This window comes from Coregonus lavaretus, assembly GCF_964263955.1.
Source record: "Coregonus lavaretus genome assembly, chromosome: 25".
Lineage (NCBI taxonomy): Eukaryota > Metazoa > Chordata > Actinopteri > Salmoniformes > Salmonidae > Coregonus > Coregonus lavaretus.
This window is the reverse complement of record NC_140012.1, coordinates 37,789,707-37,911,500: the sequence shown is the minus strand read 5'-3', so window position 1 is coordinate 37,911,500 and position 121,794 is coordinate 37,789,707. Positions and strand designations below refer to the sequence as shown.

The 121,794-nt window shown below is 41.6% G+C and overlaps 5 protein-coding genes across 5 annotated transcripts; 2 read left to right on the top strand and 3 right to left on the bottom strand.

The window, feature by feature from the left end:
- Nucleotides 1-3,941: 3,941 nt before the first annotated feature.
- elovl5 (ELOVL fatty acid elongase 5) lies at nt 3,942-24,670 on the bottom strand. The gene is made up of 8 exons (XM_084142009.1): nt 24,616-24,670; nt 21,347-21,411; nt 20,451-20,638; nt 11,673-11,750; nt 10,763-10,934; nt 6,135-6,259; nt 5,505-5,639; nt 3,942-5,313 (listed from the first exon to the last, which is right to left on the bottom strand). Exons 2-8 carry the CDS (start codon nt 21,402-21,404, stop codon nt 5,182-5,184), a joined length of 888 nt encoding a protein of 295 aa, XP_083998135.1. The 5' UTR covers nt 21,405-21,411; nt 24,616-24,670; the 3' UTR covers nt 3,942-5,181.
- Nucleotides 24,671-35,037: 10,367 nt separating this feature from the next.
- gclc (glutamate-cysteine ligase, catalytic subunit) lies at nt 35,038-46,339 on the bottom strand. The gene is made up of 16 exons (XM_084142121.1): nt 45,705-46,339; nt 43,843-43,955; nt 42,879-43,061; nt 42,662-42,775; nt 41,374-41,432; nt 40,882-41,018; nt 39,075-39,149; nt 38,766-38,882; nt 38,348-38,486; nt 37,978-38,090; nt 37,738-37,830; nt 37,447-37,551; nt 37,228-37,309; nt 37,010-37,119; nt 36,628-36,748; nt 35,038-35,838 (listed from the first exon to the last, which is right to left on the bottom strand). The coding sequence occupies exons 1-16, from the start codon at nt 45,852-45,854 to the stop codon at nt 35,657-35,659; spliced, it is 1,893 nt and encodes a 630-aa protein (XP_083998247.1). The 5' UTR covers nt 45,855-46,339; the 3' UTR covers nt 35,038-35,656.
- A 9,430-nt stretch (nt 46,340-55,769) lies between these two features.
- Nucleotides 55,770-57,827, bottom strand: klhl31 (kelch-like family member 31; the record flags this gene model as incomplete). Its single annotated transcript, XM_084141268.1, has 2 exons — nt 55,770-56,502; nt 56,653-57,827. 2 exons carry the CDS (start codon nt 57,825-57,827, stop codon nt 55,770-55,772), a joined length of 1,908 nt encoding a protein of 635 aa, XP_083997394.1.
- A 1,972-nt stretch (nt 57,828-59,799) lies between these two features.
- On the top strand, nt 59,800-71,288 carry eloal (elongin A, like; the record flags this gene model as incomplete). Its single annotated transcript, XM_084141267.1, has 11 exons — nt 59,800-59,874; nt 61,124-61,180; nt 61,299-61,411; nt 61,503-62,547; nt 62,656-62,755; nt 62,996-63,157; nt 63,247-63,344; nt 63,787-63,967; nt 64,695-64,860; nt 70,290-70,396; nt 71,230-71,288. 11 exons carry the CDS (start codon nt 59,800-59,802, stop codon nt 71,286-71,288), a joined length of 2,163 nt encoding a protein of 720 aa, XP_083997393.1.
- A 2,762-nt stretch (nt 71,289-74,050) lies between these two features.
- lrrc1 (leucine rich repeat containing 1) lies at nt 74,051-121,237 on the top strand. The gene is made up of 14 exons (XM_084142302.1): nt 74,051-74,635; nt 88,473-88,590; nt 91,471-91,549; nt 93,018-93,107; nt 99,260-99,316; nt 101,715-101,778; nt 102,666-102,740; nt 103,013-103,157; nt 103,792-103,910; nt 105,976-106,059; nt 108,901-109,016; nt 109,268-109,440; nt 118,044-118,183; nt 119,528-121,237. The coding sequence occupies exons 1-14, from the start codon at nt 74,477-74,479 to the stop codon at nt 119,678-119,680; spliced, it is 1,572 nt and encodes a 523-aa protein (XP_083998428.1). The 5' UTR covers nt 74,051-74,476; the 3' UTR covers nt 119,681-121,237.
- The last annotated feature ends 557 nt before the right edge of the window (nt 121,238-121,794 follow it).

The following is a 121,794-nucleotide window of genomic DNA, read 5'->3' as shown; positions in this document are numbered from 1 at the left end:
GTCGCATCACTACCTTTATCGTATTAAAGGTTCTCTTTAGTGATATTTATCTAAATTAAATTGATGGTTGAATGCAAAAGCTCGATTTAAAATTAGCTTTCCTCTCAGATGATAAAGGTGAAATCATATATTTTCACAAGACCGTCAATAGTTGTGCAGGTGTCGTGTAGGGGTGTGTCTTCAGAACACTGTCATAACACTCATGTTGTCTTCATCTTCTTCAAGGTCATCATGATTATAACCCATGGATCAAAGTCTGTGGACTGAAAACAGAGTATTCCCCCACATGATACTTTGGTTCACCTACCAGGGAAGATTAACATACAAGAACAGAGGAAGAAATCATCTGAGATTTGTGACATGACAAATTATGATTACTTATGGGGTGCATAACTGAGTACACACTTTAAAATGATTTAAATATCTATAATATAAACAATAGGCTTACTGTAAAATAGCTGGCTTAATAATAACAAGGAGCGAGAGACTGTAGCTAGGTAATATCATTGTAAGTGATAATGCTAATGAGGAAGCAGTACATGCTGTGGCTTGATCAGAGTGCTCCATCTAGAATGATGCCTGAAATACACCATGGGAGATCCAGATGAAACATGAATGCTTTTATTCATTCAAATCGCAGTGACATTACAAATGCAACAGCTTCGAGGCTGGCTTTACTTGAATTGTTAAAAAGCTGAGAACATCTCTACAGATTACTGTGGATACAAATCTAATTTTGCAGTCTATTCATAGATTATGAGGACATGATAATGTTGTGTCCTGCTGTTTCTCTCAAAACAAGTCATTCATCTGACCACATTTCAATAGTTGATTACGTCATTCATCTGACCACATTTCAACAGTTGATTACATCATTCATCTGACCACATTTCACCAGTTGATTACATCTTTCATCTGACCACATTTACAACAGTTGATTACATCATTCATCTGACAATATTTCAACAGTTGATTACATCCTTCATCCGACAATATTTCAACAGTTGATTACATCATTCATCCACCCACATTTCAACAGTTGATTACATCTTTCATCTGACCACATTTACAACAGTTGATTACATCATTCATCTGACAATATTTCAACAGTAGATTACATTATTCAGCTGACTTAGGCTGCGTTTAAACAGGCAGCCCAATTCTAATATTTGTTCCACTAATTGGTCTTTTGACCAATCACATCAGATCTTTTCACATCAGATCTATTTCTGATCTGATCTGATTGGTCAAAAGACCAATTAGTGAAATATCTAAATTGGGCTGCATGTGTAAACGCTGCCACGGAGAAGCGTTTCCACTTTTCAGTGCTAAGTGGCTTTAAATGGCTTTCAAAGCGATACACATCTCTACAACAGAAGTTGGCGATTTGGCCCTTGTATTTCATAATTAAGGCATACGTGGACTTAATATACAATGCCATAATTAAGGGAACAAGTATAAACAAGTGTGAACATGTATAAACATATAGGTAACAACATCTATTAAGGCAACGCTTTGGAAAAAACAAAATAGTCACATCATGGCTTGATGTAACTTGTATCCTGATTCAATCTAATGAGGCAAACACTAGTGTAAGAGGGAGGAGTGGGTTTAAAACACAGCATATATATATATATATATACACAGTGGGGAGAACAAGTATTTGTATTTGATACACTGCCGATTTTGCAGGTTTTCCTACATACAAAGCATGTAGAGGTCTGTAATTTTTATCATAGGTACACTTCAACTGTGAGAGACGGAATCTAAAACAAAAATCCAGAAAATCACATTGTATGATTTTTAAGTAATTAATTTGCATTTTATTGCATGACATAAATATTTGATACATCAGAAAAGCAGAACTTAATAATTGGTACAGAAACCTTTGTTTGCAATTACAGAGATCATACGTTTCCTGTAGGTCTTGACCAGGTTTGCACACACTGCAGCAGGGATTTTGGCCCACTCCTCCATACAGACCTTCTCCAGATCCTTCAGGTTTCGGGGCTGTCGCTGGGCAATACGGACTTTCAGCTCCCTCCAAAGATTTTCTATTGGGTTCAGGTCTGGAGACTGGCTAGGCCACTCCAGGACCTTGAGATGCTTCTTATGGAGCCACTCCTTAGTTGCCCTGGCTGTGTGTTTCGGGTCGTTGTCATGCTGGAAGATCCAGCCACGACCCATCTTCAATGCTCTTACTGAGGGAAGGAGGTTGTTGGCCAAGATCTAGCGATACATGGCCCCATCCATCCTCCCCTCAATACGGTGCAGTCGTCCTGTGCCCTTTGCAGAAACGCATCCCCAAAGAATGATGTTTCCACCTCCATGCTTCACGGTTGGGATGGTGTTCTTGGGGTTGTACTCATCCTCCTTCTTCCTCCAAACATGGCGAGTGGAGTTTAGACCAAAAAGCTCTATTTTTGTCTCATCAGACCACATGACCTTCTCCCATTCCTCCTCTGGATCATCCAGATGGTCATTGGCAAACTTCAGACAGGCCTGGACATGCGCTGGCTTGAGCAGGGGGACCTTGCGTGCGCTGCAGGATTTTAATCCATGGCGGCATAGTGTGTTACTAATGGTTTTCTTTGAGACTGTGGTCCCAGCTCTCTTCAGGTCATTGACCAGGTCCTGCCGTGTAGTTCTGGGCTGATCCCTCACCTTCCTCATGATCATTGATGCCCCACGAGGTGAGATCTTGCATGGAGCCCCAGACCGAGGGTGATTGACCGTCATCTTGAACTTCTTCCATTTTCTAATAATTGCGCCAACGTTGTTGCCTTCTCACCAAGCTGCTTGCCTATTGTCCTGTAGCCCATCCCAGCCTTGTGCAGGTCTACAATTGTATCCCTGATGTCCTTACATAGCTCTCTGGTCTTGGCCATTGTGGAGAGGTTGGAGTCTGTTTGATTGAGTGTGTGGACAGGTGTCTTTTATACAGGTAACGAGTTCAAACAGGTGCAGTTAATACAGGTAATGAGTGGAGAACAGGAGTGCTTCTTAAAGAAAAACGAACAGGTCTGTCAGAGCCGGAATTCTTACTGGTTGGTAGGTGATCAAATACTTATGTCATACAATAAAATGCAAATTAATTACTTAAAAATCATACAATGTGATTTTCTGGATTTTTGTTTTAGATTCCGTCTCTCACAGTTGTACCTATGATAAAAATTACAGACCTCTACCTGCTTTGTAAGTAGGAAAACCTGCAAAATCAACAGTGTATCAAATACTTGTTCTCCCCACTGTATATATATATAGATAGATAGATAGATAGATAGATATACAGTGCCTTCAGAAAGTATTCAGACCCCTTGAATTTTTCCACATTTTGTTTACGTTACAGCCTTATTCTAAAATGGATTTTTTTAAAATGATTCCTCAGCAATCTACACACAATACCCCATAATGACAAAGCAAAAACCGCAGCCTGCACCCAAGACAATGCAGGAGTCGCTTCGGTACAAGTCTCTGAATGTCCTTGAGTGGCCCAGCCAGAGCCCGGACTTGAACCCGATCAAACATCTCTGGAGAGACCTGAAAAACCACTTTTCGCTTTGTCATTATGGGGTATTATGTGTAGATTGATGAGGGAAAAAAACAATTTAATCAATTTTAGAATAAGGCTGTAACGTAACAAAATGTGGAAAAAGTGAAGGGGTCTGAATACTTTCCGAATGCACTGTATGTATGTATATGTATGTATGTATGTGTGTGTATATATATATATATATATATATATATATATATATATATATATATATATATATATATATATATATAAAACTATATTAAATATAAACTATATTAAACATGATACAAACAGTTGTAAGTTTAGTTTATAATTGTATTCATTGTTTTCTGCATTCCATGGAGATGAGGTTGAAAATCTAAGCATACAGATGATGACAGTAAAACGGTGACTTTGGGTTCAGAAAGATAATGAGAATATGAGAATGTATGTCATATAATAATAATAATAATAATAATAATAATAATAATAATAAGCCATTTACAAGACGCTGTAATTCAAAGTGACTTACAGTCAAGCGTGCATACATTAATACGGTAATATCATATCGGGCTGAATTCTGAGGGTTGAGTAGACACATTTAACTATTTCAACATGCTTCATCTATTTTTAACACAATCCATGACACGATCAGTGTGATTTTGGCTTTTTGTTGTATAATATGGTGCAATAAAGTAGGTAATAAATATTCCAACTGGGAAAACATTAGATAGAAACTAAATTGCTACTGTAGAGGAATAGTATTGTGCAGTAAGTAGCTAGGGTTCTCATACTCTCAGACACCCAGAACTAAAATCGCATAATTGCGTCAGATGCTCGATTTATGTTACCTGCATCTGTCCACAAGAGATTAGGGCTCTCATAAAATGTCCTTGTATGTAAACTATTGCTACAGCAATAGCAATATCTAAAGCAAGACCTAAAGTAAAAATGTGAATTTATAGTATTTCTCATTCACATAACGTATTGTTCTGATCAGTGCCATTTGATGGCCAAATACTTTTCAAACCTGTTCAACTGATACAGACAATAGACACATCTATTATTGCAACTGGTTTTAAACTATAGCTCTCCTGAGTCATGCATTTACAATGCATACAATGAAGGTGAACCTCTCTAAGGAGAGTTGCCATACTCAATGGATAGAGTTACTCAGTGGACACATTTGACACTGTGACAGCCTTGTCTCTAAGCAAGGGAATCCTAAAAATTGATTTTCCAATCGGGACAAAATCTAGCATGTAGACAAGTGCATACGTTGGGAATTAAAACATAGGAAAACATTGTTATTTCTGTATGGGTCAAGGTTGCTTAAAGCTATGTCCCCACCAGACTGAAGACAGACATAGTTGAAGATGTTGTGCAGCCTTAAGAGGAAGTGGGTCTCTGGGGCTGTGTTGTACTGTATTCCCTCTGCTATGCTTGTTACTTAACTGTAAAGAACTTTGATTCAATATGAATAATAACAGGCTGCGGTGTGCAAAACGTTAGGAATCTCTTTCAGATAAACATGGCTTTTTGTATATTGTGAATAAACTAGCTAGTCTCTTCTAATACATTTCTTCATAAGAAATCCTTCATCTCTCCTAGCAATATTACATACAGTAGATATGTCCTACAGTTAGGATTGTGAGGTTATTCAAGCTTCAGTCTGCCCTCACTTTTCTCTGTGTAATGGTTTCTGTGGGTGTCACCCCATTCGCATGGCCATTCAGTGAATCAACAGAGCCATTGTGATGATACTCCTTCTTTTGTGAAACACTGTGTTTCTTGTAAGTCTAAAAACAGAGGGAAGGAGTCAACACATTAGGATGTGCTCAAAATCAGCAAAACACTACTGTAGACAACAATGCACATTATATTTAACCCTGTCACCACCAGTGTAAAATACTTCACAACACCATAATTAATTGAAATAATAATGTCTAATTAATTAATTAATTAATGCAAGAGTTGTATATTTGCTCACCTGAATGTAGAAGTTTGAGAAAAAGGCAATAAGCGAGGCCATATAGAATATCTGGAAATACAGCCAGCCTCTGGGGAAACCACATGGCCAAAGGACTGCACATATGGTCTGGGACATGGTCAAAAAGAACTGAATCTATAGAGGAATGAAACAAAACTGGAATTCATTGTTTGTAAACTAAGTCAACGTCAATACATACACACACACAAAAACACACAGTATGCATGAATTAATGCCATTGATCCATTGGCCTAAAAAATACCTTAAAAGGATGTGGGTAATGTTGCACTTTCAATCTGTACCAATGGTTCATGTTTTTGTTTCATCTCATGGGGCCTTTGTCACATTCACTAAGACCCTGAAACTGGCTGAGCTATACACTGGAGGGCACAGGAGGCTGGTGGCACCTTAATTGGGTAGAACGGGCTCGTGGTAATGACTGGAGCGGAATCAGTGGAATGGTATCAAATACATCAAACACATGGTTTACAGGTGTTTGATGCCATTCCATGGACTCTGTTCCGGCCATTATTATGAGCCGTCTTCCCCTCAGCAGCCTCCACCGCTGGATGATGACTATGGACGTGAAAGACCATCTCTGAGGTTTGAAACAGGGACATGCAGGCTCACCAGCTGTCCTTGTGTGATGTATTTCTTCCACCATAGATAGGGCCGTATGGCCGGGACAGCAGAGAGCCCATAGTAAGAGTACATCAGGACATGGATGAAGCTGTTGAGGGAGGCACCAAAGTAGGCTGAGGAAAAGACAGGAGAGAGGGGGTGGGTGATTCATCTACAGTACAGTAGCAGGGTCAGAGACATCAGTGAATGACGAAATTACAATTCTTGCTATTCAGTGCCTGTTTTATAATAGTAAGAAATAGCTGTGACAATGGCACACAGTAGAAAGCAGCTGAGGTGTTCATTCTCAGAGAGTCCACTGTAAAACACAGAGAGCTGTTAGACGTAGGTCAGAGGGTCCTATTCTAGGACACAGTGAGAGGGTAAAGCAATTAGGAGGTGAGGGTACAGTATATCACTGAAAAAATACATGCCGTGCAGTCCTGAAATAGCAGTAGGTTCAATTCACACTTGATTCCTTTACCATCTAAAAAACGATCAACTTCACTTGAAAGTATCTCAGTCACAGAATCAATTCAAGAAAACCATGTCCTCTATAACACCTGTATAGCTACTTAAAATAATAACATACCATGTACAGTGGGGAGAACAAGTATTTGATACACTGCCGATTTTGCAGGTTTTCCTACTTACAAAGCATGTACAGTGGGGAAAAAAGTATTTAGTCAGCCACCAATTGTGCAAGTTCTCCCACTTAAAAAGATGAGAGAGGCCTGTAATTTTCATCATAGGTACACGTCAACTATGACAGACAAATTGAGAAAAAAAAATCCAGAAAATCACATTGTAGGATTTTTTATGAATTTTTTTGCAAATTATGGTGGAAAATAAGTATTTGGTCACCTACAAACAAGCAAGATTTCTGGCTCTCACAGACCTGTAACTTCTTCTTTAAGAGGCTCCTCTGTCCTCCACTCGTTACCTGTATTAATGGCACCTCTTTGAACTTGTTATCAGTATAAAAGACACCTGTCCACAACCTCAAACAGTCACACTCCAAACTCCACTATGGCCAAGACCAAAGAGCTGTCAAAGGACACCAGAAACAAAATTGTAGACCTGCACCAGGCTGGGAAGACTGAATCTGCAATAGGTAAGCAGCTTGGTTTGAAGAAATCAACTGTGGGAGCAATTATTAGGAAATGGAAGACATACAAGACCACTGATAATCTCCCTCGATCTGGGGCTCCACGCAAGATCTCACCCCGTGGGGTCAAAATGATCACAAGAACGGTGAGCAAAAATCCCAGAACCACACGGGGGGACCTAGTGAATGACCTGCAGAGAGCTGGGATCAAAGTAACAAAGCCTACCATCAGTAACACACTACGCCGCCAGGGACTCAAATCCTGCAGTGCCAGACGTGTCCCCCTGCTTAAGCCAGTACATGTCCAGGCCCGTCTGAAGTTTGCTAGAGTGCATTTGGATGATCCAGAAGAGGATTGGGAGAATGTCATATGGTCAGATGAAACCAAAATATAACTTTTTGGTAAAAACTAAACTCGTCGTGTTTGGAGGAAAAATAATGCTGAGTTGCATCCAAAGAACACCATACCTACTGTGAAGCATGGGGGTGGAAACATCATGCTTTGGGGCTGTTTTTCTGCAAAGGGACCAGGACGACTGATCCGTGTAAAGGAAAGAATGAATGGGGCCATGTATCGTGAGATTTTGAGTGAAAACCTCCTTCCATCAGCAAGGGCATTGAAGATGAAACGTGGCTGGGTCTTTCAGCATGACAATGATCCCAAACACACCGCACGGGCAACGAAGGAGTGGCTTCGTAAGAAGCATTTCAAGGTCCTGGAGTGGCCTAGCCAGTCTCCAGATCTCAACCCCATACAAAATCTTTGGAGGGAGTTGAAAGTCCGTGTTGCCCAGCGACAGCCCCAAAACATCACTGCTCTAGAGGAGATCTGCATGGAGGAATGGGCCAAAATACCAGCAACAGTGTGTGAAAACCTTGTGAAGACTTACAGAAAACGTTTGACCTGTGTCATTGCCAACAAAGGGTATATAACAAAGTATTGAGAAACTTTTGTTATTGACCAAATACTTATTTTCCACCATAATTTGCAAATAAATTCATAAAAAATCCTACAATGTGATTTTCTGGAGAGAAAAAAATCTCATTTTGTCTGTCATAGTTGACGTGTACCTATGATGAAAATTACAGGCCTCTCTCATCTTTTTAAGTGGGAGAACTTGCACAATTGGTGGCTGACTAAATACTTTTTTTCCGCACTGTAGAGGTCTGTAATTTTTATCATAGGTACACTTCAACTGTGAGAGACGGAATCTAAAACAAAAATCCAGAAAATCACATTGTATGATTTTTAAGTAATTAATTTGCATTCTATTGCATCACATAAGTATTTGATCACCTACCAACCAGTAAGAATTACGGCTCTCACAGACCTGTTAGTTTTTCTTTAAGAAGCCCTCCTGTTCTCCACTCATTACCTGTATTACCTGCACCTGTTTGAACTCGTTACCTGTATAAAAGACACCTGTCCACACACTCAATCAAACAGACTCCAACCTCTCCACAATGGCCAAGACCAGAGAGCTGTGTAAGGACATCAGGGATACAATTGTAGACCTGCACAAGGCTGGGATGGGCTACAGGACAATAGGCAAGCAGCTTGGTGAGAAGGCAACAACTGTTGGCGCAATTATTAGAAAATGGAAGAAGTTCAAGATGACGGTCAATCTCCCTCGGTCTGGGGCTCCATGCAAGATCTCACCTCGTAGGGCATCAATGATCATGAGGAAGGTGAGGGATCAGCCCAGAACTACACGGCAGGACCTGGTCAATGACCTGAAGAGAGCTGGGACCACAGTTTCAAAGAAAACACACTACGCCGTCATGGATTAAAATCCTGCAGCGCACGCAAGGTCCCCCTGCTCAAGCCAGCGCATGTCCAGGCCCGTCTGAAGTTTGCCAATGACCATCTGGATGATCCAGAGGAGGAATGGGAGAAGGTCATGTGGTCTGATGAGACAAAAATAGAGCTTTTTGGTCTAAACTCCACTCGCCGTGTTTGGAGGAAGAAGAAGGATGAGTACAACCCCAAGAACACCATCCCAACCGTGAAGCATGGAGGTGGAAACATCATTCTTTGGGGATGCTTTTCTGCAAAGGGGCCAGGACGACTGCACCGTATTGAGGGGAGGATGGATGGGGCCATGTATCGCGAGATCTTCCCTCAGTAATTGCATTGAAGATGGGTCGTGGCTGGGTCTTCCAGCATGACAACGACCCGAAACACACAGCCAGGGCAACTAAGGAGTGGCTCCGTAAGAAGCATCTCAAGGTCCTGGAGTGGCCTAGCCAGTCTCCAGACCTGAACCCAATAGAAAATCTTTGGAGGGAGCTGAAAGTCCGTATTGCCCAGCGACAGCCCCGAAACCTGAAGGATCTGGAGAAGGTCTGTATGGAGGAGTGGGCCAAAATCCCTGCTGCAGTGTGCGCAAACCTGCTCAAGACCTACAGGAAACGTATGATCTCTGTAATTGCAAACAAAGGTTTCTGTACCAAATATTAAGTTCTGCTTTTCTGATGTATCAAATACTTATGTCATGTAATAAAATGCAAATGAATTACTTAAAAATCATACAATGTGATTTTCTGGATTTTTGTTTTAGATTCCGTCTCTCACAGTTGAAGTGTACCTATGATAAAAATGACAGACCTCTATATGCTTTGTAAGTAGGAAAACCGGCAAAATCGGCAGTGTATCAAATACTTGTTCTCCCCACTGTATATACAGTACACTCTTAGAAAAAAAGGTGCTATCTAGAACCTGAAAGGGTTATTTGGCTGTCCCCATAGTAGAACCCTTTGAACAACCCTTATTGGTTACAGGTAGAACCCTTTTGGTTCCAGGTAAAAAAAACTTTGAGTTCCATGTAAAACCTGTCCACAGAGGGTTCTACCTATTTTTTAAAATATTTTTTTTGTCATTTAGCAGACGCTCTTATCCAGAGCGACTTACAGGAGCAATTAGGGTTAAGTGCCTTGCTCAAGGGCACATCGACAGATTTCTCACCTAGTCGGCTCGGGGATTAGAACCAGCGACCTTTCGGTTACTGGCACTATGCTCTTAACCACTAAGCTACCTGCCGCCCTGAAACCAATAAGGTTTAACCTGGAACCAAAAAGGGTTCTCCTATGGGGACAGCCGAAGAACCCTTTTGGACCCTTTTTTTCTAAGAGTGTAGGCTGCTTGTCCTAGCCTATTTCAGGAATTCAGTAGAAAGGTTCACCTAAGGCTAGGTGGATTTGGCTTTGGTGGTTCTGAATGATTCATTATGTAAACTGCCTTGTTTATTCCACAGTGTTGTGTTTGAACACTCACAGTGACCACAGTGTTGAGGATAGAAAGGGAATGTTGTGTTAGAACACTCACAGTGACCACAGTGTTGAGGATAGAAAGGGAATGTTGTGTTAGAACACTCACAGTGACCACAGTGTTGAGGATAGAAAGGGAATGTTGTGTTAGAACACTCACAGTGACCACAGTGTTGAGGATAGAAAGGGAATGTTGTGTTAGAACACTCACAGTGACCACAGTGTTGAGGATAGAAAGGGAATGTTGTGTTAGAACACTCACAGTGACCACAGGGCACCCAGTTCATGACGAACCACCAGATGTTGAGCATGCTAGCATGGTGGTAGATGTGCAGAAACGTGATCTGATGGTTGTTCTTCCGTAGGATGAAGAAGAAGGTGTCCATAAACTCTATAATCTTGGAGAAGTAGTACCACCACAGCACATGAATGATCTGAGACGAGAAACAAATATAAGAAGAAGAATCACGCTTTCAGGCAATACAATATATTTTCTAGTAGTTCACTTTCCTAGCTTTCAGGCAATACAATATCTTTCCTGCAAGGACATACTCAATGTTCCTCCTGAGAGGAATACATTGCCAGATTTGTATTTTACTTTTTTTTTAATGAGGACTGGCCAGTGCAAATAATTTGACCAAAAAAGTAAAATGTTTTGAGGGACCAAAATTGGTCATCTGCACAGAAATGCCTTTGAAATCTGTATTAAGGACAAAGAGAAAAATACGCTAATTCACTGCTGTGACAGCAGGGACACTTTTACACGTTTTAATCACAGCATAACTGCAATCCAATCGCACATTTCAGTGAGAACAAGTTTCCTCTCAGTGTTCAATGTTCCCAAGGGACATTACAGAGAGTAAATACTGATGACACAGCAGCACAGATTAAATAGACTGGCTGTCTGACCCTGTGGCTTATCTGTTAGGATTTGCAGGTACTGTCTGACATAAATTGAACCAGTAGAATTGGAAGCCACCAGGACAAACATAGTTGAAGAGAATGAACAGAATGAGTGAAAGGGTGAAGTCAAGCTGGTGTCTGGTGACAATGCATTTTTTAAACCGCATATACAGTCCATATTTTGAACCTAACACAGATTGTTCACTTATATAGAATTGAATATAAAACAGAGGGGTGATGTATAGTGATATTGAGTAAGACCGTCTTACCTTGGTATCTGTTTCTCCTGCACTATGTGTGTCTTGGCAGTAGAAGTTATAACCCCCGTGCCACACAGCAGACACCATCTGGAGACAGACCATAAGGTGATGTAGAAACACATAGATTGTCAAGTCTTTGACATCTTCAAACAACTTTAAATCACCCAAATACTGCACTGCCCTTGTAATATCACATTTATTTCATTATTGTATTGCAAGTGTCACAAGATCCAAATTGAAAAACACTTGCAACATCAATTTGCTTTCTCCACCCAAAAGCTGAGTGTAGAACTGTTAGAATTTACATTGGCATTTAGGATGCTAGCTTCATATACTTGCTGCAGGAGTGGAAAGAGGAAGTAGTGAACAATATTATATCCCAGAGTCTCGTCATCTCCATTTAGTCTCCTTTACCAGAGAGAATATCAGTATCCTTTTTGTTGCCACTGCAACATTGGATCCCTGTATTGTTTGTTTTTGAGCAGGCCAGTGTTCACACATTTAGTCTAATTTGGGATGGATGGAAATAACTCTGCCTTTATCCACCACTGCCTTGAATAACTGACAAAAACAAGGATTTAAATATAAAGCATCTAAAGACATACCAAGATTCAGGTTCAGCTTCATGTCACGCCCTGGCTCTGGGGACTATGTTATGTTGAGCCAGGGTGTGTGATTCTATGTTTGTATATCTATGTTGGCCTGAGTGACTCCCAATCAGAGGCAACGAGTGTCAGCTGGTTGTCTCTGATTGGGAGCCATATTTAACTGTCTGTCTTTTCACTTTGTGTTGTGGTTTCTTGTTCCGTGTTGGTTTGTTTATGTAACCAAGGACGTCACGTTTCGTTGTTTTGATCGTGTGATCATTCGTATAATAAATATGTTTGCTTTCAACGCTGCGCCTTGGTCCGCTTCCTGTAACGATCGTGACAGAAGAAACCACCATAACAGGACCAAGCAGCGTGAAGAAGAGAGAGGATGGACTTGGGAGCAGTGGAGTAGGAGTCTCGACTGGGCCAAGCCAAGAGAAGAGGAGAGAGGTTGGACTTTGGAGCAGTGGGGTGAGAGTCTGGCGAGAACGATGGAGGCCTGGCCCACGGGGAGGAGAGACCCCCAGAAATTTTTTAGGGGGGGGCTCACGACGTCGGGGCAGCAGGAGGCCGCGATAGAGCGGTCCAGCGGGTTGGCGGAAGAGGCCGCCAGGTTACGGGAGTCACTGGTCACCAGGGGGAAGGAGGTTGTAGAGGCACGGCGAGAGGTACTGGCGTGTGTTGCCAGTCCGGTCCGGCCTGTTCCTGATCCCCACGTAGGGCCAGTGGTGTGTGTTCCCAGTACGGTCCGGCCTGTTCCTGCCACTCCCACCAAGTCTGTGGTGCGCGTCGCCAGCCCAGTCCGGCCCATCCAAGCTCCCCGCACCAAGTCTGTGGTGCGCGTCACCAGCCCAGTCCGGCCCATTCCTGCTCCCCGCACCAAGTCTGTGGTGCGTTTCGTCAGCCCTGTCCGGCCCATTCCTGCTCCCCGCACCAAGTCTGTGGTGCGTTTCGTCAGCCCTGTCCGGCCCGTTCCTGCTCTCCGCACCAAGTCTGTGGTGCGCGTCGCCAGCCCAGTCCGGCCCATCCAAGCTCCCCGCACCAAGTCAGTGGTGCGCGTCGTCAGCCCGGTCCGGCTCATTCCTGCTCCCCGCACCAAGTCAGGGGTGCGCTTCGTCAGCCCGGTCCGGCCCATTCCTGCTCCCCGCGCCAAGGCAGTGGTGCGCTTCGTCAGCCCGGTCCGGCCCATTCCTTTACCCCGCACCAAGGCAGTGGTGCGCTTCGTCAGCCCGGCTCGGCCCGTTCCTGCTCCCCGCACCAAGTCAGTGGTGTGCTTCGTCAGCCCAGTCCGGCCTGTCCCTGCTCCACGCACCAAGCCTACGGTGTGCGTCGTCAGCCTGGTAAGGCCCGTTCCTCCTCCACGCACCAAGCCAGGGGTGCGCGTCGTCAGTCCAGCACAACCCGTGCCTGGGTCATGTCCGGAGCCGGATCCGCCGCCGAGGCGGAGTGCCCACCCGGTCCCTCCCCTGTTGTGGTTGTTTGGCGCGGTCGGAGTCCGCGCCTTTGGGGGGGGGTACTGTCACGCCCTGGCTCTGGGGACTATGTTATGTTGAGCCAGGGTGTGTGATTCTATGTTTGTATATCTATGTTGGCCTGAGTGACTCCCAATCAGAGGCAACGAGTGTCAGCTGGTTGTCTCTGATTGGGAGCCATATTTAACTGTCTGTCTTTTCACTTCGTGTTGTGGTTTCTTGTTCCGTGTTGGTTTGTTTATGTAACCAAGGACGTCACGTTTCGTTGTTTTGATCGTGTGATCATTCGTATAATAAATATGTTTGCTTTCAACGCTGCGCCTTGGTCCGCTTCCTGTAACGATCGTGACACTTCAAGTGTTTTGTGCTCAATATGACCTCATCAAACTCAGAGCAGAACCCATTGGTCAGAATTGCCCCCCTTGTTATGTTCTACTGAATAAAACATGATTCTGAGGAACATTAAGCTTTCCCACAGGACTTTAGTGCATTTGGCTCAAGAACAGGACGATAAAAAAGCAGGGCAAAGCAGGGATCTAATTACGTTGATGACTTCGAGGCATACAGTGGCATTATCCGATGATTGTGGCATCAGGAGAGTGACAGCCCTGCATGTGCCCATGGGGATGAAAACAGAACAGGGACAGGCCTGGGATTGGCAGATGTTGTGATCCACTACTCAACTGGGTAATCCCGAACATGCAGAGGACTCATCGAATAACAACACAAAAGTCTCTACACAGAGAGTGTCTAATCATTCAACAATGCCACTGTCATGCCTGTTGTTGTTGTTAGAAATGTGATGCTGCATGGACACGTTTACTGTATTAGCAACATGATTATTCACAACAATATACTGCATACTAGGCTATTTGAGTTATAATACCCTATTTATTACTAATACACTAGTACTAAATCTTCTTTATTCTTAATTCAAAACAAAGGAAATATGGGGTAAATGTCCATATAGATTTGGGTGGAACAGTGCTGATTCGTGATATTAGTGAAGACCCACTTTCCTGCAGAAGAAACTGTTTTAATTAGCTTAAGAGCCAGCGCATTCCAATCAATATTGACTATCTAAAATGCAGAGTGAGCTCAGGATCTGTTTCTAAACCTAAAGCCTTTATTGTGTCCAGTTTGCATCCATGGTAACTTAACGAACCTACAAACCTATCAGGCCTATGCCCTTGGTTATTTTGCTATTCAGTATGGCTATTTAAAACACATCTTAAATCAAACCACACCTATAACATTGTGAAAATGCAATTTCTTTAAGTGCCGTAGACAGGTGATAACGGCTAGCAATTGCTTTGTACTGATTTACACAGCATGGGCACAGCCAATCTTTTGAGGGGTTATGCAATGCAGACCGAATTGAGCCAGTTTGGCCAGGGTGGTGAGAATAGAAGACTTAAGACTTACACGTGCATGGAGAACAGACTTTGTCCCTCATCGTCAGTATAACTACCTCATTACATTTAGAGGATGTCATATTACACCATGTATATTACACTATGTTGAAATATTTACTACCACACAGAAAGCATCGGCAGCTCACCCTCCCTCCCGTTTCATTACACTATAGGGATAATTAGGGATAATGCTATCAACTACTAGCATAGCCATCCAATGAGGATACAGACAGTACATCAGTATATACACTACCGTTCAAAGGTTTGGGGTCACTTAGAAATGTCCTTGTTTTCGAAAGAAGAGCACTTTTTTTGTCCATTAAAATAACATCAGATTTATCAGAAATACAGTGTAGACATTGTTAATGTTGTAAATGGCTATTGTAGCTGGAAACTGCTGATTTTTAATGGAATATCTACATAGGCGTACAGAGGCCCATTATCAGCAACCATCAGTCCTGTGTTCCAATGGCACGTTGTGTTTGCTAATCCAAGTTTATAATTTTAAAAGGATAATTGATCATTAGAAAACCCTTTTGCAATTATGTTAGCACAGCTGAAAACTGTTGTGCTGATTAAAGAAGCAATAAAACTGGCCTTCTTGAGACTAGTTGAGTATCTGGAGCATCAGCAATTGTGGGTTCGATTACAGGCTCAAAATGGCCAGAAACAAAGAACTTTCTTCTGAAACTTGTGAGTCTATTCTTGTTCTGAGAAATGAAGGCTATTCCATGCGAGAAATTGCCAAGAAACTGAAGATCTCGTACAACGCTGTGTACTACTCCCTTTACAGAACAGCGCAAACTGTCTCTAACCAGAATAGAAAGAGGAGTGGGAGGCCCCGGTGCACAACTGAGCAAGAAGACAAATACATTAGAGTGTCTAGTTTGAGAAACAGACGCCTCACAGGTCCTCAACTGGCAGCTTCATTAAATAGTACCCGCAAAACACCAGTCTCAACGTCAACAGTGAAGAGGCGACTTCGGGATGCTGACCTTCTAGGCAGAGTTGCAAAGAAAAAGCCATATCTCAGACTGGACAATAAAAAGAAAAGATTAAGATGGGCAAAAGAACACAGACACTGGACAGAGAAAGATTGGAAATAAATGTTATGAACAGACGAATCGAAGTTTGAGGTATTCGGATCACAAAGAAGAACATTTGTGAGATGCAGACCAAATTAAAAGATGCTGGAGGAGTGCTTAATGCCATCTGTCAAGCATGGTGGAGGCAATGTGATGGTCTGGGGGTGCATTGTTGGTGGTAAAGTGGGAGATTTGTACAGGGTAAAAGGGATCTTGAAGAAGGAAGGCTATCACTCCATTTTGCAATGCCATGCCATACCCTGTGGACGGCGCTTGATTGGAGCCAATTTCCTCCTATAACAGGACAATGACCCAAAGCACAGCTCCAAACTATGCTATTTAGGGAAGAAGCAGTCAGCTGGTATTCTGTCTATAATGGAGTGGCCAGCACAGTCACCGGATCTCAACCCTATTGAGCTGTTGTGGGAGCAGCTTGACCATATGGTACGTAAGAAGTGCCCATCAAGCCAATCCAACTTGTGGGAGGTGCTTCAGGAAGCATGGGGTGAAATCTCTTCAGATTACCTCAACAAATTGACAACTAGAATGCCAAAGGTCTGCAAGGCTGTAATTGATGCAAATGGAGGATTCTTTGACGAAAGCAAAGTTTGAAGGACACAATAATTTTTAACCTTGTCAATGACTACATTTCCTATTCATGTTGCTATATTTCCTATTCAAACTCATTTAATGTATGCTTTAATGGAAAACAAGGACATTTCTAAGTGACCCCAAACTTTTGAACCGTAGTGTACTACTGGTCAAAAGTTTTAGAACACCTACTCATTCAAGGTATTTTCTTTATTTTTTACATTTTCTACATTGTAGAATAATAGTGAAGTCATCAAAACTATGAAATAACACATATGGAATCATGTAGTAACCAAAAAAGTGTTAAACAAATCCAAATATATTTTATATTTGAGATTCTTCAAAGTAGCCACCCTTTGCCTTGATGACACCTTTAGACACTCTTGGCATTCTCTCAACCAGATGCATGAGGTAGTCACCTGGATTGCATTTCAATTAACAGGTGTGCCTTGTTAAAAGTTAATTTGTGGAATTTCTTTCCTTCTTAATGCGTTTGAGCCAATCAGTTGTGTTGTGACAAGGTATACAGAAGATAGCCCTATTTGGTAAAAGACCAAGTCCATATTATGGCAAGAACAGCTCAAATAAGCAAAGAGAAACGACAGTCCATCATTACTTTAAGACATGAATGTCAGTCAATACGGAAAATGTGAAGAACTTTGAAAGTTTCTTCAAGTGCAGTCGCAAAAACCATCAAGCGCTATGATGAAACTGGCTCTCATGAGGACCGCCACAGGAAAGGAAGACCCAGAGTTAACTCTGATGCAGAGGATAAGTTCATTAAAGTTACCAGCCTCAGAAATTGCAGCCCAAATAAGTGCTTCACAGAGATCAAGTAACAGACACATCTCTCATGGAGGAGGAGGTGTGATGGTATGGGGGTGCTTTGCTGGTAACACTGTCTGTGATTTATTTAGAATTCAAGGCACACGTAACCAGCATGGCTACCACAGCATTCTGAAGCGATACGCCATCCCATCTGGTTTGGGCATAGTGGGACAATCATTTGTTTTTCAACAGGACAATGACCCAACACACCTCCAGGCTGTGTAAGGAATGTAAGGGCTACTTGACCAAGAAGGAAAGTGATGGAGTGCTGCATCAGATGACCTGGCCTCCACAATCCCCCGACATCAACCCAATTGAGATGGTTTGGGATGAGTTGGACCGCAGAGTGAAGGAAAAGCAGCGAACAAGTGCTCAGCTTATTTGGGTACTCCTTCAAGACTGTTGCACTGTTGGAAAAGCATTCCAGGTGAAGCTGGTTGAGAGAATGCCAAGAGTGTGCAAAGCTGTCATCGAGGCAAAGGGTAGCTACTTTGAAGAGTCTCAAATATAAAATATATTTTTTGGCTACTACATGATTCCATATGTGTTATTTCATTGTTTTGATGTCTTCACTATTATTCTACAATGTAGAAAATAGTAAAAATAAAGAAAAACCCTTGAATGAGTAGGTGTGTCCAAACGTTTGACTGGTACTGTACAGTGAGGGAAAAAAGTATTTGAACCCCTGCTGATTTTGTACGTTTGCCCACTGACAAAGACATGATCAGTCTATAATTTTAATGGTAGGTTTATTTGAACAGTGAGAGACAGAATAACAACAACAAAATCCAGAAAAACGCATGTCAAAAATGTTATAAATTGATTTGCATTTTAATGAGGGAAATAAGTATTTGACCCCTCTGCAAAACATGACTTAGTACCTGGTGGCAAAACCCTTGTTGGCAATCACAGAGGTCAGACATTTCTTGTAGTTGGCCACCAGGTTTGCACACATCTCAGGAGGGATTTTGTCCCACTCTTTGCAGATCTTCTCCAAGTCATTAAGGTTTTGAGGCTGACGTTTGGCAACTCGAACCTTCAGCTCCCTCCACAGATTTTGTATGGGATTAAGGTCTGGAGACTGGCTAGGCCACTCCAGGACCTTAATGTGCTTCTTCTTGAGCCACCCCTTTGTTGCCTTGGCCGTGTGTTTTGAGTCATTGTCATGCTGGAATACCCATCCACGACCCATTTTCAATGCCCTGGCTGAGGGAAGGAGGTTCTCACCCAAGATTTGACGGTACATGGCCCCGTCCATCGTCCCTTTGATGCGGTGAAGTTGTCCTGTCCCCTTAGCAGAAAAAAACACCAAAGCATAATGTTTCCACCTCCATGTTTGACGGTGGGGATGGTGTTCTTGGGGTCATAGGCAGCATTCCTCCTCCTCCAAACACGGTGAGTTGAGTTGATGCCAAAGACCTAAATTTTGGTCTCATCTGACCACAACACTTTCACCCAGTTCTCCTCTGAATCATTCAGATGTTCATTGGCAAACTTCAGACGGGCCTGTATATGTGCTTTCTTGAGCAGGGGGACCTTGCGGGCGCTGCAGGATTACAGTCCTTCGCGACGTAGTGTGTTACCAATTGTTTTCTTGGTGACTATGTTCCCAGCTTCCTTGAAATCATTGACAAGATCCTCCAGTGTAGTTCTGGGCTGATTCCTCACCGTTCTCATTATCAATGCAACTCCACGAGGTGAGATCTTGCATGGAGCCCCAGGCCGAGGGAGATTGACAGTTCTTTTGTGTTTCTTCCATTTGCGAATAATCGCACCAACTGTTGTCACCTTCTCACCAAGCTGCTTGGCGATGGTCTTGTAGCCCATTCCAGCCTTGTGTAGGTCTACAATATTGTCCCTGACATCCTTGGAGAGCTCTTTGGTCTTGGCCATGGTGGAGAGTTTGGAATCTGATTGATTGCTTCTGTGGACAGGTGTCTTTTATACAGGTAACAAGCTGAGATTAGGAGCACTCCCTTTAAGAGTGTGCTCCTAATCTCAGCTCGTTACCTGTATAAAAGACACCTGGGAGCCAGACATCTTTTCTGATTGAGAGGGGGTCAAATACTTATTTCCCTCATTAAAATGCAAATCAATTTATAACATTTTTAACATGCGTTTTTCTGGATTTTGTTGTTGTTATTCTGTCTGACTGTTCAAATAAACCTACCATTAAAATTATAGACTGATCATTTCTTTGTCAGTGGGCAAACGTACAAAATCAGCAGGGGATCAAATACTTTTTTCCCTCACTGTATATAACACTATGTTGACATATTTACTACCACAACTGATTACACTACAGAAAGCATTGGCAGCTCACCCTCCCTCCCGTTTCATTACACTATAGGGATAATTAGGGATAATGCTATCAACTACTAGCATAGCCATCCACTGAGGATACAGACAGTACATCAATATATACTGTCAACCATTTCAGAATTAGAAGTCGCAACTTCAAACATTCTAATAATAATAGCAGGTTTTCAGAAAACAATTGAGGGCTGTGTTGACATTGGGTGAGAGATTTGTTTGTGTTAACAATGATCCTGTCAGAGACCAGCTGTGCCCCACTCACTCCCTCACAGCATTGTGTCCCGGGGTGGCTTCAGTGCAAGACGGCATTTGTGTCTAATCCGAATCAAAGATCACAGTTTCCCTCATCCTCACAGAATCCTTCAGCAAAATAAAATGGTCCTTTAGCCACATCTATCAGTCACCCGATCCTCTCTCTTCCCCTCATCCACCTGCAGCGTTGCATTGCGATGACACCAACACCACCTTCAGGTGTAGCCTGCCTGCCTACCTCATAGAACATATAGAAGGACAAGATCGTGAGGCCCAGATTGTAGAGCACCAGGAGGCCCTGGCAAGACACCGGCTGTCTGTGTCTCATGTACTTGGGTCCCACCCATACGATCAGCAGGTACATGAGTGTTAGTGTAAAGGTTGGAGGGTAGTTGTCTAGCAGCAGCCATCCCTGTATCCGCTCATCTGAAATACAAGAGAACAGCCTCGTATTACAATATACAGTAGAATGTTCCCTTTTTCCTGAACATTATTCCCACATTTACTGTATCCCCTGAACCAGGGAGATAGCACTGAGCGTAGAGAGTGGTACAGATGTAGGATCTTAATTTGACCTATGTAGGATCTTAATTTGACCTATGTTGTTCACAGCAAAATAATCCTGCAGCAACAGGATTTGAACTGTTTAGTCCATAATGTTGTTTGATCGGTGGTTAGGTTATTAGCTGGCCAAAAGTAGGCTACATGAAAAGTGCAATACTGTTAATATAACTGTTTGTTAGTGTGGGTTTTTAGTGAATTGATGTAAATCACAAAGCTCATCAACAACAGAAAAGTGATCAAATTAAGATCCTACATCTGTAGCTACACTGCAGGGCGGGCATATTGGTTGGAGAGGGCAAGAGGACACAACACAGTTTGAATGAGAATTGGCAGTGACTACCGAAGCATGTTTGTTTAACTCCTGGAAAGGTTATGCTAGAATCATGGAGGTGCAAACAGACCTGGTGCATTCCACTGCAGGACCATGTATTAACACAATGCAAACATTTTGTGAGGAGATATATGGTGATAAATCATTTTATGTCAATAGTCCATAACTAAGCATTGATTCATATGATAATTCTTATACTGTAATTTAATATACAGTAATGAAACAGTAATAACACTTACCTCTGGGACCCATCCATGAGTCTATGTACGTGTTTAGTTTATGATTAAAAGCCTCCATTTCCAACCTGAACAGACAGATGAGAGAGTACCTACAGTCACACATTGCAGCTTATCACCAGCCATAGTTATACACTCTGATAGACTGAAATGTATGGTAAACTACTACCACTTAGGTCAGGGATCATCAACTAGATTCAGCCACGGGCCGATGTTTTTCTTGAGCGGATGGTCAGGGGGCCGGAACATAATTACAAATAATTTGTCAAGTGCAAATTGACCGCAAGAAGCCCAAACAGATATAATATTTAAAAATATAATAATTTCAAACCTTGTTTACATTTGTATACGATCAAATACTGTATATCTCTCCATTATAAATGGGAATATTTTGGAACAGATTTCCAAAATTAAAATCATTTGGAGATGATTTGCTGGTGTTTTTACAGTCTTTTATGCCCAACAATAAAATAATAAAAAATATATATATTTATACAGTACCAGTCAAATGTGTGGACACACCTACTCATTCAAGGGTTTGTCTTCATTTGTACTATTTTCTACATTGTAGAGTAATACTGCCCTACCAAGCAAAAAGACAGTAACTGCTCATTTGGTTGAAAATGAGTTAATGTCATATTTGCTACATTAAATACATGCTTAATCATGTCGACAAGTATCCTGCCTCTATTGTATTGTGTTTTGGAGAAAATGGGGGTCATGTTAGCAGTAACCATATAAGGTTAGTGTGAAACCAAGGTAAATAAAAGCAATTTTTCTCAGTTCCACGCTATGAGCAGTTACTACCTTTTTGCTTGGTAGGGCAGAATAGTGAAGAAATCACAACTATGAAATAACACATATGGAATCATGTAGTAACCAAAAAAGTGTTAAACAAATCAAAATATATTTTATATTTGAGATTCTTCAAAGTAGCCACCCTTTGCCTTGATGACAACTTTGCACACTCTTGGCATTCTCTCAACCAGCTTCATGAGGTAGTCACCTGGAATGCATTTCAATTAACAGGTGTGCCTTGATATAAGTTAATTTGTGGAATTTCTTTCCTTCTTAATGCGATTGAGCCAATCAGTTGTGTTGTGACAAGTAGGGGTGGTATACAGAAGATAGCCCTATTTGGTAAAAGACCAAGTCCATATTATGGCAAGAACAGCTCAAATAAGCAAAGAGAAACGACAGTCCATCATTACTTTAAGACATGAAGATCAGTCAATCCGGAAAATGTCAAGAACTTTGAACGTTTCTTCAAGTGCAGTCGCAAAAACCATCAAGCGCTATAATGAAACTGGCTTTCATGAGGACCGCCACAGGAAATGAAGACCCCGAGTTACCTCTGCTGCAGAGGATAAGGTGGTCCTCTGTAGCTCAGCTGGTAGAGCACGGCGCTTGTAACGCCAAGGTAGTGGGTTTGATCCCCGGGACCACCCATGCACAAAAATGTATGCACGCATGACTGTAAGTCGCTTTGGATAAAAGCGTCTGCTAAATGGCATATTATTATTATTATTATAAGTTCATTAGAGTTACCAGCCACAGAAATTGCAGCCCAAATAAATGCTACACAGAGTTCAAGGGGTGCCTTGCTGGTGACACTGTCAGGTGACTTATTTAGAATTCAAGGCACACTTAACCAGCATGGCTACCCCAGCATTCTGCAGCGATACACCATCCCATCTGGTTTGGGCTTAGTGGGACTATCATTTGTTTTTCAACAGGACAAGGAACAACACACCTCCAGGCTGTGTAAGGGCTATTTGACCAAGAAGGAGAGTGATGGAGTGCTGCATCAGATGACCTGGCCTCCACAATCCCCCGACCTCAACCCAATTGATATGGTTTGGGATGAGTCGGACCGCAGAGTGAAGGAAAAGCAGCCAATAAGTGCTCAGCATATGTGGGAACTCCTTCAAGACTGTTGGAAAATCATTCCAGGTGAAGCTGGTTGAGAGAATGCCAAGAGTGTGCAAAGCTGTCATCAAGGCAAAGGGTGGCTACTTTAAAGAATCTCAAATAGACATTATTTTTTGATTTGTTTAACACTTTTTGATTCCATATGTGTTATTTCATAGTTTTGATGTCTTCACTATTATTCTACAATGTAGAAAATAGTTAAAATAAAGAAAAACCCTTGAATGAGTAGGTGTGTCCAAACTTTTGACTGGTACTGTATGTCTGTTTAATTATACATAGCAGCTGAAGGGAAATCATAGCTTGGTTCATTGTAGCAGAGGTACGATCATTTGTCACGATGACTTCACAATAAAACCACTTTCGGACTGAAAGAACACGCAAAGATGCCTGTCTACTTACAGCTTAGGCAAGCTATAAAGTCCATTCAGAAGGTTAAGGCTTGAGCGATAATCCTTACTATTGGCTCAATGCAATAGTTAATTCCAGTTAATTACGAATGTAAACAAAATTATAATTCCAAATGTTCCTCATGGAAAACCATTGAAGAGAATTAGAATTAGAATGTCAGTGTACCTCCTGAATTGACTGGAATTGAAATGGAATTGACCCCACACATGTTAAGAACGCTTTGATATTTTTAAGCATTCAGATATTTCCTTTATAATTATTATGTAGCTGCTCAAGCAGTCCCAAACGCACAGAAATACAAACATAAAACATTTACATTATTCTTGCAAGATAACGTATGGGTCAATAGAGGTCTATAACTTCTCTCTTTATTGTTAGTGATGACTTGTAGTTATAACCGACTTGTCTCAAAATGTTGTCGGTTGATCAGATCTAACCACTACCTAAACATGTCGTTAAAGTTTTCTAATAAAAACAAAGCAAAAAAACTAAAAAGAGAGAGAGCATCATAGCCAAATAGCGCTATAACTTATTATATATAGCAGGCAAGTTAGATAGCCTATGGCTGCTGTGCTGGATCAGGATGCAGGCTACCATAGCCTATCACTAGGCTACTGTCTAAGTTTAGTCTTGTAGACAAATCCTATATTACAATAATGTCTAAATCATCAGCCCAACTCTTATCGCACACATATCTCAAACAGCAATCGCAATCGTTCGCATCACAGAGGTCACCGATTCAGCATCAATTGTTTTACATAGCCTACATAAATGATCTAGCTAGCGAGACATGAAATAGTATGAAATCGCTGCTAAAAGTAGATTATCAAGTATATCAATTACGTATGCTAAATACTGTTATAGCATTTCCACAACTCAATGAAAACTAAGAATATCTTATTTCCAACCACATTCTAGCTCATAAAACGTACCTCTGGAGGATGCGTAATCTTGGCTGCCCGGGTCCCAAAGCACAAATGTGCAGCCTCGTCGGTCAGTGGAAACAGCGGGAGAAACACATGAACTCAGTCTACATGGCAAATTGTCCTGAGCGTCATAAGTGACGAGATCTAGCTATTAGGCTATCATCTTCATATGGTAGATAATTGGCTATCAGCCCGCCTAACGGCCTACAGGAAAGCACATTGGCAGTTATCATCACCCAGAAGATGATTTGACCGTCTGCTGATGTTGGCGTCCCACATAAACTAGGTTTCCATTCAATTGGCGACAGATTTTCATTTGAATATTCCAAAATCGGCATAAAGAAAATATGGGCATGTTCCTACCAGTGGTGTTTCCACCAAACCGACTTGTTGTGGATAAAAATCAGTGCGTGATGACATAGTGCACACAAAATGTACTTTTTTCTCTTAAATTCAATGTGTTTATAGCATTTTTGATTGTTTTGTCACAAAACCTCTTGCATTAAATAGCAAATGTGCTAGCCTACTCTGGTCTTGGCATGTGCGCTCTAGCCAACAGCTGGCAGATACAGCGCGGGTAGGCTGTGCCGGTAGCTACATAATGAGATTATTATGGATAAGAGCGTGAATATTTATATTTGTCAAACCACAGTCAAGAATCGATCATCATGTCACCAGATTAAGACCCTCGATATTTATTGGAAATGAGCATCAAGCTCATCAGCGTGCACTGTCTCCACCCTGTGAAGTTTAGCATTATTTCATCTGTAGGCAAGCTTTTAATGCACAACTGCGCATTTGCGTATGCCAAAGAGCTATTATCGTATCTGAAGATTATGCCTTTGTTAAATGTTTTTCATGACGAAATGGAATGTTGGTTGTTCAGGCCAAAGGGGGGATGTTTTATGATGTTATTTGAAATGTGCCGCTTGGAGGGTGACGCCCGAGGGGAGACTGGTGATTGGCCAGAAGAAGGGGAGTAGCCCCTCCCTTTGTATTGTTTATAAATAGGGGGTAAACGATTAGACGGCAGAACGGCCATAGCAATCTGGGAGCCGTTCTCCGGACATCGCGAGTCTGTATCTATGCTGTAAATTCGTGATTTTAATAAAAGCCTCTAACACGATGCAGCATGGCGAACTCTTTGTTGACAAGCAATAATTGCCACCATTCATCATATACGACATAATGGCGCCCAACGTGGGGCTGGCTTTTGCGTCTCTTCCTTGTTTCAGTCAACCGCCGGCCTAACTCTCTCTGAGGGGAAAAAAAGGGTGAGTGTTCTTACCGCTTCGGAGGTTGTTAGATTGGATATGACTTGTGTACATTGAAGAGATGTTCCATTATAACCTGGCCTCAGGTGGCGTTGGTGCTGGTCGACTGGAGTCGGCTAAAATGTGATTTCATTGGTAACTATAGACAATGATAATTTAGAGTGAGACATTTATATTTCATTGGTAACTATGGGCAATGACAAATTTAGAGCAAAAGGAACGGTATAATTGCGATGATTTCATTGGTAACGCGTGACAATGATTGGTAAATTATTTCATTGGTAACTATGGTCAATGGTTGGTAAATTCAGATATGCGCATTCTTTAGAGCATTGCAGGTTTAGATAAGCCCTCGTGACGAGGCGACCACAGGGTGGGCCAAAATCCTGGACATGCATTATGAGTGTTCAGGTTCAGTCTGGGACTGGGGGTTGGTGGGACATTTCTTGGGGATGGCTTACTCAACTTCTGTTCGACGGGATAGTTGCATTGGGGGGGATCGCTCACTGAAATAGCCATACCCACGGCAGAATAAATTTAGGGCAAACGAAACAGTACTCAATTAAAGGAACGCAATGCTGGGTTTTGTTACATGTTGTAGGAAGCAGTTAGCAATGGCTAACTGCTAAATGCTAAGTGTGTTGTGTGCTACATGATAACTGTAACCTAAGAGGTCCACTGCGATGGATTCAAGCCTCTTAAACTTGTTTGTATGTGGTGGAACTGAAAGTTCTACGCAAATGTGAGCTCTGTTATGTGTAATTGTGTGAGTATAAGGTATAAAATAGTGACGCTGTAGCGTAACGCTATCGTTCTGTTGTGTGGTAAGCATGGGTTTTTGAATGGATGTGCGCATGCGTTTAATTTTGCGATACTACCCGACAAAAAGGGGGAGTTTATGACACGAGATTAGGACACGTGTTGATTTTACGGGGCTAAAAACTACGAAATGAGGTTGGGCTAAGCCTACAAAACAAAATGGTGGCTTAAGGTCATAGGTCCCATTTGGCGTTACCCTGCAAGGGAAGACAGACAGAGGATGAATTTTAACACGATGATTCTAGTTTAAACTGCGATTGGTTAAAGATGAAACTTGTTTTGTAGCCTATTGAATTTATAAATTAGATATATGGTAGCGGATTATAATACATTTAATTAAATAATTAAATAACGGATTAAAATAAAAAAAAAGGTTTTTGAGCGATCTATTTAATTCTGAGTTTAGTCTTAGAGTGAATAATGTAGAACGAACGAATATTGGATGGTTGGAAATACTCAGTGATTGCATTAACTGCTGAAATCGTGTGGGTGTCTATGTTTTTGTGAAATATGAGAGGAACATGGAACGGCGAGACGAGAGAGAGAGAAGGGGCTGACGTGTGCGTCACGTGACAAGGTGTGACGAGGCAGACGAGAGGATCAGATCAGGCTAGTACACAAAATCATCCTAACAAGATATGTGATGTTATGACCATTTCGCATAGGCGTGGCAAACTGATTCATTAAAAATTGCATTTTGGAAGCTGTGTATCACTGGGGTTTAATTACAGATGTGTTGGGAATCCAGGATGGATTGAGGATTCTTCTGTAAATTTATGATAATTAGAGCTAATAGAGCAAGGGTTTATGGGGATTGTAGTATTGAAGGGTTAGAGGCTTTGTTTTTGGGATTGCTTTGAAGTTGACTAATTTACTTGCATTTGATGGGTTGTGGTAATATACTCAACACTAATGGATAAGTTGGTGACATAGGATATAGGAATAAAAATTGGGTTTAATTATTCAGGATTTATTTGGAGTTGTTAGGGTTATATTAATAATTACAGGGGGGAAGTCTATATAACTTATACAGTCTAGAATAAGATAGTTCACAATAAAGGAATATAAAAGGGTGTTACAATGGGAAAAAATATCAGGACTAGGAAAGTCAGTACACCGGTTGATATAGTGCATAGTGGTAATCCTTTAACTAAAGTGTTGCTAGGGTATCCGGCAAGTGAAACAAAAGTTGCCCTTCATTCTCAAACAGAAATTGATAAAATAGGTTTAGAAAGTAGAGCTTAGGGATGTTTATTCTCAGCTTACAATGATTATCCAGGAGTGATTATTGCATCAGAAATATAGAGTAATAATAGATAGGGTACCAGCAGAAACAACGATGAAGATGAATTCAAAACTCCAGAAGTAAGAAGAACCGACATGTCTGGAAACGAAGAGAAGGAGGTTCGGAAAGATGAAGATAACACGACTGGATGAAGACCTCAAGAATTGAAGGAGAAGAATAATACAGTGAGGCCAAAGGAAAGGCCACTGGTAAGAAGATGATATTTCAAGAACAGAACTTAGAAGATAACCTTTTGAAGAATACTGATAGGTCCACAACGAGAAGAACCGGACGAAGAAAACTCTATCAAATACAACTTATAACTGGTGGTGGAGAAGAAGAAAAGAAGTGTTGGTTATGAAGAATCAGAGTGAATCAAATCAACAATCACTGTTACAGCTTTAACTGAACAATATCAAAGGCAATTGTACCAGCCAAGGGGGGACCAGATGTTCCATATCGACTGTCAGTTTCTGGACAGACACAGAATTGGAGAAGAAGAAACAGAGGAAGATCAACGAGCAAGTGAAGATCACCTGTGCTTCAGGTGAACACTAAATATTCTAGAGTGCCGAGAATATCCGGAAGGGGTGCATTGCTGAGAGCCTCGATTAGAGAAGAAGAGAAAATAGCTAACAGTTGAAACCACCGGCCATTAGAAGTGATAGTGAATAGGGGAAAACTTATCTGTGTTCAGCCTAAAGAGGTTAAACATCTCACTAATTGATAACTAATTAGGATAGGGATTTGAGGTAGTACTTACTCTTAAAGTACTAATATTAGAAGATACTGTTATTGTAGTGTTGGGAAGAGAATTGAAGCGTACAATAAAGATGTACACTAGACGACTGACTGTCTGGTAGCATATTTTAAAAAGTAGGGTTTTTGGGGAATCATTTGCTTAAAAGATAAATATCATAGGAAGGATGATAATGTATTAGATTGCCTGTTAGACAATCTGTCTGAAAAAACTTAATAGGGGTGACTGTTATGTTGGGTTACATTCTTACACTAAGAGATTTGAGGTTAGGCTAAAAGGTGTTTAGTCGGTTTTGCCAAGTCTGTGTGTAATAAGTCAGAAGCAGGTGGGGAACTTTCCCAATCACATATTCCAAAAATTTGGTGGTAAGAGATTTTGTCAATAGATCAGGGGAAAAGGTTTTAAATGTTATGAGAGAAAAGATTAGATTAAAATAAGTTAGGGGTAGGCTAGGTTGAAGGGACTCTGAGACAGTAAGCTAAGTTTCAAAGTTAGTAGTAAGACAGAGAGAGAACAGTGAAGAAGGACATTTTAAAGTTTAGTGGGAAGATATGGTAGGAGTTTAAATCGGTTAGGAGCAGATGCATTGAGAAAGTATGTGTTGCTGAATGATTTGAGGGTGATTGAGTATCTATATTTACAGTTTCCAGCAGGGAGATCAATGTCATTATAGGTGTATTTTGTGTAATCAAAAGTTTAAAGTTTAGAGGTAGAACTGAAAGGGGGAAAAAGTGACACTAGGGGGGATGGATGGAAGTACAAGGAAGGAGTTCAAAGTCTTGGGGGAAAACTAGGAGTAAATAAGGACATTAACACTTCAGTCTATTAGAACAACAGGGAGAAGCAATTTAACTCTTTCAACATTGATAGGTATTAAAGTCATAAACATATTGCATTTGATTATAAGGGTCCAGCATCAATTATAGGGGGAAAATACTGTTATGAGGGGTGGGAGAATAATAATTATAATATGCCATTTAGGATGATGACGTTTCTTTCACAGAGAGAGAGAGAGAGAGAGAGATAATTAGGGAGGATAAGTATTGTTAACAGGATCAGAAGTAGGAGCTGTTGCACCTACTCAAATAAGGGATTATTTTGCGTAAGGTTACAGATAAAGATCAGGGAGAATATGTGTACTTATCTAGTGAAAGCATAAAAATTTGTTCCGGTTAAGAATGATTGGTTAAAGGGCTATGTAATTTGTAAGGTGATGCTTATAATGGAAGATTTGAAGTCTGTAAAACTTTTCACAGTCACAGAGGGAGTTAAGGATAAGTTTATTACAGTAGTCACTCCAACAGGGAATAATCGAATAGGATGTTGGTAGTTTCCCACTAGAGGGAATTAAGGGTTTTAATTCATCAACTAAATCAACAACGTTAATGGTAACTTTGGAAGGGATTAATGATACGATGGTAATAGCAAATGTAGGAAGGATGACAACAACTTTTCTGAAATTAAAGGAGGCAGCAAGAGAGACTCAGGGGTTTAGGTTACTACGAATAGGGTTAAAAAAGTAGAGCAGATAGTAGTAGAGAGCAATATAGATTAATCTGAAATGGAGAAGAGAGATTCATCATGGAGGCTGCAGGATGAGGTCTTTTGATTTTGATGACGGAGGGGGGGGGCATCTGATCAGTGCTGCTCGTTCCTCTGTTGTGAAAATTAGAGATAGATTAACTCATTCTGTAAGGTCAGTGAGGAATCTTGAGGGTTGATGTCTGTTGGGGATGCCAGCCCAAGACGTGCTAGACGGTCGCGCGGCCTCTGGCAGGTGTGGGTAAATGTTATGCTTTGTCATGACTGTGGTATCGGCAACAGTCATTGACCGATAAAATAATGTAGTTGTCAGACCAGTAGGGTTTAAGTGTTCTTGGGTGAAGGGATTATCCTATGGGAATTGTTAGATGGAAAGGAAAATCAGATAACAACGGAACCCTGAAGTATTCAGGTGAAATATTGAGGGCTAAAAGTTGTATTTGTTCTACTAATACAGATGAGGTAAATGGTATGTTCATGGGTATTTCAGATTGTGATGATTATATGCTGACTGTGGGTAAACACGCACGAAAGGTTAGGGGTGATCAATATAATGTAACTTTTTATGCACCAGGTAGTAAGAAGGGCAGGACTGTGATAGGGAGGGATCAATATTTCCCTATCAATGTAACTATTGGGAATTTTAGAGATATTTGGTGGGTGTGTGGTGATAAAGCCTATATATTCTTACCCCATGGATGGAAAGGATGTTGTTACATGTCAACGTTGAAACTTCCATATGAGGTTTTTACAATAAGAAGAGGAGTAGCACCGACCCCAGATCAATCTGACACTACTGTTGAGAATAGGGTTAAACGAGACATGGCTAAATTTAATAATCTTGAAGCCTACCATTGGAGAATAAGTCTGGGAGAGAAGTGGGGACTTGGTCTCTTTCCATGGTATGGTGTAACATTCTTAGCAGATCATATTGATAATATTACATATACGTTGCAGGGCTTTGCGAATGAAACAATAAGAGGGTTTAACCTTCTGTCAAATGCTCAAAGAAGTCACAGACTGACGTTGTTGAAACATGACATGGCTCTTGATTATATTTTGGCAAAACAAGGTGGATTATGTTTGGCTATGAATCTGACGGGGGATGATTGTTATACTTTGATTCCAGATAGTTAAGGGATGCATTTGAAAGGATTTGGTTGCAAGATCAATTAGGCCAGTAGGGGCAGTGATGGGTCAGATTCTAGTTTAAGCTTTGATAACACTGTGTGATGTTTGTACTGACTTTTGAGAAAGTTATGAGATTGAGATAGGTTGGAGAAGTGGTGCCTGGAGACAACACTCAGATGCCGGTGTGGACTGTTCCTGATCTGGATAAAGATGGACAAGTGGAACTGAGGGATAAATATCATTTTGGATTATTTGATGATTTTTCAAATTGGTTTTTCAATATTAGTATGATTTTTAGTATGATTTATGAATCAAAGGGGGGAATGGATAATGTGATTCATGCATCATTTATGTATCATTTTTTAAACATCATTTATGTATCATTTTTTAAAAATTCTTAGGTGAAATGGAGGTTTAATTTGAAAGTGGTTGTTTTGCAAAGGATATTGTTTGGTCGTTGATTTTCTTGTCATTCCAGAAGCATTTGGGAGAACATGTGGAGATTGGAATACTCAAACAAAGACAATATGACTGGAGGAGATGAAACAAGGAGGGTGTGGCTGATTCCATCATCAACAAGTCCATTGGAAGAGGACATTACAGGGAGATGAAGTGTAGTGGACTACATTCCAGTGTCTGCAATGAAATATAGACGTGTAATACATAATTGTGTCATATTCTTAGGTATTGATTTTAGTAGAATGATGTTTGATGTTATTGAATGCAGATGAGGATTTTAGATGCTTTTGTTTATTTCGATGGGGTTAGGGACAGAAGGTCTAGGAAGGGAGAGATTCATTGTACGATTCGATGGGTGGACCAGCCGTACAATGGATATTTATGGATAGGATTTTGTTTACATGTGTATTTAATTACATCATAGTTTCAAATGCATTTACATGAGTTATGAGGTTATCTGGAGTACCGACGGTGGTTGCCTGGGGCAGAGGGACCGTGAGATAATTTTACTGTCTTGATTGATATGGATGGATGGCTGCTGGACAGTTTTTCGCTCTCACACTCCATAGAGATTTATTCATAATTCATAGTAATGTGTTCATACTTCATAAACAGTTGTTCATATGTCATAGTAATGTATTTACACTCCATAGAGATTTCTTCATAGGTCATAGTAATGTATTCACACTTCATAAACAGGTATTTCATAGAAAGGTATTTACACTCTAGAGGAGAATGTTTTTGGGTTTAAGGTTAAGAATATTCAATGAGATAAATGGTTAATAGTCATAATCTTATTCTGTTTGTTTTCGAGACGTTTATTTCGTCTCGAAAGGGGGGAATATCGTATCTGAAGATTATGCCTTTGTTAAATGTTTTTCATGACGAAATGGAATGTTGGTTGTTCAGGCCAAAGGGGGGATGTTTTATGATGTTATTTGAAATGTGCCGCTTGGAGGGTGACGCCCGAGGGGAGACTGGTGATTGGCCAGAAGAAGGGGAGTAGCCCCTCCCTTTGTATTGTTTATAAATAGGGGGTAAACGATTAGACGGCAGAACGGCCATAGCAATCTGGGAGCCGTTCTCCGGACATCGCGAGTCTGTATCTATGCTGTAAATTCGTGATTTTAATAAAAGCCTCTAACACGATGCAGCATGGCGAACTCTTTGTTGACAAGCAATAATTGCCACCATTCATCATATACGACACTATTCTCTTTTAGAGCGATTTTAGCAGCGATTTTTTTAGCGAATGTGTTTAATAATATCTGTGCACTCTTTTACATCACACGTTTGTTAACGTTTCACTTTATTTGAATATGGCGTAGGTCAATAGGTAATACATTGTGCATGACACTTTTCATCCAGAATCAAGGGAATTTTCCTATGATTACATTTTGCCTAGGCTACAGACACCCGGTATGTGCATTGTAGTTAGGAGTCTGGACAAGATTACTCGTGAGGTTTTATTCGTAGCCTATAGTATAGGCGACATGCTGGATTTATAAAAAGTGACAAGAAAATGTGCCCAATAGACTCTGCCCCAATGCGGCGTTCACGTCCAAGCTATGAAATTCGGAAATTTCCGACTTGCTAACTGGTTGAACGCGGGCACGTGTAGAACTACAACCTGCGCCATGTTCAGTTGCCAAACGTTCTTGAACGTTGCAGATAGAAATCCCATGAATAGAGCCTATGTGTTTCCTTATTATTGTCAGAGACGCATGTTTGATATATATTATAGCCTATTTCTATCTGAACGTTCCAAAACGTTCAATCCTGCTGAACGTGCCCCAGTTAGCAAGTCGGTTAGCAAGCCGATGTCACCCCATTCATTTCTCATCAGTGGAGAGACCAATCAAATCAGTGCATCACTCACAACCAGTTCGTAAGTAAGTTAGCAAGCCGATGTCACCCCATTCATTTCTCGTCAGTGGAGACCAATCAAATCACTGCATCACTCACATGGCTACGCAGAGCAGAGCTCAGTGACCTGTGTTATGATACTGGTGGTTTTTCGAGACTGATGGTTTGTACGGTTGTGGATACTAGTACAGCGCCATCTAGTTGTCGCGTCGGGGATACGGTGTTGACAACCGTAGCATTTCAGCTAAGCCTAACCCTTTTCCTAACCTTAACCTTATTCTCCTAACCTGCTACGTTAATGATCTTAACCTGCCAAGTTAATTCTCCTCACCTACTATGTAAACAAACACCCAGTCTCAACAAACCATCAGTATCACCACACTGGTATGTTATCCTATAGTGAGGCAGAATGTCAAACTCTAGTGTGTAGGCAACTAAACATTAATAGATTTTTCTTTTCAAACTGTATGTTATATATATATATATATATATATGTGGCTTATACACATCAAATGTACAACTGTCCAATTGCTGCAAGACAACCATAGCCTAGCTAGCCTACTCTGTGGAGACTTCAAAGCCTGAAAAAAGTTTGAACCGCTTGCCTTACAAAACATGTCAGCATCTTTTACAATTTTGGCAAGGAAAAATATGGCCTTGGTCAGATGGTGATAAAGTTGAACATTGGCACAATGCTAGGAGGACTTGCTTAACAAGACGAATCCATTTAATAGGTAGGCACTTTGACACTATTCAAGTGTAGGCCTACATTTTTAGGGCTTGGAACACCATCAGTTCTTTACATTCACTGTGATTTGTCATATATGCAAGGTTCCCTTGAAGGTACTATGTCAATCACAGGTGTCAAACTCATTCCACGGAGGGCCGAGTGTCGGCAGGATTTTGCTCCACTCTTGTACTTGATTGATGAATTAAGGTCTCTAAATTAGTAAGGAACTCCCCACACCTGGATGTCTAGGTCTTAATTTAAAGGAAAAAACTAAAACCCGCAGACACTAGGCCCTCCATGGAATGACTTTGACACCCCTGATGTAAAATGGACAGACTATATTCTTAATATGTTAATCTATCGTCAAAGAGTTTTTAGTTGATAAGATTGGCATAAAGCTCCAAATAAACACATCATCTCCATATTGTCCATTTGGCCACATAGCAGTAATATACATTATGTTCATGTCCCTGGCGCCCTCTAGTGGATTAAAGGTCTCACTCTACATTGAGCATATTAGCCAGAGATAACATAGAACCATGTAACCAAGCCAAATACTATGCTTAGTCAGTGCTGTACACAGATTTATTAATTGAGACATAACATTCCAATCAAATGTTTACATTCACCTGCACTTCAATGCAAGACTACTTTTTTTTAAAGATTCTACTATGTCATCACAGCAAATCAAAGACTTTAATTTCACACTTCTTGCATGAAAGGCCTAATAATTTCTGACAGAATGCAGATATACCGCATTCGAGAAATGAAATAACTCTTGTTAAATGTTTGTAGATCAAAGTTCAGTATTTACAGTAGACTTAAAGATTAAAATGAATCTAGTGTACAACTTTAGTGTTCGCAGCATTTACATAATTTCACACTCACAGTCAGACTTTGTTACCATGAACACAGGATATCAAATTACATATCCAATTGCTATTACACATCCGATTGAATTGAATTTGCCGCCTATTAAAATAATTGTCGAATTGTACAAATCTGATACAGTATATACACAAATGCAATACACCCGCTTGACCATCCAAATGCACACGTGCAATTCTATATTCTCCATTAAAAGTGAATTTGTTTAGACCACTTTGTCCAGACAGATATTTGGTCTTCCTTCTCATGATGGACAACACATTCATTCATTGATTACAGCTGTGACAGTAAGTTCATTTGCCCCGATTGACTGGGTCGCCAATAAGTTCTGGGCATCGCTCTTCTCCTTTTGTGATGCTGTCACACTTGCGGAGTAGGTCGTAGTTAATTCTGTCAGTTATGACGCTGTCTTGCTTGTATTGGGGGTGCTTGTCCACAAACTCCCTCATCCATTTAGCCATGGTCATCAGTTCACCTACATCAGCAACAAGAACAAAGTGAGCAAAACGTGTTGTTGTTGATAATTAAGATGTTACACCACTAACATATAAACAAGTGCCTATTTGGCATTTATAACCCTGTATACATTAACAATTTCATGTGGCCTAATGTGGCTTCAGTTCAGATTCAACACTGTAAAGCACTAAGGCTGTGTTTAGACAGGCAGCCCAATTCTACACTTTTTTATTTTTTTCACTAAATTGCTCATTTGACCAATCAGATCTGCTCTGAAAAAGATATGTGAAAAGATCTGATGTGATTGGTCCAAAAATCCATTAGCGAAAAATAAAGTTCAGAATTGGGCTGCCTTTCTCAAAGCAGCCAAGAGTTATCAAACCTTGTTGACACTGTCAGGGAGCAACATGTGCCTTCTACTATTGGAATGCCGCATGCTTTTGCTAAGCTCCACCAATGATGTGGAAAGCCCATGGGCCACACCAATACCCCACAAAACCCTGTTACCTAACCCAGCGTCAAATTGTCATTGTTTATTTGCTCATTCTAAACTGGGTGGTTCGAGCCCTGAATGCTGATTGGCTGAAAGCCGTGGTGTATCAGACCGTATACCACAGATACGACAAAACATTTATTTTTATTGCTCTAATTATGTTGGTAACCAGTTTATAATAGCAATAAGGCACCTCGGGGGTTTGTGGTAAATGGCCAATAGAACACGGCTAAGGGCTGTATCCAGGCACTCTGCGTTGCGTCGTGCGTATTGGCCATATACCACACCTCCTTGGGCCTTATTGCCTAAATATACCTGAGGCGCGTCTCTTGATGAGCTTCAGGTAGTTTAGGATGGTGCATCTTGTATCGACGTCCACCTCCATGTTTTCCAGGTAGCAGTTGAGGATCGGTATCAACCCTTGAAAAACTCCTTCCTAAATGATAAGAAACAACAACTTATGGTTTAAAGTCAAGAGTGCAGGAGAAATATATATTCAATGATAACTATTATTAAAAGAGATTGAACGGGATCTTAAGCACTTACAAATTCATTACATATTGTACAAATTGGAATTCGTAACATATATCATACGATATGCATTTTTTTTTGCAGGACGTTACATATCATACAAAATGGATGACGTACTACTGGCTGAAATTACCCAAAACCATAATAACGCATCTTTAATAAGCACCTTTCCGTTGATGATTGTGTCAATGCTCATCAGTGTGTACTCATTGTCACCCTCACTGTCCAAGCCATTCTGGGCAGCCGATGAGGAGCTATCGAGGGCAGGGTTGCAGCCTATGGGAGGACACAAGAGAAGATTTAGCATCAACCTGTTCAGACATTTTGCCAAAACGCTCCCTGACCAGGTTTCAAAACACTGGAATCTGATTCGTATCCTCTCACCTTTATAGATGTCCTTCCGGAAATAAAACATGCCCTCTTGGACTGCATTTCTTTTCTGGGCAACTTTCATGTTTTCATCAACCTTTTGAAAGACAAAACAGAATACTTAATGTTATGACCCTACATGTATCATGACCCTACATGTACTAGAACTTAACTTAATGGAATTTCCTAAAATTCAGCAAATGAAATGTATATCAGAAGAACAGCTGTTCTCACCTTTGACAAAGGGATGAGAAAGTCCAGTTTATAGGACAGTATAACCCGGGTGAGCAGCACGATGAAGACAACGTAAGCAGAGTTTTCAAAATCAGTAAGTTGCACCTGGAACAAAAGAAAACATGCACTGAATATTTCTACTCTACAAACATTGTCCAAAAACAGGTTAAGACACAGTACATGTAAATCATGTTGCAAGTATTTACTTAAACAATGAGTGTGTTTCAGGTAAACAAATATCCAAATGATATTCAATATTTTTTGTCAATAGAGTTGTAAGGCTTACGCTACCTCCATGGGGCGGAACTCAACTCGCCATCCGATGTCCGAGTTTGGAGGAGGTGGTTTGAACCTCATGGTCTGCCAGTTGGTTGACTGCAGATTCTACAAGACAGACAGAAAAGACGAAAGAGAAATTAGATTATATCAACTAAAATGCCTCCTTATAAAATCTAAATCACAAGTATTGGTCTAGTTCGCATACAGTCATGTAGTCACTATAAGTCAGTCTAGTATAGTATTATTTTTTACCTCAAAGTGATCAGACACATTTTCATCATCCAGGTGGATTTTCTCCTCAAAGAGTGACAGCGGATCCCGGATGAAGAGATGGGCTACGTGTTGGGCCAGCAGCTTGTCGATCCCTACAAAAACAGATTCTGATCACTTCTCTATAGAAGGTTTTACGATTAAAATATGAATAACCACATTGTTAACAAACGGTTGTACAAACAGTTTTATTGCTTGAAAAATACATCAAAAGTTACTTTTCTTTTGTAAGATTATTTCACTATTCATCTTGAAAGTATTTTTCACCAATCACCTGTCCTTCACCATATTCTATTGTTTCTATACACCATGTAGTATCAAATATTTATGTTATTGTTACAAAGTGCTTTACCTGCATCCAGCAGCTGTTTGTTGATCTCCTCGTCTATTGTCAGATCTATGTCATTGTACCTTTCGCCACAGCTGGAGAGGTAGCTGTCGATTGAATCATATCTTGATTTCAAGATTCGAAATTTGTTGGTTTTCAAAGGCTGCAAAGAAAACACATTTTCATGCTCGTTGAAAGACAAGTCTGAAAATCCTCTGACATATCAAGGAACAAAGAAGACAAATAACTGAAAACCTGCTCTGACTAACATTACAATTGAACACCAGGAAATCAGAGAAATTAATAATGCCTGTCTGAGCCTGACACTATCCAAGCGTTACATTCAACCCGCTGAAGCAACTAGCAACAAGCGAGTGGGCCTTGTTTGGCTGGGTCATGTTCCTTTCATTAGGAGCCAGTTTTTCCTGATTAATCTGCTCACCTCCAGCCCCCTCTCTTCCCCGGTCCTGTCATCCACCGATGCAGAAATAACTCCCCAGCGACAATCAATGTCTGACACATAGCCTCTGTAGAAAGGCGATGCAGCACTGAGGGCCATCTGTAAACAGATCAGCAGTTAGCTTTCCAGTTTCCACCACACAAAAGGCACTCAAAACAACCAAAGCATTATTGAATACTGTAAGGATTCAAAGATGTGGTTAAACAAAGCTGTTTATGACACCTTAGATTTTTTCCAATTACTATTTTGAGGCAATTAATACTTTCTGTATGTTTTCTAAGCATATCTTACCATTATGGGGCAGAATGTTGCTAGTTGGTCATAAAGGTACCTCGCCTCTTCAATGCTGCATGCTTGGAATGTCACCTGGAAAAACATCATAAAAAGGGTTAAAGTTAATTTAAGGATTACTCAACCTGCCTACAGTGAGGGAAAAAAGTATTTGATCCCCTGCTGATTTTGTACGTTTGCCCAATGACAAAGACATGATCAGTCTATAATTTTAATGGTAGGTTTATTTGAACAGTGAGAGACAGAAAAACGCATGTCAAAAATGTTATAAATTGATTTGCATATTAATGAGGGAAATAAGTATTTGACCCCTCTGCAAAACATGACTTAGTACTTGGTGGCAAAACCCTTGTTGGCAATCACAGAGGTCAGACGTTTCTTGTAGTTGGCCACCAGGTTTGCACACATCTCAGGAGGGATTTTGTCCCACTCCTCTTTGCAGATCTTCTCCAAGTCATTAAGGTTTCGAGCCTGACGTTTGGCAACTCGAACCTTCAGCTCCCTCCACAGATTTTCTATGGGATTAAGGTCTGGAGACTGGCTAGGCCACTCCAGGACCTTAATGCGCTTCTTCTTGAGCCACTCCTTTGTTGCCTTAGCCGTGTGTTTTGGGTCATTGTCATGCTGGAATACCCAGCCACGACCCATTTTCAATGCCCATGCCCAGGACGGTACATGGCACCGTCCTGTCCCCTTAGCAGAAAAACACCCCCAAAGCATAATGTTTCCACCTCCATGTTTGACGGTGGGGATGGTGTTTTTGGGGTCATAGGCAGCATTCCTCCTCCTCCAAACACGGCGAGTTGAAGTTGATGCCAAAGAGCTCGATTTCGGTCTCATCTGACCACAACACTTTCACCCAGTTCTCCTCTGAATCATTCAGATGTTCATTGGCAAACTTCAGACAGGCCTGTATATGTGCTTTCTTGAGCAGGGGGACCTTGCGGGCGCTGCAGGATTTCAGTCCTTCGCGGCGTAGTGTGTTACCAATAGTTTTCTTGGTGACTATGGTCCCAGCTGCCTTGAGATCATTGACAAGATCCTCCCATGTAGTTCTGGGCTGATTCCTCACCGTTCTCATGATCATTGCAACTCCACGAGGTGAGATCTTGCATGGAGCCCCAGGCCGACGGAGATTGACAGTTCTTTTGTGTTTCTTCCATTTGCGAATAATCGCACCAACTGTTGTCACCTTCTCACTAAGCTGCTTGGCGATGGTCTTGTAGCCCATTCCAGCCTTGTGTAGGTCTACAATCTTGTCCCTGACATCCTTGGAGAGCTCTTTGGTCTTGGCCATGGTGGAGAGTTTGGAATCTGATTGATTGCTTCTGTGGACAGGTGTCTTTATACAGGTAACAAGCTGAGATTAGGAGCACTCCCTTTAAGAGTGTGCTCCTAATCTCAGCTCGTTACCTGTATAAAAGACACCTGGGAGCCAGAAATCTTTATGATTGAGAGGGGGTCAAATACTTATTTCCCTCATTAAAATGCAAATCAATTTATAACATTTTTGACATGCGTGTTTCTGGATTTTTTTGTTGTTATTCTGTCTCTCACTGTTCAAATAAACCTACCATTAAAATTATAGACTGATCATTTCTTTGTCAGTGGGCAAACGTACAAAATCAGCAGGGGATCAAATACTTTTTTCCCCTCACTGTATATAAAACATGTCCATGACTTATAAAAAATATTTCTCTAGTCTAGTAAATAAACACGTAATAAAAAATTAAAAGAACATGCATCTAAAGACAGACAGATAACTCCAGTGTACCAGGTTTATAATCCTATAAAGTGTTGCGTATACCTGAAGACAGCAGTTGCCCATTCCAAATCCCATGGCATCCATGTAGATGTGATCAGGGAGAGCTGCCCTGGCGGCCTCCCCATCATCTTCCGGAAACTTCTCCACAAATGGAGATGGGGTGCACTTGTCTTTGAAGACTAACAAGGAGAAAGAAGCACAAAGGAAAGTAGATAACCATAAGCAAGTCATTTCAACTCATAAAAAATGTTGCAGCAAATTTGGGGCGATGGGTAGCCTAGCGGTTAAGAGCATTGGGCCAGTAACCGAAAGGTCACTTGTTCGAATCTCCGGGCAGACTAGGTGAAATATCTGTTGATGTGCCCTTGAGCAAGGCCCTTAACCCAAATTGCTCCTGTAAGTCGCTCTGGATAAGAGCATCTGCTAAATGACTAAATTGTAAATGTGGCCTAAATTTGACCAGTGAAAATAAAATATTACTAAATGTATTTGACTGAAAGCAAACGGTGAAGACCTGTTTTGATTTAGACTTACTGGGTACATTGATCACCACCTTCTCTCCTCTTCTGTGACGAATGTTTCTGGTCAGGGTGCTGAAAAAACATTCACAACATACTTTGCAAATGAAGAGCTGAAACATGACACAACACAAGGCAGCGACATAACATAGTGCAAACACCTGTGACAAACTTAGTGCCATAGCAACTTATATAGCTCAGTTGGTAGAGCATGGCCAGGATAGTGTGTTGGATACCAGGGACCACCCGTACATAAAAATGTATACACGCATGACTGTAAGTCGCACAACTGAGCAAGAGGACAAATACATTAGAGTGTCTAGTTTGAGAAACAGACCCCTCACAGGTCCTCAACTGGCAGCTTCATTAAATAGTACCCGCAAAACAACAGTCTCAACGTCAACAGTGAAGAGGCGAATCCGGGATGCTGACCTTCTAGGCAGAGTTGCAAAGAAAAAGCCATATCTCAGACAATAAAAGATTAAGATGGGCAGTCTTTTCTTTGCAACTCTGCCTAGAAGATCAGCATCCCGGAGTCGCCTCTTCACTGTTGACGTTGAGACTGGTGTTTTGCGGGTACTATTTAATGAAGCTGCCAGTTGAGGACCTGTGAGGCGTCTGTTTCTCAAACTAGACACTAATATATTTGTCCGCTTGCTCAGTTGTGCACCGGGGCCTCCCACTCCTCTTTCTATTCTGGTTAGAGACAGTTTGCGCTGTTCTGTGAAGGGAGTAGTACACAGCGTTGTACGAGATCTTCAGTTTCTTGGCAATTTCTGGCATGGAATAGCCTTCATTTCTCAGAACAAGAATACACTGACGAGTTTCAGAAGAAAGTTATTTGTTTCTGGCCATTTTGAGCCTGTAATCAAACACACAATTGCTAATGCTCCAGATACTCAACTAGTCTCAAGAAGGCCAGTTTTATTGCTTCTTTCATCAGCACAACAGTTTTCAGCTGTGCTAACATAATTGCAAAAGGGTTTTCCAATGATCAATTAGCCTTTTAAAATGATAAACTTGGATTAGCAAACACAACGTGCCATTGGAACACAGGACTGATGGTTGCTGATAATGGGCCTCTGTACGCCTATGTAGATATTCCATTAAAAATCAGCAGTTTCCAGCTACAATAGCCATTTACAACATTAACAATGACTACACTGTATTTCTGATCAATTTGATGCAATTTTTTTGTCCATTTAAAATAACTTCTTTCAAAAACAAGGACATTTCTATGTGACCCCAAACTTTTGAACAGTAGTGTGTGTATATATATATATATATATAAAATTCAAGTCTACCTGAATCTTGGGTGTCTGTTTATAGCTTCATCCGGGAAGAACAGTGATTTGGACACTCCTTTTTCAACAGGTGTTGGCTTGTATTCTGGCTGTGTGAAGCCTGGACAACCTAACCTAAAACCATTGTTACAAGAATAACAATAATGTTAAAGGTACTATAAATAAAATACAACCGTTTCAAATGATTTAGTGAGTGACAGAATAGGTAGTTAACTACCTTGGGAATGACGTGATGGTGGCAAGTGTTTCATTCTTATTCAGCACAGATGAGGCCTCTCGCCTTCGCTTCCCCATGTTGTCCTCTACTGTGTTGAACTCTGACATCGTCCCACCGTAGGGCTGCCCCGGAGTCCCTTCGATCATGTAGCTGCCATACTCTGGCCTCCAAAGGGTAGGATGGCTACCAGGAAAAACAAAGCATTATATATATAAATAAAGAAATAAAAAAGCCAACTTCCATTTTTAGAAGTCATTGAATAATGTTGTCTAACAAAACAAGCTCCCGGTTCGATAGAGTCCATTGTATTATGCCAGTCTTTCACATTAAAAAGTAAACATGTTGTGCTTTTAAAAAAATCTGATGTGAGCCACTATCTCACCAGAGGGAAAATGCTGTGGGCAATGCATTTGTGCTACAGGGCGCGTGCTCTTCAATATGTGCGCCAGAGAGGCAGTAATGAGGAATGCTACTGCTATACCTACAATTGGCCTGGGTTAAGTCAGCTTCACAGATTTAGAATGTCATGGACAGTTAGCAACCAGACTACCACAGTGAGGCTTGTACAAACACATTCCCATCAAATAGAGATGAAGGCTTTTTAACCCATGTTGAAGGAATTTAGCAGCCCAAGGTAAAGCGGCAGGTTGAATCAATAGTGCATTTGTAAGGGCATAGTTCTAGAAAACAAAAAAATTTTAACTCATGCTGAAGTTGCATACTTGTAAAGTAGCTTTTGCATGAGCAATAAGGGAAGTTCGACTTTTCTTGTATTTTTTTTAATTAAAAAGTTGCAGAACAGGCTAGTGGAACACAGTGTTACGCAGTGACAGGAGCAGTCTTTAGTCCCTGTAGTGTAAGCCACACAAATGAGTTAACATAAGAAAGGCCGTTACATAGCAGACCATTTCACACTCAACACGATAATATGGTCATTTTCTAAACAGATTTAAAGCTGACTTACTTGGGGTTGGTCTTTTCTCCTTTGTCTTGAAGGGTTTCCAAAACTTCCTCACCATTGAGAACAAGACGAACCTTTCCATTTTTCTCATCCATTTCAATCAACATGTACTCCACCTAGAAGGGGAGGAAAAGAAATGTAGCATAATCTGTTTATATTTCAAACCATAAAAACTGTGTGCAAATTCAATGCCTTTCATGTTGAAATCAGTTTGGCCTACTGCATATGTTGACATCTGTGACTGCACCCACTGACTAAAAACAGATGAAAGTAGAATCAAAGCTCATGTTGATTAGTGTTAACATGATGTATCCTAAGCCTATAACAGCACAACTGTAATTGTGACAAACAAGACTGCTAAAAAGACTCCCAACTACCCACATGTTTAGACATGTGTGGCATCAAACATTCTGGCCATTGCTCAATATCACAAGTGCACTGCAATTCAGCTGTCAATGTGTACAAGATGCATAATCAACCCTATAAGATATCACAGCTCAAATTCAGCCTGAATGTTTTTTTGTTGTTGATGTCATTAACATCAGTTCACTTTTGTATATTATTGCACCTGAACCTAGTAACCATTGTGCTGCCGACTAGAAGACACCACAGAGGCCTTCAACATCAATAGGATGGTGTGGCCCAATCGCAATTTTTTTTAAATATTTTCCAATGACAATGCAAGATTATCAGCCATAAGGCTAAACTTGTGTTGTTGTTCATTAGACCAGAATGGAGCAGACCATGTCTACAAACACCACCTTTCTTTCCAATGTGCGTCACTGTGTAGACCCAAAGCCTTGATCCATACTTCCCAAGATCAAAACGGGGAGCCATCACATCCATTCCAATTCATCAATTATGTTTCCTTGACTTTGACTCTGCTACCCTGTAATCCCCCTGTCTGAAAGAGGGATTAATCTATAACAACAACATTCCACATCAAATTGAGGCACACTGAAGGCAGCACAGACAGAAATCACATATTGACTACATCTAGATGCTATGTGCAACTTTTGTTAAACAACCTATCGACGTGCCAGATGCATGTTAAGGGACAACCTTTGTTTAGAAACATATAAAGCTCAGATAAGAAATCTCTCAAAAAGAAAAAATGTCTCAATAGGTGCAAACCTTATGATAAATAATCGTATTTATTCCGTTTTAGGCATTTACTTACCAAACACTTTTTCGATGACAGACATTTGGAAAACTTTTGTATTAAGTATGCATCGGTTCTCATGAAATGTAAACAATTGTATAGATAAGAAAACCTAAACTTTCTCAAGACAAAAATAAAAAGATTTCACATACACCGAATGGATAGGTTGTTGTTTTACGGGGTCAGCCATAGTTGTACGATTCCCCTGGAGCAAATGAGGGTTAAATGCCTTGCTCAAGGGCACAACGAGGTATTCAAACCAGCGAACTTTCGATTACTGGCCCAACGCTCTAACCGCTAGCCTACCTGCCGCTCCTAGCAACAATATAAACGGCTCCATGGCCTAAGTAACTGAATAATACATCAGTTACTGATTAAAAGTTGTCTAAATCTAAAACAGTTATGTAATGGTCAGATGCTTTGAATGGGTTCAATGTTTTATTACAACTACTTGTACTGCATGCACTACTATCCTGACGACAGGATGTAGCCTAACTGAAACACTAGTTACACGCCGTTGCTGCAAATCGGTTACAGTCTTTCATCTGCACAATCCAAGTTGGCACGTTGGCAACATAGTTACAGCCTCACTTCACTGGTGATAGAGCAGACTCACTGACAATGCCATTATTATGGATCACATGTTATTGTTTGTTATGCAAAAATGACGTTATGCAAAGGTTAAGCAATACAACATCCTTACCTCATCGCCCCATAACAAGACATCTTTCTGTCGTTCTTTCACCTTGTTATAGATGTTGAGAAACTGAACAATGCCATGTTTCCTAACATGGTCTGCATACTTTTTGGTTTCTTCCCAGTTGAGCGGTGACCCTTTTGACAGCAAGCCCATATCGCAAGCGTTCGGTACCAACAGCGAGACTGGCGCTTGCTATTTTGTTTAGCTATCTATTAATTTTGCTCGCTAACGTTTTATCCAAGTTCAGCGACGTAGCTACTGACAACAAAACAAAACAGAACTTGAGCCCAACCAACAATGGTCTTGCTATTTAAACTGTAACGCTGGATACTTGTTAGCTAGCCAACAAGGGAGAGGGCATCACACATATCTTGCTATCTATCTAGCTAGCAAGCTATTAAAATGTGCAGCCGATACAATGTCCCACGCGCCAATTATAATGTCAAGGTTGTTCCCCCAGCAATACCTATCTAATTCAGAATAGCACCTACACCTAAATATATTTTTCCGTGATGGAATCACTTCCTTGTAATGAGGACCGGTCAATTCAATCCACTAGCTATGAATCCTCTGTTTCAGAGTGCATCACCCGAGTGAACAACATTTCCTTCCTTGCTCTCTTTACACCCACAGTGACTGAGCACGTGTGACTGTGGGCGCGTCCTCCTCAGACGTTTCGTATGTCTGCCAGATCTTACAACGCCTGGAGAGATATTTTACATATTAGCTAACCACATTATATGTTATAGCAATTTATTTTATTTTTTATTTAACCTTTAACATCATTTATTTAATCTGTAAATCGATGACCTAGTCGATTACGTATCACACAACAGGGAAAAGCAACCAATGTCACAGGCAGAACACGTCATTATGACTCAGCAATATTTCCCTCCTGCCTCAAAACACTAGGCATCCGCCGACTAAACCACTCTACTACTGCCGCGTTCAAAACAACTGGGAACTGGGGGAAAAAACGATCTCCAACTGGGAAAATCTTTTGAATGGTCATCCAACTCGGAATTCCAAGTCGGAAACTCGGGCATCTTTCTAGAGCTCCGACTTTCTGACCTAAAGATCACCAATGTCATTATTTGACCTCTATTATTTCCGAATTCACAGGTGTCTTGATAAGGTGTGTAAAAAAAAAAAAATTTAACGATGACAATGCAAGTGATTGCACTTACTGTGCTGGTCTTTCACCTAGTTTCCCCATCTTTGCCAAACTGGGCATTAAGCCAAAGTCATTGTTTGGCATAATAGAATGAGTAGCCTAGCCTATAGCCCAGTAAGAAATTTGAAAAGATCTCTGTGGCTGACATCATACCGTGCACTTTCACCACCCTGTAAAGTTGTGGGTTTGATTCCCACGGGGGACCAGTATGAAAATGTATGCACTCACTAACTGTAAATCGCTCTGGATAAGAGCGTCTGCTAAATGACTAAAATGTAAGTCAGAGTGGAATTCATGCATTGTGTCGAGATGCCAGCCCAGTGGAATGCAAGTAAAGTAGGGCTAACGGCTGGTGTTAACTCGGAACAATGTCGGACGACGGAAGCCATTCATTTTCAATGAAAGAAAAGCAATGAGAAGTGGGGTGGGACAGTTGGGCGATGCAAACATAGGTGAGGGAGCGTGAAGAGGGCTGGACTTAAATCAGGAACAATTTTACTTTATGCAAATACTCGTCTATTGATTGACCAATCAAAGCTCACTATAGCTCCTAGCCTCTACTGGATTGGCCGTTGATACCTAGCGAAAGTAGGCAAAGCATCGCTTGCAAGTGGACATTGGCCGTAAATCACACTGCTTGCTTAGCAGGTACCCCTTCCTCCTGATTCAGAGGCTCGAACCCAGGACCTGCCACTCAAACACACGTGACCGTCCTCCTGAACCGTTTTACCCAGTTGCTCAACCAAAAAGCTAGCAATAGCTAGCACCCTGTGAAGTTCACCATAATTTATTTAATATGTTACCTAATACATTGCATGGTCTCCCGAGTCGTAGTGTGAGGACCACACAACACATCATCGCATGACTCCAAATTGACTTCGACATGATGGTTAGCCTATTATATCAACATTTGCGCTTAAAGGCGTTTTTCCACCGCCATTGCTCGCATAGTTAATTTTACCGACACAAAAATATCCCACCAGGTCGAACGAACAAATTGTCTGTCGGCATTTAATAAAATTGTACCGGCATATCCTGTTTCCATCAACCCGGTCATGACTTTTTTAATGCGTCAGGTAATTCATCCACATGGAATGGTTGGATGGAAACCATGTTAGTGTCTACATTGCCCAGATAGTAAATACCTACACTGGCAGTTACTCTCAGCTTTAAACTTAAATGAAACTGAAAAGACAATTACAGCAGTTACAGTTGTTAAATTGCCTCACAATTTATTTTATCTTCAGCCATAGATTACATAAAAAATTATAATCATTGTGATTTCCTGCTGTTTACATTTACGTCATTTAGCAGACGCTCTTATCCAGAGCGACTTACAGGAGCAATTAGGGTTAAGTGCCTTGCTCAAGGGCACATCGACAGATTTTTCACCTAGTCGGCTCGGGGATTAGAACCAGCGACCTTTCGGTTACTGGCACAACGCTCTTACCCACTAAACTACCTGCCGCCCCACTGTTATACAATAACTGTTACAATAACCTGACTGTTATACAATATACATTAATTCCACTGCCTATATACTAGTTATAATAAATAATAATAATAATACATTGAATTTGTATAGCACTTTTAATTACAGAGTTATGTCAAATCTCAAAAACAACAACATACATTTAGAATCACGTCAGGTAAAATAGCAATACTGGGCTAGGTGCTAAAAATATGTTTGTGTGTGTGCGCGTGAGTGTGGGTGTGTGCATGAGTGTGTGGGTGTGTGTATGTGATTGTGCATATGTGTGAGTGAATGTATGGGCGAGTGCATGTGCAGTCTGATGGCTTGTGGGTAAAAGCTGTCTCTGAGCCTGGTGGTCCGAGACTGATGGTCCGATACCGTCTGCCAGACGGTAAAAGAGTGAACAGGTCTAATGTGTGTCCACGGTTGTTGCACAAGGTTTAGCCAGTCCAGTTAAAGAACTTGTGCAAAAAAAAATACACATAATGCAGCAGAACACGCATCAGGTGATGTTGAGGTCAAACGTCTTGTATAAATACAGGCATATCTTTGAATTAAAAATGTATTATCTGAAGATACGTATGTGGACAATTATCATGACACGAAATGAACCTGATTGAAATGTTTTTAATTTTCCACTCACAGAAAAAAACATGCAATGAGGCCATCACTAAGTTTGAGGAGGAGGCAAAAAGCAGAAGAGGAGAGATCATCAAGACTGCCAGACTGTAAAATAGTGAACAGGTCCAATGTGTGTCCATGGTTGTTGCACAAGGTTTAGCCAGTCCAGTTAAGGAAGTCTGCAGCCATAGAGCACTTGGGTTAGTCAACATGGATGTTAAAGTCTCCCAGAATTACAATGTTGGAGAGGGTGGGGCATACAGAGGTTATTAGTTCAAGAAAATGGGAGATAAAAGAGGTGTTTGTCTATTTGAGGAATTCTACTGGTCTCTTTTTGGTCTCTTTGTCTTTGCTACTCTCTCTCTCATGATCCTCCAGATCTCTTCCTCTCACGCAACCTGCCCCACCTCTTTCAGGAGGTTTAGGTACAGTAACCATGTGTTCTGGTCTGGACCCACTGGGCCTCCCTCTCTACCTCTCTCTACCTCTCTACCTCTCTCTTCCTCTCTACCTCTCTCTACCTCTCTACCTCTCTCTTCCTCTCTACCTCTCTCTAACTCTCTAACTCTCTACTTCTCTATTAATCTCTACCTCTCTCTTCCTCTTTACCTCTCTATTCCTCTCTATATCTCTACCTCTCTCTTCCTCTCTACCTCTCTCTTCCTCTCTCTTCCCCTCTACCTCTCTCTTCCTCTCTACCTCTCTCTTCCTCTCTTCCTCTCTACCTCTCTCTTCCCCTCTACCTCTCTCTTCCCCTCTACCTCTCTCTTCCTCTCTACCTCTCTCTTCCTCTCTACCTCTCTCTTCCCCTGTACCTCTCTCTTCCCCTCTACCTCTCTCTTCCCCTCTACCTCTCTCTTCCTCTCTACCTATCTCTTCCTCTCTACCTCTCTCTTCCTCTCTACCTCTCTCTTCCTCTCTACCTCTCTCTTCCCCTCTACCTCTCTCTTCCCCTCTACCTCTCTCTTCCTCTCTACCTCTCTCTTCCTCTCTACCTCTCTATTCCCCTCTACCTCTTTCATTCCTCTACCTCTCTCTTCCTCTCTACCTCTCTCTTCCTCTCTACCTCTCTCTTCCTCTCTCTTCCCCTCTACCTCTCTCTTCCTCTCTTCCTCTCTACCTCTCTCTTCCTCTCTACCTCTCTCTTCCTCTCTACCTCTCTCTTCCTCTCTCTTCCCCTCTACCTCTCTCTTCCTCTCTACCTCTCTCTTCCTCTCTACCTCTCTCTTCCTCTCTACCTCTCTCTTCCCCTCTACCTCTCTCTTCCTCTCTACCTCTCTCTTCCTCTCTACCTCTCTCTTCCCCTCTACCTCTCTCTTCCTCTCTACCTCTCTCTTCCTCTCTACCTCTCTCTTCCCCTCTACCTCTCTCTTCCTCTCTACCTCTCTCTTCCTCTCTACCTCTCTCTTCCCCTCTACCTCTCTCTTCCTCTCTACCTCTCTCTTCCTCTCTACCTCTCTCTTCCCCTCTACCTCTCTCTTCCTCTCTACCTCTCTCTTCCTCTCTACCTCTCTCTTCCCCTCTACCTCTCTCTACCTCTCTACCTCTCTCTTCCCCTCTACCTCTCTCTTCCTCTCTACCTCTCTCTTCCCCTCTACCTCTCTCTTCCTCTCTACCTCTCTCTTCCCCTCTACCTCTCTCTTCCTCTCTACCTCTCTCTTCCTCTCTACCTCTCTCTTCCTCTCTACCTCTCTCTTCCTCTCTACCTCTCTCTTCCTCTCTACCTCTCTCTTCCCCTCTACCTCTCTCTTCCTCTCTACCTCTCTCTTCCCCTCTACCTCTCTCTTCCCCTGTACCTCTCTCTTCCCCTCTACCTCTCTCTTCCTCTCTTCCTCTCTACCTCTCTCTTCCCCTCTACCTCTCTCTTCCCCTCTACCTCTCTCTTCCTCTCTACCTCTCTCTTCCCCTCTACCTCTCTCTTCCTCTCTACCTCTCTCTTCCTCTCTACCTCTCTCTTCCCCTCTACCTCTCTCTTCCTCTCTACCTCTCTCTTCCTCTCTACCTCTCTCTTCCCCTCTACCTCTCTCTTCCTCTCTACCTCTCTCTTCCCCTCTACCTCTCTCTACCTCTCTACCTCTCTCTTCCCCTCTACCTCTCTCTTCCTCTCTACCTCTCTCTACCTCTCTACCTCTCTCTTCCCCTCTACCTCTCTCTACCTCTCTCTTCCCCTCTACCTCTCTCTTCCTCTCTTCCTCTCTACCTCTCTCTTCCCCTCTACCTCTCTCTTCCCCTCTACCTCTCTCTTCCTCTCTACCTCTCTCTTCCCCTCTACCTCTCTCTTCCCCTCTACCTCTCTCTACCTCTCTACCTCTCTCTTCCCCTCTACCTCTCTCTTCCCCTCTACCTCTCTCTACCTCTCTACCTCTCTCTTCCCCTCTACCTCTCTCTTCCTCTCTACCTCTCTCTACCTCTCTCTTCCCCTCTACCTCTCTCTTCCCCTCTACCTCTCTCTACCTCTCTACCTCTCTCTTCCCCTCTACCTCTCTCTTCCTCTCTACCTCCCTCTACCTCTCTCTTCCCCTCTACCTCTCTCTTCCCCTGTACCTCTCTCTTCCCCTCTACCTCTCTCTTCCTCTCTACCTCCCTTTGTCTCCTTTCTAATTATTCAGTTTATCATCAAGTTGATTATAATAATAAGGTTGATTATAATAAAGTGAATAGGACATCTTTATAACTTATAAACGTTTACTTTCTAAACCAAACTACTATACAATGAAAAACAACAATATAGGTTTTTCAGATATCAAAACAAAATGGGTCAAGCAAATTTGATGGAATAATGCTGATGTCATAGAGTGACCTACACTGCTGGTCGTTATTGCATCACATATATACACTTGACTTTAGATCTGTATTATACTATTGATACCTCATGGACGTCATAAATATAGGTCTGTATTATATATGCTGCAAGTTATAGGACTAACACGGTGTTTGCACATTTTGGCACTGTGAAGCGGACTGAAAATGACGCCCTCTGTAGTCTTCTACATGAGGTTTGATCCTGATAGTCACAATGATTCAACAACGATGACTGTTAGACCATGAAACAGGGAGACTCACGTACAGGTGGCTTTATCTGATCTATGATTAGTTTTCATAGGCAAATATGTCTCACAGCCACTGGAGTTACTGCACTAAAGCCAGGTAAGCTCATACCTGTTCAGCAGACCTGGGTCAAATACATGTCATACAGAGCATTCGGAAAGTATTCAGACCCCTTCCCTTTTTCTTAATGTTGTTATGTTACAGCCTTATTCTAAAATTGATTAAATACACTTTCCCCTCATCAATCTACACACAATAACCCATAATGGCAAACCAAAAACAGTTTTTGTTTTTTTGAAATTTTGAATTTCTTTTTAAAAATAAAGAAATAAAAAACCTTATTTACTAAGTATTCAGCCCCTTTGCTATGAGACTCGAAATTGAGCTCAGGTGCATCCTGTTTCCATTGATCATCCTTGAGATGTTTCTACAACTTGATTGGAGTCCACCTGTGGTAAATTCAATTGATTGGACATGAGTTGGAAAGGCACACACCTGTCTATATAAGGTCCCAGAGTTGACAATGCATGTCAGAGCAAAAAGCAAGCCATGAGGTTGAAGGAATTGTTCGTAGAGCTCAGAGACAACATTATGTTGAGGCACAGATCTGGGGAAGGGTACCAAAAACATTATTCAGTATTGAAGGTCCCCAAGAACATAGTGGCCTCCATCATTCTTAAATGGAAGAAGTTTGGAACCACCAAGACGCTTCCTAGAGCTGGCCGCCCGGCCAAACTGAGCAATCGAGGGAGAAGGGCCTTGGTCAGGGAGGTGACCAAGAACCTGATGGTCACTCTTACAGAGCTCCAGAGTTCCTCTGTGGAGATGGGAGAATCTTCCAGAAGGACAACCATCTCTGCAGCACTCTACCAATCAGGCCTTTATGGTAGAGTGGCCAGAGGGAAGCCAGTCCTCAGTAAAAGGCACATGACAGCCCACTTGGAGTTTGCCAAAAGGCACCTAAAGGACTCTCAGACCATGAGAAACAAGATTCTCTGGTCTGATGAAACCAAGATTGAACTCATTGGCCTGAATGCCAAGCGTCAAGTCTGGAGGAAACCTGGCACCATCCCTACTGTGAAGCATGGTGGTGGCAGCATCATGCTGTGGGGATGTTTTTCAGCGGCAGGGACTGAGACATTAGTCAGGATCAAGGGAAAGATGAACGGAGCAAAGTACAGAGAGATCCTTGATGAAAACCTGCTCCAGAGCGCTCAGGACCTTAGACTAGGTTGAAGGTTTACCTTCCAACAGGACAGCGACCCTAAGCACACAGCCAAGATAACGCAGGAGTGGCTTCGGGACAAGTCTCTGAATGTCCTTGAGTGGCCCAGCCAGAGCCCAGACTTGAACCCGATCTAACATCTCTGGAGAGACCTGAAAATAGCTGTGCAGCGACGCTCCCCATCCAACCTGACAGAGCTTGAGAGGATCTGCAGAGAAGAATGGGAGAAACTCTCCAAATACAGGTGTGCCAAGCTTGTAGTGTCATGCCCAAGAATACTCAAGGCTGTAGTCGCTGCAAAAGGTGCTTCAACAAAGTACTGAGTAAATGGTCTGAATACTTATGTAAATGTAATATTTCAGTTTTTTCTTCTTAATACATTTGCAAAAAATTATAAAAACCAGTTTTTGCTTTGTCATTATTAGGTATTGTGTGTAGATTGAGGGGAAAAACAATTTAATCAATTTTAGAATAAGGCTGTAATGTAACAAAATGTGGAAAAAGTCAAGGGGTCTGAATACTTTCTGAATGTACTGTATATACTTAGTGTTTGAGGTGTGCTTGATTTAGCTCACTCATTCAATTAGACTACTCCCTTGGTTCCATTGTACAGGGCAAACTAAAACAACTACTCAAGTACAGTTGATATACTGATTGATGAGGAGTAACTTTTTTTCTAGATGTTTTGCTGCCAAACGAAAGCAAAATGCTTCTGTGGCCTCGTATAAATATGAAAAAACTTACACCAAAGATCAAGTTTAAAATATGTTTGCATATATAATTTTAAAATGTAGCTTTGCATAAATAACAGAGGAAAAGACAAATTCAGACAATATTTATGTAGGATTTGTTTAATACTGGTGTATTGCTTTGAAAAGAGTATGGTGAGACTAATCAATTCAGCACCTGCAAGTGAGGGCATGTGTTGTGAAAATTAGAACCATCCACCTCTTAAATAAACAATTTCAGTTATGTCATACACAAAACTTTAAAAATTGTTAAATATAAGAATAAAACAAATCATGAGCTGTCAGGGAAATTATGAGGCACTGTTGCAGAGTGCCCACACCCTTAACAGCTCAGGCTAATAGCTTTTTACAAAATAAATATTACCACTGTCAAATACATTTTTGAACCCATTCAACCTTCATCATAACAACGTTCTCCCAACAGCTTCTTCTGAGTCAGGACAGTACATACAATTCACATGGCTGTACTGTGTAGTGTGTTAAATGCTCAAGAAAACGAACCATCAAGTAACCAGCAGCATCTACTCCTGGTAGGTATGATATCATTTCTTCATAATGTATTATTTCAGCAACAGAGAATGCTTAGTCATTCCTTTATCTTCTCCATTGACATCTGAAGTTTTTAAAGGACATTTCAAAAATGTTCTACTTAATATTTATGATCTCCAGCACCACAACAACATCAACATACTGGATGTGAAAATGGCGCGTTTCTATGTTTCGTAGTAAAAAAGATAGTGGAAGATCAGTGTTTCTAATGACATCATCAACCAATTAGTAGACAATTAGTAGGCAATTAGTATGCAATGCCTACTCATAATTGGTTAAAATCACATGATACAAACCAATGATGTCATTGGAAACATTTATCTTCCTCTATCTATTTTACTACAAAACATAGAAACACACCATCATGTACATATGCTGATGTTGGGGTGGTGCTGGAGATGAGCAATATGAGTTGACATTTTTTTTACATTTCCCTTTAAATGTTAATCACAGTTGTATACCTGTATATCACAGGAGGTTGGTGGCACCTTAATTGGGGAGAACGGGCTCCTGGTAATGGCTGGAGCGGATTAAGTGGAATGGTATCAAATACATTTTGATTGATGCCATTCCATGGACTCTGTTCCGGCCATTATTATGAGCCGTCTTCCCCTCAGCAGCCTCCACTTCTGCATATGAGGATTAAAGTCAATGGTCGTCCATCATCATCATATGTCCAGTCGTTGATTATACTATATACAGTGTTTTTAGCTTTATGTCACTGGTAAATAATGATAGTGACATTATAACAAGGGTTCAAAATATAGGCATGTTTATGTGTATTGTACAAATAATGCAGTTACCATTAGCACATATACACCAAAGGTTTTAAAGAAGTTTAATATTGGGAATTACATCTGTGGTCTACAGAGAGTAGGGCTGATTCAACTATTATGGAAATGTTCCCTTGATAATAAAATATTTAAATTAGTCTCACAACACAAAACAACTTCCTGAATTCATGTCGCACATAACAGTTTTATGATTTGCCTTAATTTGGAAGAAATTCAATCCGTAATAAAACTTGAATAAACAATTTGAATATATCTGATTCAATTCCAAATTAGATGTATGCGTGAAATTTGTATGTTATCAGTTTTTTTTTTGTGAACTCAAGGAGGGATGATCCCTTTCTGCATAAAGGATTTTCTGAAATGAACTAGCTAGAGGATTTTTGGTCTTGCTTTAATTAGCAAGCAAACTACATCTTCAAACAAACTGCCAGATTCTATATGCTGACTGGCGCAGATGAAACTGAGCTGGCCCTGGACTCTCGTGTTTTGCGTGTTGGTATGGTAACGACACAGCATGAGATGCCAACTGTAGCCTCTGGCAACTCATCGTCCTCAGTCCATACATTGAGGTCAGGGTTATACACCTGGATGCATTTTTTGTACTTCTTCTCAACCTCATTCCAGCCTCCAAGGAGATAGATCTTATTATTCATGCTGACGATACCAGCAGTGCTCACTCCTGTGTTTAGCGGGGCAGAGTAGCTCCACTGTCCATTGTGAGGGTTGAAACACTCAACAGCTAAGACATCCACCCTCTCTCCACGACCACCCAGCTGGCTGCCACCAATCACGTAAGCCCGGTCTCCGACTGTAGCAGTGGAATGCCAGCCTCTAGGGGAGCTCAAACTGTTCTTATCCTGCCACATATCAGTGGAAGGGTTATAGCTGCACACAGCCCTGGAGTACGCGTTGTTGATGTAACCACCACTAACAAGGATCTTGCCATCAATGACGGAGCTGGCATGGCAGCACCGGGGGATCTCCATGGGGGCTTTCATCTGCCATTGGTTGGAGGAGGGCACGTAGCACTCCATTGAAGCTTGGCACCCATCAGAGTTACGACCTCCAATAGCGAACAAGAGGCCATTGAAGGTGTTGAGACTGAAGTGGGTGCGCTTCTGGATCATGTTGGTCAAATGAATCCATGTGTTGAATCGAGGATCATACCTAATGGACAAAGACATGTTATTAGATACAAATTATTAATTGAATGCACAGTACAATATCTTGTAATGGTCTGTGTAATATCGGCCATACTTTAAGAGCAGAAAGAATACATTTACAATAGAATAAGCTTATATAGAAACAAATGCTCACCTGCAGAAGTTGCTGACAGCATGTTTAGCCTGGTTCCTAGCATCATTCTGGTCTTCACCACCAGCAACATAAAGGAATCCATCCAGGACTGCCACACACTGATTGAAGCTCTTGGCTGGCATCTCTGTCAGCCTATTCCATACGTCGTCCTCATCCCTGTAGAGAACCTCTTTGCTGAGAGATTTTTCCGCCAAGGCCGGTCGTCCACCCACTGTCAGCATGACACGGAGGCCACCACGCACCTTTGTTCTGCGGGACTGCAGAATGTTCTGCTGGTAAGGCAACAGGTGGTAATTCATGGCATCCACCAGGAGACGATGGCACTCGGGGTCCTGCATCATTCTGGGCACACTCTGGACATGGTTGACCAGGTCCATGGCTGAGATGGTGCCGAAGCGGATGTTGGTCAGAAGATCTGGGGCGTATTTCAGTCTCTTTTCATCGAAGTCCAACCACTTCATTGCTATCTGGAAGGCTGTAATCTCAGAGGGCAATTGCAGGGAGTCATCACTGAGGAAGTCGTTGATCTGCTCGTAGGTGAGCTTCCGGAACTGCTCCATCTCAGAGAACTCAATAAAGTTCCCCCTCATGAACTTCTGGGCGGCCTCTTTGGTTTCTTTGAGGTCATAGGTGTCGGCGATGTTGGCCACGTACATGCAGTTCTCCACGCTGAGCTCCTGCATGAGGAAGTCACTGCACATCTTCACCAGGGTGTTGATCTTCAACAACATGGCTGCTGCGATGGTGTTGCCAATGCTGTACAACGACAGGGTTAGTTTCCCTGAGTAGGCGTATGTGATGGCAGTGGCCAGGCCTGTGGGTGAAAGGTCATTGAGGTCAATCTTCGTGAGGGCGGAATCCTTCTTCAGGATATTCTGAATGTACTCACTGCAGGAGGCCATGACAACTTTGTGGACATCAAAGGATTTTGACTTGGTGGAGACAGTCAGGTCACAGAGGAAACTGTCCTGCCTCATGGTGCTAAGACCTTCCAGGAGGTTAGGAGCATAGACAGGGTCAGTGACTTCACTTGAGATGCAGGTGAAGCCGTTTCCTCCCTCCAACAAGGTGTTCAACCCGTTAATGTTTCTGATCGGGCTATCCTCGACCACTATGCTTACTTCACTGATATCTCCTTTGTTCTTTTTGGCATTCTTGTTCTTTTTGGGTGCCATGTCTGTAGCAGAGGGGCACAGCCCAGACCTACTGGAAAGAAAATAAGAATATGTCAGAGCAAGAGAGCAACCTGTTGATATGAACAATCACAACCACAACACCATATGGCAAGTGATACATTTATGACGAATCTGACGGATGTACAATGGACTGAAATATTGTCACACAAAATATTGTCAAATTCAAATGTGTAATATAGTGGGCTATAATCATTACAGCTTTATTTTTATTTGTGGTTATATGTAGGCCTGCTTTCGAAAATGTCAGTCCTGCATCTAGGCATGTTATATATGTTGCTGCTGCCATTTGACAATGTATGTTGTGGAATAATTGACAAAGTGGCTGAATAATGTGTGAATAAGTGGCAGTCGGAAGAAAACACAATCATTTGTGTACATTTATCCTGTCATTTTGAGATTTTGAAATTTGCAACCAAAGTTCAACACCTTAATGAAAATATAAACCGTTGTATTTTTTATTATTTTTTATTTACATTTGTAGACGATTGTGACAATGACATTACATTCCCTAACCACGTGAAGGCCTATTCTAACTTACTTGCATTTTTGACATTTATATTTGATAACAATTTAAAGCAATGTTGTTAGACATAATCAACGTAAACATGATTACTATAGACCACCAAGCTTTTCCATCAAATAAGTTAAAACGACAGTATAGTAGGCCTATACCAGAATGACCCTATAGCGCAAGTCAGCGAGTCAACATTCCGCTCTCTGCATCTGTCGCGATTTATCAGTGCCATGTCCAGGAATAGCAACGCTGGATAGCTCACCCATGACGTTCCTTTTATAGACTTGTGTCAGGAGGACCTGGCCAAATGTCCTTCTAAAACGTTCTGAAGGTTTAAAAAAAAAGAAGGCCCAATGATCAACTAATCAATTAAATAATTCACGTTTCTAGAAATGATAAATGTAAAGAAACTGAAAGTTGAACGAAAAATCCAAAACATTATCCAAAAAGTCAGCAGATATATATTATAGCCTATAAAATAATAAGCCTATAGTAAAAACTTTCCTAGTTAATTTGAAATCTGATGGAAATAAACTGACAATACAACTATGGTGTCAAACTTACACATTAGGCTACTGTGCCAAAATCAAACCAAACATGCTAACAAACATTTAGGCAACTTTTTTCATTGACAGACAGACATAAAGACATTACAAACATAGGAATAATATGGCCTAAACGTGGCTTACTTACCAAAGAGATGAGAAGCCGGTGAAAAAAAGACTTGCACCTCCAGATAGTGTGCAGGAGAAACTGGCTATCCTCAACAGTGTCAGAAAAGCGGGGAAAACTCCTCCTCCGAGCATGCGAATAGAATTATTGCGCAATACGCGTGAGGGGAACACATACTGTATCATGAGTTTGAAGACCCTGAACCATACCCTTCACCAGGCAATCAGACACCCTAACAATACTAGTCTATTGACTTGAAATATGGTAGCTGGGATCACCCTGAATAACTTGTCATATAGCATAGGCAACATTCAAATCCATCTCTATGGCATGATTATCAGGGGTAGGGCCTAATTGTCAACCCAATTTAATACCTCGAATAGATGTCATGGTTATCTGGTGATTAATTCGACTAGTGATGAAGTTCAGATTGCATATGGAGAAAAAATATTATCATGAGGATGAAGATTTTCAGACAACCGTGATGTCTAATGTGTCTAATGGATGTGTAATTTGTGACATTAGGACCATATAATTTAATCGGCTCATTTGTATACAGAAGGTTTTTTGGGATTCATAATTGCTCTGATGTAGAGGGGTCTTTTACAGTGACATTGACATCTGCTCACGTTCACTAATTGATATTTATATAATTGGACATACCTCTTTAATAAAAACACTTTGACACCGCCCCTTATAAAATGTGACCATGGCGCAATAGAGCTTTTGGGTCTGCAGGTGAATGAATGGACGTGAGCCGCCGTGATGGACGCCGTTGATGTGTCGAAGAAGGTGTTGCAGTTAAAACTTCAGCTCAAAGAAACGACCGACTCAAAGAAGGTATTTTAGACGCACTAATAACAAGTGTAATTGCCTGTCGTTTTAAGCCGGTCCTTTATTGTACAATTACTCATTACCTGGACAGTAATAGGTTGCCACCAATGGTTCAAATTTGATAGCCCTCTCGCCTTCTCGACTGAATCACAATTATTGTACAGTAGGATAGTGATAGAAGCACTGAGGTTTACAAAATAAATAACGTGGCCTATTATATTTTAACATGTATATTCACTGTCTGCAGGTCTGCTCCCCCAAATCCATTCATGAAATGCTTGTTTTGTTTGACACTCATGTTTGAAAGAGTTTAACAACTTTAAAGTTGACATGGGGATCTCTTGTGACTGACTATATGCTGCTGAGGATGCTGCTGTGTCTGAGCATTTGTGCAACAACTTCATATTAGGGTAGGAGTGTGGATCATGGCTAGAAGGGCTGCAGCTAATGTCAAAGTCTCGTCAAAAGTTGCCTGTTCAAGTCCCGTCGGATTGTTTTTGCATTTTAGCTAACCCTAACCCTTTTCCTAACCTTAACCTAATTCTCCTAACCTGCTACGTTAATTATCCTAACCTGCTACGAAATGTCACTTTTGACATAAGCTGCATCCGATCTAGTCAACCAGTGAGGAGTGGGGGAGAGTGTTGGGGGGGAATGGGATATGCTCTGGCGCTATAATTAACAACCCAGCCAGTTGCCCAACTTGTGGCTGCTGTCTGTCAATTCGGCACGGAGTTGCTTAAACACTTACTGGAATAGTTTTGTTTGAGATAATTATGAATACAGATGAAATGCTCACCACCTGTCATGTGAAGACCTTGTTTCAGGTGTGTGTGTCTTGTGTTTCTGGGCTGCACACATGCAGTATCCTACGTGGGCAGCCACATTTTAAAGAGGAACAGGAGCTCTAGCAGTAAACTTGAGGTGCGGGTACTCTGCTCTGGTGAGCTCCTGCCCAAGTCAAGCATTGCTTTCTAATGAACTGAAACAAGGATTATCATATTGGGCATATCTTTCCATTTTCCAGTTTCAGCTTTCATACACATTTCTTTTAAATTACCTTTGTCATACAAACTCTGCCTGATCCCCATGGTAGTTATTCATGATAAACATTAATGTTGGCCATTCTAATCGTGCAAGGACAGTTTGTGTACCGATGTTTGGAAAAGGGAACTATATTTTGCATTCTAATGTAAACTGAAGGTTTATACCATATACAGTCTGGTTTATTCATAGCCATCTGTTTATTTTACAGGTCCTGAAAATCTTAAAGAAACTACAGGAGTTGGATATAACCCTAGGCATTCTTGCAGTAAGGCAATCCTATACTTAACATTTTTGTAATAATTATATATATCTCATGACGAGTTGTGGATTGCATGCACCAATTTGTACTCAATTGAATGTATGTTTGTCTTAATTCTGATTAGGAGACCGGAATCGGCAAAGCTGTAAACTCTTTGCGCAAGCATGGGGATGCAGGAGAAGTCGTCAGGCTATTGGTCAGTCACTGGAAGAAATTGGTTCCAAAAGAAACCTTGAGGTATTGTACTTAACACATTTGCTTTGGAATAATTTGTATGATGATTGTCCAGTGTTCATTACTAACGTGTTTGAATTTCTCCCTCATTCAGCCATACAGAGAAGGATGATGCTTCGCAGAGCAAGCTTTTGGTAACTGAAGCGGAGATTCAAAACTGTTCAAAGGAGGCGTGCTCAAAAATAGAGGACCAAAGTAAAAATGCTTCAAAAGATGAGTGTTTAAAAACTGATGAGGAAAACCAAGATGGGCCTACTTCAAAAGAAGAGCATTTGAAAAGGGACGAGAATCAAGGAAATGTAAAAGATGAGCATTTGAAAACTGAAGACAAAAACCAAGGTACTGCAGAGAAGGCTCATTTACAGGAAGTAGATGGAGACTCAAATGAATTGAAGAAGGATCATTTTAAAAGTGAGAAGGAAAACAAGAATACTTTGAAGAAGGACAATTCCAAGGATGAGTCGAAAAAACACAAGGGGAAACGAGAGGGTTTAATGGTTTCTGAAAAAAATCATCATTGGAGTAGAAATTCTGAAGATGACAATGTTGTGCTTGGAAGCACAACATCTAAGAGCAGCCACAAGAAAGCCAAGTCGATTTCCAGGGAAGAATCTAAAAACAATTCAGATAACGGGGGGAAATGTGGGACGTGGAAAGAGTCCAATAGAAAAACACTGCAGTGTCCAAAACCATCCAGCGATGAGTCTTCAAAATCTAAACCTGATAGAAAAGGGACAGTTATTGACAAATCCAATGACCAAGACAACAAAAAAGCTAAAAAAGTGAGTGACTCCTTAGGTTGTAATGGAGAGAGGCCGAAACCAAGTGAAAGAAAGCAAGTCTACCATGAAGACAAAAAAAAGACTGTACATGAGGGAAAAGCGAAGACTAAAGAGAAAATGGCGACGATTATTGAGGACAAGCCGAATGAGAATGAGGTTGAGGTGCCCTCCATGTCTTTTGAGTCTTTCTTAAGCTATGACATCAACACACCTAAGAGGAAGAAAACATCTGACAGTAAAAGAACTCCAAAGAAATTCAAGACTGTTGAAAAAGAAGTAAAGGTTGTGAAGACACCCAGCACGAAATCCAATAAGCAGTTACCTGCGGCGACTGCAGATCTTTCACCCCCTAAAAAGGTACATTTGGCATGGAGCTTTAATGCATTACAAATGTTTCATAAAAATGTTTTGTGCTGACATTCTGACTCAACAATGTCACATTGATCAAGGACATCCTTTTTTAAGGCTATGAAGGGGTCTGTGATGGACTTGCTTAATATTCCATTGCCCACATTTCTACCTGAATATGACGAGCTCTCCAACTTCAACTACTACGACAGGAAAAGTGAGTTTCAAATGTGGTGGTTTTTTTCCCCAAGGGTTCGTTGTAGATTGTAAGTTTGCACAGCTTGCTCAATGTAACTCCACTGAACACGTAGTTGTGTGTCATGACTTTAATTTGAGTTAATCTTGCTGTGTAAAATGCAGGGCTCCCTTGTTAGAGACATTGGTCTCAATGGGACTCCCTGTTGAATAATCTAAAATAAAGTGTATTTGCTGGGTTTTATACTTTAATTTGTTTCAGTGGAAGACAAGTCTAAAGTCTCCGTCTCTGAGGGTCCGGTCTTCACTGGTCAAAGACTCAACCGGAAGATGCAGGTCTATTCTGGTGCCAAGTCTGCCTTTCTCCCAACCATGATGTCTTTGTACCAGCAATGTATCCGGGCACTGCAGAACAACATTGACTGTGAGTATGGCCCAGGCAGAGAACCTCAACACTCACACACAGGCAGTCCTTTGGACGGAGAGAACGTTAACGCTCTGATCTTTCCTTAGTGCTCTATGAGATCGGAGGGGTCCCATTTGAAATCCTTGAGCCAGTACTAGAGCGCTGTACACCTGATCAGCTGCTTCGTATTGAAGAGTGCAACCCGGTAAGAATCCCAGTCTTGAGTTGATTTTGAGGAGGCCTGATTTAAGTGTTGTGCCTGCAAGGGTTAATGCTGGAAAGACCTCCCATCACCTAACTTGACCCCTTATTTTGACTGATCAGCCAATAGATGGGTTGGTTGTTCAGCAACAAAACTGACGCGCATAATGACCACTTGTTGTCTCCTACATCGGTACAGTTGTTGGTTAGCTAGCGAATTTTTGTGAAATTAGCATAGACATGACAGTCAACACAAAACAAGACATGGTATCAAGAACAAGATAAAGCTAGCTGAAACGAGCCACCTACGATTCCCCACATGGCAGCTTCTTCTCATTGTTGCTAGCTATCTGGCCACCCAGAATCACAACAAGACTTCTGCCCCATTGAATCGTGCACATCATTTTCATGATGTTGTCAGCTAAACAGTCTATGCTCTCTGACAGATGTATGTTGGATTGACTGATCACTTATGGGAGAAGCACTGTCAGCGGGACTTTAGGAATGCCCAGCTGGAGGAATACGAGTCCTGGCGAGAGATGCACATGAGGCTATCTGAGGAAAGAGAGAGGAAGCTCCAAAGACTGACAAAAACCATAGTCTCTGCTCATTCAGGAAAACCCAAAGGTGTGTGTCAAGCTGCTATTCCATCACGTTTTTGTTGATTTGTATCGCTTCACATCATTCACAGGAAATCCTTAACATTCAAGTTCTTGGACAGGTCAAAAAGTAACCATAGATGTCTTTCCAATCAGCCATTGGATAGTGCTCATGCTCAGTTGATGTTAAGTTGTTATGCTTCTGTTTGAACTGAGATCGTCCTCTTTACAAACTCCAGTCTCTGGTTGAAAGGGACTGGGCAACAGTTGGACCAGTTGTTTTGAAGTGATCTCCTAAATGCTGGCCAGGCACTGGGTTAACGTAGACCTGACCATCTGTCCCCTGACCATCTGAGGCTATGAATAGATCTGAAGTGAGACTGGCTACGGGGTTAAATTAAACCTTGTCAATTTGTCATGGCCTCGGCTGGCCTTTTTATGTAGAATTTGAGAGGTTCCAAAAGCCTTTCCCATCACTGACTGGGGTTCTGTAAAATCCCAATCTCCCCATTTCTAACAGTAAACTAAATGCTATAGTGCAATTATCCCTTAAAATGTGAAAAAATATATACTTACATTGTGTTCTTTGAATTATTAGGTCAAACAGCTATTTGGTTTAAATCTCTCCAACCATATCATCTAAACTCACACAGTTGGCATATTTACTTACTGTAGGTATTTTCACTAATACTAGTTGTTTTGGAATAAGAATTTGTCTTCTAAAAGTGAGTTTTTCCTGTTTCTCACACTCCTAGGCCGGCAGGTGAAAATGGCGTTTATTAACTCTGTTGCCAAGCCGCCTAGAAATGTGAGAATCCAGCAAGAGATCCATGGAACTGCTAGACATCCACGAATCCAGCAGGAGAACAATGGAACTACTACTGGTGCTGTACTGCCGCCTCACCCACTGGACAGGCCCAGGTCTGTTCCCACCATCCTGTCATTAATTCCCATATTGACCATGGTGGCAAAGATACCTACTTACCAAATACATTATATATATATATATATATATATATATATATATATATATATATATATATATATATATATATATATATATATATATATATATATATATATATATATATATACACACACACACACACAGTGAGGGAAAAAAAGTATTTGATCCCCTGCTGATTTTGTACGTTTGCCCACTGACAAAGACATGATCAGTCTATAATTTTAATGGTAGGTTTATTTGAACAGTGAGAGACAGAATAACACCAACAAAATCCAGAAAAACGCATGTCAAAAATGTTATAAATTGATTTGCATTTTAATGAGGGAAATAGGTATTTGACCCCTCTGCAAAACATGACTTAGTACTTGGTGGCAAAACCCTTGTTGGCAATCACAGAGATCAGACGTTTATTGTAGTTGGCCACCAGGTTTGCACACATCTCAGGAGGGATTTTGTCCCACTCCTCTTTGCAGATCTTCTCCAAGTCATTAAGGTTTCGAGGCTGACGTTTGGCAACTCGAACCTTCAGCTCCCTCCACAGATTTTCTATGGGATTAAGGTCTGGAGACTGGCTAGGCCACTCCAGGACCTTAATGTGCTTCTTCTTGAGCCACTCCTTTGTTGCCTTGGCCGTGTGTTTTGGGTCATTGTCATGCTGGAATACCCATCCACGACCCATTTTCAATGCCCTGGCTGAGGGAAGGAGGTTCTCACCCAAGATTTGATGGTACATGGCCCTGTCCATCGTCCCTTTGATGCGGTGAAGTTGTCCTGTCCCCTTAGCAGAAAAACACCCCCAAAGCATAATGTTTCCACCTCCATGTTTGAAGGTGGGTATGGTGTTCTTGGGGTCATAGGCAGCATTCCTCCTCCTCCAAACACGGCGAGTTGAGTTGATGCCAAAGAGCTCGATTTTGGTCTCATCTGACCACAACACTTTCACCCAGTTTTCCTCTGAATCATTCAGATGTTCATTGGCAAACTTCAGACGGGCCTGTATATGTGCTTTCTTGAGCAGGGGGACCTTGCGGGTGCTGCAGGATTTCAGTCCTTCACGGTGTAGTGTGTTACCAATTGTTTTCTTGGTGACTATGGTCCCAGCTGCCTTGAGATCATTGCCAAGATCCTCCCGTGTAGTTCTGGGCTGATTCCTCACTGTTCTCATGATCATTGCAACTCCACGAGGTGAGATCTTGCATGGAGCCCCAGGCCGAGGGAGATTGACAGTTCTTTTGTGTTTCTTCCATTTGCGAATAATCGCACCAACTGTTGTCACCTTCTCACCAAGCTGCTTGGCGATGGTCTTGTAGCCCATTCCAGCCTTGTGTAGGTCTACAATCTTGTCCCTGACATCCTTGGAGAGCTCTTTGGTCTTGGCCATGGTGGAGAGTTTGGAATCTGATTGATTGATTGCTTCTGTGGACAGGTGTCTTTTGAGAGGGGGTCAAATACTTATTTCCCTCATCAATTTATAACATTTTTGACATGTGTTTTTCTGGATTTTTTTGTTGTTATTCTGTCTCTCACTGTTCAAATAAACCTACCATTAAAATTATAGACTGATAATTTCTTTCAAAACCAGCAGGGGATCAAATACTTTTTTCCCTCACTGTGTATATATATACATACACACAGTACCAGTCAAAAGTTTGGACACACCTACTCATTCCAGCATTTTTATTTTATTTGTACTATTTTCTACATTGTAGAATAATAGTGAAGACATCAAAACTATGAAATAACACATGGAATCATGTAGTAACCAAAAAAGTGTTAAACAAATCAAAATATATATTTTGATTCTTCAAATAGCAACCCTTTGCCTTGATGACAGCTTTGCACATGCTTGGCATTCTCTCAACCAGCTTCATGAGGTAGTCACAAGGAATGCATTTAAATTAACAGGTGTGGTTTGTTAAAAGTTAATTTGTGGAATTTCTTTCCTCCTTAATGCGTTTGAGCCAATCAGTTGTGTTGTGACAAGGTGGGGGGATATACAGAAGAGAGCCCTATTTAGTAAAATACCAAGTCCATATTATGGCAAGAACAGCTCAAATAAGCAAAGAAACGACAGTCCATTACTTGGTCTTTTACTAAATAGGTATTTTTACATGAAGGTCAGTCAATATGGAAAATGTCAAGAACTTTGAAAGTTTCTTCAAGTGCAGTCTCAAACCATCAAGCGCTATGATGAAACTGGCTCTCATGAGGACCGATAAGTTCATTAGATTTACCAGCCTCAGAAATTGCAGCCCAAATAAATGCTTAACAGAGTGCAAGTCACAGACACATCTCAACATCAACTGTTCAGAGGGGACCGTGTGAATCAGGCCTTCATGGTCGAATTGCTGCAAAGAAACCACTACTAAAGGACACCAATAAGAGACTTGCTTGGGCCAAGAAACACGAGCAATGGACATTAGACCGGTGGGAATTTGGTCTGGAGTCCAAATTGGAGATTTCTGGTTCCAACCGCCGTGTCTTTGTGAGATGCGATGGAGGTGAATGGATGATCTCTGCGTTTGTATTTCCCACCGTAAAGCATGGAGGAGGTGTTATGGTGTGGGGTGCTCTGCTGGTGACCCTGTCTGTGATTTATTTAGAATTCAAGGCACACTTAACAATCATGGCTACCACAGCATTCTGCAGTGATACGCCATCCTATCTGGTTTGGGCTTAGTGGGACATCATTTGTTTTTCAACAGGACAATGACCCAACACACCTCCAGGCTGTGTAAGGGCTATTTTACCAAGGAGAGTGATGGAGTGCTGCATCAGATGACCTGGCCTCCACAAGCCCCCGACCTCAACCCAATTAATATGGTTTGGGAGGAGTCGGACCGCAGAGTGAAGGAAAAGCAGCCAACAAGTGCTCAGCATATGTGGGAACTCCTTCAAGACTGTTGGAAAAGCATTCCATGTGAAGCTGGTTGAGAGAATGCCAAGAGTGTGCAAAGCTGTCATAAAGGGTGGCTATTTGAAGAATCTCAAATATAAAATATGTTTTGATTTAAGACCTTTTTAGTTACTACATGATTTCATAGTTTGGATGTCTTCACAAAAAAAAATGAATGAGTAGGTGTGTCCAAACTTTTGACTGGTTTGTTTATTTATATATACATACATACTCACCAAAAAAAAAGTCCTCTCACTGTCAACTGTTTATTTTCAGCAAACTTACCGTGTAAATATTTGTATGAACATAACAAGATTCAACAACTGAGACACAAACTGAACAAGTTCCACAGACATGTGACTAACAGAAATTGAATAATTTGTCCCTGAACAAAGGGGGGGTCAAAATCAAAAGCAACAGTCAGTATCTGGTGTGGCCACCAGCTGCATTAAGTACTGCAGTGCAGCTCCTCCTCATGGACTGCACCAGATTTGCCAGTTCTTGCTGTGAGATGTTACCCCACACTTCAACCAAGGCACCGGCAAGTTCCTGGATATTTCTGGGGGGAATGGCCCTAGCCCTCACCCTCCGATCCAACAGGTCCCGGACGTGCTCAATGGGATTGAGATCCGGGCTCTTTGCTGGCCATGGCAGAACACTGACATTCCTGTCTTGCAGGAAATCACGTACAGAACGAGCAGTATGGCTGGTGGCGTTGTCATGCTGGAGGGTCATGTAGGATGAGCCTGCAGGAAGGGTACCACATGAGGGAGGAGGATGTCTTCCCTGTAACGCACAGCGTTGAGATTGCCTGCAATGACTACAAGCTCAGTCCGATGATGCTGTGACACCGCCCCAGACCATGACGGACCCTCCACCTCCAACTCGATCCCACTCCAGAGTACAGGCCTCGGTGTAACGCTCATTCCTTCGACGATAAACGCGAATCCGACCATCACCCCTGGTGAGACAAAACCGCGACTCGTCAGTGAAGAGTACTTTTTGCCAGTCCTGTCTGGTCCAGCGACGGTGGGTTTGTGCCCATAGGCGACGTTGTTGTCGGTGATGTCTGGTGAGGACCTGCCTTACAACAGGCCTACAAGCCCTCAGTCCAGCCTATTGCGGACAGTCTGAGCACTGATGGAGGGATTGTGCGTTCCTGGTGTAACTTGGCAAGTTGCCATCCTGTACCTTTCCCACAGGTGTGATGATCGGATGTACCGATGCTGTGCAGGTGTTACACGTGGTCTGCCACTGCGAGGACGATCAGCTGTCCGTCCTGTCTCCCTGTAGCGCTGTCTTAGGCATCTCACAGTACGGCCATTGTATTTTATTTCCCTGGCCACATCTGCAGTCCTCATGCCTCCTTGCAGCATGCCTAAGGCACGTTCACGCAGATGAGCAGGGACCCTGGGCATCTTTTCTTTTGGTGTTTTTCAGAGTCCGTAGAAAGGCCTCTAGTGTCATAACTGACCTTAATTGCCTACCGTCTGTAAGCTGTTAGTGTCTTAACGACCGTTCCACAGGTGCATGTTCATTCATTGTGTATAGTTCATTGAACATGCATGGGAAACCGTGTTTAAACCCTTTACAATGAAGATCTGTGAAGTTATTTGGATTTTTACAAATTATCTTTGAAAGCAGGGTCCTGAAAAAGGGACGTTTCTTTTTTTGCTGAGTTTATATGCCAGAAAATACCTTATTCTTGCTCTGTTTGACAATCCTACATCTTCATATGGAGTTGCTATCCCTTAGAATAATTCATAATTTTAACTAAAGTTATTTATTTTTCAGTCAATGGCTTGATAAACTAATTTTTCAAATATAATTTCATAAGATTGGTAACTCAATTTTGAGCCTAATGTATTCCCTAGAATAGAGGACCTAGTTCTGCTACATAACGCATGGTTGACATTCTACTAAACTGTTTACTCATGTCATTGTACTTTCATTGTAGCTCAAAATCGCCTGACCACGGACAGCGTTTTGTTCCTGTGGTCTACGCACTACTCCCCCAAATGAAAATAACCAGCAACGGTTGCTAAGCAGAGCCATAACCTGGCTTTTAGAGATTGTGATAGTGCTAGATGAAATACCTTTTGCGTGAGGTTAGGCGAGAGTAGAGACCAGAGGAAAGTGCTGGATAAACTGGTTTCATTCTGCTTGTCTTCGGTTAGATGTCCACTGCTGGTGTGTACATAGTCCCTGCTCTGCCTTGACTCTGCCATCTGTAGCATGGTTTATTTAGATGTTTCTGGTGGTGCTTTTGAACTGATGCTATTTAAACCTGTTTTAAAAACCGGACTTGTTCAAAGTTCAAAATCCAAAAACATGTTGAGTGTTAATCCTTTACTTGTCTGTGCGTGTGTGGTGTACAGTTTCACTAACAGTGTGTTGATATGAAATCATTTTGGGGTGTGTACGATTGGGATGTAACCGTTAGAGCGTGGCATCTACATTAACACTATGTACTGCCCCTCTCCTTAGTGTCAAGGCCCAGGAAAACAGAGCCAGACCCTGTTATGTTGAGCCCCCTAAACCTAGCACCACGGTCTCTGGGACCAGCCAAGCACAAGACTCCCGCAAAAAAACACGTGAGTAGAATCATTTGGCACCTAATGGGTTAACGTTACATCACTACTGATTTCATGAATAGTGTAATTGTAATGACATTTAATTGTAACTTTTTACTCCAGGGACTGATGCTTTTGGCTAATGGTAATAATATACGTGGATTAAATTGTACTCCTCCCATTTTGTGCATGCAGCTGTCATAGGCCAGCAACTTGTAGTAGAAGTGGATGCGTGTGCCTTATTGCAGGATGACATTTAAACCAGCAGGTGTTAAAGGCAGGCATTCCCCCAAAGTGGAGGTAGTGAGTTTGACTGTTGGATTAAATCACGTTTTTACTTCCTACAAATACTCTGCTAAATTACTCTGTAGGAGTAGAAATGGTCTGTTCACAATGGCTATATTACATGTATTTGATTTCCTTGAAATATGCCAGCATCTTTCATTCAATTCAGAAATGAGTTATTTGTCCTACAAAGGCTTGGGTTTATTCAACTGTTTACTGTTTTAAGAACCAAACAGAGCAAAATGAGTTTCTATTGGACAAATTCAGGTAGGTCCCTCCCCGTTCTGTTTGCTTCAGTTTAAGAAACGCTTTTCAACAGAATCGGCGTAATGAATACACCCCAGGCCAATGGTATACTGAAGGTGTACTTGTGAAGATCAAATATAGAATTAAACATCAGTCTGGCCATTCATAATCCTAGACCGGTCAAATTAGCCTGTGGAACCAGCTTGATCACGGTGTTAACCATTCTGTTTGTACTGTGAAATACAATGGTGAACGCAGAGATGAGGCTTGTTACACCAGGCTATGGTCAAGTTGCTAACGTTCTACTTTTTTTCTCTCTTGAGGGGTGGCACCTATGATGGCAAAGTCTCTGAAGGCCTTTAAAACGATGGGGCGTAGATGAAGGCCCTAAGAGGATGGACTGCTGGAAACTGTTGTGGATAAAGGTGCATTCATTCCACTTCATGCATTCATTCCACTACTCTTCATTCCAGGCCGAATGTCCACTCATGGCCTACTTTACTTTTTGAGACAAAATTGGATCTGTCACTATACACTGAGTATACACAACATTAAGGACACCTGCTGTTTCCATGACAGACTGAACAGGTGAATCCAAGTGAAAACTGTGAACACTTATTGATGTCACTTGTTAAATTCACTTCAATCAGAGTAGATGAAGGGGAGGAGACAAATTAAAGAAGGATTATTAAGCCTAGAGACAATTGAGACATGGTTTGTGTGCCATTCAGAGGGTGAATGGGCAAGTCAAAATGTTTGCCTTTGAACGGGGTATGGTAGTAGGTGCCAGTTTGAGTGAATCAAGAACTGCAACGCTGCTGGGTTTTTCACGCCGGACAGTTTTCCGTGTGTATCAAGAATGGTACACCACCCAAAGGACATCCAGCCAACCTGGCACAACTGTGGGAAGCATTGGAGTCAACATAGGCCAGCATCCCTGTGGAACGCTTTCGACACCTTGTAGAGTCCATGCCCTGACGAATTAAGGCTGTTCTGAGGGCAAAAGGGGGGAGGGGGGTGCACAACTCAATATTAGGAAGGTGTTCTTAATGTTTTGTGTACTCAGTGTAGCTATTGGGCCGTCTTTTGTATACATTTTTTTTGCCCATGCTGCTTGTAAAACAATCGCTGCGTTTGAATGATGGGTATGTTGTCAATGTTATTTGTTTGTTCAAATTGTCACACTGAGTGAATTCCACTATTAAATATGATTAAAACCATGCATGATTGTTTTTGGCCTTTCATCCACTTGTGGACATGCAGTTAACTACCAACATAAAGGAAACCCCAACATAGTGTCTTAATAGGGTGTTGGGCCACCATGAGCCAGAACAGCTTAAATTCTACAAGTGTCTGGGACTCTGTTGGATGGATGCTACACCATTCTGCCATGAGAAATTCCATTTGGTATTTTGTTGATGGTGGGAAACGCTGTCTCAGGCCCCGCTCCAGATTCTCCCATAAGTGTTCAATTTGGTCGAGCTCTGGTGACTGAGACGACCATGGCATATGGTTTTTCATGCTCATCAAACCATTCAGTGACCATTTGTTCCCTGTGGATGGGGGCATAGTCTTCCGATGGTGGCGTAGCGATGGTACCAAAAATACTGTAAATGCATGCCCAGCATTTTTAAACATGATTGCATACTTCAGGAACCATACCCGTGTGGAACCACCTGCATTCAATATACATTGTATCCCTCATTTACTCCAGTATTTTAGCAGTTACTTGAATGGTGGTTATTTTCAGGGCGCTAGTGTTGTCATTTAGTAGGTTCTAGCGCCTCTTGGTGGATAAGAGAAGAAAATGAAAGGCAAGTATGTCATGCCCATCATATTATCAAGAATCATTTCGTCACCATACAGCAGTGGTTCTCAACATTTTTGGTTACTGAACACCAGGGGTGTCAGACTCATTCCATGGAGGGCCTAGTGTCTGCTGGTTTTTCCTTTCAATTAATACCTAAAAAAACCAGGTGAGGGGAGTTCCTTACTAATTAGTGACCTTAATTCATCAAGTACAAGGGAAGAATGAACCTGCAGCCACTCGGCCCTCCGTGGAATGAGTTTGACATGTGCTGTACACCCTAATCACATTTTGCTCTAGCCAAAGTATCCCATTAACTGATCACAATGCCCATGTTATGAGTCTTCCCATGTACCACCTGTGAGTATGCCAGGTACTAGTAGACTTACCCCAGGGTTGAGACCCCACTGACCTAGATGTTCACCAAGTGAAGACTGATTAATCCTGACCTATAAAGGCAAGCGATGACTTTAGTTCAGACTGTACGCCCACACTATTTTAAAAATGGGTTCTGTATTTGTATTCATTGCTTTTGGTGGATGGACCTACTTCTAGGGTGCATTCAGTACGCCAACTGTGTTCAGTGTTTAATTCAATGGAACCGGTACTGTACTGAACGACCAGTGAAGAACTGCGTGATTATGGTGGCCCAGAGGGCGATTGTGTATGAGTTTTGCGATTTCTAATGGTCACACCCATATTGATAAGGCCACACTGATCAAACGGGAGCAAACATAAGCCTACCTCAAAGGCTGTTGAAGAACAGTGCGCACCGTTTTTGGGGAAAGTGTCATTCAGTAGGCTACAAACTGTCACGCAAATGTAGCAAACGTTTAACCAAACTGAACGCACCCCAGGTTTACATGTACATTTCTGACAGCTGCCCCATAAAGACGTTTATATTTGAGATCAAAACAAAGCAGTGTCAATTTGTTATTTGTGTGCTACCTACTCTTAAGTATAAATCCAGAAAAAACTGTATTAAGAACAGAGTAAAAAGGACAATATATATATGTATAACTGTAGGCTATTTCAGGCTAAAATAACGCTGAGGTACAGTAGGCCAACTGAAGAATTAATCAGTCGCCTATCTAGATCCTCTCTCTGGCTTCTACTTTTCCAGAGGGAGGGAATGAAATACAAAGGGAGGAGCAGTTAGGAATGGTGACGTCAGATTAGAACGAGTGAGTGAATGTTCCGGGTCAGAAACGGGTGTATTCATTAGTCCAAACAATTGCAAAACGGAACGTTTTGCAACTAAAACGAGAATTTCTATTGGACAAATCCAGCTAAGTCCCGCCCGTTTCGTTTCATTTGCTGCCGTTTAAGAAACATTTGGCAACAGAATTGGCGGAATGAGTACACCCCTGGACTGAGAGGAAATTAACTCTGGGACAAGGAAAACAGTAAACTACGCGAAATAAGACCTATCTTAACAGAGATGTGATCGGTTTCGGTAGCCGATTAGAAAAACTAACATTCCAGAGGCGACGTGAGTAAAGAATAAAAACCAAGCCTACAAAGTATTGAAAGTGAGAACGCTAGACAGCGTATTTATTGCATGGTGCCCAGTGCAATTTATTTACGCCTGGGGAGGTGGTTTCGATATTTGTTTGCTTTGGAAATTCTTTCGAACAACTGCAAGAAGGTGTTTGGCAAGCCATCTAGTAGCTAGGTGACCGTATTCAGTTGCGCCTTCCGTTTCTTTCATTGGACGTCTATACGGGATATTTGATAAGAACGGATTTTACCATCACCCCGTAATGTTTCACTGTATACCTCTGTGGCGGTGCAACCGTCATGTTGAATTGATCGATAAGCGGCACTGCTCTCTGTTGTACGTCCCGGATGAGATCTACCGCTACAGTCGGAGTTTGGAGGAACTTTTGCTGGACGCTAACCAACTCCGCGACTTGCCCAAGGTAAGCAGAATGTGTTTGCTAGCTGCTAAACTAAAACTGTATTATGCATAGTTCACTGATAAGATATAACGTTACGTGGTGTCATGTCAGGGAAAAAAATAAGTTAAGTAATTAAATGTAATCAATGACCATGAGTTGTTCATGCCATGGAAAATAACAGAACCTACAGTTTAAACAGGTTACGTGGAACAGGTAACTTGGGTACATGATTGCATCTCACACGATATTGTCATTCGTCTGGACCAGACAGAGGTCATGGCTAGAAGGGATACAGCTTTTGTCAAATTAACATCAAAAGTTGATGTTTGTTTGTTACATTTTAGCTAGCCATAACCTAATTATCCTAACCTACTAGGTGACTTCTCCTAACCTGCTGCGTAAGTTCTAACCTGCTACGAAAAGTCAAATCTGACGTTAATTTAACAAAAGCTGGATCCCTCTTAGCTATGACCCCGGACAGAGGGCACGCGCATGTCGTATTCATTTCCCATGTTGGGAACTGTTTTGAAATTATGCGCGCGCGCCCTATTATTTGACATTCTGCAAACTGCAACACATCTGCTGCTACAACACGGTCCACTTTCTACTGTCATGTCATTCAATCTTTATTATGGGGGAAGACTAGTTGGCTACAAACGTCTTTATTGAATAGCCTAGCTACATAAAAAAAGTGTAGGTTCAGCATGATTGTCACACATTTATCTGGCTATGTGCAGAGACTATATGGTACTGGTAGTTGTCAGTATTTGAAAGATAAAGGGCTCGTATCATTTGATTTCAATCCCTTTTTGACCGCACCCCTTTTGATTGGTAAAAGTGGTCAGACAGTGACTTTGGACCTGAAATTCGGGTCCCAGTGCCTAAACATTCAGGAGATAGAGGTGCTCAAAGTTGACCCATTTTGCATACCCCACCATACCATGAGTCATCCGTGATTAACGGTTCAGTTTGATATCATTTAGATATTTCCTAAATGCTTACAAACAGGGTTGTGAAACTTTATAATAATTTCTTGAAAACAATGTTTTCAGCAAACATGCATTTTCATCCCAGTCATCATTCTCTAAACTTGCGTGTCATTTCTTTGTGAGTAGGAGGAGAAGAGGGGACCTGCCATGCCATAAGATAGACCACAACCATTGTTGATGGTATTCCTTCACATGTAACTAATACTATCTAGGCTAGCTAAATGAACTCAAGATGAGTCCAACAGAAAATGTTATCCAGATCACTGTTATACTGTGCTCTGCTCATTGTGTGGTCTCATCAGATTTGCTACCATGGTGATGTAACACTGGCCTTAACACTAGACAGGAGACAGGCCTATAGTATGAGTGTGTTAACCATTGGGTTGTTGTTACCATGGTACAGCATGAAGAATATAGCCTGTCTGTTTCCAGATAATGAGTAGAGTTGGAGGAAAAGCCTATGATTTCTTTATCTTGAAAAGGTCTACATCGGCTAAAACGTGATCATTCTGGTTAACGGATCATATAGCCTTCTGTACAGCCTACATAATACCGTGATCACGTTTTTTCTTCTTGAAAAGTAGTCATTGCAGAGAAAAAGGCCAGTCTGCATTTTATCATCAACTTGTGGAAACATGAAACAGGAGTGAGTTGGCCACGTTTCTGGTTTTTCCTCTTTTCCATCACTTTCCCATGAGTGTTGGCGAGGAACTCGGCTATAGAGAAATTAACCGTTTGGTGCTCTACAATTGCCAGAAGTTTTGTTTGTTAGTTTATTAGTGGTTAAATAAATCCCCATGATTTTTTTGGGAAAGCAAATGGTTAGGTAGTGAATGATTTGAACAGGAAGTAGCCTGGATTTTGAGGATACATATTAGGTGTTATTTCCTTTCGTTGAGGAATCAAGAAGGGGATGTCGAACTGTATATAGTTGCAGACTAGCCTAGCTAGCTTAACTTGTAGAACTAGCTGTGCCATTGTCAATAGAGATAGTGATCTCTCCAAGTCCTGTGAGTGTAATAAATCTGTTGCCTATAGCCTAGGCCATCATTTCCCAAACTTGGTCCTGGCCTAGGCTATTTTACTTGTACATCTTCACTTAGCCTAAATAGTAGGGACTACAGACAAAAGGGAGCAATTCACCTAACCCCAGCACTAGCCTACCACATCTCCTTTTTGAGATGTTGATCATTCTGCATTAGGCTTGTCTAGATATCAGTAGAAGTTGATAGTTTGGGATTTTGATTATAAAGAGATGCCACATTTTATTTTCATAAGAAATGCTTATTTTCCCGAAATGATTGGGAATCATTTTCCATTGATGAAATGTGTAAATTTGACAAATTAATATAAAGTAATAGGCTATAGCTTTATTTCCCCCCTCTACATTCTTCACATTTTATTTCCACACATTTGGCATAGGGTGGTATAGGCCTAGGCTATTCAAAAGTCCCAGTCACCAATGTGGAATTTAGTCTGACCTAAAGGGCAAAGGGGTCTAGTATAAGAAGAACCCCATCTAGTTTGTTGAGCGATACGATGCCCTCTTCTGTGCTAGGTTAGTTATGTCTTACAGCCAGCAGGTCTGCTCTTTCTCACGTCAAGCCATGAAAACAAGGAAGTTGTTAACAAAGGTGGAGTCAGTATCAGGGTGTTATGGCGCAACATGATTATTCCTTTGTTCTGTCAAGCTCTAGGCCTACCGTCACCTTTGAAGTTCATTGTCTTTTGTTAAGTATTTATAGATGTGCTAAATTAGCAAAAGCCAGTCCTAATCAAACTGTTCTTCTCCTCCAATTTGTAGCTTTTAAAGATGTAGGCTAGGCTGCTAGCCTAGGCGTTGTCAATTTAGCAACACAGGCAACAAATTAGTAGTCTTAAGGCATCCGCATGCTTCCCAGCCAAAACAGTTCGAAAGAGTGCGTTCACATATGTGACTCGTTTCAGGAAACTAGGCGTATGTCGCACGTCGTTTTTTTTGCAGAAATGCCTTCTGGAACATGTGAACGTTCATGTGCATTAATAACAAACGTGTATGCCATCTGTAAATACGAATACAATTGTTAAATTACGAGGTTAGTTGGTTTAGCCATGGAAAAAGAACGGAACCTTCCCGCTAACCATGATTGGCTGGGCCTCCCGAGTGGCGCAGTGGTCTAAGGCTGTGCCACTAGAGATCCTGGTTCGATTCCAGGCTCTGTCGCAGCCGGCCGCGACTAGGAGACCCATGGGGCGGGGCACAATTGGCCCAGCACCGTCCAGGGTAGGGGAAGGTTTGGCCGGCAGGGATGTTCTTGTCCCATCGCGCACTAGCGACTCCTGTGGCGGGCCAGGCGCAGTGCACGCTGACTCAGTCGCCAGGTGTACGGTGTTTCCTCCGACACATTGGTGCGGCTGGCTTCCGGGTTGAGTGGGCACTGTGTCAAGAAGCAGTGCGGCTAGGTTGGGTTGTGTTTCGGAGGACGCACGACTCTCGACCTTCGCCTCTCCCGTGTCCGTACGGGAGTTGTAGCGATGGGACAAGACTGTAACTACCAATTGGATACCACGAAAAAGGAGGGTAAAATAAAATAAAAAACATTATTGGCTGAGATAATGGTTGGGCTGGACATGCCGAGAGATGAGTTCGGATTGGTCTGCCATGTAGCACGCTTCTGTCTATAACATGAGCTGGTCAGTATTTGTAGGTAATCCTTTCTAACGTGCTAGATATCAAAGTGTTGCTCTCCACTTTCTGAAGGACCGAGTTTTGAAATCAGTGGAAGGCCCGGTGGATTTACAGTATGATAGCTAAGGAGATGGAGGAAATTCTGGCCTTTGATTGCAAATATGCAGAGGGAGTTATAGCCTAATGTTAGCTAGCCATGATTGAACCTGGTTGGTTAGCTACCTGCAGATTCATGCAGGTTAGTAACGTTATGATTTGGGATTATGGTTCATTGTTTAGCTAGCTAGCTACATGTCTAAACAAAAGACTCCACTATGCAAGTAACCATTTCAATAGAATGTTAATGATGTCACTGCGATAATTGTCGATAGATGTAGCTTGTAAACAGTTAGTCACCAACGCTTTGGATAACATAAAAACAGCCTAACCAGCTCTGCTAGGGCGAGTAAAATGGTCAGGGTGAGCTGTTCTCTCATGTGTCTCGAAGTAGCTAGCAAGCTAGCCAACGTTAGCCAGTTAGCTTGGGAGCTTGACTGCTGTTGTTAGGGTTGATCCGAGCGTTCTGACTTAACCCTCGGCCAGAGCGTCCAGTGTGCGCTCTGAATGCTCCGAGAGCGAAATGCTCTGAATTTAGGAATGGACAATCTGACAACGCTCTGAGTTTACAAACGCCCAGGGCGCACTCTGGCACTCCAGATTTAATTTACAAATACACCCGTAGTATAAACCAGCCTTTAGTCTTGAAATCTTTGGTTGTTTACCACATGGCCTCACATGTGAATCCTTAAAGAGAAGGGCTAAGGCTTAAGAGCATGTGAACGATGCTGAATGGGTGTAGACAAAGAAGAGCTCTTCAGTAGGTTTACCAAAACATTCAAGGGCCATTTTCTCAAAAGTGAGGTTACAAGTTTATCAACTTTCAAAGCAGAATTATTTCCCATTGTTCCTCAACTGTAGTGTATGATATACCATTTTCTAGCTCTGAGTCTTTCAAATTTTGCTACATAAGTTCGAGCCGGTCGGTCACATATTATGACTACATTTTGTGCCGTTTTTGTTTGTTTCGGACTTCGGTAAGTTTTTTTGGGCTGTTCGGGCACACTAGAGTTTTTCTCGAGGCCAGCCGAAGTTCGGGAGCCGACGTCTAAGACCCTTCGTCCATGATTGATCAACTGTAGGGATTCTTCAATAGTCTTTGTTGTCATTCAGCGAGAGATGACTCGTTTTCATGGACATTTTGTAATTGAGAAATACTGCACCAAATATCTTAGTTAGATGTAAAATTGTGTGACTATTGTGAGGAAGCCTATACTGGCTACGGCGACTCAAAATGAACAAACAGTACTATTGCGCTTTTTTTCTCGTTTTTTATTTAGAATTCAAGGCACGCTTAACCAGCGAGGCTACCACAGCATTCTGCAGCGATACGCCATCCCATATGGTTTGGGCTTAGTGGGACTATCATTTGTTTTTCAACAGGACAATGACCCAACACACCTCCAGGCTGTGTAAGGGCTATTTTACCAAGAAGGAGAGTGATGGAGCGCTGCATCAGATGACCTGGCCTCCACAATCCCCCGACCTCAACCCAATTGATATGGTTTGGGATGAGTCGGACGGCAGAGTGAAGGAAAAGCAGCCAATAAGTGCTCAGCATATGTGGGAACTCCTTCAAGACTGTTGGAAAAGCATTCCAGGTGAAGCTGGTTGAGAGAATGCCAAGAGTGTGCAAAGCTGTCATCAAGGCAAAGGGTGGCTATTTGAAGAATCTCAAATATAACATACGTTTTGATTTGTTTAACACTTTTTTTGGTTACTACATGATTCCATATGTCTTATTTCATAGTTTTGATGTCTTCACTATTATTATAATATGTAAATAATAGTAAAAATAAAGAAAAACCCTTGAATGAGTAGATGTGTCCAAACTTTTGACTGGTACTGTGTGTGTGATAGAGATATATATCTTTCAGGACACTGTCTTTCAAAGATAATTCGTAAAAATCCAAATAACTTCACAGATCTTCATTATAAAGGGTTTAAACACTGTTTCCCATGCTTGTTCAATAAACCATAAACAATAAATGAACATGCACCTGTGGAACGGTCGTTAAGACACTAACAGCTTACAGGTCACAGTTATGAACTTAGGACACTAAAGAGGCCTTTCTACTGACTCTGAAAAACACCAAAAGAAAGATGCTGTACTGTGAGACGCCTAAGACAGCGCTACAGGGAGACAGGACGGACAGCTGATCATCCTCGCAGTGGCAGACCACGTGTAACAACACCTGCACAGGATCGGTATATCTGAACATCACACCTACGGGACAGGTACAGGATGCAACAACAACTGCCCGAGTTACACCAGGAATGCACAATCCCTCCATCAGTGCTCAGACTGTCCGCAATAGGCTGAGAGAGGCTGGACTGAGGGCTTGTAGGCCTGTTGTAAGGCAGGTCCTCACCAGACATCACCGGCAACAACACGCCTATGGGCACAAACTCAGCGTTGCTGGACCACACAGGACTGGCAAAAAGTGCTCTTCACTGACGAGTTGCGGTTTTGTCTCACCAGGGGTGATGGTCGGATTCGCGTCAAAGCATCGTCGGACTGAGCTTGTAGTCATTGCAGGCAATCTCAACGCTGTGCGTTACACGGAAGACATCCTACTCCCTCATGTGGTACCCTTCCTGTAGGCTCATCCTGACATGACCCTCCAGCATGACAATGCCACCAGCCATACTGCTCGTTCTGTGCGTGATTTCCTGCAAGACAGGAATGTCAGTGTTCTGCCATGGCCAGCGAAGAGGCCGGATCTCAATCCCATTGTGCACATCTGGGACCTGTTGGATCGGAGGGTGAGGGCTAGGGCCATTCCCCCCAGAAATGTCCGGGAACTTGCAGGTGCCTTGGGGGAAGTGTGGGGTAACATCTCACAGCAAGAACAGGCAAATCTGGTGCAGTCCATGAGGAGGAGATGCACTGCAGTACTTAATGCAGCTGGTGGCCACACCAGATACTGACTGTTACTTTTGATTTTGACCCCCTCTTTGTTCAGGGAAACATTATTCAATTTCTGTTAGTCACATGTCTGTGGAACTTGTTCAGTTTATGTCTCAGTTGTTGAATGTTGTTATGTTCATACAAATATTTACACGTTAAGTTTGCTGAAAATAAACGCAGTTGACAGTGAGAGGACGTTTTCTTTTTTTGCTGAGTTATTTATATATATATATTATTTTTTTCTTGAGCGGCTGGTCAGTAAATAATTAGTAGACTACAAATTGACCGCAAGAAGGCCAACATATATAATATTTGACTAAAACATAATAATTTATAACCTTGCTTACATTTGTATACGATCACATATACACTGCTAAAAAAATTAAAGGGAACACTAAAATAACACATCCTAGATCTGAATGAATGAAAATCTTATTAAATACTTTTTTCTTTACATAGTTGAATGTGCTGACAAAATCACACAAAAAGTATCAATGGAAATCAAATTTATCAACCCATGGAGGTCTGGATTTGGAGTCACACTCAAAATTAAAGTGGAAAACCACACTACAGGCTGATCCAACTGTTGATGTAATGTCCTTAAAACAAGTCAAAATGAGGCTCCGTAGTGTGTGTGGCCTCCACGTGCCTGTATGACCTCCCTACAATGCCTGGGCATGCTCCTGATGAGGTGGCGGATGGTCTCCTGAGGGATCTCCTCCCAGACCTGGACAAAAGCATCCGCCAACTCCTGGACAGTCTGTGGTGCAACGTGGCGTTGGTGGATGGAGCGAGACATGATGTCCCAGATGTGCTCAATTGGATTCAGGTCTGGGGAGCGGGCGGGCCAGTCCCTAGCATCAATGCCTTCCTCTTGCAGGAACTGCTGACACACTCCAGCCACATGAGGTCTAGCATTGTCTTGCATTAGGAGGAACCCAGGGCCAACCGCACCAGCATATGGTCTCACAAGGGGTCTGAGGATCTCATCTCGGTACCTAATGGCAGTCAGGCTATCTCTGGCGAGCACATGGAGGGCTGTGCGGCCCCCCCAAACAAATGCCACCCCACACCATGACTGACCCACCGCCAAACCGGTCATGCTGGAGGATGTTGCAGGCAGCAGAACGTTCTCCACGGCGTCTCCAGACTCTGTCACATGTGCTCAGTGTGAACCTGCTTTCATCTGTGAAGAGCACAGGGCGCCAGTGGCGAATTTGCCAATCTTGGTGTTCTCTGGCAAATGCCAAACGTCTTGCACGGTGTTGGGCTGTAAGCACAACCCCCACCTGTGGACGTCGGGCCCTCATACCACCCTCATGGAGTCTGTTTCTGACCGTTTGAGCAGACACATGCACATTTGTGGCCTGCTGGAGGTAATTTTGCAGGGCTCTGGCAGTGCTCCTCCTGCTCCTCCTTGCACAAAGGCGGAGGTAGCGGTCCTGCTGCTGGGTTGTTGCCCTCCTACGGCCTCCTCCACGTCTCCTGATGTACTGGCCTGTCTCCTGGTAGCGCCTCCATGCTCTGGACACTACGCTGACAGACACAGCAAACCTTCTTGCCACAGCTCGCATTGATGTGCCATCCTGGACGAGCTGCACTACCTGAGCCACTTGTGTGGGTTGTAGACTCCATCTCATGCTACCACTAGGGTGAAAGCACCGCCAGCATTCAAAAGTGACCAAAACATCAGCCAGGAAGCATAGGAACTGAGAAGTGGTCTGTGGTCACCACCTGCAGAACCACTTCTTTATTGGGGGTGTCTTGCTAATTGCCTATAATTTCCACCTGTTGTCTATTCCATTTGCACAACAGCGTGTGAAATGTATTGTCAATCAGTGTTGCTTCCTAAGTGGACAGTTTGATTTCACAGAAGTGTGATTGACTTGGAGTTACATTGTGTTGTTTAAGTGTTCCCTTTATTTTTTTGAGCAGTGTATCTCTATGCATGGGAATACTTTGGAACAGATTTCCTAAATTAAAATCACTTGGAGTCTTTTATATCTGCCCCCCATGTCTTTTTTGCTCAGAACTTGGGGGTCCGCCATTTGGACAATTTCCCCCTTTAAAAACTATGAAAAATGTTGTAGAAAGTAACAATGTCAAATGGCTTGGAATGTTTGACAATCCCCTTTACCGCTAGCCATTTTGGTTTGTTTGACCTCTTGGGGCCCCTCATTTAGATAGGCTACACAGTCAGTACCGGTAGTTTGTTAAGTTTAATTAATTTTGGCATCTGTTTGAACAAGTAGTCTTTGAGCATCTGTGACTTCGACTGGTCTTAATCAGGCTTGTTTAGTTTAGAGAACCTTTGCGTTAGGCCACCGGGTTTATGCCTAGGTTAAGCTAGGCTAATTGTAGGCTAGTTTTGGTTGTTTTTGTTCAGTATTCAAGCTAATACCTTTTGCTTTGGGTAATGTTCTGTACAAGGTAGACACTAAACTTCACTCTAAAGAATAGCTTAAATCATGAAATGGGCTATTTGATCATCACTGATAGGCTAACAGATCACTCTAACCCTTCTATGCTGTTCAAGCTGAGGGGAGGAGTTAAACTATGTCTACTATAATTAAAACATTTTGTTGCCAATTTTCTCTTTTTAATCAGGAGCTCTTCCTTTTGTAAATAAACTGGTAAAGAGACACATTGGAAGTTTACTTTGTGGGAGTCATTAGGTTACCCCTCAGTCGAACTTAGGCTAACCCAAATATTGACTTAAATGTGGAGAACGGTTTATGTACACTTGTCAGTTTCAGTCTTCATGGTGTAAATCAAATCAACATTTTGTTTGTCGCGTACACAGCTTTTGCAGATGTTATCGCAGGTGCAGCGAAATGCTCCAACAGTGCAGTAATACCTGACAATACAAAACAATACCCAATAAGAAAGGAATAAAGAAATGTCAGGATGAGCAATATCCGTCTGGTATATAAATATACACAGGACAAAAATATAAACGCAACATGGAAAGTGTTAGTACCATTTTCATGAGCTGAAATAAAAAATTCACAAAAAGCTTATTCCTCTCAAATGTTGTGCACAAATTTGTTTACAGCCCTGTTAGTGAGCATTTCTCCTATGCCAAGATAATCCATCCACCTGACAGGTGTGGCATATCAAGAAGCTGATAAAACAGCATGATCATTACACAGGTGCACCTTGTGTTGGGGACAATAAAAGGCCACTTTAAAATGTGCAGTTTTGTCACACAACGCAATGCCACAGATGTCTCAAGTTTTGAGGGAGCATGCAATTGGCATGCTGACTGCAGGAACATCCACCAGAGCTGTTGCCAGATAATTGAAAGTTAATTTCTCTACCATAAGCTTCACCCAATGTTGTTTTAGAGAATTTGGCAGTACGTCCAACCGGCCTCACAACCACAGACCACATGTAACCACGCAGGCCAAGGACCTCCAGATCCGGCTTCTTCACCTGCGGGATCGTCTGAGGGGGGATGGGTGTTGAGGAGTATTTCAGTCTGTAATAAAGCCCATTTGTGGGGGAAAACTCATTCTTATTGACTGGGCCTGGCTGCCGAGTGGGTGGGCTTATGCCCTCCAAGGCCCACCCATGGCTGCACCCCTAGCCAGTCATGTGAAATCCATAGATTAGGGCCTAATGAATTTATTTCAATTGACTAATTTCCTTAAATGAACTGTAACTCAGTAAAATCTTTGAAATTGTTGCATTTTGCATTTTTATATTTTTTGTTCAGTATATATGTATATGATGGTGTGTTTTTATGGACAGTATATGAATAGAAAAGGTGTGTACAGCAGTACTTATAACCTATAGGATGAGGTGTGGGCGTGCCGTTGGGGGTGAATGACAGCCTAACCTGCTGTTCCGGTTACTGACATTTGTATTATGGAACAGCGGATTTACCTTCTTGTTGGGACATTAGAATAGACCTAGGACTATATCTACAGTGAGGGGAAAAAGTATTGGATCCCCTGCTGATTTTTGTACGTTTGCCCACTGACAAAGACATGATCAGTCTATAATTGTAATGGTAGGTTTATTTGAACAGTGAGAGACAGAATAACAACAAAAAAATCCAGAGAAATGCATGTAAAAAAAAATATAAATTGATTTGCATTTTAATGATGGAAATAAGTATTTGACCCCTCTGCAAAACATGACTTAGTACTTGGTGGCAAAACCCTTGTTGGCAATCACAGAGGTCAGACGTTTCTTGTAGTTGGCCACCAGGTTTGCACACATCTCAGGAGGGATTTTGTCCCACTCCTCTTTGCAGATCTTCTCCAAGTCATTAAGGTTTCGAGGCTGACGTTTGGCAACTCGAACCTTCAGCTCCCTCCACAGATTTTCATAGGGATTAAGGTCTGGAGACTGGCTAGGCCACTCCAGGACCTTAATGTGCTTCTTCTTGAGCCACTCCTTTGTTGCCTTGGCCGTGTGTTTTGGGTCATTGTCATGCTGGAATACCCATCCACGACCCATTTTCAATGCCCTGGCTGAGGGAAGGAGGTTCTCACCCAAGATTTGACGGTACATGGCCCCGTCCATCGTCCCTTTTGATGCGGTGAAGTTGTCCTGTCCCCTTAGCAGAAAAACACCCCCAAAGCATAATGTTTCCACCTCCATTTTTGACGGTGGGGATGGTGTTCTTGGGGTCATAGGCAGCATTCCTCCTCCTCCAAACACGGCGAGTTGAGTTGATGCCAAAGAGCTCGATTTTGGTCTCATCTGACCACAACATTTCACCCAGTTCTCCTCTGAATCATTCAGATGTTCATTGGCAAACTTCAGACGGGCCTGTATATGTGCTTTCTTGAGCAGGGGGACCTTGCGGGTGCTGCAGGATTTCAGTCCTTCACGGCGTAGTGTGTTACCAATTGTTTTCTTGGTGACTATGGTCCCAGCTGCCTTGAGATCATTGACAAGATCCTCCCGTGTAGTTCTGGGCTGATTCCTCACCGTTCTCATGATCATTGCAACTCCACGAGGTGAGATCTTGCATGGAGCCCCAGGCCGAGGGAGATTGACAGTTATTTTGTGTTTCTTCCATTTGCAAATAATCGCACCAACTGTTGTCACCTTCTCACCAAGCTGCTTGGCGATGGTCTTGTAGCCCATTCCAGCCTTGTGTAGGTCTACAATCTTGTCCCCGACATCCTTGGAGAGGAGCTCTTTGGTCTTGGCCATGGTGGAGAGTTTGGAATCTGATTGATTGATTGCTTCTGTGGACAGGTGTCTTTTATACAGGTAACAAACTGAGATTAGGAGCACTCCCTTTAAGAGTGTGCTCCTAATCTCAGCTCGTTACCTGTATAAAAGACACCTGGGAGACAGAAAACTTTCTGATAGAGATTGTCAAATACTTATTTCCCTCATTAAAATGCAAATCAATTTATAAAATTTTTGACATGCGTTTTTCTGGATTTGTTTGTTTTTATTCTGTCTCTCACTGTTCAAATAAACCTACCATTACAATTATAGACTGATCATGTCTTTGTCAGTGGGCAAACATACAAAATCAGCTACTTTTCAAATCAAATACTTTTTTCCCTCACTGTATATAGTCTATATCTATAATGAACAGAATAAAGGCTTGTATGCTCCTCTCTCTGTCTGGTCAAAGGGTTGTTGAAACCATGAGTTTCAGGTCAGGACAAACATGAGATGAAACCTGTATTAGTTTCATCCAGGGCTGTCTTGTCTGGGTGTGTCTGTCTGTGTCTCCGTCCCATGAATACCTGTTTTCAGTCCACAGTTATCATTAGGCTAGGTTTGTTGGCATAGAAGAATGCGGTGTTGTGAACAGGAACATTTACATTTCAGACGAACACAACCACAACAATTTAAAACAATTTTATCAGGGAACAGCACAAGCACAGTCAACATGAAGACATGCTGATGTAGACCTATTAGCTTGTTTAGTTCATTGGCTCTAGTCTCCATTTTAGCTTGCCATTTTCACCTCTAACTGATTTATTATTCTGAGTAGGCCTAGTCAGGTCAATACATGTAGGTTGATGTTAGTCCTATCCCACAACTTGGCTACCGTTCAAACACTAGGTTATTTATCCAAAATAGCCTGTATGCTAGGCTAACTCGCTTTCTGTCCTGAGGTGGTAAAACCTCATACTTTTCTGTAGGTTTACTTACCAGTAGAAGGTCTAGGCTACATTTGCATTTAAATGCAGGTAAAATATGTCAAAGGTGGAAGCCTAGATTGAGTGTGCTCTTGAAAACCTCCTGTAGCTCAATTGGTAGAGCATGGCGCTTGCAACGCCAGGGTTGTGGGTTCCATTCCCACGGGGGGCCAGTATGAAAAATGTATGCACTCACTTAACTGTAAGTCGCTCTGGATAAGAGCGTCTGCTAAATGACTAAAATGTAAATTGGAGTCCAGTTCACCGTCATCACTGAATGCCTTGGGTTCGCAATCAAAGGAGACTACTTGTCCTTAAAATAGGCCTACCTCATCAGAGATATGATTTTTTTTTATACCGGTAGCCTATTATTCATAATTCAATTAAAGTGGAGGGCTATATATATAATTCCCTCACGACTTCTGTGAAAAGACGATGAAGATTGTGATATCGTTTTCAGTTAGTAGTGTAGACCTATAGTGAGACTAAGTTCAATGTGCAGGACATTGTGGTGATTCAATACGTTCCAATTAGAAGCATTTCCAAACCTCTTACATAGTGTTCTTGAAATCGTGTCTGTTTTTGAAACAACATGTCTTTTTGGGGTATCATTTTTATATCTATGAAACGGAGATGGTTAAATTGCATGTTGACTCGGGGTGCCTGGAAGTGTCAGGATAAGGCAGCATCCAAGTAGGTCATCATCCATTAGAATAGATGATTACGTCAGAGAACTGGGTAGGAACTGAACAATATTTCCCAGGCCACTGACCACCACTCTTAGGCCTAATTGCTTTACTTTTTGCTGGTTTAAACTTATTTAGTGAGTTGAAGTGTAGTTAAGTATGGCTAGCCTATTACCTGTTTTTAAGACTCCCTCAACGTTTTAATTTGGTTCAATCTGGAAAGTGTTTTGATTTATCAATGTACTACTGTTGCATCACATTTTCAGGATGGGACAAACCGTAAGCTGTTTACCATGTTGTATTTCGTGTATTGTTCACTAATGTTTCCTATGTGTATGTCAACTGTAGACCTACAGCTAATCTAATGTGTGTTTTGTCTTTTTCAGCCATTCTTTCAGCTGGTAAAGCTACGAAAGCTGGGCCTGAGTGACAACGAGATCCAGAGGCTTCCTCCAGAGATAGCCAACTTCATGCAGCTGGTAGAACTTGATGTCTCTCGTAATGGTGAGAAGAGAACTACTGCTCTGAACTAGCAGTGTGACGTTTAAACTGAATTTGGATTAACGTTTAGAAAAAATCCCTAAATAAAACGTGTTTAAAAAAAAAAATACAAAATTACAATCGCAGTGCATTTATCAAAACTACCACTAACAAACAAATAAAATAAAATAATTGAGGCTGCAATATGTAACTTTTTGGGCGACCCAACTAAATTAACATAGAAATGTGAGTTATAGATCTGTTATTCTCATTGAAAGCAAGTCTAAGAAGCGTTAGATCTGTTCTATGTGCGCTATTTCTATGCTTCCGGTCTTAAGTTTCGTTTTTGCGTCTTTTGCTTTCGGTTTTTTACACCAGCTGAAATTAGGAGAACTGTTAGAATTTTTGCAACCAGGAAATGGCTGCGCGATATCTGCATATTGCACCTTTAAACAAACACCTAATGCAACGATGCTGTAACGATAGTAGGAGGAGATATGAGTCTTTCAAATGATTTGCTGCAGATATAAAGCGCTCTGCACGTCATGCTCGTTAACAGTTGAAAAAATGGCAGAGCGTGAGACCAGAAATGACAGCAGCAAAGTCCTGTATGGCAATACTTTGAGAAGGTTGTGAAATGCAAACTTTGTGAGGTGAAATTGAGCTACAGTGGCAGTACAGGTGCAATGCTGAAGGGGAGGCACCGTGAGACCCAATCCATTGCTGGCAGCAGTGGGATAAGGGAGTGAGGATCACAGCGCTGATTACAGAAATGATTGCAGTTGATATGCAGCTGTTGTCAATGGTAGAGGACGTCGGCTTCAATGTTTCCCTAATGGCATGTCTAGAACCAGATTACAAGATGCCATGTCGAAAAACCGTGATGGCCCGGATGGAGAAATTGTACAATGATTGCTCTGCAAGTAGCCCTACAAAGCTCTTAAATGCGGTACGTGGCGCAACAGATTGTTGGATGTCTATGAACACGCTCTCATACATCACTGCAACAAGCCATCACATTGATGAGGAGTGGGACATGAAGTCCCATGTACTACTGAGAACATGGAGGAGAGGCACACAACAGAGAACCTAAAACGGCATTAACTACCATCGTTGCTGAGTGGGTGGGGGACAGCAGCAAGGGGAGGGCCGTCTGGTAGGGTTTCCACTAGATATCACAAAGTCAAAATTGTCTATATCGTAAAAATTCATGAAAACAAAAACATTTTGGTCTTTAATTTAGGGTTAGGCATAAGGTTAGCAGTGTGGTTAAAGTTAGGGTTAAGGTTAGGTTTAAAATCACATTTTAAGAAGAGAAATTGTAGAAATAGGTGGGGTTTATGACTTTGTGGCTGTGTTAACTAGTGACGACCGTCGTAGCCAGCCAGTTCTGTGGTAGATTGAACTGCATTGCCCCTTAGCGGTCATATGCAGGACCATATCTGAATTGTGAATTCACATAATTTTAAAGATTTTTTTCTTATCGTTTGAAATGGCAGTTTAAACGTTAAGATTTTTAAAACATTAGTCAAATCCCTACTCTAAACACTCAGTTGGAGGGATTTTCAGCCCCACCAAACAGGTCTAAACTCGCATTGATTCAACCACTGGTACTATGAATGAACAGACATTTTAAAACGCCTGCTATTTTGATAACGCCTCAGTTGTTATGACTAGGCTCTTTGTTAGAAAATGCAGTAAGTGCTAGACAAGCAATAGAATAATCTTAAACCACCAGGAAAATTGCAATTGGCTCAGAACAGGGCAGCACGGCTGGCCCTTGGATGTACACAGAGAGCAAACATGTCAATCTCTCCTGGCTCAAAGTGGAGGAGAGATTGACTTCATCACTACTTGTATTTGTGCGAGGGATTGACATGTTGAATGCACCGAGCTGTCTGTTTAAACTACCGGCACACAGCTCGGACACCCATGCATACCCCACAAGACATGCCACGAGATGTCTCTTCACAGTCCCCAAGTCAAGAACAGACTATGGGAGGCGCACAGTACTACATAGAGCCATGACTACATGGAACCCTATTCCATATCAAATAACTCATGCCAGCAGTAAAATTAGATTTAAAAAACCGGATAAAAATACACTTTATGGAACAGCGGGGACTGTGAAGCAACACTAACATAGACACATGCATACAAACACATGATAACATACACACTATACACACATGTACACATGGATTTTGTGTTATAGATATGTGGTAGTAGAGTAGAGGCCTGAGGGGGCACACTTAATATGTTGTGAAATCTGTTATGAATGTATTGTAATGTTTTTAAAATTGTATAACTGCCTTAATTTTGCTGGACCCTAGGAAGAGTAGCTGCTGCCTTGGCAGGAACTAATGGGGATCCATAATAAATAAAAATACAGCACTATCCATCCCCTTCACTGTACAGACCCAACATATTTTCAGAGCCACATTGGTGTGGTTTCTCCCACAACGTCTGGACTAAAAGGGTTAACATTCCTCAAAGAGAGCTGCTATCGCAGAGCTTCCCAGTAGGACCAAATCCAGAATGCTAATTATGTTGATTATAGAAGTTCAAAAGGCAGTTTCACATGCAGCTCTATGTTTGGCGCAACAACCATGATCATTTTGTGGCGACTCTAAATATACTTTTCTCCTTTATGGCTATCTATTAACATTGAGTCTGGAGCACTAGCTTTAAGTGGAATGCCTAGTTGGATGGATGTTCTGAACTATGTTGTAATCTTGACTGAGGGACGTCATAGTTTTATAGTTGGACAAGAAATCTTAGGCCTGGCTAACAAAACCCAGTCTTCTTTTTATGCCAGTGTTTAGTGTATTGTTTCTCAGTACCATTTACAGTGTGTGTTGATCAAGATGTTTCTAACATGTATTTATTACCTCTCTCATATAGACATCATGGAAATTCCAGAGAGCATTTCGTACTGCAAAGCTCTCCAAGTAGCAGACTTTAGTGGAAACCCATTAACAAGGTAACTGAACTTTGAATTCATGTCTCCATAAATGTTTAGCGAATGGGAGGGATAACAAAACAGATGTACAGTAGTGTAGTATCACTATAGAAGGTTATATGTAGGAACTGCATGACAACTTCAACATAGAGGAAGAATCGTTCGAACACTAGCAGACCATTGTAAACAAGAACTATACTGGGATGAAAATGCACTTTTATATAGGTACGTCTTCAGACACGCTAGTTAAAGTAAAAAAATATGATTCAATTAGCATTAACTAGTTATTTAAGTTAATGAATGTAATTGTATGGGATATTTTTTTGCCCCAGTTTTCCTCTCAGCTGTCTCATGCAGAGGAGGCTGGTGGGAGGAGCTATAGGAGGATGGGGCTCATTGTAGTGGCTAAAATGGAATACATGGAACAGAGTCAAACATGTGGTTTCCATATGTGTGATACCGTTCCATTTATTCCATTCCAGCCATTACAATGACCCCGTCCCCCTATAGCGCGTCCCACCAGCCGCCTCTGGTCTCCTGGTGAGGTCTGTGTTTAATTTGCACCCCAGTGGAGGCAAAGCCACGATGCCATATGGTTCAGTTTGGGACTGGCCATGCACTGGGCTGTGTGATTAGCTTAACTACACTGGTACTGTACATATGGCCTACATCAGGGCTATTCAACTCTTACCCTACGAGATCCGGAGCCTGCTGGTTTTCTGTTCTACCTGATAATTAATTGCACCCACCTGGTGTCTAAATCAGTCCCTGATTTAGAGGGTAACAATGAAAAAATGCAGTGGAACTGGCTTCGAGATCCAGAGTTGAGTTTGAGGGGCCTGGATGTTCTTGTTAGAAAGCTTTACAGCTACTCAGTTCCCGAGGAAGAGAATATATAGCTGGCACTCTGTGACTGATCTGCAGATGATACAATATGGTTAAGCGTTGTGATTTGGAATGAAATGTGGCCAGGCATTACAACCCACAAATAAAACTTTCACACTCCCACACTGAGATTGTCTCTGGGTGACCATTTTAGATATGAGTGGGTGGCAGGTAGCCTGATAGTTTAAGAGCTTTTGGCCAGTAATCGAAAGGTTGCTGGTTTGAATCCCCGAGTCGACTAAGTGAAAAATCTGTCAATGTGCCCTTGAGCAAGGCACTTAACCCTAATTGCTCCTGTAAGTCGCTGTGGATAAAACATGTAAATGTCTCTGGGTGACCATTTTTAGATAGGAGTGAATCAAGTCATGAAGGCTTAAAACCATAATATATCAAATGGAAAGAAGAAGTTAGTTCCTGTTGATTGAAGACACTTTCCTGTCAGAGAGGAAAGTAGTTGGCCTATATCAACTTTATAGTATATTTTATGGATGTTTCCTTACTGCCTATTAATACAGTCAGATCCATAGATTTTCAAGAATCTGCATCCATTTATTTTAATCTGCAAAGATCTGATTATATTTGAATGCCTCTCTTGTTTTTCCAGATTGCCTGAGAGTTTTCCAGAGCTCCGGAATTTAACATGCCTTTCCATCAATGACATTTCATTGCAGGCTCTTCCCGAAACCATTGGAAAGTAAGTACCTCATCCTTTTAGTCTTTTTTTATTTATTTTTATTGCTTCATAGTCCTTTCATACAGAAGTATTATTTTCTATATTAATAATATTTAAAATAATAATAATATAATATATTGGTCATTTTTATGAAGATTCAGTGTATAATTTCACAAAGGGACAAGAATGGTGTTATTGGATTTATGGCAGATACATTTACAGGGGTAGTTTTATCAGCAAGTTCTGCTTCTTTCCTGTCCTCTATCCCCAGTGGCCCTGTTTAATTTCCTGTGTAATTTTCTCCAGCGTGCCATGTTCCCTGATGTTTCACTTGCAGAAGAATGCCAGCCCTCTCTCCCTTCAGATAACGGCTTAATATGGCACAGAGCAACTAGTGTAAAACTAAACGGAGCTCTGTTTTGATTTGACATATTGCTGTAAATTAGGGATGACTTACATGATTAGCTTAGCCTTACATGATTAATACACAGATGGTATTTTGAAGAATGATTCAGCCTTGGTTTTCTCTCTCTTTGATTAGTAGGTCTAGATTATAGACTTTAAGTAATGTTACATTCATTGCGCTCAGCTCGATGAAGTCCTGTTGATCTGTGAGTTACCATGGTGACCTAGTAAGAGCTCGGTGACAGTTGGTGTGAGAAGATGGACCTACTCGTGAATAAATGCAGAGCATTAGGCCATATTGATTGTTCATCCATTCACTCACTCTCTCATCTAGCTGTAGAGGACTGAAATGTTATCATCACATGAGGTTGTACACAAAAGGGGTAGGCTTTATGGATTTGTAGAAAAAAACACTTTTCTACACCTCTGTTAATCTCTCGTGGACAGGCGCACGTAACATAAATGGTATCGTACTGTCTGTCAACAGACTGTAGGATGCGACAACTAAGGAGGAACTTTGTTCAGATTTTTCGTCACAGATCATTTAAACAAATCAACATTTCAAAGGTGTTCGCATCTTTCGAATTTCCGAAGTGAAGGGGACATTTGGCCCATTGACTAACTTCAGATAGAGGGGGTGGCGCTACCGCTCTGCCTCTGCCCCTCGTTCTAGTATGTTTTCAACATACTTTTTAGTACCATGTTTCCGAAATTATGATTATCGATGTCGCCGGCTAACCCCTCTCCTAGACACCACTGTAGTAGCTGCATTTGTAAATCATCCAGCATTGATATACCATATCAGTGTTGTTGCACTTGAGCCATTGATCTATGCTCTTACTTTCACAGTAGATTTGACAGATGGATTTCTCTATTGGCTTTCCTCTGGATCTGACTCCCATGCAGAGTGGTTTAGAGGGCTCAGCGATAACAGATCAGTTTTCAGAGCTATCTCGTCCACCTCCCGATGGTATGGCATTGGCTTCTACCTCCGCCAAAGGCGTGTGTACCATACAGATGTTAGATCTTAATTTGATCACTCTTTTGTTGCTGAGAATTTTCCTGCATCGCAGGAAAGGCAGATTAATTCACTGAAAATCCACACTAACACACGGTTATATTAATAGTATTGCATTTGTCATGTAGTCTAATTTTGGCCAGATAATAGCCTAACCACTGATCAAGCAACATTATGGATTAACGTTCAAATCCTGTTGCTGCAGGAATATTTTGCTGCGACAATACGGGTCAAATTAAGATCCTACATCTATCTGACTTGCATAACTCAATGAGCCTGGGCCTGTCAGTATTTGCCCTCACAAATAGGGGAGTTAATGACTGAGGACTATAACACGGTTGAAAAACAAGTTAGTGTGGCTCAACAAAGCATGCAGCTCCCCGTCATAGGGGTGAATGGCACTGACACCTTATCAACCCAACATGGTAATGGTCAGCTGGCTGGCCCTGGAATGTATGGCCTAGTGAGCGCTTATTTGCTCATCCTGCAGCATGTTGTGAATGATTTGGTTGGCTCTCTGGGTCATCTGAAATGCTAGGGCTAAAACTGCAAGCATCAGAGCTAGAAGAGATTTCTCTCTGTCCTTTTTTAAATCTGGCCCAGTAACCTCAACTTTGTGACAGGGGGGATCACACCAAGAAGATCTAGACAGACCCAGTCGGTTTAGTCACCGCAGAGGGTTAACCTGTCATTCAGGGGAGAATGCGTATAGATTAAGAAGAATGCTACTCTGTTTATCCCTCCGTTTGAGACTTCATGGCTCACATTTATTACTTTACTCCCATTATTAATGTTATTCAGATACCAAAGAACAGACTGTCAACTGTCCTTTCTCTATTAAAAGCTCCCGAGCCATTAGACCATTCAAATTGTATTACTTGTTAAAGGATTTTTTTTCAGTATACTGTCACTGAATGAAATGCACCATTTAATGCTGTCAGTGCTTAATTTGTAACTCGGGAGGTGCCAGAACAAAAAGTGAGCGCGAGAGGATATTGACCTGAGGGGCTCTGAGGTACCGGAACGCATGAAAAGAAAATCCAATTTATAATAAAGCATTGCATGCATATTGCATTTGCGTGGTGGCATAGAGGAGTAGAGTAGAGGCACTTGCAGAAGTTGCACACATGGGGAAACATTTTTGTAACCTAAGGTCTGGGGAAGAATGTGGCCTTTTTATACAGTTGTAGTCGGAAGTTTACATACACTTAGATTGGAGTCATTAAAACTAGTTTTTCAACCACTCCACAAATTTCTTGTTAACAAACTATGGTTTTGGCAAGTCTGTTAGAACATCTACTTTGTGCATGACACAAGTAATTTTTCCAACAATTGTTTACAGACAGATTATTTCACTTATAATTCACTGTATCACAATTCCAGTGGGTCAGAAGTTTACATACACTACGTTGACTGTGCCTTTTAAACAGCTTGGAAAATTCCAGAAAATGATGTCATGGCTTTAGAAGCTTCTGATAGGCTAATTGACATCATTTGAGTCAATTGGAGGTGTACCTGTGAATGTATTTCAAGGCCTACCTTCAAACTCAGTGCCTCTTTGCTTGACATCATGGGAAAATCAAAAGAAATCAGCCAAGACCTCAGAAAAAATATTGTAGACCTCCACAGGTCTGGTTCATCCTTGGGAGCAATTTCCAAATGCCTGAAGGTACCACGTTCATCTGTATGAACAATATTACGCAAGTATAAACACCATGGGACCACGCAGCCGTCATACCGCTCAGGAAGGAGATGCGTTCTGTCTCCTAGAGATGAACGTACTTTGGTGCGAAAAGTGCAAATCAATCCCAGAACAACAGCAAAGGATCTTGTGAAGATGCTGGAGGAAACAGGTACAAAAGTATCTATATCCACAGTAAAACGAGTCCTATATCGACATAACCTGAAAGGCCGCTCAGCTAGGAAGAAGCCACTGCTCCAAAACCACCATAAAAAAGCCAGACTACGGTTTGCAACTGCACATGGGGACAAAAGATCGTACTTTTTGGAGAAATGTCCTCTGGTCTGATGAAACAAAAATAGAACTGTTTGGCCATAATGACCATTGTTATGTTTGGAGGAAAAAGGGTGCGGCTTGCAATCCGAAGAACATCATCCCAACCGTGAAGCACGGGGGTGGCAGCATCATGCTGTGAGGGTGCTTTGCTGCAGGAGGGACTGGTGCACTTCACAAAATAGATGGCATCATGAGGAAGGAAAATTATGTGGATATATTGAAGCAAAATCTCAATACATCAGTCAGGAAGTTAAAGCTTGATTGCAAATGGGTCTTCCAAATGGAAAATGACCCCAAGCATGCTTCCAAAGTTGTGGCAAAATGGCTTAAGGACAACAAAGTCAAGGTATTGGAGTGGCCATCACAAAGCCCTGACCTCAATCCTATAGAACATTTTTGGGCAGAACTGAAAAAGCGTGTGCGAGCAAGGAGGCCTACAAATCTGACTCAGTTACACCAGCTCTGTCAGGAGGAATGGGCCAAAATTCACCCAACTTATTGTGGGAAGCTTGTGGAAGGCTACCTGAAACGTTTGACCCAAGTTAAACAATTTAAAGGCAATGCTACCAAATACTAATTGAGTGTATGTAAACTTCTGACCCACTGGGAATGTGATGAAAGAAATAAAAGCTGAAATAAATCATTCTCTACTATTATTCTGACATTTCACATTCTTAAAATAAAGTGGTGATCCAAACTAACTTAAGACAGGTAATTTTTACTAGGATGAAATGCATTTCATGCAATTCCAGGTCATTTTACATGACTGGAGACTTTAGCTAAATATATTTTAATACCGCACAAATTATCGAAATGACAGGCTACTTTGACACTGAGAATCTGAGCTCAATAAAATGACCTTGTCTTGAATCCATCAATAGCCTAGGCGATGCTTTAATGCCAAAAGCCTATATCTCTCGTCTTGTTTTACTTTGTAAAACAATGCTGTTCGCGCATTAGGCCTATTTGGAAGTTAATAAAATATTTTGGTAGCCTACAGACAGATTAGTCTTCTCTTTTCACCAGGAGCCATTTGCTTTCCAACCTGTGTTTTCCCGCTATTGTATTAGAAATATTTGGTAAGGCCTGTTTTGGCTGCATGCTGTTCACTGACAGATTTGCGGCGTGTTCCCGACTGTAGGCTATGTCTTGTGATTGGGCTACACACAATCCACAGCTAGGCAATAAAAAAATAAAACATATTGATCATCTGTGGCTAAATGTATAAGCCTCCTCCTGGTGTAGTATTCTGAATGTGTTAATTTCTTTCTGAACAGACAGCAGTAATTCTATAACTTTGGCAAATGTATTTAAATTGTTCAGGGGTGCTGCAGCACCTCCAGCCCAGTTATGAGGAAATAAATGAAGTTCAACGCTGGAGAGATGAGTTGCAGAGTGGAGAGAGATCATAGAAAGTGAATCTTATTCTAATTCTGTGAGAGATACAGGCACGCTAGTCTCTCACCGCAGCAACAGCCACGGGTTGGTCTCTAGGCAATGTTGCACAAACCATAAAACCAGGCCGGCCCAACCTGAATCAATTCTTAGAACATCAGGCGAGAGAATTACAGAGTAGGCAACTCAAATGAACTCTGATCGCTTTTATTAGAATGTGCTTTTATTAGAACGTTCCGGCAGGACCCGGCTCAAATTAAGCACGGACTTTATCATAACCTAAGGGTAATTCAATTATCTCGGTTGTTATTCCTTTCAGTTGAAACAACATTGAAAACATTACCTCTACACACTGATCAAGACACGCACACCATTACGTAGTGAGTGTAAGTGGACAGGCCAGTTTAAACATGTTTTTAAAGAGTGCCATACTGTATCATGGTCTATTAATGTTATATTCTTTAACTAGGTCTAAATGAACAGTCTGACATGCACCTTGCTAAAGTACACCTTTTTATTATTTTAATTTTTTTGCTGTACTTTGAGACCGGAAATCATAACTGCTGAGACTTCAATCGTAGCATTGTGTCTACTAAGTTAAGGCCATGCTTTATATAGCTAGATTACTTTTTGTGACATTTGATTCGCAATAAGCCACAATTGATTTCTGGCTTTAATGTTCCAGTCCACAAGATTTAGAGATTCCTCTGTGCTTAATGTAACTAATGCAATAAGGCCTACAGTTCACCACTGACGATGTCCAAGCCGTATCTCCTGAGAGTTGCAGGAGTGAGTCACATCACTTTACCACTCACCGTCAGCTGGTATCAAAAGAGCTGTAATTATTTGAATACCTTTCTTGCAGGTCACTATCAGATGGAAGCAAATATGGCAAGAAATGTCTAGTTACAGATTTTGCATACTGTTTTATTTATTTTAGTTTATATATATACAATACCAGTCAAAAGTTTGGACACACCTACTCGTTCAAGGGATTTTCTATTAACTGTTACTGTTATTACTGTTTTCATTTTGTTATTAGTTTTTTTTAAAAGTTTTTTTTTTACCTGAGCTACACACTTCCTCTGTTGTGATTACTAAATGAAATCATTTCCCTTTCTTTGGGGATCAAATATATTACCTCCGCCATGATTTTAGATGGTGTTCGTGCTCCTAAAAGCCTTAATTCTTGCAAATCATAGACTGTCCAAGAAGGCTTCAATCAGTAATCCTCATAAAAAGGACAAATATATTTGCTTTTTTTTGTGTAGGGTTTTCTGTTCGTGATAATCTGGGGACAATAACAAACAGCCACTTCTCTTTTGACTGTCTCCACAGCCTCTCCAACTTGGTGTCACTGGAACTCAGAGAGAACCTGCTGACATATTTACCAGAGTAAGTACTTCCCTAGATACAATGCATTCAGAAAGTATTCAGACCCCTTCACTTTTTCCACATTTTGTTACGTTACAGCCTTATTGTAAAATGGTTGAAATTGTTTTTTTTCCCCTCATCAATCTACACACACAACCCTATAATGACAAAGCAAAAACAGGTTTTTAGAAATGTTAGCAAAAAAATAAACAGAAAACAGAAATATCACATTTTACATAAGTATTCAGACCCTTTACTCAGTACTTTGTTGAAGCACCTTTTGCAGCGATTACAGCCTTGAGTCTTCTTGGGTATGATGCTACAAACTTAGCACACTTGTATTTGGGGAGTTTCTCCTATTCTTCTCTGCAGATCCTCTCAAGCTCTGTCATGTTGGATGGGGAGCATAGCTGCACAGCTATTTTCAGGTCTCTCCAGAGATGTTTGATCGGGTTCAAGTCCGGGCTCTGGCTTGGCCACTCAAGGACATTCAGAGACTTGTCCCGAAGCCACTTCTGCATTGTCTTGGCTGTGTGCATAGGGTCGTTGTCCTGTTGGAAGGTGAATCTTCACCCCAGTCTGAGGTCCTGAGCGCTCTGGAGCAGGTTTTCATCAAGGATCACTTTGTACTTTGGTCCGTTCATCTTTCCTTCGATTCCGACTAGTCTCCCAGTCCCTGCCGCTGAAAAACATCCCCACAGCATGATGCTGCCACCACCATGATTCACCATAGGGATGGTGCCAGGTTTCCTCCAGACATGACGCTTGGCATTCAGGCCAAAGAGTTCAATTTTGGTTTCATCAGACAAGATAATCTTGTTTCTCATGGTCTTAGTCTTTAGGTGCCTTTTGGCAAACTCCAAGCGGGCTGTCATGTGCCTTTTACTGAGGAGTGGCTTCCGTCTGGCCACTACCATAAAGGCCTGATTGGTGGAGTGCTGAAGAGATGGTTGACCTTCTGGAAGGTTCTCCCATCTCCACAGAGGAACTCTGGAGCTCTGTCAGAGTGACCATCGGGTTCTTGGTCACCTCCCTGACCAAGGCCCTTCTCCCCCGACTGCTCAGTTTGGCAGGGCGGCCAGCTATAGGAAGAGTCTTGGTGGTTCCAAACTTCTTCCATTTAAGAATGATGGAGGCCACTGTGTTCTTGGGGATCTTCAATGCTGCAGAAATGTGTTGGTACCCTTCCCTAGATCCTGTCTCGGAGCTCTACAATTCCTTCGACCTCATGGCTTGGTTTTTGCTCTGACATGCACTGTCAACTGTGGGACCTAATATAGACAGGCGTGTTCCTTTCCAAATCATGTCCAATCAATTGAATTTACCACAGGTGGACTCCAATCAAGTTGTAGAAACATCTCAAGGATCATCAATAGAAACAGGATGCACCTGAGCTCAATTTCGAGTCTCATAACAAAGAGTTTGAATACTTATGTAAATAAGGTATTTCCGTTTTTGTTTTTGTTTTAATACATTTGCAAAAAATTCTAAACCTGTTTTCGCTTTGTTATTGTGGGGTGTTGTGTGTAGTTTGATGAGGAAAAACATGTATTTAATCAATTTTAGAATAAGGCTGTAACGTAACAAAATGTGGAAAAAGTGAAGGGGTCTGAATACTGTATGTTTCAGGGCAAATATTAATTGAAGGCACAAGACGACTAGGCCTACTTTATCAGTCCATCAGAGACGGAGATTGTTCTTTTGCCCTGCTCCCAACCCCCTAGACATCTGTGTTCCACAAATGCTCTGATAGTGCCACCCATTCCCCTGAAAAGGGATGACATGAAGTTAAGTCTGTGTGGCTACATTACAAGCATGTAGCCAATTAGACTGTGGGTAGACCACAGATGAAGCCTTATGTGTTTCACATGACATACATTATATATAAGATTATATTTAGACTTTAGAGTTGATATTGAACGCAGTGTGCTCTTTGAAGAGTTGTCTGTCTTCAGTCAATGCTCTACCAGGGTTCTCCTCAGGATTGTGTAACAAGGTGGTGTTGTTGAGTACGGCCGGCACTGCCCCCCTTTTGGACTTTTTTTTAAACACCTATAACTGCCATTTCCTGCAGTCTATAGCAAAACATTGCCTTATATGATGATAAATAAAGTTAAAAACAATATATTTGTTTTACATAGTAGCGCAACGCCTCACTTCCATTCTTTGGGGAGAACCCTGTAAACTTTTATGTTGGCACAACAACAGTCTCCTGCTGAATATTTAACCGTCTCACTGCTTGGTATGTGGCCAATACATTTTAACATGGTTAAAATTAAACAGCAGTGAAACAGACCTAGAATGAGAAGTAGATCAAATGTACATCCGTCACTGTATAATGTGTTTCTGTTGCAAAGTCTAGGCCTCTACAGTATGTCATGTTTTATCACATTTATAACGCCTCTTGTGCATTCCACAGGTCACTATCGCTACTTCACAGACTTGAAGAACTTGACCTAGGGAACAATGAAATTTACAATTTGGTGAGTTTATCTGACTTGTTTGCAAGTACACTTGATCTCAGTAAGGATGTTGATTTGTGGGGAGAACATTCAAACTGAAGAAAACAATGTGCCAAGCTAAACATGCATAGAATGTGCAGCACTCAAATCTCACTCAACACTTTTCTTGTTATTACATTACATTTTAGTAATTTAGCAGACGCTCTTATCCAGAGCGACTTACAGTTAGTGCATACATTATGTGAAACATAATTGGGAGTACTGATACAGATACCTGTCTTATCATTTTGAAGGGGTAGTGTGACAGGGGCGTTTAGTTTTGACGTTATAGTCTGTTACAACAGAATGTCAGGTTTAATGTTTATGCAAAGGTAACTCTGAGACGGAGACAGTCCCTATGAGATGAACTGAAACCAGATCAGCCTAGGGAATGACAGTTTACACATGGTTGAAATTCTTGCTCAGTCACCTGTGTAAAATTCTTTCTTCTCTCTCTCCCCCATCACTCTCTTCTCTCTCGCTCTCCTCTCTCTTCACTCTCTTCTCTCTCTCGTCTCTCTCCCCCATCTCTCTCTCGTCTCTCTCTTCTCTCTCCCCATCTCTCTTCTCTCTCTCTTGTCTCTCTCTCTCGTCTCTCCCCCGTCTCTCTCTCCCCATCTCTCTCGTCTCTCTCGTCTCTCGTCTCTCTCTCTCTCTCTCTCTCTCTCTCTCTCTCTCTCTCTCTCTCTCTCTCTCTCTCTCTCTCTCTCTCTCTCTCTCTCTCTCTCTCTCTCTCTCTCTCTCTCTCTCTCTCTCTCTCTCTCTCTCTCTCTCTCTCTCTCTCTCTCTCTCTCTCTCTCTCTCTCTCTCTCTCTCTCTCATCTCTCTCATCGCTCTCTTCTGCCTCCAAAATGCTTCCTCCCACGCAGCCTGAAACAATAGGCTGTCTTGTCAGCTTAAAGAACTTGTGGCTGGATGGAAACCAGTTGGCTGAAATACCTGCAGTAAGATATTTTAAAGATGTTTGCACTAATAATTCTATTTTTTTGCCTTAATGCCTTAATATTGCAGTTGAACGTGGTTATGGTTTGATTCCCCAAAAAGTAAAAGGCTCCCACCCGTTTTAAAACATTGGATGTGCTTAAACTAAATTAATATTGCGACTTGTGTTGATATAATGCAATCACAAGAGATGCACCATTATTGTTAAGTGCTAACACGGACTGGGAAATGTATTTGTGGCCAAATGTATAATTGAAATGTGTTCAACCTGTAGGAGATAGGCAGCATGAAAAGCCTCCTGTGTCTAGACGTATCAGAGAACAAGCTGGAGCACCTTCCAGAGGAGATGGGTGGCCTGGTCTCCCTTACTGACCTGCTGGTGTCCCAGAACCTCATCGATGCTCTGCCAGAGGGCATAGGTCAGCACGCTACTGCACTCTACTCCACCATAGTGTCTGTGAGACGTTTGTGTGCATGCCATTTTTTTTTTTTATCTGTTCAGATTAACTTCCTGTTAATGCTCAGTTTACATTAATGTTAATCACAGTTTTGATCCAATCAGTATGGGTCAACATTCGTGACATGGTAAAACAAGTGACCAATAACAACCATGGTTTTACCAAAAAGGTTGAGGTTAATCACATGATAAAGAGTCCACATTTGGTAACAGAACTGACTCAACACAGGTGATGTGGCCCTAGGGCACAATATAACGGATGAATGGAAAATGAAGTCATTAAATCCATTTAGCATTATTTTATGTTATATATATTTTTACAAATGTTAATTTTTTTTCCGATTAAAAAAAAAAAAAAAAAAGAAAACCGAGATACAAACATTGACATTCATTGTAGTGTTGAAAAGGAATCGCAAAATGTTATGTTTTATTAATCTGTAATATGTTGTTTCATTAGCCATAGCCCATAGGCTCTGGTGTTGGTGCCAATTAACTTACTTGTTTTATGAATGATATTGATTGCCATGCTATCCTGACTACCCTCATGTATATGTCTGCATCACAGTAAGTAACACTTTTTCTTTTTTGTTCTACAGGAAAACTAAGGCGACTGTCTATATTGAAAGCAGACCAGAATCGTCTTGCCCAGCTGCCAGAGAGCATTGGCAACTGTGAGAGTCTCACTGAACTGATGCTCACAGAGAATCAGTTACAGGTGGGTTTTTGATAGCGCTGTACTTCCTCGTATATACAGTGGGGAGAACAAGTATTTGATACACTGCCGATTTTGCAGGTTGTCCTACTTACAAAGAATGTAGAGGTCTGTAATTTTTATCATAGGTACACTACAACTGTGAGAGACGGAATCTAAAACAAAAATCCAGAAAATCACATTGTATGATTTTTAAGTAGTGAATTTGCATTTTATTGCGTGACATAAGTATTTGATACATCAGAAAAGCAGAACTTAATATTTTGTACAGAAACTTTTGTTTGCAATTACAGAGATCATACGTTTCTTGTAGGTCTTGACCAGGTTTGCACACACTGCAGCAGGGATTTGGCCCACTCCTCCATACAGACCTTCTCCAGATCCTTCAGGTTTCGGGGCTGTCGCTGGGCAATACGGACTTTCAGCTCCCTCCAAAGATTTTCTATTGGATTCAGGTCTGGAGACTGGCTAGGCCACTCCAGGACCTTGAGATGCTTCTTACGGAGCCACTCCTTAGTTGCCCTGGCTGTGTGTTTCGGGTCGTTGTCATGCTGGAAGACCCAGCCACGACCCATCTTCAATGATCTTACTGAGGGAAGGAGGTTGTTGGCCAAGATCTCGCGATACATGGCCCCATCCATCCTCCCCTCAATACGGTGCAGTCGTTCTGTCCCCTTTGCAGAAAAGCATCCCCAAAGAATGATGTTTCCACCTCCATGCTTCACGGTTGGGATGGTGTTCTTGGGGTTGTACTCATCCTTCTTCTTCCTCCAAACACGGCGAGTGGAGTTTAGACCAAAAAGCTCTATTTTTGTCTCATCAGACCACATGACCTTCTCCCATTCCTCCTCTGGATCATCCAGATGGTCATTGGCAAACTTCAGACGGGCCTGGACATGCGCTGGCTTGAGCAGGGGGACCTTGCGTGCGCTGCAGGATTTTAATCCATGACGGCATAGTGTGTTACTAATGGTTTTCTTTGAGACTGTGGTCCCAGCTCTCTTCAGGTCATTGACCAGGTCCTGCCGTGTAGTTCTGGGCTTATCCCTCACCTTCCTCATGATCATTGATGCCCCACGAGGTGAGATCTTGCATGGAGCCCCAGGCCGAGGGTGATTGACCGTCATCTTGAACTTCTTCAATTTTCTAATAATTGCGCCAACAGTTGTTGCCTTCTCACCAAGCTGCTTGCCTATTGTCCTGTAGCCCATCCCAGCCTTGTGCAGGTCTACAATTTTTTCCCTGATGTCCTTACACAGCTCTCTGGTCTTGGCCATTGTGGAGAGGTTGGAGTCTGTTTGATTGAGTGTGTGGACAGGTATATTTTTATACAGGTAACGAGTTCAAACAGGTGCAGTTAATACAGGTAATGAGTGGAGAACAGGAGGGCTTCTTCTGGATTTTTGTTTTAGATTCCGTCTCTCACAGTTGAAGTGTACCTATGATAAAGATTACAGACCTCTACATGCTTTGTAAGTAGCAAAAACCTGCAAAATCGGCAGTGTATCAAATACTTGTTCTCCCCACTGTACATATTGTTGTGAGGGCAGGTTTGATAACTTAGACCGAATTACTTTTTATTTTATGTAATCGAAATCAAAAGACACAACTGTTTCAGCCAACAACAAGCATATCAATTTATGTGCTAACAAGGTCAAAACATTGTGTCTTCTTTAGCTACTGTTGATTTCTACAGTACTAATTACCCACCTCTGATGGCTGTACTCTTCTGTCCTTGGAAAGACCTTGTGACCTACAGTACAGCAGGACACATTTATTTTTCGTTCTGAAGGGATGCATCTCCTGTTATCTTGTAACCTTTGACCTTTGTTATGCCCTTGGTCTTCACTTCCTAATATGCTAAAAACATCTAAGTGTGCGCCAGGGACTTATCCTCACTTTGGCACTAACCAATTAGATTTGTTTATTTCATCCTGACAGTAGAACTGTTCAAGTAATCCCCATGCTGGGCCACAAGCCAGTCAAGTGTCACTGCAATAACCATTATTGTATGTGCAAAATCTAGATGTTGAATTCATTATTTCTTACTGATCATTTCCCTCTTTAGAGTTTGCCAAGAAGTATTGGAAAACTAAAGAGACTCTCCAACTTCAACTGTGATAGAAACCGACTAGCGTCATTACCAAAAGAGGTATGCTATGGTCTTTCCACATGTAGTCCTTTGAAGCAAATAAGTATTGTGAGACTTGTTGATGAATGTTAGGTCCTTCCTGCTTCAAAGGGCACCACAGTCCATAGTCTACTGTATTATGGGCTAAGCTGTTGTTATCTTGGCTTTATCTTGTACATGCTTTATGTTATGAGGACATGATGCCTCTTCATTTCAGTTTATTTCTGTGATAAAATAAAAAGGGCTTGTTTGATGGCTCAGAAAGTTTGACTCATCTTCCTTTTGTGATTTTGCAATATATATCACATTTGTGATGCAGCAGTGAAGTTGCTCCATAGTACATTGATTTACAACACAGTTCTTGTATTATATGAATGAGTGCGCTGTATAGACTGGATCAAAAAGCAATTTGTCCCCTTGCTGCTATGAGGCACTTTTTTTGTATTATTTCAAACCAACGGTCACTTTCTAAAATTGGCAGAACATGTTTCCTAGCTCTGCTGTATAATTATTTTTTCCCCCACCTGTTTGTCTTCAATTTAGACACAGGAAATGTACTTATGTGTTTTTTCTTTTTGTTACTGCATGTGTGAGGGAACTGTGTCTAATTGCATGTAATGCTAAGCTAACCATTTTACCCTAAGCAAAATGCTTGTGCATGCTCAGTCTGAACATGCTCAGAAAAGTCTAACGTAAACCTTGATCGCATCTCATTTTGCCTCCGTGATTTACCCTGCTGCTCGGAACAATGATGTAAAATCATAGAAGCCTCAGTCAAGAGTAAATGGAATCCGGTTAGTGCCTCCCCCAGTGATCACTGTATGATTTGCATGCAGAACCTTTCTGCGCTAGACCTGACCCCCTCTGGTTTTAATGGGTATTGTGAAATGCTAATCCTCATACCTGCTAACCAGGAAATCTAGTTTCTGTGAGCTGAATCTCATTCAGTAGAAAAAAATGCAGTATGCCACTGTGGTACTATGCAGACCAATGTAAATTATCAGATCGACCTGGAGAACTCTCACAGTCACAAAGGCCATCTCCCACTGTGACTGTCTTCACCAAGGACATGGCTGTGCCACTCGTCATTCTCTGCATGTGACTGTCTGTACAGCAGCAGCTGCATGATTTTAGCTCTCAGGCTGGTGGCATGCTGTCTTTTGTTTCCAGGAGATTCAAGCACAGACAAAGCAAGCACACACTGTTTTTCCACAGACAAAGCAAACACACTGTTTTTCCACAGACAAAGCAAGCACATACTGTTTTTCCACAGACAAAGCAAGCACATACTGTTTTTCCACAGACAAAGCAAGCACATACTGTTTTTCCACAGACAAAGCAAGCACACACTTTTTCCACAGACAAAGCAAGCAGTGCCTGTTCCCCCCCCCCCCCCCCCCCCCATCCATTTATTTTATATTATCTTCTGCAGTTCTCTGGTATGTTCAGCTATGGTTTATTGTCCCAGAGTGCCTGCTGTGTGTGTGAGAGCGACATACTTGTTTATTCTAGCCTCTTGTCTGTTAGAGAGAAGGCAAGTTCCCTCTGGTTAAATCTTCATCTGAAAGGGCCCTTTAGTGATTATACAATGCCTCTGTGTCTCAGTGACGCAAACGGTTCAGTGTGTGAGTCCACAGCACTTGGCCCAGATAATGAATTGATAGCGTCATTGTATTGTGTCTAACCGTGAATGCTGCATGACGTTTGTAACAGTAACAGTAGCCCTAGTACTAGACGAGCACTTGTTTAGCACAAGACAGTGGTGTAGCTATGTTGTTGTTTTAAATCAATATTCATGACTCATTGATAATTGGCTGAACCTTGGCTTATTTCCATTTTAATGCAAGTATGTTAACAAGGTATTTCACACTATTTCATATTCATTTAGTGTTGACCCCCCCCCCCCCCCCCCCCCCCCAAAAAAAAAAAAGTCTGCAATTTGTTCATATTTGCAATGCACAATTCTATTGAATAGTATTTACTAAGGAATATCTCCATAGACAACATATCCGGTATTGCTGTTGTTTGAGCGTGGGCCCATGCATGCAGTTGTTTGTATAGCCTACTTCAGAGGTAATGGCTTTGAGTAGAACCCGTGTGTAGCCTACTAACTGGAGTTCCTGCTGATATTTGGACTCCTCTTCTAGGCACCTCCTTGAAGTCCTCTTATTTACTCCAGTGAGGGCTTCAGCTTAGCCAGATCCTTTTAACATGATGAGACTGTGTTTGGTTCCTGTTCAGGTCTGTCTGGCCACTGACTGATTTAGTTAGTAGATTACAGTCTGACTATAGCACTTCAGCTGGACCTACTTTAACACGCTAATTTCAGCTAATTTTAGCTCCTACTATGCCAAACTCCATAGCCATTCAATACATTTTAGTAATTTAGCAGACGCTCTTATCCAGAGCGACTTACAGTAGTGAGTGCATACATTTTCAAATTGTTTATGCTATTCCCCTGTGGGAATCGAACCCACAACCCTGGAGTTGCAAGCGCCATGCTCTACCAACTGAGCTACACGGGACTGGCTATGCCCATTTCTGTGTCAAAGCTCCCAAATGCTCTCAATGGTTTACCTTTCTATGCCCATTACACTAAATTGATATTTTGAACAATAAAGGTATACACACAGTATATTTTTCTGTGATTTCGAAATGGGAAAGTGAAAATGTACTTAAAATTTTAATTTTACGTAAATTGTTCTAACCAAAGCCTTTTCCCTCCATTCCTCACTGCTCAAGATGTCTGTGTGCCTCAAAGAACACAGAACACCTTCTCTGTTCGTATATGTAATTGTGTGTGGGTGTTTTGAAGGCACTGTTTTCACGTCTTGTTTGTATGTCTTTCCTTCCCTGATCCAGATCGGAGGTTGCTGTAGCCTGAATGTCTTCTGTGTACGAGAGAACAGGCTTACAAGGATTCCCTCTGAGATCTCTCAGGCCTCAGAGCTGCATGTGTTTGATGTCTCTGGAAATAGGTAGGCTGCATAAAAATTCAATGCCACTTTGTTAACCCTTTAATCATACACACATTATATCATATACATTATTTACATTTTATTATACATCAGACCAAGTACAGCTTTTAGATGTGACAGGTGCTCACAGTAAATCATAATATTTGACACCAACATACTCGTTCTTAGCTGTCCACAAATCAATCAGGGTCACAAAACATATTGCAATATTCTCTGAAGCCTGTCTATACCATGTCATCGTCTCTCTCCAGACTGCTCCACCTACCCGTATCTCTGACCACGCTGCGACTCAAGGCCCTGTGGCTGTCAGAGAACCAGTCCCAGCCTCTGCTCACCTTCCAGAATGACATAGACCCAGAGTCTGGGGAAAAGGTGCTCACCTGTGTTCTCCTGCCCCAGCAGCCTTTAGAACCAGACAGTAAAGGTAAGGGCTTCTCAAGGGCTTCCAACTCAGTGGCCTTGTGGTTGGAGTGTCCACCCTGAGATTGGAAAGTTGGGAGTTCGATCCCCGGCCGAGTCATACCAAAGACTGTAAAAATGTGACCCGATGTGTGTCTGCTTGGCACTCAGCATTAAGGAGGTAGATTAGGGGTAAGGCCTACGATAGACTAGCGCCCTGTCCAGGGGGTGTACTTGTACATCAAGCTGCCTCGCGCTACAGAAACAGGAGATCTGCTCCTATGAGTCGTTCCACTTCGCACAATCCAAGGCTCGTGCAAGGCTACTTACCCTCGGTCTGGCTTGGCTTGGTTTTGCTGGCATATTGGCTCAGTCGATTCCCTGTACCAGACCAATGCCTACTTCTCACTTAAAACATGTGTTTTTGTTTTTAATTTCCATGGTTTTTACACCGGAAGGGGATTTTCTGTTAAAGGTGCATTATACAACATTTCCACATGCAAAGCCTGATTCTTCTTATTATTTTTTATAACTAAAAGGCTGTCATTGGCAGTGATATTGTAACCTGTAATGCGGCCTCTTACGAGAGTTCTGGAACTTAATAGCACAGGTGTTGTGTTTGCATAACTGCAAGGGTTGCTGGTTTAAAACCTAGTCTGTTGGCTGTTGCCATTTTTAATAGCTCAAATCAGTTTAGAACGAACTATTAAAGTACACTATATATACAAAAGTATGTGGACACCCCTTCAAACTAGTGGATTCGGCTATTTCAGCCACACCCGTTGCTGACAAGTGTATAAAATTGAGCACACAGCCATGCAATCTCCATAGACAAACAGTAGAACGGCCTTACTAAAGAGCTCAGTGACTTTCAACGTGTCACCGTCATAGGATGCCACCTTTCCAACAAGTCAGTTTGTCAAATTTCTGTCCTGCTAGAGCTGCCCCGGTCAACTGTAAGTGCTGTTATTGTGAAGTGGAATCGTCTAGGAGCAACAACAGCTCAGCCGCGAAGTGGTAGGCCACACAAGCTCACAGAACGGGACCGCTGAGTTCTGAAGCGTGTAAAGATCGCCTGTCCTCGGTTGCAACACTCACTACCGAGTTCCAAACTGCTTCTGGAAGCAACGTCAGCACAATAACTGTTCGTCAGGAGCTTTATGAAATGGGTTTCCATGGCCGAGCAGCCGCATACAAGCCTAAGATCACCATGCGCAATGCCAAGCGTCGGCTGGAGTGGTGTAAAGCTTGCCGCCATTGGACTCTGGAGCAGTGGAAATGTGTTCTCTGGAGTGATGAATCACGCTTCACCATCTGGCAGTCCGACGGACTAATCTGGGTTTGGCGGATGCCAGGAGAACATTTCTAACAGCAAATAAACACATTTATAGTGGCAAATTAACACATTTCTAGCGGCAAATGTGTTAAAATTATAGCCATGGTATAAAAGGGATAATCAACTCGTGCTCAATGCGTTCTCTGGAAGATAATGCAACTCCTTAGGTCAGTTCGACTCCGCTAACGCGTCTTGGAACACACCTCCCACGTCGTTCATTATTTTCCATAGAACACATAGCCCCTCGCTGATTATCCCTTACATATAGGATGAATAATTCAGCAATGCTTTAGGCTAGATACAAGCTGTAAAAGGCACAAGAAAGATGCGGCTCTAGTGTAATGGGGATATCTTTGTTTAGTCTGTATGGCTGAGTTATACGACCTTCAAAAGTCAATTACTTAAAACCGTTTTCTTTTACCTTGCTTTCAATGGGAATTGAGTCATAATTGAGCTATTCACCTTCTGAAAACTGCAAAGAGTTAGTTTTGACTATCCATGGTCAATTCTACACACACTGTAGCTACAGTAGTTGCCATGTTAACCAAACCATCAGTCCTAGCTTGCCATTATGGAAATCTAATTCAACAATGGCAATAATGTTTTCAATTTGTCTTTTGCTTTCAAAAGCAGCTCAAACATAGACCATGTAAGCATGAACTATAGCCATTGAATTCTACCGTGCAAATATACAGTGCGTTATAGGGAAATAATGCATGCTCTAGAATGCCCTTCAAGCCAATCAGAAACAAGTATTCAGCAATGCCATGGTATAAATTTATTTATAAACTGGGTGGTTCAAGCCCTGAATGCTGATTGGCTGAAAGCCGTGGTATATCAGACCGTATACCATGGGTATGACAAAACAAGCAACTAAAAGCAACTTTCTAAACAATGTTTTGGTTAGTTTCTAGCTTGTTAGCTAGCTAGCTAATGTTAAGTTAGCTGGCTAGCCAGTTCAAATAATGACCATATCATATAGCTGACAACGTCTTCACTTTAGCTTATTTTTCTTCATTATTACAGGAAAATAAACTCACAACAAGGTCATTATTTACAAGTTAATGGTGAGGCAATTACAGAAAATAGCTTACGGTTGTGAGTGTGACGAAATAAAAGCAGGGCATTCTACCAGAGAATTTTAGAACTTGGACACTGTCTCGTTGGCCTAACGTTATATCCTAATTAGACTTTGGTGCAGGTCATGTTCTTCACATTACCGTCTCTGGTTAACACATACTATATCAAATAAAATCCGTTTTTTTGTCACATGCACAGGATACAGAAAGTGTAGTGAAATGGTTACTTGCATAGTAGAGTCTTTTGTTTAGACATGTAGCTAGCTAGCTAAACAATTAACCATAATCACTACTCCTAACGTTACTACCCTGCATGAATCTGCAGGTAGCTAACCAACCAGGTTCAATGTTTGCCTAAAGTTAGCTAGCTAGCTATAACTAGCAATGCAAATGGCTCTGAGATACGAATAATATTACTACACAGATCATACACGTAACGTTAGCTAGTGAGCCAGACAACTAATGTTAGCTATCTAGCTAACAGTACACTTTAACTTGACTTTCTGAATAAATTAGAAACGTATAATATCTGAAATTGGAGCTAGCTAGACTATCTTACCCTTATACATGGATGGATGCTTCTCCCTCTCTGTCACGGATGCCCTGGTCGCCCTTAGTTTGAAGATGTAATCCGGAGATGGGTGTTTTATACAACAGCCTTCTGTGTGTTCTCTTTTCGACTCTCTGCATATTTGCAATCAAACGGCATAATTTTCTCAGTCTCCTTAGCTATCATTCTCTAATTCCACCGGGCATTCCACTGATTTCAAAACTCGAGAGGAACACTTTTGCAGTTCTACTACGTGATATCTTTCAAAAAAGCCGCATTAGAAAGGATTACCTACACATACTGACCAGCTCATGTTATAGACAGAAGTGTGCTACAAGGCAGACCAATCTGAACTCATCTCTCGGCATGTCCAGCCCACTCATTAACTCAGCCGATCATGGCTAGCGGGAAGATTCCTGTCTTTTTCCGTGGCTAAACCAACTAGGCTTGTAATTTTAACCATTTTATTTGTATTTACAGATGTCATACGTCTGTTATTAAGGCAAATGAAAGTTCACATGTTCCAGAAGGCATTTCTGCCAAAAAAAACATTTTGATTAAAAAAAATAAGTTTACGTTCAACTGCTTGTGAAGTTGTGATGCGCGACATACACCTAGTTTCCTGAAAGGAGTCACATTATCATCACAGCAGTTACTTGTATGTACCGGTATGTTAGCTAGCTACCTAACGTTAGTTGGCTACTAATACATCGAACTTGACAGTTTATTAACTATATGCTATCTAACAACTACCCAACGTTTATTGACTTGATTATTCACGTCATGCTTAGCTAAGTGGCATAGTTGTTGTTCCTTGTCAATGGACATTGTTAATGAAGTTGTAACACATCTAGCTAGTCATTTGATATGCTAACCATCTAGCAAGAAGTTGCATAGCAACAGCATCAACTTCCTTTAGACAGGCGACGCGCTAGTACACTCAACTGAAAGGATACCATTTGTTTACAGTATACTAAAATGATCTTGTAGTATACAGTGGGGAAAAAAAGTATTTAGTCAGCCACCAATTGTGCAAGTTCTTCCACTTAAAAAGATGAGAGAGGCCTGTAATTTTCATCATAGGTACACGTCAACTATGACAGACAAAATGAGAAAAAAAATTCCAGAAAATCACATTGTAGGATTTTTAATGAATTTATTTGCAAATTATGGTGGAAAATAAGTATTTGGTCAATAACAAAAGTTTCTCAATACTTTGTTATATACCCTTTGTTGGCAATGACACAGGTCAAAAGTTTTCTGTAAGTCTTCACAAGGTTTTCACACACTGTTGCTGGTATTTTGGCCCATTCCTCTATGCAGATCTCCTCTAGAGCAGTGATGTTTTGGGGCTGTCGCTGGGCAACACAGACTTTCAACTCCCTCCAAAGATTTTCTATGGGGTTGAGATCTGGAGACTGGCTAGGCCACTCCAGGACCTTGAAATGCTTCTTACGAAGCCACTCCTTCGTTGCCCGGGCGGTGTGTTTGGGATCATTGTCATGCTGAAAGACCCAGCCACGTTTCATCTTCAATGCCCTTGCTGCTGGAAGGAGGTTTTCACTCAAAATCTCACGATACATGGCCCCATTCATTCTTTCCTTTACACGGATCAGTCGTCCTGGTCCCTTTGCAGAAAAACAGCCCCAAAGCATGATGTTTCCACCCCCATGCTTCACAGTAGGTATGGTGTTCTTTGGATGCAACTCAGCATTCTTTGTCCTCCAAACACGACGAGTTGAGTTTTTACCAAAAAGTTCTATTTTGGTTTCATCTGACCATATGACATTCTCCCAATCCTCTTCTGGATCATCCAAATGCACTCTAGTAAACTTCAGACGGGCCTGGACATGTACTGGCTTAAGCAGGGGGACACGTCTGGCACTGTAGGATTTGAGTCCCTGGCGGTGTAGTGTGTTACTGATGGTAGGCTTTGTTACTTTGGTCCCAGCTCTCTGCAGGTCATTCACTAGGTCCCCCCGTGTGGTTCTGGGATTTTTGCTCACCGTTCTTGTGATCATTTTGACCCCACGGGGTGAGATCTTGCGTGGAGCCCCAGATCGAGGGAGATTATCAGTGGTCTTGTATGTCTTCCATTTCCTAATAATTGCTCCCACAGTTGATTTCTTCAAACCAAGCTGCTTACCTATTGCAGATTCAGTCTTCCCAGCCTGGTGCAGGTCTACAATTTTGTTTCTGGTGTCCTTTGACAGCTCTTTGGTCTTGGCCATAGTGGAGTTTGGAGTGTGACTGTTTGAGGTTGTGGACAGGTGTCTTTTATACTGATAACAAGTTCAAACAGGTGCCATTAATACAGGTAACGAGTGGAGGACAGAGGAGCCTCTTAAAGAAGAAGTTACAGGTCTGTGAGAGCCAGAAATCTTGCTTGTTTGTAGGTGACCAAATACTTATTTTCCACCATAATTTGCAAATAAATTCATAAAAAATCCTACAATGTGATTTTCTGGAATTTTTTTCTCTCATTTTGTCTGTCATAGTTGACTTGTACCTATGATGAAAATTACAGGCCTCTCTCATCTTTTTAAGTGGGAGAACTTGCACAATTGGTGGCTGACTAAATACTTTTTTCCCCCACTGTATACTCGTTAAGTATGTAGTATACAGTATGTTGGTATGGGTTTTCGAACACAGCTATAGACTTATGACTGGCAGCCTGGTGCAGCAGCTGTGTTGTTGCTGAACAACCAAGTTGCTCGACCCCGGTGTTAGAACTCTGAGCTTCGGCTGAAAAATATATTAGCAATGTCATAAATACTACATAAATGTAGCACATCGTTGGTTCTCTATTGGCACGTGGGGGCGATAAATTATACATTTAATCAAAACTGTTGTCCCTATAAACTTCTTATTAATTCCGAAAGGTGGCAAGTCTAATGGTCACTTTATGGACGCTGTAGTCTCGTTCTTATCCGATACCTAGATATTGTGCTAGGTCGGAACATCTTTTCTTTTCTTTTATGCTCACGACTATGTTAAAAATCGGGTATGTGGTTCTCGTAATGGCCGGACAGCTCCAATCAAGGTGATTTGCAAATTGTCATAGACATTGGTGTCATATTGGCTTAGATATGATGGTAAGGAGATTTGAATTGAACATTGAGCTTCAACTATTGTGACGCCGGCGACTCCTACAAGCATTAGATTCTCTCTAAGTGCCTCGTGGTTTTGATCATGTTATCACATGATCTGCACGGAGGAGCACACAGTGTCCTGCATCCCTGCGTCTCTGATCCATCGCTGTATTGATTTAGATTAAGAGGGGCCAGCTGGGATCACAGAACCTATAACTAGAGCCCTGCATGGGAGAATTTTAAGGCCTACCCATGCCCGCAACGTTCATGCCCTACCCTACCCATGCCCGCAACGTTCAGGCCATACCCTACCCATGCCCACAACGTTCAGGCCCTACCCTACCCATGCCCACAACGTTCAGGCCCTACCCTACCCATGCCCACAACATTCAGGCCCTACCCTACCCATGCCCACAACGTTCAGGCCCTACCCTACCCATGCCCGCAACGTTCAGGCCGATTGCCTCTGCGCTGGCTGAAATCAGAAATAACTTCCTCCGTTAGTATCCCTGCGCTGCTCGTGCTGCATGCGCTCTGTGCATGGCTCTGCATGTGTGAGTATCCATAGCAACGCCCCTTCTTGCTGTTCTGTTCAATGACGAGACAGAGCAGTTAGCTGTAAACTAGCTACTTTTCATCACTGTAAACTCAGACAACTCATAAAACATTATTATTTTCGCTAAAATAATCTCTCCCGTGGACTCGAACAATGTTCTGGTCTTATATTTGACGAGGTTGAAGCACTTCTGACATCATGATATGTACTGCGCAGCAGAGCATGAGCAAATGGCTCAGCTTCAAAATGTTAATCAATTTATTGATACCCGAGCCCTTCCCGAACCCTAGTTATTGATTAAAAAACGGCCCCAACTGGCCCTAACCTAATGTATAATGTCGGGGCCCATCGGGCTAGGGTCGGGTAGCAGAGCTGACCTGTAACCGTTCTGGTTCTTGGCATACGCTGCCCCCCCCCCCCCCTCCCCTTTTACTCCAGTGGATTGGACAACTAAAGAAGCTTAGCCCCTGACTGGCCTGCAGCCATTAAAAGCTTGCTGGGTGAAGTGAGGAGAGGCTTGCTCACTCACTCAGCTGAGTCCTGGAATAATCTAGGCCTGATCCAATTGTTGATTGTGATTATTTTTTTGCAATCTCCACAACCTGGTTGCAGCACCCATATGTCATCTTTCTGATCTGATTCATTTAATTACAGCGTGTGCTCCTTGTTATGACCTTCCCCCTTTAGTAATCTCTGATTTCTCTCGGAATGAGAGGACTAAATGTTTATGTTCATTTCTGTAACCCTCGTTCACTTGCTGAGCAGCAGATGAGGATCTAAGACTGTGAAGGTCAAGTCTGTGAGCGGGGGGCGGGGGTGGAGATTGTTTAGCTGTAAGCTTGTGACTAAGCTGGGATTTGAAACTGTGATCTACCCGGTTCCAAGCTCTCATTTATGAGCATTGTGTCACAAGCTGCACAAACTCTCAGCACTGTGTCATGGGGGGGGGGTTGCAGAATGAGAGGTGCAAACACGTCATACCAAACGTATACGCAGAATGAGAGGAGCAAACACGTCATACCAAACGTATACGCAGAATGAGAGGAGCAAACACGTCATACCAAACGTATACGCAGAATGAGAGGAGCAAACACGTCATACCAAACGTATACGCAGAATGAGAGGAGCAAACACGTCATACCAAACGTATACGCAGAATGAGAGGAGCAAACACGTCATACCAAACGTATACGCAGAATGAGAGGAGCAAACACGTCATACCAAACGTATACATTTTAATCTGTTGAATTAAGGCCTACATTGTCCGAATGTGGTAGTTTTCACATAGGTCTTACATTTCATGGTGCACGTCATTTTGAAAAGCCAATTATTGCTTAAAATGTAAATGATTAATATCCTCTCACAAGCATACAGTTGAAGTCGGAAATTGACATACACCTTAGCCAAATACATTTAAACTCAGTTTTTCACAATTCCTGACATTTAATCCTAGTAAATATTCCCTGTCTTAGGTCAGTTAGGATCACCACTTTATTTTAAGAATGTGAAATGTCAGGATAATAGTAGAGAATGACTTGGAGAAGATCTGCAAAGAGGAGTGGGACAAAATCCCTCCTGAGATGTGTGCAAACCTGGTGGCCAACTACAAGAAACGTCTGACCTCTGTGATTGCCAACAAGGGTTTTGCCACCAAGTACTAAGTCATGTTTTGCAGAGGGGTCAAATACTTATTTCCCTCATTAAAATGCAAATCAATTTATAACATTTTTGACATGCGTTTTTCTGGATTTTTTTGTTGTTATTCTGTCTCACTGTTCAAATAAACCTACCATTAAATTTATAGACTGATCATTTCTTTGTCAGTGGGCAAACGTACAAAATCAGCAGGGGATCAAATACTTTTTTCCCTCACTGTAGATGTCCTAACCGACTTGCCAAAAGTATAGTTTGTTAACAAGAAATGTGTGGTGTGGTTGAAAAACGAGTTTTAATGATTCCAACCTAAGTGTATGTAAACTTCCGACTTCAACTGTATGTAATGTATCCTGTTTTAGGCTTAGACAACCTGGCTCGCTGCGGTGCTCTGGAGAGCCTGGTGAATGACATGGTGGATGACACCTGGGACGACAAGGCCATGAAGAGGATCAGTGCCATCCACTTCCTGGATGATAACGATGATGAGGATGATGAAAAGGTGAGATGAAGGACGATAAGTGTGTGGAGAGAGGAGCATGTGAAAGGGAATGACAGGAGGCGATGGGGTAGAAAAGACTGAGGTTGTTTGAAACGTCATAACTGTCACAAGGGTCGTTTGAAAAATCAAAACTGTCACCACTCACAATGGTTGTTTGAAAAGTCAAAACTGGCGCGGCGCCAATCACTAAACAAAGAAAGAATAGAGATGCCGCTTGAATTAATGTTCAACTAATATAAAGCCATGATCATCGTTGAGTCCCTTAACTGGTTGAAAACTAGGTTTAATCTTTCAGATCTTTTGAATTATGTCCAAGTATACAAAACATTAAGAACAGCTGCTCTTTCCATGACATAGACTGTGGTCAACCTTGTCCGGATGTGGTAGTTTTCACATCTTACATTTCATGCATGCATTTAAGCGTCATTTTGAAAAGCCAATTATTGCTTAAAATGTAAATTATTAATATCCTCTCACAAGCATACAGTTGAAGTCGGAAGTTTACATACACCTTGTGGTCCTCTGTAGCTCAATTGGTAGAGCATGGCGCTTGTAACGCCAGGGTAGTGGGTTCGATCCCCGGGACCACCCAATATTATTTATTATTATTATTATTGTTATTATTATTACAGACTGACCTGGTGAATCCAGGTGAAGGCTATTATTCCTTATTGATGTCACTTGTTAAATCCACTTCAATCAGTGTAGATGAAGGTGAGGAGACAGGTTAAATAATGATTTTTAAGCCTTGAGACATGACTTGTGTATGTGTGCCATTCAAAAGGTGAACGGGCAAGACAAAATATTTAAGTGCCTTTGTACGGGATATGGTAGAAGGTGCCAGGTGCGCCGGTTTGTGTCAAGAACTGCAATGCTGCTGGGTTTTTCACGCTCAACAGTTTCCCATGTGTATCAAGAAAGGTCTGCATCCAGCTAACTTGACACAACTGTGGGAAGCATTAGTCAACATGGGCCAGCATCCCTGTGGAATGCTTTCGACACCTTGTAGTCCATGCCCTGACAAATTGAGGCTTTTTTGAGGGCATTTACATAGTGTATTTATCTATGTACTCTATGTAACATATTATATACAGTGCCTTCGGAAAGTATTGACCCCTTGACTGTTTCCACATTTTGTTACGTTACAGCTTTATTCTAAAATTGATTAAATATTTTTTTTATTTAATCCATTTTAGAATAAGGCTGTAACGTTACAAAATGGGGAGGAAGGGGTCTGAATACTTTCCGAATGCACTGTAATGCACGGCATAATGAGAGACCTGTTGTAGAATCTGTCCGTCTCTCTATTTGTCTCTTCACTGTCCCTCTGTCTCCTCCCCACAGGGAAGGCTGATGCGACAGGCCACTCCTCACCCAGGCGAGCTGAAGACTATGAAGAAAGCGGTGGAGAACCTCCGCAAAGACCTGAACGCTGCCAAAGCCCTGGATTCCAACAAAAACGAGGTCAATAACGCTACAGTCACCACGTCTGTGTGACTTCTACCTCAGAAACATTCTGATCTCCTGTGTCTTTCGCCATGTTCTCCTACCCCCTCTGCAGCCTACCTATCTCTCCTGTGGCTCAACCCTGGGACTCTGCTGTGATCCTCTTGTCCAGTACCTTACTTAATCTCCAATACCCACCATGGTATCTGGCTCATACTACCAGGGCCCATGTGCCTTCTTTTCAAACTGTTGTGCTATATTTTTTAACATAGCAATAATCTGCACAGGTGTGGTCCTTTTCAAAGATATTTTTAAAATATAGTGCTTTTTAAAGATTTATTTCTACATTTAAAAAAATATGGACAATAGGTAGTTGCACTACTGTAAGTCTTTAGTATATTAAATATTGTTGACATCTTCATAAATATGATATATATATATTTGTTCTATTTTTTTTTTTTTTAGAACACAGGGTGAATTTTTATTGTAGAACATTTGGGGATACTTAAAACCGAGGAGTGTTTTTGACCTACTGATTTAAGGATTATTGTATAGTCATTTGTGAATATTGATACTTTTATACTTTTTGGCAGCTCAGATGGTGTACATTTAAAACAATGTATAGCAAGTTTCTTAATCTATCGCAGAATTTTTTTTAAACGTTATAACTTGGTACCTATTTTATTTCCTTTTAAGTATTTTCCTTTTTAGTAAAGAAATGAACAAAAATGCAGTTGCTAATGTCTTATCGAAACAATGTAATTGTCTTTGGGTGAGTAGACAGCCTCAAATCTTTTCTACGCCATTGTTTAACTTCTTTATCAAATCCTAAACTCATTTTGATATAGACACGTTTTGTAATTTAGTAATTAAGGGCTGATAATGAGGAACATGTACCTTAACCACTCTCCCACAACAGATTGAGTGGAAGTGACAGGGCTGTCTTACTTTCTTTTATTGCGCTTTACTGCGTTGAAATGTTTTCTTAAATAGATACTGGGCGGCAGGTAACCTAGCGGTTAAGAGTGTTGGGCCAGTAACCTAAAGGTCACTGGTTCGAATCGCTGAGCCGACTAGGGAATAAAATCTGTCGATGTGACCTTGAGCAAGGCACTTAACCCTAATTGCTCCCGTAAGTCGCTCTGGATAAGAGCGTCTGCTCAATGACAAAAATGTAAAAAATGTAAATACTTTATCAGAAACTGCTGAATTTCTCGATGCGTCTCTTTCTCTTCAACACATGAGCATTGGACTTTCATTGGCCAATTTCATTACATGCAAGGAAATGAGGACCAGGGTGGAACCTTTTGGAAAATGCAGTTGTGTGAGCATGGACTCATGCACTTCTTAAAGTTTTTTGCATCTTAATAAAAATGGTTTGTTGTTCAAATGGTACACTACAACAAGATTTTACTTTTTTGTTTTAATTGTATTACCAGGAGAGGACCATATACATTTGTTTTAATGTTGATTTTATCTTTTATTTTTAAATTATTTTATTTTGTGATTAAGCTGCACAAAAACACAATCTCAAATAGGCACGGACACTGAGCCTACAGATTTTGATGACTTTTACCACTGATAAAATAAAAGGGGTTTAAAACTAAACATGATTCGTTATTCCTTAAACTTTTTTGTCCATTTGCCTTTTAGTGTTTCAGCCTTTAGTCCTCTATGAAAAATTTTGACCTTTATGTTTTCACCATCTCACAATTGTTAACATGTCTCATACTGTAACTTAACATGTCAAATCATAAACGCCATATATAAAGACGTGTTTTGTGTTCACGCCACGCATGTCCGTTATCATTGATTATGCAATAAAATATGTATTTACCATTAACATTGGATTAGATTTAATTAGATTACACTTTAAAGGAAATCACTCTCATACTTTGTTTTGTCATCGCCCATTTGATAAGAGCTCATCAGGGTGGTCATTCATATACATCAATCATTTTCCATCACCCATTCATCTCCTGTTCTGTCTATCCAGGCTTGTGTTGCATGACTTGTGTGTGTATACAGTGCATTCGGAAAGTATTCAGACCACTTGACTTTTTCCACATTTTGTTACGTTACAGCCTTATTCAAAAATTTATTAAATTAATTTTTTTCCCTCATCTATCTTCACACAATACCCCATAATGACAAAGCGAAAACAG

Excerpts from the sequence above, each read along its gene's own strand:
- elovl5 (XM_084142009.1), bottom strand. The coding sequence starts at position 21,404 with ATGGAGGCTTTTAATCATAAACTAAACACGTACATAGACTCATGGATG. Across the intron at positions 10,935-11,672 it reads CAGGAGAAACAGATACCAAG|ATCATTCATGTGCTGTGGTG; the intron begins GTAAGACGGTCT and ends TTCTCGTCTCAG. Across the intron at positions 5,314-5,504 it reads TCTCAAACTTCTACATTCAG|ACTTACAAGAAACACAGTGT; the intron begins GTGAGCAAATAT and ends CTCTGTTTTTAG.
- gclc (XM_084142121.1), bottom strand. The coding sequence starts at position 45,854 with ATGGGCTTGCTGTCAAAAGGGTCACCGCTCAACTGGGAAGAAACCAAA. Across the intron at positions 37,831-37,977 it reads ATGTGTCTGATCACTTTGAG|AATCTGCAGTCAACCAACTG; the intron begins GTAAAAAATAAT and ends TCTGTCTTGTAG. Across the intron at positions 37,120-37,227 it reads CCGGAAGGACATCTATAAAG|GCTGCAACCCTGCCCTCGAT; the intron begins GTGAGAGGATAC and ends GTCCTCCCATAG.
- lrrc1 (XM_084142302.1), top strand. The coding sequence starts at position 74,477 with ATGTTTCACTGTATACCTCTGTGGCGGTGCAACCGTCATGTTGAATTG. Across the intron at positions 91,550-93,017 it reads AGTGGAAACCCATTAACAAG|ATTGCCTGAGAGTTTTCCAG; the intron begins GTAACTGAACTT and ends TTGTTTTTCCAG. Across the intron at positions 118,184-119,527 it reads ATGATGAGGATGATGAAAAG|GGAAGGCTGATGCGACAGGC; the intron begins GTGAGATGAAGG and ends TCCTCCCCACAG.